The sequence below is a fragment of the Nuphar pumila genome, chromosome 6 (assembly GCF_984573655.1).
Source record: "Nuphar pumila chromosome 6, dmNupPumi1.hap1.1, whole genome shotgun sequence".
NCBI classification, from domain to species: domain Eukaryota; kingdom Viridiplantae; phylum Streptophyta; class Magnoliopsida; order Nymphaeales; family Nymphaeaceae; genus Nuphar; species Nuphar pumila.
Window position 1 is genome coordinate 98,341,593 of NC_143254.1, and position 144,179 is coordinate 98,485,771.

At 37.4% G+C, this 144,179-nt stretch overlaps 2 protein-coding genes and 1 non-coding gene across 3 annotated transcripts; 2 read left to right on the forward strand and 1 right to left on the reverse strand.

The window, feature by feature from the left end:
* Positions 1 to 7,405: 7,405 nt before the first annotated feature.
* On the forward strand, positions 7,406 to 87,739 carry LOC149835352 (uncharacterized). The gene is made up of 2 exons (XM_090008419.1): positions 7,406 to 8,315; positions 87,602 to 87,739. The coding sequence occupies exon 1, from the start codon at positions 7,495 to 7,497 to the stop codon at positions 7,945 to 7,947; it is 453 nt and encodes a 150-aa protein (XP_089864545.1). The 5' UTR covers positions 7,406 to 7,494; the 3' UTR covers positions 7,948 to 8,315; positions 87,602 to 87,739.
* On the forward strand, positions 80,393 to 80,531 carry LOC149835353 (small nucleolar RNA Z247). Its single transcript, XR_016432895.1, has one exon. It is a non-coding gene; the product is annotated as a small nucleolar RNA Z247 (small nucleolar RNA).
* A 37,345-nt stretch (positions 87,740 to 125,084) lies between the features above and the next one.
* Positions 125,085 to 127,635, reverse strand: LOC149835354 (heparanase-like protein 3). Its single transcript, XM_090010506.1, has 7 exons — positions 127,454 to 127,635; positions 127,131 to 127,279; positions 126,802 to 127,035; positions 126,498 to 126,687; positions 126,213 to 126,338; positions 125,886 to 125,985; positions 125,085 to 125,468 (listed from the first exon to the last, which is right to left on the reverse strand). The coding sequence occupies exons 1-7, from the start codon at positions 127,525 to 127,527 to the stop codon at positions 125,121 to 125,123; spliced, it is 1,221 nt and encodes a 406-aa protein (XP_089866632.1). The 5' UTR covers positions 127,528 to 127,635; the 3' UTR covers positions 125,085 to 125,120.
* Positions 127,636 to 144,179: the final 16,544 nt, after the last annotated feature.

Consider the following 144,179-nt stretch of genomic DNA (forward strand, 5'->3'; position numbering starts at 1 on the left):
GGCAGACATGATGTGGATGGCGTGGATCTTCTTCTCTGTCATCACGGCCGGATCCATCTTCATAAGCGTCATCTACTGGAAGTTCGGCCACCAGGAACCCCAGCAGAGCAAGCCCACGGCCGGCGTAGTAGGGGCCGAGAAGAACCTGCAGACGCCCCTCCTCAAGAGGAGCGTCTCAGCCATCGGGGACGCTGTTTGACAGGACGAAGAGCCGGGAGATCCTCCCATCCCATGTGTTGGCCTTAACGCTAGTCGGATAATTGTGGGTATACCGAAGAGTGTCGCTTCGGTTGTGTTGATTGGAATCAAAGCATCCTTGTTTTTGGATATATAGTTTAATAAAATCTTAGTCTTTATTTTCTCGTGTTCAAAGACATTTTAGTGTTTATCGATGTAACAATAAGTAACTACTCTCTCCCTCTCTCTCTCTCTCTCGTATGGGGTTAGAGGGGTTGATTTTCATCGTATACAATGGTGCCCTAAAATCTGCCCAATCAATCGCTTGCTTCCAACCACCACAAATTCTTTAACTGCGAGGCGGGATTGACGGCATGGAACTACTGCATTGGTTATTCATCTTCGGGCGTTTGGGAGATGGAGAGTTCCTTTTATTTCTTCTTCAGTTGTGGCAAATCCCCTGCGTGTTTAATCACCTCTCCCGCCTGTCTCGTTGACATGCGGTGTGGATGCAAATCGCTTGAGAAGAAATTGGGAACAAGTCGTAGCCTGCGCTGCCTCAGCCCGGTGGGCAGCGGGCTGGGTACTCGAAGGACGGGCTTACGGGAAACCAACATGAATGAAGTCGGGCTCGGGTAAAGGTATCAATGGATCAGGTTTGACCCAGACTTAACCCTTACGAAACCCTATATGGTTAGGGTTTGATGACGGGGCAGAGCCAAAAGTCCCCCATGGGTGCCGACCCTGACCCGTATGGTATGGGTAGTCACTCATGCCCGACCCAAAAGCGACCTGACCACATCCTTTCGGCCTCTCCCCCGATACCCTCACACACACACACTCTCTCTCTCTCTCTCTCTCTCTCTCTCAGCTTTCAATGTGGCCTCCTCCCTCTGATGACTCGACTCTACAGCCACAGGCCTATACTGTCCTGAGTACCCAAGGTAGCCTCCGGCCATCCGACACATGCTGCTGCATCTGCGTGCACAGGACAAGGTCCTCTCTCACGTTCATGCACACCTTAATTAATATTTTTCATTAATTATGTCTTCTCAGTTAACATGTGAAATTATGATTGTTGTTTCTTAGGATTAGGGTTTAGGTTTTGATTTATTTTCTTTTAAATAGTTGCATTTCAATAAGTAGGGTTTAGGGCTTTTGTGCATTTTCTTTTCAATTAACATTGAGGTTTGTAACGAGATGAATATTAATTAGTTATTTATGTATTTTTTTAATTAACATTATACATAATCCACATGGTTGATTTTAGTTGGAAATTTTGGGGTTTTGTTATTTTTTATTTTAATTATCTTATGTATGCATATTATGAATGATTTTTGTCAGGATTGAGGGTTTCATTCAATATTTTTTTAAATAGCATGAATATTTAATTAGGTTTTAGAGTTTTTTGTGTTTTTTTAATAACATTTAGATTTTAATTTTATTTGTATTTTTAAATAAGCTAAATATTTAATTTAGGTATTTTTTTATTTTTTAATTAAGATTCTACAAGCTTGATTAACATAAATGCATAATTGATGATATAAGAATTAGGGTTTTGATTTTGTATTTGTTTAAATGACACAAATTTTAAATTATGCTTTTAGGGTGTCAAGTATTTTTTTTAATTAGCATTAAAATACGAATAATGAATACATGACTTTGGTTAGAACTTAAAATTTTAGTTTTTTTTTGTTTTAATTCGCATAGATGAGAGTTTTAGTGTTTTTTTGTTTCAATTTGCATGTATTTATTTTTTTGTTTCAATTAAATAAGTTAATGATTTGATTAGAGAAATAATTAAATAGGTTTCACTTAACTATGCTGATATAGAAATGCACATTAATGTTTTTTTATCAAAAAATGAGTGAATAATTAATGATAAAAAGAAACTGGGAAAAGACATAAAATCTATAAAATATATTTGATGTTCCTCTTTCTTTTGAATGGCTTATACTTTTTTTAATTATTTATAAAATATTTATAATAAATTTTATATTTTTGTTAGAAAGTGTTAAGCAAACTCGGTTAGAAAGTTATTTTTGTTATAAGATAAATAATGAATTTCAAGTTCGAAACTTAAGCTTAGTGACATTGCATTATTTATAGAATGTACTTTACTTGGTCTTTGTAAACAAAGCTAAATTGTGGAATATTCAGGATGTTATTATGATACTATGTGGTTCTTAAATAAATTTTTTATTCCTGAAAACATATTGTTTAGCTTCAATCAAGGTTCCTACTTATGAATATGATGACATAATGTAGTTCCTCAAATTTTTTTGTACTTGTTAGTATAGTTTATTATCATACAAATTTATTTTTCTTTTTACTATGCATTTGTGCCCATCCTAGCTTAAATTTTTGGTTCTACCCCTACAAAGGAGGTTCAATTAGAATTCATATCGAACTCAAAGAGTCCAATTAATATATAGAGCGGGGTATGGTTTATGAAATTTCACATCAAATTCATGCCAAACCGAGTTTCAATTAAGATTTGCAGTTTCAATGTAAACAAAATAAAAGTTATTAATTTATTTAAAAATTATTGTATTGTCCTTGTAAAATGGATTGTTTTCGAAAATGCCTCATAATCTACCAAAATCCTCCTCATGTCAAAAATTTGATTTCTCACCCTTTTTAGGATATTTTTACCCTCCCGCAAATATAGTACGACCTTCACAAATTATTTTTGTGAATGTCCCAAAAAATGTGTGAACTTTCTTTAACTAAATACTCTCAACACACATCCGCAAATATAGTATGACCTTCATAAATCATTTTTTTGCGAATATCCCAAAAAATGTGTGAACAATCTTTAGTTTCACAAATCATTTTTGTGAAGGTAAGGACATTTGCATCTTAATTATATTTGTTTTGCGTTAATAGGAGTTCCGCATATAACGCTTGCGAATGTGGGTTGTGTGAACATCTGACTTTTGCAGATGTTGTCCATACCTTATGGGAATGTGGGTCATGTGATTCAATGCTATAGTCATTTTTTGGGACATTCACAAAAAAAATTTGCAAACATTGTATCATATTTGCGAACGTCAGGAGTATTTAGTTAAAGAAGGCTCACACATTTTTGTAGACATTCATAAAAATGATTTGTGATTGTTGCATTATATTTATGGATGCACGTTCGGAGTATTTAGTTAAAGGCGATTCATACATTTTTTAAAATTTTTGCAAAAATGATTTGCGAAGTTCGTACTATATTTGTGGATGTGCATCATGCGTATTTAGTTAGAGGAGCTTTGCACATTTTTTAGGACATTCATAAAATTGATTTGCGAAGGTCGTACTATATTTATGAATGTACATCGAGAATATTTAGTTAAAGGAGGTTCATACATTTTTTGGGGCATTCACACAAATGATTTGCAAAGGTTGTACTATATTTGTGAAATATATAAATGTCCTAAAAAAGTCCAGAATCAGAATTTTGAACATGGAGAGGATTTCAGCAAATTATGAGGCATTTTTGAAAAACACCATTTTACAAGTATAGTATGATCATTTTCTGTTATTTTATTGGGTGTGGTTTGGGTCTGGTTTGTGCAAACCAAATACATGCAATTCCCATTAGGGTCAATTGTTGGTTTATATATTTCATAGTGTAGAAAAATAATTGAAAGGTGATGTTAAATGGTGGTGGACATGAAGATGTTGGATAATTTATGAAATTGTTGTTATGATGATAGTTACTTCTAGTCAATTCCATCTTTAGTGTTGTTTATTCCCTTTGTTATTGCTAAAGCTAGGGCTACACAATGAGTCAAGCAAGCTTGAGGTCAATTTGAGCCTGACCCATTTAAGATCTGCTCGAACTTGCTTGAGAAAGTAAATGAGTTGAGCTTGAGCATGGATTTAGGCTTGGTATACATAAATGAGCCAAGCTTAAACAAGTAGAGGAGATCAGAAACACGTTTAGTCTCGCTTGGTGCCCCAAACACAAGGTTGAAGTTAAGGATATAGAAAAGATTTCCTATGCATCTAATATAGCGAGTCTTATGTATGCTCAAGTGTGTACACGTCTGAATATAGCATATATTGTTGTGGTGTTACGCAGATATTTAAGTAAGGTAGAAATGGATAATTGGAAAACAACCAAACGAGTTATGTGATATTTACAAAGAACAAAAGATTATATGCTCACATACAAAAAGTCAAATCAATTAGAGATCATTGAGTATTATGATTCTGACTTTACCGGGTGCCAAGACAATCATAGATCCATGTTGGGTTATGTTTATTTGTTGGTTAGATGAGTTATTTCTTGGAGGAGTGCTAAGCAGGTAGTCATTTCATCTTCCACTATAACGGCAGTTGACAACCTGTTATGAAACATCCAATCATGAAATATGGTTACACAATTTTGTTACTGGGCTGCAAATTTTAGATAACATTGAAAGATCGTTAAAATTGTTTTGTAGCAATAATTCGACAGTACTATATTCCAACAACAACATGAGCTCGTCAAAGTCAAAACATATAAAGATTATGTTCTTTGTTGTTAAAGAAAGAGTACATAATGGTCAGATATCTATTGAACATATTAGCACAAACTTCATGATTGCGGATCTGCTTACTAAAGGTTTACCACCCAAGGTCTTTCACGAGTATATTGCTCGAATGAGTGTTGTTTTATTTAATGATATGTTGGTCTAGTGGGAGTTTGTATTTGGATGTTTTGAAATAAAATAAAGTTTTATTTTATGACTGCAATATAAGGCTCATGTTACACTTTCATTTTGTACTCATTTATTGTAATCTCACTAAAGAATAAGATTGGACCAATTGAAAATAGGCATGTTCAGATCACATTACATGTAATTTTCATGTTTTACATCCATACTTGATCTATGTCGTTGGTTATGTCAATATATGTGATCATTGATGAGTCTATTTACGATGAATGTAATAAAGATTGCTTTGGTTTGATGTTGACATGATCAATAGATCAGATTGTTAGAGATGTCTTATGGTAAAACAATATATTTGAACTTATAAGGTTATTATATAATGCGTGATTGTATGGTGACATATGTGACCCAAGTGAGAGATTGTTAGATATTTTATGTAGGCTTACATATGTAATTAATCACTCATTATAAACTGTTTAAGGTGAAAGCCCATTTAAAGTGATCTTATACGGTTGAGTCATATGACAACTTATAAGGTATGATTATAATAATGTATAGATACCGTATGTGCCCTCATATGTTAATTTTTTATTTTATGATGAGCTAAATTAGAAAGAAGACTATATGGTGGTTACAATTAAGTTATGGTCCTCAAAACCATATATATAGTGTTCGCTTTTTCTTCCCCATTAAGAAAGAAACCGTCTCTTTCACATTAGGTTTAGAGAAAAAAAAAAGCTACCTATAAAGGTTTTGGAAGATCCAACTTCATCAAGATCTACTAATGTAATGATGGATTTGAGTATGCTTTCGTATTATGCTTATTCATTTTTTTTATTTTCAATGATTTAGTATAAACAAATTTAAGGACAAATAAAAATGTTTTTCCTAAATCAAAACACACTATGGTTCCTTGCGCCATCTATCTTCTTTTACTTGACAGGCACAATTGTGTGGTTAGATTTTGCCATCAGCAAGCCTCAAAGATTTATCAAGGTTGAGTGAAGAAGGTCCATGCTTTTCAATATTTAGGAGAATCATGCTCTCAATGAATGGGAAGCTTGCTTCCCTTGGATTATCCAACAAAAAAAAAAGGAATGGGAAACTTGCTTTCGTCATCGAACTTACTCCACTTTAGATTTTCTTTGCAGGAAAGTCTGTACTTCCGTTATAAAAGCTATATTTTCTTTATAAACCTGAGTATGCAATGGGTATTTTTTGAAAGTGAATTGTTGAGAAAATTGGTTTTATCAAACATTATTACATACTCAAACAGAATACTAAACTAAGCGATTTGGTCATTAAGGCGCACGTCAAGATCAAATGACCAAAAAACTGAGTGCCAGCTCGGACCAGAGTGCACGCAGCCCAGCCTGTCCCTTTCCGTGACTTGCCTCCAGTCACTTGCCGTCTTTTCGCAAATAAACACTCGCCACGTGTCCAACGTATCCGTTCCCGGGACAAGCGCCCTGCGCTCGAGCAGAAAAAGGTGTGAGCATTTTCCCACTCGCCACGTGTCCAACCTATCTTCACCATAAGTACCTTAAACGCCCTGCCATCCAAATAAGAGAATATGGTAGTAAAGGGTACTTAAGTCTTTGTGATTTAAGTCTTTGGAACGGCACAATTTAGATTCTAGCAAAACACTTGGGGTCATTGCGCATCGAAACCCAACCATCTTTCGATAACCTGTCTGCACTATAAAGTACCGCAAGCCCCTCTGGTAACGCGCCATCCAAAGTTTGGTCTTCACGGTGGCAGCACGTGACACCCAGAGTCTTTGCGCATCTCCACAAGCAGCGAGATCGTGCGGGCATCTATCATGGAAACGCCGCAGATGCATGAGCCATGGAGCACCCTCATCCTGCTCACCCTCTTCCTCCTCTACGCCATGCTCGCCGGAGCCGTCTCCGTGTTGTCCTTCCACCCTGAGAAAGCGACAGAGTCGGAGTCACTGAGGAGGGCGAGCTTCGTGGTGGGCATACTGCTCGCCTACTGCTACGCCTTAAAGTTGTGGTCGGTGCTGCCGACACACATGACGTGGATGCCGTGGATCTTCTTTTCCGCCCTCTCCCTCTATATCCTTCTCAACATCCTGGACTGGATCAGATCGTGCAAAATCAGGACCTCAAGACCCCAACACCGTCATCCATGGTTTAATCGGACATGAAAAAGCAGGACTTTAACCCTATGCGAGTTAGATAGTGGTGTTCTAAACTGTTTGCTCCCTTGTTGTTATTCATCATTCTTGTTTGTACAAACGACTTTGCCACATTTTCTTAATGTTTTTTTGTTTTTGTTATACTGTGAAGATGATGAGAAAACTTTCTCAATGTCGTGAAAAGAGGCCAAGGTGTTTATTATTATTATTATTATTTTATTATTGTCACTATTATTGTCACGCCTTAGATCGACGCTTTGAGGAGTAGGGGGTTTTAACGAGTTGTGGTAGACGGCTGTGCGTCGATCTTGCCTACGAAATGGATTTGACGTTGTTCTTTTCGCAAATAATCACTCGCCACGTGTCCAACCTATCTTTCACTATAAGTACCGGAAGCCCCTGTTTACACGCCATCCAAAGTTTGGTCTACACGGTGTCAGCACGAAACACCCAAAGCTTCGAGTCTTTGCGCATCTCCGCAAGCAGCGAGATCGTGCGGGCATCATCATGGAAACGACGCAGATGCAGGAGCCATGGAGCACCCTCATCCTGCTCACCCTCTTCCTCCTCTACATCATGCTCGCTGGAGCCGTCTCCGTATCGTCGTTCCTCCCGGAGAGATCGCCGGAGTCGGAGGCTCTGAGGAGGGTCAGCCTCGTGGTGGCCATCCTGCTCACCTACAACTACGGCATAAGGCTGTGGTCGGCCGTGCCGGCAGACATGATGTGGATGGCGTGGGTCTTCTTCTCCGTCATCACCGCCGGCTCCATCTTCATCATCGTTATCTACTGGAAGTTCGGCCTCCAGGAACCCCAGCAGAGCAAGCCCACGGCCGGAGTAGTAGGGACCGCCAAGGACCTGCAGGCGCCCCTCCTTAAGAGAAACGCCGTCTCCACCACCGATTTGCATGTTGGATCGGGGGAGGAAGGTCATCTCTTCACCTTAAACACAGTTGGTTAGTTAGGAAATAAGGTAGAGTGGTGTTTAATTTATGTTGATTAAATGAAAGTTTGTATGTTCTTGTATCTACGTAAATGGGTGTGTCTATGACGTTCAAGAAAATAAACACCATCTGTTTTTTTTTTTTATACGAAGACCATTCTATTGATGTGTAATAAGGAGGAGGGACTCTCTCTCTCCGTTAATGGGGTTGGGGAGTTTTATCGTGTAAGATAGGTAACGCTGTGCGCTGGAATCAGCCCTATGGATTGCTTCCACCGTCCACAAATTCTTCTTCTTTCTTCATCAGTTGTTGGGGATCCCCAAAATCTGCACAATCGTCGGTGGGCATTTTGGGGGGAGGAAACCCTAGTTGCGTGATGAGGAGGGTTACCCACTCTAACCAATCCTTCGTGCCGAAGGGTAACGGGGCTCTTTCTTGCGCCGTCCATCTTAAAAACGCGGAATGAAGACCTTTGATCTACTGGATGTAGGGCCGGTTTTTTATCGCCTAGCCCTACCTCCTTGACTCACGATGTGGACGGCTGACTTTTACAGAGACGACCAACTGAGATAAGAAATTTAGGGAAAAAATATCATGGGCGACCAAATCACAGCCAGCTGAGGCTATAGGTAGAAAACGATGGCGGATGCATCCCCTTCCGTGGCCTCCCTCCGCTTTTTCTTCTTCTATGTAGTTACCGAGAGATGCTAAGTCATCGTCAGGATGAAGCGCAAAAAGCTGGTTTAGATCTTGAAGTAAAATCTGGTTTATGATCTGTTTGGATGACACAAATCCAGGTTCTACAGCTCTGATTTTTAACAAAAAAAAACCCAGGTGTAGGGTAGTTTTTTCATGGGCAAACTAGGTACAATCCGCTCAACAACCCCACCTTCCTTCTTGCCTTCAACCTCCACCCTACCCATCCATTTTCTGGCCGGTGAGATGGCCACACTAGTGCCGGATGCCCGGTCTGGTATCAGCCCAGCCATTTTTGGCCTGTCGCCCGCTGGAAAATGGCAACACACTCTTTTTTCTTTTTTTCTACCATTGTCCGGTCATTTTTCTTGTAACTGATTGGTTGGAAAATGGTTTAGTTGGTACAGCTAGTGCCCAGCAAAACTGGTATCATTTTGGCTATTTTTTGGTTGGTGGGTGATTGGAAAATTGCTGAAATATCTCTTTTGTTTTGGATATTTTTGGCACATCTGACTATTTTCCGGCCACCTGCTGATCTGAAAATGGACGGACTGCTTCCATGCCTTTCAACTGGAACTGATTTAAGCATTTTTTGGCCTGTGGTTGGGTGGAAAATCAATTGAAACTTATTTAAACAAATGAGAAAACCAGACTTCTTGCCTTTAGGGTAAACCTAGGTTTTCAAAGCTCAAGTTTTTGCCTCGTGCCATCATCGAAATGGGCCCTAAGAATTTTGGAAGTCTCGGCAAGTTTGCTTGGAAAGGGTGAAACCATGTGAGAATTATTTTTGTGGAAATAGAAGTTTGTTTAAGACCTTGTTTGGGATCTCCTGACCGGAAGGCGCTGGAGTGGTTCCACACCTTTTTTTCTCCGTTTGAGAAGGGAGAAAAAATTGTCACATCATGAAATTGGCGTGGAACAAGACAAAGTCAGTTCCACTATTCGACTTCCATGTGGTAGTCGGCAACAGCCACACCAACGCTACTTTCCTCTTTAAGGCCCCCACCTACTTTTCTTAACGCGTCCAGGAGGAAGAGGAAGGAGAAGCTGGAGGCAAATTATCTGAGAATGGAGCACTGGGTGGGCAACCATAAGGTGAAATTCACCCTCTTCAAGAACTTCAACGCCATCGCGGCCGCCTACCAAGATGGAGTGCTCGCCGTCGTCATGGAAGGTGCCTCCGCCTGAGCCCAGGAAGCCCAAGACCATCGAGGTCAAGGTCGCTTGAGAGTCTCGAGCCTCTGTTTCTATGATCGTTGTGGGCTTTTCTCTGCTTCCTATTTTTTTCTTGTTTTTTGTGTACAGTAGCATCAGTAATGACGCATGTTCTATTTGTCTAATGCTTTCATTGCCTTGGTTTGAAGTTTGCAATCAGATTTTTTTCCTGAATTATTTTTTTAAAAAGAACTGGGAAGACAAAATTTCTTTCTTTTTCTCTTCTTTTTTTTATTTGGCTTAATGGCTGCACATTTTTTAGGACTAGCTATTTAATTTGCTTGTTTTAGGCTTTCTTCTTCAACCTTTTGGGTTTAGATTTAATAATTTCAAACGGGGATTTCATACTTCCTTCACCAATTACCACACACTCTCAGTTTGTGTGCAATAATTTGAAAAAAAAAAAAAATGATGTCCTCTCGTAGCCCAGCCCATGGCAATCATTCGGTGCCCAACCTTTTACTCTTAATCTCAAAAGAAAGTTCATATATTTCAGAATCTTTTGATACAAGCTTTTTTTTTCTTCTGAAAACAGCCAAACTGTGGCCTCAACTTAACCTTCGTCGTCTTGAGCACTTCCATTCTTTTGAGGTTTTATATTGCTCATTGGAATTGAAAAATACTGAAGAATAGGGGTGCGCATCGGGCTGGCCCTGCCCGTTCACTAATAGGTTGGGTTTTGGCCCGGTTCTTAATGGGCACAGGTTTGAAGAGAAGCCTGTCCGTTGGGCCAATGTGAAGCGGGTCGGGTCGGGTCCTGCCCAGCCTGGCCCAAACCTATTTATTTTTCTTTATTTTTATGATATGACATGAAAACCTAATTCTTAATTAGTGCAACTAATTAGATAAGTAGTAATAATTAACAAATAGCAACTTCTCTTGCAAAAGATTGACCCTGAAACCTTTGTGGTACCAACCACATGCAGTGGGGCCTGATGCTGTTGCTTGCGGTTGAGGGAAAATACACCAAACTGGCGATTTCCCTTCACCATCGTTCTCTGAAAAGTCGGTCGGAAACCCGCATTGCCGTCACTCTCAGCATGTGCACTTCTTCACAGGAAATTGCTGGAATAGCTTTGCATGGCTATCCTCCTTTGACGCTCTTTCTAAGAAATTCTTTCTCGCCCAGTATATATATATATATATATATATATATATATATATATATATATATGTGTGTGTGTGTGTGTGTGTGTGTGTGTGTGCACGAAGGAGTTTCCGTGCTCGATTTCTTCTCTTGGTTCTCTTTAGGTGCCTCACAAAAGAAAGGGTACGTTCTGACGAGGGTGAGGGTCTTCGTATACGTATATAACATTGGCCTTCTTTCTGGTGCCAAATGACATTCTCTGCACTTTTTCTGGATCTTTGGATTTTGGGGTGGACCAACTTCATCATTTGCGGGATTACTTAAGATTGTTTGGATGCTTAAACTTGCGTTTTAATCTTGTTTTTCCTTTGTGGTCGTGTTGTATATGAGATACCAAACTAAACACCCGTTTGAATGTTCTTGTAAATGGCTTGGTATTTATATTTATTTTGATAATACGTTATGGGTTTGGCAGCTTTTATTAAACAAGTTTTGATAAATATAAATAGAAAGCGCCTCTCATTTTCTTTCATAAAAGAAAACAAATATACACTTAATTAAGGCTATGTTTGGGAACAAGTGTTGGAGGGATTTGCAACCAGTACGAGAAATACAAAACTGGAGTTCAAGGGAAACAGATTTTAAAAGAGTTGTGGATTCTCTTTTATTATTTAGAAGCATATAAGTAATATTTACAGGCTTTAAACTTTTAAAACTCCTTTTTTGTTCATCACCATGTTTGGCTGTAGGTGAGTGTAGTTGTAAGTAGAGGTGGGCAATGCATCGGCCCGCCCAGCTCAGCCCATCATGAACTGGGCTTGAGCCTATAAATTAGGTCCAAGTTCGATTTGAACCAAACCAAAACAGACTAGGCTAGGCCTGGCTTGGGTATATAAATTAATTAGGTCCAAGTTCGGTCTACTAATTAAGCTGCAGCCCTGCTTGACCAGTGTATGTATATATATAACATAATATATATTATATATAATATAATATGTATATTATATATAATATAATAAGCCTAGATTTACCCAATTAGGCCCACGGGCACAACGGGAGGGCTGTGAGATGAGGTTTTCCCAACTGGTCGACCTGAACTGGGCTGTTGGCCCAACCCATCAATTTACAATCTGGGCTTTGACCATGCCAGTTGGGTCAACGGCCTAATTGGCTTGGTCCATTAGCGGGTCGGGTCAGCTCGTTGAGGTAAATGGGATAAAAATTTTGAAACCATCAAAAAATTAAGAATTCATCAAAATCCTATTTTGTAAATACCTCCCTTTTGTATTTAGAGTTAACTGACTCCCAATCGACATTTATGTTTTCCTTCAATTTCTTCTTTCAAGTCTCAAACACACTCCAAATCGGTTTACAAACATCATGTAACCATGACACTCTCCCAAATCTTCTGGTACTCTTCTCCCAAACAAAACCTAATTTTCTTTGTACCGTAACTACTGCTATTTATCTTTCTTCTACTCTACCACCACCACTTCACCATCATCACCATTACCGCTACCACCTTTGTAACATGTTCTTTGTCACCACCGTCACTTCTTCACCATCATCACAACTATCACTTTTTCACCATCATCATCTTTACCACTTAATATTCACCACCACCACCACCATCATGAAGGATCGTGATTACCGAGTCAACAGGGGAATTGAGATCAGTTTGTAAATGGCTTGCTTCAAAAGGGGTTTTAACTCATGCTTGTGTGTTGGTGAGTAATCCCTCCTCCAATTTATAGAAGAAGGTTGTTGGGAGTTTATCTCCCTCTGGTTAGCCATTTACCCAGTGATTGTTACGTTGTTTCAACTGAAGCTTATTCAGAATGAGGAGATCATTCTGGATAAGGCCCTAATCCAAGGCGGTTTTTCATGAAAGATAGCCACGGTTATCAACATCTCTCACTTGTCCATGTGAAACAAAAAACTAGATGCAGGATTTGGCCTCCCACTATTGGAGTGTTTTCCTTGCATCAATATCCTGGAATGAGTTATATATTTGATTTTCTCATTCAGACATATGTTTATATTAGATATATTTTAATCCCATACATGATACATGTTTTAAAAATATTTCATCTGATATACCCTTTGTTAAAGGATCAACAATCATATCAGATGTAGGTAAGTAGCTGACTTTGATTTCATTTCTTTCAATTATATCATGAATGTAATAGTATTTTACCATTATATATGTACTTTTTGAATTATCAACTTCACTCTTCATAAGAGATATGACAACTTGATTATCACAATAAATCTAGTCTGACCCGTTAGTTATTTCTTACTTCAAATCATTAATGAAGCGACTTATCCAAACAACAAATACAGCTGCATTGCACGCAATATATTCAGCTTCTTGAGTATGCTGAGCTACGCAACCTTGTTTTTTACAAAATCAGGAAACTGCTCCTCCTCCAAAGGAAAAAATATATCCAGAGGTGGATTTACTATCATGTTTGTTGCCGACAAAGTCGACATTAGAATATTCAATTAATTCTAAAGAATAACCTTGAAAACATAATTTCAAGTTTATAGTCTTTTTTAAATATCAAAATAAATTTTTTACTGCTTGCCAATGTGGCCAACCAGGATTACTCTAGTAGCGACTAACGAGGCCAACAACAAAGCTGATATCCGGCCTGGTGCAAGGCATAGCATATATCAAGCTTTCGACAGCTTGAGCATAAGGGACATTTAGTTTTTTTTGTCCTTTACTCAACTTGACACCTTTTACTACAGGTGTTCTAACTAGCTTACAATCACTCATTTAAAATTTCTTGAGTATATGATTTAAATATCTTTTTTGACTCAAGCTTAACCGTTTGGAGTTTCTATCTTGAGCCCCTGTGAATCTTATGGATTTGAAATCAACTGCTAATTTTTTAAGGACAATACGATCATTTTTTAGTTAAAAATGAGGCTTACTTATGCCTACATGGCACTTTTCTATCATGACTATTTGATACTTGTTTCTTTCATGGTGGCAAAGGATTACATCCGGGTTGTGAGCTGAAATAAACGAGGCCTTAAGAGGTCCAAGTTCTTTCAATTGGATTATGAAACTGCATAATCAGAAAACCATTTTTTTTTCTAAAAAAAAAAACAAGCAAACCCTTTAAAAAAACAGGGAATTTTTTTATCCAGGGCTACTGCATGATGCAGCATCTCCACACATCTTAGCAGCTTTGCATCATGCAGTCGCCACTCCACATAATGTGAACACTTAAAAAAAAAATGGCCATGCAAGGATTGTGGCCAATCGTCTGTCATAAAGATACAGACACAGATACGACTTCACATGAAAACAGCTCGACTTGCACGTTCGAAATTCCTTTTAAAAAATAGAATAAGAGGACATGATTTTTTTTTAATTTTAATCAATAAAACAATTTTTGATATTTTAATATTAAAAGTACATTTTCATTGAAATATCATTAAAAATATTCATGCAAGTGCTGGTGTCCGCGTGTCGGATAAAATCTGCTTGTGTCACCTGGGACACAACCAAATTGCATGCTCCTATGCAGTGTTGTGAGAGGCGTATGCCTCAGCGTACGCCTCAGAGGCGAGGCGCACGCTCAAGGTACTGAGGTGTGCTGTGATGCGCAAATTGCCCCTCATCAACCTCCAGAACCCCCTCCTTCATCCCCAAGTCTTCCTCCTCCACCCGATTCGTCGGCTGTGCTAACCCAAGTGCCGGTGGATCCACCGCCACGTGCCGGCCAACTGCTCCTCCGCCGCTCCCTGCCTCCCCTCCCAACGCTTCACTTCCATACCAGTTGTGAGAAGTGTACGCCTCAATACCTGAGGCGTACGCCTCAGAGGCGAAGCGCAGGCTCAACGCCTGGCTTCGCCTCATCACATTTAACAACCTTGCTCCTATGTGATCGCCTATTCAGTGTAAACAAGGATTCCAACAAAAGTAGAGCTGGTTGCAAATGTAGAAGAGGGTAATTGGCTATACATAAACTTCTGTAAGCGTAGATTAGAACCTCTTGAACCATTTTAATTATGCCTTTTTTGAGACCATGAAGGATTTATATATATATGATAACCTCTATTATTGTCTTTCAGAGTAAAACTCGGATAATTTCTCAACGGTTATGATGCATTACCGTATTAGGCTTTGAATAGAAAGAAAAATACTGTATTAGACTTGATGTAGGAAGACTTGTAATAAGTTGGAAAAGAGTTTGATGTTTTTTTTTTCATATCAAAATAGTATACTTGAAGATCACCTGCCCGGGGTGCCCAAGTGGTTAGAGCAATTTTGGATAGATGGTGGAACCCCATCATGCCCAAGATCGATTCTCCCTGAGATCATACGGGTGGCTTGCCCATATGTCCTTTGTAGGCTAGGGCACACACCCAGGGTTTACGATCTAGCTAGGGTGGGCGTCCATTAAGTAATCCCCATTTCTAGGTAGGTTCCTCATCATAAAATAAGAAAAAAAATTAAGAGAAGTATACATGCTACATGCTACATGAAGATCTATAACATCAAAGTTACTAAATGCCCAAATTTACATAAATTTCGTCATTCCCTTTATGAAGACTTCTATTTAGGCTTGCCGATTTGTTTTTTATTTTTCCCTTAAATCTGTCCTTTGATATGGTTAGCACATGTACTGTCTTTAGCCCACAAGAGCTCCGCCCATCTGGTAGGGTTGACTTATGAATGTCACAAAGTTGATGGGACATCACAAGTTCAAAACCCACATGTAACGCCCCTTGCCATAAGGTTGAAGCGGGGTGTACTCACAGGTGAGCAGGAGGGACCTCAAGGGTTTTACCAACCGCTGGCCAGCCAATGTGCGATCTATTTTACCAACCTGATCAGGTCTCGCTATCAAGATCTAACCAAAATATGCTTGACCACCTTACTGTCTGACTAGATAATTTAAGCCTAACCACATGTATTTTTTGTTTTAACTACCTTTTAGAAAAAATGGTTTTCTAATTATGCAATTCCATAATCGACTTTGGACCTCTTAATGCGCCTCGTTTATTTCAGTTCACAACCCTGATATAATCCTTTCCCACACTGGAAAAAACAAATATCAAATAATCACGATAGGAAAGTGCCAGATTAAAACAAGCCCCATTTTTTCTCAAAAAATGACCATATTTTTCTTAAAAAGTTAGTGCATTTTTTTCAAAATACCTAACAATTTGACAAAATTTCTTGCATATCCAAAATCATCAATTCCTAACTCTTTTAGGATATTTTTGCCCTTCAAACATGCGAACCTGTGAAGTTTTGTGTGATTAATAAAATATGTTGTAGAAAGTTCGCAACCCTTCAATAAAAAGGATACCGCAAATACAGTATGACCTTTACAAATATAAAACCTCCTTTAAGTGAATACTCCTTGAGGAGATCCATAAATAACTGCTCAACCTTTGCAGTTTGATGAGACCTCCGCAAATATAGTACTACCTTCGCAAATACAATACAAACTTTGTGAATATAACCTACGTAGTTCATTTAAGAAAATACTCATTGAAGAGATATGCAAATATCAGTTGACATTTATAAATATTAATTGTGAATGTTTCCAGCTTTCGCACTCTGATGAGACCTCCACAAATACATTACGACCTTCGCAAATACAATACGAACTTCATGAATATTACCTGTGAACCTTAAGTAAATACATGTATATGTCTTCTTACATTCACAAATACATGTATATGCAGATCGTGTGCCTCATTTGCAGACTTTTCAAACATTCAGACATTGGACATGAGATCCATAATTTTTTTGAAGAATTAAATGCAAAACTATATTAGGCAGCGAATGTCATATTTTAGGTTTTTTTTTTTCATTTTAAGGCTTTGTTTGTGGTCCCCAACCTCTTTTGCCCAATTGTGCCTTCTCCAATAATTTTTTAGTGATTGAGAAATCATTAGCGATAAGATATTTCAATAAGCACATCTTTAATGGCTGAAACATTTATTTTTTGGAATTTTTGTCATGAATATTTAATTTTAATTGAGCATTTACATGAATAAGTTATTTTGTCATTATCTTTTCCTGTTAAATGAATAGATAAACATATAGCTCTAAAAATTGCTTTATATTTTACCTGTTATCTTGACATTTTCTTTTCTAGTAAGTATATATTTTTGGCATTCTTTTTTCTAAATATTTTTTGACTTTTAAGCATGCTTGTTTATCCTATGCATTGTACTTTATTTTCAGATGCTATTTAATTCCACTTTTGATTATTCTTTTTTTTTACAAAGGTGTGCAAAGCAACGTTCTTTCAAGTGATGAATTTGCCATTGTGTGACTTTCAAGAATTTTTGAAAATGCATTTTATCATCTAATCTTTCACTTTTTCTAATAGTGTTAAGAACGAAGAATTTGGTTGGAATCAATAAAAATAATGCATAAGGGTTGTTGGATCTTTCAACTCTTTAGCCTACGAATCTTGTAATCACAATAAAATTTGCATGAAATCAGTCAAACATCATAATTCATAGAAAAATATCTAACTTAAAATTCAAATTTACATCCAAATCTAAACTCACAATTCAAATTTTGATTGAAGTTTAAAATTCATAATATAATTAATATTTAAAATTCTAAATTAAAATAAAGACTAATCTAGATATCATATTTGTATAATTCAAATTCAATTTCAACTTTAAACTCATAATTCAATTTCAACTTGAATTTCAAATTATAATCTTAGAAACTAGTTATCTTACATATTCAATTCACATTATAAAATTCACACCTAAATTAATCAATGAATTGCAAAAATCAAACTAGTTATCTTAATGAATGTATGTCTATACTAAGACTAGTTATCTTAAAAACTTGCTTCATACATATATGATAAATTATTCAATGAATTGCTTATTCAAAATAGTGATCTTACGTATATGCTTCATATATACACATATATAACATTTTAAGGATTGAATTGCAAGAATCAATACAAACACGCACACACACACATATATAATAATTTAATGAATGATTGACAGTGACATTGAAATTGATTTCAAATATCTTATAAACATATTGCACACAAGTACATGCCCACAAGCAAAGAACTTTATTTACCATTGTGACTACTTTCTTAGAGCATGCACTTGTTACTCTAAGGGTTCATCTTCTACCTCCTCAACATTCTCTTATACACTCTTCATAATCGAAGCCTTTTCTTTTTTCTGAGATACCTCCTTTGCAGAGAGACCCTCACAATCCTTCTCCTTCGGCTTAAAATCATCAACATTATTTACCACTCCCGTATATGCACTTCCTATATTTTCTAAAATCTTTTTTATCTCAATTATGATATTCGCTTAGAGATGGCAGTGGGGCGGGTGGGGGACAAGGTTTCCACCCCCGCCCGCCTCAAAATTTTATCCTCCACCCCCGCCCCGCCTCCGCGGCGGGGATGGATTTTATCCTCCACCCCCGCCTCCATCCCTGTTTCGTACCCTTCATCCCCGGTCCAAACGGGGATGAGGCGGGGCGGGGCGGGGATATTGCGGGGAAAAGTGGTCGGGGCGGGGTTGGGGCGGGGATTAGGCGGGGATTTGGCGGGGATCGTGGCGGGGACGGGGCGGGGCGGGGAAAAGTGCACGTCCACCCCCGCCCCGCCTCTGCGGCGAGGATGGATTTTATCCTCTACCCCCGCCTCCATCCCCATTTCATACCCTTCATCCCCGGTCCAAACGGGGCGAGGCAGGGCGGGGCCCCGCTTTCCCCCGGTCCACTGCCATCCCTATATTCGCTCCTTGCTGAAGTATCTTCTCCGCTCATATCTTAGCATTAAAAAAAAAGGTTTAAGGATTTTGAACAGGAAAGAGTTTTAGGAAACAAAAAACTAGGTATTTGGATGTAAATCTAAACACCCACAAGATCATGTTTTGGAGATCAAAATAAAAGCGGACTCAAATCCAGTTTCTTTTCAAACACAATTGGAGTTATGCATAGTTTAATGGTTCTTCTTTCATTAAGATTTTGAAGTTTAATATTTCCATAGAGGCAATAACACCTACACCAATATAGAGCAAAGGATATGTTATCCACTTACAGATTTGTCTTACTATGAAGTACAATTAAGGTCATAAAGTCTTCATTTTGCTTGTTACTTGTGTTGAGTTGGTTAACACTTTATTGTGGTTTATAAATCTGTTAGAAATTCTTGTTTGGTTATTGTTGGTGAGCAAAATTTTTTTTTTTAGTTAATGCATATATTTTCTTCTCCTCTCTACCACAAACATGCTTAACATAAAATGCAATTCCATGAACTATATATTATGCATACATTGATAATTCAATATTTTTGTATGTAACACGATCACATCATATTTACAAGCATCACAAAGATATTTAGAAAGATGAAATCACATCCACAAACACACTATATTCATTTTAAGCATATTTTCATGATACAATTTTACATGGAATGCATAATCAAATCAAAAATAACTTCATGCAAGTATGAATAGTCATGTCAAACATTACAATACATTCAAATCATTCATATCACAATAATGTCAAACGTGTACCTGCAGCAAACACACTCTAATATCTTGCTAACTAAAATCATGACTAGCATGGAATCCAAACTACAAAAATAAGAGCACTTCTATTCCCATACATTCAAATCATGCTTAGCATGATTTTCAAACTCCAGAAAAACAGTCCTAGATATCCACAACTAAGTGAGTGTGTGCACAGGAAAGTGTTGCATCTAAGAAAGTAAATAACATGTGATGTGCTTGCATCACTTACTCACCATGAGTATTTACCCGATTTGCATGCTTTTGCGTTTGCATTTTTCTTGTTTCTTTTTGCATGATATTTTAAGCTGCATGCAATGCTTATCATTAAGCATCGTGCATTTTGGTCTGCCACGCACCTGCAATGATAAAGACTGACGGCCAAAGACAAAGACATAGGTAGAGGGTTTCACCCTGCCCTACCTGACAAAAGGGGAACACAATAGGGGGTAGAGGCCCCTCCCCCGGTCGGCAGAAGAACCACTCAGGTAGGGGCTTCACCCTCCCTGCCCAATGAGAAAAGACAACAACAGAGAGGCAGAGCCCCAGCCAACCAAAAAAACAAAGTGGATAGGGAGAGGAGGGGCTCCACTCCCTGCCAACTGAATAAAAACAAAGAAGAAACGGGGGAGGGGCCGAACCCCTCCCTTGTAACCTAAGCAACAGAAGGGGGTCTCAGCCCCTCCCTTATAAAGATGGAGGGACGGGAGGGGGTTGAGCCTCTCCCTTAAAAGCTAAGAAAAAGAAGACAGGGAGGAAACTTGACCCCTCCTTGGCAAAAAAGAAGGAACAGATGGGGCAAGAACCTTGCCCCTGCATGCTGGAAACACGCAGGAAGTAGGGGCAAAGCCCCTGCCGGCTGGAACGAACGAGGCAGGGGCCCAAAGCCCCTGTTGAAAATTTTGTCACAGGCGGCAGGGGGTGTCTCCGCTGCCAACCTATCGAAAAAACTGGCAGGGGCTTTAGCCCCTATTGGCCGGCCATGGTTTGCCAAAAAAGAAGGACAGACCCATACCAGTCGATAGAAAAGAAAGAGAAGGAGAAGAAGACACATGAGAAAGAGAGAGGGGTGAGAGGTTACCTAAAAAGGGGTTGGCAAGAGGGAGAGCACCAACGTTGCGTGTAAGCGACAAGTGAGGTGAGTGAGGGTTCGACTATGAGAGTCGAGCGAGAGAGAGGGTTCGGGGGTCTGATCGAAGAGGGGGTGGCCGATGGTCGGTAGTCATCAATAGCAGTAGAGAAGAAGAAGACGGTGGTGGTGTTTAGAGGAGTGGTCAGCGGTGGCTTCAATCACCGACGTTTGCTCGAAGGATGGGAGGCGACAGAGGGGGAACGAGTGAGGGAGGAGAAAGGGAGGTGGATCGGCGGAAGAGGGGAGATAGAGAGCTGGGAGACGACAGAATTTTGTGCCCTAGATGGGTAGTTTTACATCAAAAAGTAGCGACATATTAGCAACAAAACAATTTTGTCTTAAAATCCATCGCTAATTAGCGACAGAAAAATTCTACCGCTCATCCATCGTGAAGTTGCGACAGAGTTTGAGACAAAATATTTTTGTCACGAATTAGCGATGAATTTTGAGACAAAAATTTTTTATCGCTAATTCTGCAACTAATTCCAATTTTAGGGATCACTAGTTTTTTCAAGCTAATCCATCGCAAATTTACAACAGATTATTTCCGTTGCAAATTTACGACGGATTATTTTCGTCACTAATTAACAATTTTCTTGTAGTGTCTTTCATATAGGTCAGGATTAAATCTCTCAGGTTTTAGCCTTTTCTAAAGTTTCTAATTCATTATTCATGGCTTCAACCCATTCATGATGATTTTTAGTTTTCCTATAGAAGAATTGTTCGACATAGAAGTGAATAGCCATGAGACAAGCTCTATAGTTGGGTTCAAATGACTCATAGGATACAAACCTACTAGGTGCTTAAGATATTCTTGTAGATCTTCTAACACTAGATTGATCTATGTCTTGTCTTTGAGAATATCTTTTTAATGCACATGGTGGATTGTCTTGAGTACGACGAGAATAAGTTTATATTTCATTGTGAGGTTCAAAAAGATGAATATCACTTTCATGAGCATCATTCTGACTCTCATGCATGCCATTATTTTCATTAACATAATCATCAACAATGTCATGCTCAACAACATTATCATGTACTAAATCGAACAAAAAAAAGTAATCACATGGTTTCTTAGACTCATTTTTTTCAATCTCAATGTCACAAAGTAAAAAGTAAACAAAAGAAATATAAGACTAAACTACCCCTTAACAATAAGGTAATGTACAAAAGAATGTTTAATAACAAGAGGTAGTACAAGACTGGTAAAATACCTATATTACAAAAGTCTCAACATATTGCACATTTGATTTGTTTTTTTTTAAGTTATAGCCAAACTCCTTAATGTTCATTATCCCTTTCTCATTTTATTCAAGTTCAAAAAATTTGTCGAACCATTGCTTTTATTTGTCCTGCCCTTTTTATGAAAATTTCCTCTATGGATGTCACCATGGGAAATTGTAGCTTTCCTTACTGCTGGTTTGTCCCCTTTGCCATGTCAGGTTCTTCAATCATCACCTTGGGAAATTATAGCTTTCCTTACTGCTGGTTTGTCCCCTTTGCCATGTCAGGTTCTTTAGTCATCCACACATTGGAAAGCTTATATTTCAGATATTTTATACCTGCGATTTAGAAGATTAACCATCTTTTTAACACAGGACTATACTGTACTCATCAAGACACCTCTCCTGAATAAGCAAGCATACTTTTAGTGAGTCCTCTATATCCACTCCATGCCTTTGTTGTTTGAACAATGAATGAGTAAATGACAGTAATTCTTTCTGACAAGGAATCATAAATACGGTTGGGGCAGTTCCGGGTACTGTTGGTGTTGCCCTTTCTGGATACCTTCTTGATCAGACTCATTCGTGGAGTGTATGTCAACCATCAACTGCTGTGATTTTGCTTCATCATCAATTTCAGTATTTTCCACCATGGCTCTTAACACCTTGTTCCTTTTTTTCATATTGTCAGGTGGCTCTATTTGGGCCATCTATTTTCTCTTGACAGGCACAAATGTGTGGTTAGATTTTGCCAGCAGCAAGCCTCAAAGATTTATCAAGGTTGAGTGAAGAAGGTGCATGCTTTTCAATATTTAGGAGAATCATGCTCTCAAAGGATGGGAAGCTTGCTTCCCATGGATTTTCCAAAAAAAAAAAAAATGAATGAGAAGCTTGCTTTTCTCGTCGAACTTACTCCACTTTAGATTTTCTTTGCAAAAAAGTATGTACTTCCATTATAGAAGTTACATTTTCTTTATAAACCCGAGTATGCAATGGGTATTTTTTTAAAGTGAATTGTTGAGAAATGTATTTGTCAAACATTATTACAATTGTTGTTTCATTTCCCTTCCAACTCACGTTTATTATCATCTTTTTATCTGTGAGGAATGTGGAAACCACTCCGGGGATCAAAGACCTAGTCACACTGTCTATGTTGCCATATTTAGGGCCACTTTTCCAATGATGTAAATCCATGGTGCACCCCTTGCCCCGAGAGCCGAAATAAGATTTCAACATAGCCACAGAAAGGGTCCAGAGTTGAACCCAAAGAAAACAAAAGTAGAAAAAACAGAAACAAGCAGGAGCCAAACAAAGGAAAAAAGTGGCTCATGCAGGAACGGCAAAACCAATAAAATCTATAAGGAGCAAAGCGACAACATGAGGAAACGTTAGATCGGGAAGATTCACCCTGAGAGAGTCGCCTTGCTTCGGCAGGATCAGAGGACATAATGCTCTTGCCCTTTCTTATATGCAAGGGGCTGACAACCGCGGGGAATGGACTTTGACCACATGTCTAGCAGCCAAGGCCCCCTCTCACTACACCAACCCCCGTTGGGGCTAACCATTATCATCTTTTACTCTTTGTATTCCTATGTTCTTCACACTTCACCCATGAGGACATCTCAAACAACCATATCTCACCTCCCACTTTGTGTGTCGCTTCACTAGCAATTGGAGGGTGATCACGTCATATCGCATATGATGGCCTCCATCATGTGCCAATCTTGACAATTGATACTGACGTTCAGATTGTTGGATGTAGGAAGAGGAGAAGAGGGAATTCAAATAAAGAAAAACATGGGAACCACTCCTTTATGGAGTGTGTTTGGACTTTGATGATGTGGAATAGTCCCATATTGAAGGATTTCAAAATTGTTATGGGCTTTATAACCTACAAGAAGATTCTTACACTTATTTCAAAGAACAAGGGAGTGAGAAGACTACCACACACATGCGCGCATGCGCCTGCCGTGTCGTGCTGGTTTGGGTTCGGGTAATTGGCCCTTTAGGGCCATATCCATTCTAAGTCCAATGATCTTTTTATTTCGGATTACTATTTTTTATTTGAATTAAATAATGGGTTAAGAAAAATAGATAATTGATCGATCCGTTAACGGGTCACGACCCCTCGTATTCTATAACGGGTTTCTTCCACGTTTTGTAACAGTTTATGGGTTATAAAACGTGGTTAGGGCTGGGGTTACAGACACACGAAGCCGCCTGACTCTTGTGACTTTTGTTTTCTCTCCCTGCTACTATCTCGCTCTCTTGTGTATACTAGAAAGGGATTTTCTGCAACAGCGATTCCGAGAGGTTGTCTTCGAAGGACTATCTACCGTCGGAGTGCACCGATCTGGATCGTCGAGGCTATTGTATCCTGAACGAAGGACGCCGGACCCTATTTGCACTGTATGTTCGGGCGAATCTTCTCTAAGGAGAGTACTTTCATATGCCTTAGCCTATTACATAATATTAACATGTTACTGTTGTTTTTATTATGTTCTATGCATCTGTTTGGTCATTTACATTTGTTTAGATTTTGGTATAACGTGAAAATCGACATTTTTGCTTCCTGTTTATGTTTTGATCGACTGTCAATCATAATTATCATGTTGGTACCTATTATGATTTCTATCATGATGTTGATTGTGAAACAATTTGATCTGAAATTTGATCTAACACATATTGCACCCAATCAACTTTCAACTCCTAAATCTATGTGTTCTAAGCTTTGATACCAATGAGGTGCTAGTCGGTATGGGATGGTGTGTGATAACCATGGCGTGAAAATCGCGTGCTAAGGCTGACTAAGCGGGCATTTCTAAGGGCAAAAGTTGACTGACTCTGCACTTGCCTGGCAACCGTGTGACAGCATACGACACTGACATTGGCGTAGTCGAATATTCCATCCTGTGATTTTGTTAGCTTGGGTTGGGCGGGCAGTGGGCACCATTTTCACTGTATAAGAATATACAAGACATTAGTCTTTGCGCATTTCCACAAGCAGCGAGATCATGCGGGCATCATCATGGAAATGCCCCAGATTCAAGAGCCATGGAGCATCCTCATCCTGCTCACCCTCTTCCTCCTCTACATCATGCTCGCTGGAGATGTCTCCCTGTCGTCATTCCTCCCGGAGAGATTGACGGAGTCAGAGGCATTGAGGAGGGTGAACCTCGTGGTAATCCTGCTCGCCTACTATTATGGCATAAAGGTGTGGTCAGTTCTGCCGGCAGACATGATGTTGATGGTGTGGATCTTCTTCTCCGCCCTCACCCTCTACATCATCCTCGCTCTCTTGAACAAGAGGATCGTGCAACATCAGGACCCCAACACCTAAACAGGACCATCTCCCTCACCGCCATCCAGCGTTTGATCGGACATGAAAAAGCACGACTTTAACGCTATGTCGATATATAGTGTTGTTGTAAATTGTTTGCTCCCAGTCTTATCGCTTTTTTATTTTCTGGTGTTATGCATCATTCTTGCTCTGTATTTATGTGAAGATGATGAGAAAGATTTTAGGGAGAGTGACTCCTCAATGTTATGAAAAGCGTTGAGGCTAAGCCAGGTGCTTAACCAAAAACTGAAGCCAAGTGTAAAGCATAAGTATTATTATTTTTTTAAGTTAAAAAACTAAAAAAAATATTTAAAATTATAAATAAAAAATTATTTATTATTATTATTATTGTTGTTGTGAGGAGTAGGGTTTTTTGTAGGAGCCGGATTCTATAGATCCGGATAGTTCTGGTATCCTGTAGGATTTTTTGTCAAAGGTAGTTTTTATTTTTTCGCAAATTCGTTTCTCTTTTGTGTTGGTGCAGGATCCAGTTTGCAGCCTATTTAGATGTGGATCATGATCCGTCTTCATGAGGGGGGTTCTAGGTGGCACCACCTTGGTGTGGTCCATCTTGGACCTCATTCAAACGTGTTTTGACCAGTCCAAAGTCAAAAATGAACTGTTGGTGAGTTAATAGCTCTTGGCAAAAATGAGGCCTTGTACACTCATTTTTGGCGCAAGGTTTGGGAAGGCCCATGACTTCTTTAATGTGGCCCTTCTCAAGTACCAAGGCCCTTAATTAGGGGAGGTCGACCAAGGGGTTGGGGTGCTTCTCTTCATTTTTGAAAATTCATGAGTTTTGGGGTGACTTTTGGTTTTTTGGCTGAAATTCCTTGACTGTGGATGCTTGGTGGAAGCTTGCTTGGACAAGAAAGTGAAACCGTGTATCTCCTTGTGGGTGTGGAGAGTGAGGTCTTAAAAAAACATTCTCGTGTGATTGTGATAACTTGTTCGTGGCTTGCTAGAATCCATTCCTATTGTTCGTGGTTCATCTTGTGGCGTCGGTTGCTTTCCAATGGCGGCCATTATCGATCTCAAACCGGATATCGTCATTGGTTTTTCGTTCTAGCCCTTTGTTACTCTTATTCGTATTTGTTTGCGATTGTTCTTGATTTATCATTGCTAAACTGTTTTGAATCATTAGGAAGTTGCGAATACATGCTTAGAAGAGTTTTATGTTAAAGTTGTCTCATTTGATCTTAATTTATTTCGGGTTATTGCTATGTGTGAATGAACTCGGATCCCTTTCAAAAGATCAAAATGTTGTTACGAGATAACAGAGACGTCTCTGATAAAACATCCGTGTTAGACTCATTTCTGAAAAGATTTTTTCGTTCTTTAGCTTCCTGAAAAGCTAAAACAATTCTCTCCAACTTTGTACTTAAGACCTTTTTGAGATTCGCTAGTTTGAACCTCTAAAATTGACTGTCAAGATGTTGGACTGACAGAAGTCCATTATCTCTTTTCTGTTACAGAAATTTCATAGTTGTGCTTAGTATTTTCTCGTTATCGAAAGATTCCCTGCATAAAATTTAGATTTTTTTTATTTTCTGAAAAGCTAAGATCTAAATCTACATCTTTCATGTTTGAAGATTTTGTTGAATCATTATCTTTGTTGTCTGAAAATATCATTTTCTGCTACTGTAGTTTCACTTGGAGATTTTGTTTCATGCTCGTTAGAAAGTATCATTCTATAACTTTAAAAAATTATAGCGGGTTGTAGGAGTATTAGAAAATTACGATCTTTAGTGTTCTGAAAAGGTCTGGATCTGACCTTCGTTTCGTCAGTTGTGAGTTTTTGCAAACCCAAACGTTTGAGGGGTCTAAAATCCCTTCGAACAGTCTGTTCATGGAATTCAATAGTCTGTGTTGGACTTATCTAACAGTCTCGGTTCTGAGTCTGTGAAACGGACGTTCCTGCTCCGAATCTGGTGTTTCTAGATTCGTTGGAAAGCTGTGCGAGTCTCACACAACTTTTATTTAGATCATTTCTGTCGAAATATGGTGTTCGGGTCCCGAAACTCATTTCTCAGAGTTCTGTCCAGACTCTCTATCGTTTAAGCTTCTCTGTGTGTTTGGATCCTAGATCATGGATCGGTGTGTACTGAGTCCACCATAACTTTGCATCACTTCGCTTCTTCTTCTTTTATGTAGTTACCAAGAGATGCTAAGTCCTCGTCAGAATGAAGCTCAACACGGCATCTCAACACGTTTCACCAGAGGATCTCTATCTCTTAACATCACACATTGAGAAAATAATATTTTGGCAACAAGATCAAGGTTGCAACAAGACTACCCTTTGACTCGATCAATACCAAAACTTAGCTTCAGACAAACAAGGGATATGTAAAGATGGACGAACCCACAAAATCTCTCTCTCTCTCTCTCTCTCTCTCTCTCTCTCTCTCTCTCTCTTTCTCTCTCTCTCTCTCTCACACACACACACACACACAAGGGAAGACTCTTAAAAATTTATAATCAACATTTCTTTCAAAAAGAAGTTCTAAATGAGTTTTATGAGCAATGGTGGTCGAAGGGGGTCTATTGTTTAGGTATACCATAGTTTGTAAAATATAACTCCAAAATTTTAAGGAAACTCTAGCATGGGTCATGCGAGTGAGACCAACATCGATGATGTGACGATGTTTGCATTCGACACTATCGTTTTGTTCAAGTTTGTGAGAGCAAAAAAACTTGTGGCTAATCTCATAAGCTTGCAGATATGTAGAAACATTACTATACTTATCACCTTAATCAGTATAAAAAATTTTAATTTTGTCATTAAAAATATATTTGATATGTACCTTGAATTGCTTAAAGATATTAAACACTTGCAATATTTATTGTAGCATATAAATTTAATAATATCTAAAATATGTATTAATGAAACTGATTGAAGAGAAAGGAGCTAACATAAAAAAAAATTAAGTTAAAAGGTTTAAATGAAAGAAAGAAATAAAAACAAGTTAACTCTTGTCATATATGCCTCATATGCTTTATTTTTAAATTATTTTTTAAAATGATGAAGCTGTGCTAAACAATTTTAGACGAACAATGACTAGGGCGTTGAAACATAGTGTGTTCACACACCCGTTTTTTTGTTTCCGTTTTCTTGGTTTTGGTCGCAGTGCATTGTTCCACCTATAATCACTCACCACGTGTCCAACCTAGCGTTCAACCGGATTAACCCACTCGCCACTGCCTACCTTATAGGCACCTGGTCATCACTGTGGCTGGACAGACCAGCACGAAACAGCCAAAGCTTCGAGTCTTTGTGCATCTCCATAAGCAGCGGGCATCATCATGGAAACGACGCAGATGCAAGAGCCATGGAGCACCCTCATCCTGCTCACCCTCTTCCTCCTCTATATCATGTTGGTTGGAGCTGTGCTCGCCTTGTCGTTCATCCCTGAGCAATTGGTGGCATCGAAGTTGTTGAGGATGATCACTAACGTGGTGGCCATCCTCCTCACCTACGTCTACGGCATCAGACTATGGGCGATGCTTCCGCCGCACATGATGTGGATGGGGTGCGTCTTCTTCTTCACCCTCACCCTCTTTATCATCCTCTCTGTCCTCGACTGCAAGCTCGGGCTCCAGGAGGACCAGGACACGACCATCCCCCTCACTGCCGAGCCGTCCATTGTTTGACCTCACATTAGTTACTGAAACACCATCTGTTTGTATGTTATTGTATCTACGTAAATGGGTGTGTCTATGACGTTCAAGAAAATAAACACCATCTGTTTTTTTGATACGAAGACCAATCTATTGATGTGTAGTAAGGAGAACGTACTCTCTCTCCCTCTCTCCGCTATGGGGTTGGGGAGTTTCATCGTGTAAGATAGGGCACGCCGTGCGCTAGAATCAGCCCTATCGATTGCTTCCACCGCCCACAAATTCTTCTTCTTTCTTCATCAGTTGTTGGGGATCCCCATAATCTGCACAATCGTCGGTGGACATATTTGGGGAGGAGGCTATAGGTAGAAAACGATGGCGGATGCATCCCCTTCCGTGCCCTCCCTCCGCTTCTTCTTCTATGTAGTTACCAAGAGATGCGTGGTTTAGGTCTTGAAGTAAAATATGGTTTATGATCCGTTTGGATGACACAAATCGAGGTTCTACAGCCCTGATCACCTACAACTACGGCATAAGGCTGTGGTCGGCCGTGCCGGCAGACATGATGTGGATGGCGTGGGTCTTCTTCTCCGTCATCACCGCCGGCTCCATCTTCATCATCGTTATCTATTGGAAGTTCGGCCTCCAGGAACCCCAGCAGAGCAAGCCCACGGCCGGAGTAGTAGGTACCGCGAAGGACCTGCAGGCGCCCCTCCTTAAGAGAAACGCCGTCTCCACCACCGCTTTGCATGTTTGATCGGGCGAGGAAGGCCATCTCTGCACCTTAAACACAGTTGCTTAGTTAGGAAATATGCTAGAGTTGTGCTTTGTTTATGTTGATTAAATGAAAGTTTGCATGTTCTTGCATATACGAAAATGGGTGTCTGTGACGTTCAAGAAAATAAACACCATCTGTTTTATTTTACTACGAAGACCATTCTACTGATGTGTAATAAGGAGGACGGACTCTCTCTCCCTCTCTCCGTTAATGGGGTTGGGGAGTTTCATCGTGTAAGATAGGTAACGCGCTGCGCTAAAATCAGCCCTATCGATTGCTTCCACCACCCACAAATTCTTCTTGTTTCTTCATCAGTTGTTGGGGATCCCCAAAATCAGAACAATCGTCGGTGGGCATATTTGGGGAGGAGGCCGGTGGAAACCCTAGTTGCGTGATGATGGGGGTTACCCACTCTAATCAATCCTTCGTGCTGAAGGGTGACGGGGCTCTTTCTTTCGCCGTCCATCTTAAAAACGCGGAATGAAGACCTTTGATCTTCCAGATGTAGGGCCGGTTTTTTTCAAAGCAGGTTATATGTTCCCCCCTGCCCCCCCCCCCCCCCCGAACAGGGCCGGTACTGAAATCTCATGTTCGGGGCTTCCAAATAACGCCACGTATACGATCGAGACCGGCATGGTTCCCGATGACAGTCTGCATCATACTGCATCGTAATTTGGTGCCGCAACAAAGACTTAAGTACCCTTTACCGCCATTCGCTTCATCTTTCTCGAACGGACATAAATGCCCTTCTTCTAGAAAACTGAACCGTCGGTTCGTGAAAAGGACAAAACTGCCCTCCATCGTTATCGCGCCAAAACGTTCCGCAGAGTTTGCGTATGTAGCAAGCGTTATGTTGTAGGATTCAAATAGTTCGAAACAATCCATTCTCGCTCTAAGCACTCTACCGGAGATTCTTTGCTTTCATCTGGAGTCGTCGGAGCATCCTTTCCCTTTGTTCCAGAGCATCTGTTTCCGTCTTACGCGCAACCGCAACATAGTTGTTACCACTGCTTACTCTACAGTTGGAATATCCAAATTCCCATCGTTTCGGTGAGTTTCGTGTAAGGTTTCCTTATTCAATCTGAAGATTGCTTCTTATACAACGATTTGTTTCTTATGAACCCAAATATTCCGATGATTTCTAATCTTGATGATCGTGTAATGTGTTGTGCAGGTTACCAATGTCTGCGCCTCATCAGATTAGAGATACCCCGTCGTTCTATGGGTTGTCTATTAGAGAAGTGATCCGTCAGTCCCATCTATCTAAGGTTTTTAAAAGGTACCAAAATATACTTAAGATTGAGAACGATAAAAATAGGGAAAAAGCCTTGGAATCGTATTATGCGGAGGATTATCCATCAGACATCGAGGCTGTGGACCAAAGGAAGAACTCTGAAGAACGGAAGATGCAGAACAAGGATGACGAAGAGAAGGCAAAGGCAAGAAATATTGCTGAGAATTTGAAAAGAAGGCTGAGGATTGACGCAGGGGCGAGGGAAAAGATGAAGAAGAATGAGGAGCAGTATCAAACTTATGTTCAATATTTAGTGGATGAAACTGCGGCACAATGTAAGAGGAGAGACTTGGAGCGCAGGGCAATGTTTAACAAGGCATGGCTACTGAAGAAGGAGGAGGAGAGGCGAAGGCAAATGAATAAGGAGGAGGAAGAGAAACAACAGAATATTCCTCAATATGAGGAAGAAAAGGAAAGGCGAATGAGGAAAAAGGAGTTTGAGGAAGCTAAAGAAATGCAAAGGCAGGAGAAGGAGAATGAGGAAAAGAAGGAAAGGCAACGGAAGGAGAAGGAGGAGGAAGAAGAGAAGGAAAGAGAAAGGAAAAAGCAGGAGGAAGAACTGCAGGAAAGAAGGAAACAAGAACTGGAAGAGAAAGAAAGGCGGCGGAAGGAGATGGAGGAGGAAGAAAATGAAAGAGAAAGGAAGAAGCAGGAGGAGGAAGTGCAGGAAAGGTTAAGGAAGAAGCAGGAGGAAGAGGCGAAAAGGCAGAGAGAAAGGAAGCAGAAGGATGAGGAGAAAAAGCAGAGAGAAAGGAAGGAGAAGGAGGAGGAGGCGAAAAAGGAGAGAGAAAGGATGCAGGAGCAGAAAAGGGAGAGAGAAAGGAAGCAGAGGAAGGAAGAGGAGAAAAGGGAGAGAGAAAAGAAGGAGAAGAAGGAGGAGGAGAATAGGGAGAGAGAAAGGAAACAGAAGAAGGAGGAGGAGAAAAGGGAGAGAGAAAGGAAGGAGAAGGAGGATGAGAAAAGGAAGGATAGAGAAAGGATGGAGAAGGAGGCCGAGAAAAGGAAGGCGAGAGAAAGGCATGCGATGGTGGAGCCGGTAGAGATGGAGCTTGAAAGTCAATTGGTGGCAGTGGACCCACCAGAAAGTCCCAGGTTGGAGGGAGAACAGGAGAAAATAGCGACCAAGGTAAATATATCCGTTCTGTCTCTGAAGATTTAATAACATGTTTAGCGATTTTGGTATAGCGATTACTGTGTTAGGTATTAATATGTATAGCGATTACTGTGATATTCTGTCTGCAACCAATATTATTTATAGCGGTTAGTAGAATAGTATTTATAAGTACAAATGGAACTAAATTATAATTGGTAGGAATAATATGTTATTTTGTGTTACAGGGAGTTCACAGGAGAAGTAGAGCACCAGGTGAAAAGCTCGGAGGTCGGTGTCAATGGCCTGTAGTTTTGTCGTTGTATGGTCAGCTGAGTGCATATCAGAAGGACCGATTACGAAATATGCACTTCGGTGGCCTTTTGGACCAGCAATATTTTGAAACTTGCTGGAATACCATGACCCACCTGGTAAATAAATGGAATGATAAGACAAACACATTCCAGTTTGATTCTTTTGAGATCACCATGACTCTAGAAGATGTGGCGAGGATCACTGGCCTTAAGTGCGATGGCAGTGCTGTCCTATTATGGCATTCAAACTATAACGCAAGGGAGAAATGCACGGCCCTGTTAGCAATGTCGATGGACGAATAGAGTCAATGTATTTCTGGTGGAATAAATTCCACATCAATGAAGGTCTCATTTTTTCGTAATAAATGGGAAGGCCACTCCGCTACTTGTGCATCTGAAATAGTTGACCAAGAGTTGCGCGGCTTCCTTCTATATTTTTTTGGTCTTACATTATTTTCCGATTGTTCTGGTTCGAGAATAAGTTCCATGTGGCTGCAGTACCTGGCAGACTTAGACGAAGTAGACAACTATGCCTGGGGTGCCGCTATGCTCGCACACTTGTATAGTCAACTCCACCGTGCGAGTAACGGTACGAAAACAGTTGGAGGATTTTGGCCATTTGTTCAGGTATTTGTTGATTACATACTTAATAATTGTAGAACAATCTCATTACAGGTTGTGGTGTTACTAATAATATTGTTTTTGTTAGGCCTGGGCGTTGGAACATATTATCCCATTGCGTCCTCATTGTGGCCCTCCGATTTGTGGTTTTCCAAAGATCGGTCGTTGGGCTAGAATAAACGTCGCAGTTTATAATGCTAAGTCCATTTTAGATGGGCTGTAACTAAACGAGGTAAACGTTCTAAAATTGTTTATAATCGCGACAACATTTACCATTGAGTATTATAAATCGTTGTAATGTTCAGCATTCTTAAGTATCCATCGCTGCAGGATTGTCTTCCGTAGTACATATCGTTGTTGCCATATCATGAGTAAATAAATGTTAATATATTTGTCATTCGTTATTAAAAAGAATTACCAATGTACAGGTTTTGTGGAGACCTTATGGAGATGGGGAGGACGATGATGAAGACATTGTTGCGGTGGCTGCTAGATTGTCTTACCGCGATTTGTGGCTATTCTGCAATTTTGAAGCCGAGTTGCAGCAAGGTAGTCGAGTTCTTCTACAATCTGGCTTTGGGCAGTCTATCCCAAATAAGCCTTTGGAAGTGAGAAGGAAGATGAATAGTGGTGGTGGCAGGAACGTTAATTGGCCCGATCGCTACAGGGACAAATTATTAAATTGGAACTCAGGTGGTTTGATCCCTTCTATTTCGAAACCACATGAAGGACGACAATTTGATCCCTTCTATTTCGAAAGGTATTGGGAACCAATGCGGCGAAATCGGAAGATTGAAAAAATTGTGAACCCATGCCTCCCAACTGCCCCTTCTCATGTTGCAGCCCAACCTCTACAACCAAAACGTCGTCTCTCTCCGGTTACTACGACTGGTCCCTCAGTAACAAAGCGCGAGGAAGAGCGAACACTTGCACTAAAAGAGAACATTGTCTCTGCCGCAAGGTTCGAAGTTATGGAGAGGGAGAATAAGAAATTAAGGGCAGAAGTAAGCACTATAGGGATTCAATTGAACTCAGTGGTAGAGATGATGACCAGTTTTCTTAATAAAGGTCTCGCAACGAAGATGCCATGCAGGATAGACAATGCACAAATAAAAAGTGAGAGACAAGTCTATGATATTTCATCTGATTCGTCAAGTGCCTCGGAATAAATCGTAGTTTTTCATTTTTATCACGCTAGGTTTTTGTTGTAATTGTATAATGAGTTGTAGTAATGTGACATTCTTTTATTGTTTAATTCTTTTTTATTACATCTTTTCGTCTGTGGATCTCTGTAATAAATAAACTTTAATAAAAAATAGATGTTTGTTCAAAAATCGTGGCATTGCCTAACCTCTCTAGCATCGCTAAGATATATCATTTCTATTTAGCAATCGTTGTATTTGTCTCCGCCTCGAAAGAATATCGTAATAAGGATTGGCGATGTAAGCCTTGAACAATAATTTAACGAGTTCTGACGGCGTAAATGATAACAGTCAATAGCGATAAGAAAAGGTTTTGTCGTTGCATGAATATATCGATGTATCCATATACGATAATCAATAGAATAATTGTGAAAGATTATTCATACCCAAAAGCTTGTTATAATGTGACCGACAAACGACGGGGTTTTTATTATTTAATTATTTTTAATTATTTCTATCGAAAAAAGGGCGGTTTATGGAAAGACGTATTTTTAAATTTTTCGAAAGCAATCATTTAATTAGGCGGCGGTTATCAAAAATAGGGCGGCATGCGAAAAGACATATTTTTATTTATTTAAAACGCAATCATTTAATTAGCGGGCTGTTTTCCGAAAATGTTCGGCATGTGAGACGATGTATTTTTAATTATTTCTATCGAAAAAAGGGCGGTTTGTGGAAAGACGTATTTTTAAATACTTCGAAAGCAATCATTTAATTTGGCAGCGGCTATCGGGAAAAAGGGCGGCATGAGAAACAACGTATTTTTATTTATTTAAAACGCAAGCATTTAATTAGCGGGCTGTTTTCGAAAAAGGGTGGCATTTTCGAAAAAGGGCACTGTTTTCGAAAAAGGGCGGCGTTTTCGAAAAAGGACTTTACCTTTGTATTTGACTCAGGACGGCGTTTCCGTATCTGCGTTGCAAAGGTGCCATCGATATCTCCGTCCAGGCATGGCGCCGAAGAAGGGGACAATCGGAGCAGTACGACCAGCCATGGCGTCCAAGAAGACGACTACGGGGCCAATACGATCCAGCACGACGCCAAAGACGATGGGAGCACTACGATCGGGCACGGGGGCAACGGAGAGGACGGTGGGAGCAAAACGACCAGGCACGGCGCCAACGGAGAGGACGATGGGAGTAAAACGACCAGGCACAGCGGCAACAGAGAGGACGATGGGAGCAAAACGGCCAGACACGGCACCGAAGAAGAATACAACCACATCCACATTACCAGCATTAGCGCTTAAGACGTATATTTTTTGAAACGCCTGAGCGGTTTAGTCAACATTTGCCTTTTCATGTCGTATTTGGACTATTGTTGTTTACTGTTGACAATAATTTCAATGTCGAATCCTGAATACCACACTCATGGTGCACACAGTTCAACATCCACAGGCAAGGTTGGGCGGCAACGCCTTGACGAGTCCGTAGATGACATCGAGCAGATGCAAGATGAATTTGCAGTTGGGAACACTATCAGTAATTTTGTAAGTATTTAACCACTATCAATTTCTAGGTCGTTCCGGTTTGTATGTTTTGAAGTTCGTAAATTTGTGCAAGCAGACAATATGTGATTTTGTCAATTACATCCAGAGCAAGCCAACGAGCAATACAGTACGCATCATCACCCCTTATTTCATGGTATGGCTGTTCCGCTGTTGTTTTGTTTGTTTTTATTACGTACTAAAGTTTCTTGATGGTTAAATCTTACTATTTCGTGCAACAGATATACATCCGGCGAAAGCCATACAACATTGGATTCAAAGATGCAGTAACTTGTTGGAACAGCGATAATGAGTGCCTAGACATTTTGAAATTTAGAAAGGTAAGTGAACAAACCTTTTCTCAAAGGTTTAGTCGTAACATCCCCATCACGATATGTCTCTGGAATGAGAAATTATTTTTTCGATTCGCAGATTTTACTTCCTACACTCTGGCAAAATCCCGACCATTGGGTCCTATACGAGATGAATTTTCTGGAAAAACAACTATGGTGCTACAACTCATTGGACTGCCACAGTGGCGTAGAACGCGACGCTATGCATTTGGTAAGATTGTGGCCATAGGTGAATCGTAGCTATTCGAGGTGGACCGGAGTGTAATATATTATCCCTTTATCACAGGCGGGATTCCTTAACGAGGCTATGGGTGTCGACATTGCGGAGTGGATGTTGCTCTGTGCTGACGATGCTCCTTTACAAAGTAATGGGGTCGATTGTGGCATATTCGTAATGAAGCATATTGAAGCAATATACAATGGAATAGATGTTACTTTCCACGCTGTATGAGATTTGTATCCGATGTTATTGTTTATTCCTGTTATATATTCGTTTCACATTACATGTTTTGTTGCAGGATATTATGCCGAAAATACACGACGAAATATGCGAACAATTGATTGAGTTTAAAAAGAACGACAGACAAAATATGTTGTCTTCCTCTCCGCCATCACCGTTCTCGCCCTCCTCCTCGATAGCAACCCAGTTGGTGCAGTCGCGCTGAGGATGGCCAGCAGAAGCTCCACCACGTTGTCTTCCTCTCCCTAGCGAGGAGGTCTCAGCACAGCCGTCGTTCCGGTGACGGGCGTTCATATCGTTCCGGTGACGGGTGTTCTACGAAATGTAAATCGTAATCAGAAATCGCTGTATTGCTGAACCTACGGTAAGGTACGCCTAAGGCGGTTTCTTGGGACGCGTCTGGACGTACTTTTGGATTTATTTGAGATCGAAAAATTTGGTCCAATTGCATTGATTAATATTTTGAATAGCCCCCACATTGTTCAATATCATTAATGCGGAGTGCATTTTTACTGAAGATTTGCTTTTGGTTTAATGAAACTGACGTATATACTTGAAAACTGACGGAGGTTGATAGGACGTTTCATTAATATTTGATTGACACAACACACACTTCCACTTTGCTTCGCGAATAAGGAACCGACAAATCGATAATATTCACACCGACAAGTTTTCATGGTGGTAGCAGTGTAGTTGACGGTAGACCACTAAGCGTATCGCTTCATACTATTCGTAAAATACGAAAGGTACATTAATGGCCGTTATTCACCACTTTTTTCATATGCTAGCAATAAAGCGATGTTTAAGCATACAACATTTCATAGCGATGTTGAATATTATCATTTCGAACATTAGAAGTCTTTGTTCATTAAAATACATCGCAGTCTCACTCAGCGACTGTCAACCACGCCGGTTGAGCGCACATCTTTTATCAATTGCAAGCCTTTTAGATGCTCGCGAGGCCTCCTTCACTTTCTCCTCCGCAATTAGAAAGAACGTCAATTTTTTGCAGAGTTCTTCGCGGAATCCGGGTATATCAACCTGCAAAAACAGATTGTAAAGTAGAAGCAATAGACATGCACTTAATCCCCAATAACAGAGGCGAAGAAATGACATACAGCGTCGAATAAGGGTTCTGCACCATTGTATATTGCTTTAATGTACTTCATTACAAATACCTCGCAATCAACGCCATTATCTTGTAAAGGAGCATTGTATGCCGTGCAATAGATCCACTTGCTAGCATCGACTCCCAAAAATGGCTTTGAGGAAACCGATCTGAGAATAATGCGACCGACAGTAAATTCATGACCCCAGTACACGACTTGTTCCTCACATAGATATTGAAACTTACGATATGGGAAATGTCTAGCCGTAAACCACTGTCAACTTCCAACGAATTGTAACACCATAGTTGTTTTTCGCGTAAATCCATCACGTATAAGACCCAATGCTTTTCAGATTGCCATAGTATAGGAATCAATATCTGCAAATAGATCGAAAAATTGATGTTAGCACTTGTTATGCTGTAATATTGCACTCTAAGTTTGTTTGCTTACCTTTTCACTTGACAAAGGGTCTTTGCAGTGATTACCGTTAACCCAATAAGGTATGCCGTCTTGAAATCCACTAGAGTATGGCAAACGGCGTAAGATAGTCTGCAAAACCAAACATTGCTAACACTAACGATAACATATGAATCAATTGGAATAAATCAATAACGGAAAACAACATAAAATAAAACCGATATACCATGAAATACGGGCTTACGACGCATATAGTCAGGCTTGGTGCGCTGCTTTTAATATAACTGACGAAATCGGATATAGTCTGTTTGCAGCAAATATTTGTTGTTAACGGACGTACACATGGCTTACGTATATAGACAACTGCTACTAGTTTCATACTAACAAAATTACTAATCATGTTGTATTGTGCGAATTCACTCTGCATTCTGTTGATGTCCTCCACGAGTGATTGACTAAGTTTTCACCCAACTTCGTCGGTGGATGTGCGACTGAAATGAATGTGGACATTGCAATGAACGATATTGAAAATACATTATACAGTACACAAAACACAAATCGCAAAAAACAGCATGAAACAAACGGATTTTGATGAAAATGTAGACGATGTGTAGACAATATACCCATGATTCGTCATTGTTGATCGTGTAGCTATCTTTGTCTGTGTAAGTTTGTATGTATGAAGGAACCGTCTGTTTGATTGTTGCTGGTTCACGAAGTAGAAGACAAACACAACTTCTAGTACTCGTGCGACTATTTATGACCTAAAAGATGTACTGCTCAACCAACATGATCAATGAATACTGTACGACAAATCAAACATTTATTGTTATCCGTTGTAACTGAATAATTCGACTTCATATTGTGGTTATCGTTGAATAGCGATTTGTGCAACAATACTCGGCCTTTGTAAAGGGTGTTAGTCAATGCCGATTTGCGGTGTTAAACGATACTAGTATAAATTGATAGTGAACGTTTGTTCATAATAACCCCACGGATCTAAAACAAACCCACGGGTTGAACCACATATCGATTGTGAGAAATTGTGATGTACCACTCACACTTGCACTTCGACTGTTAAACCGAACAATGTTCCCCCTGTACCAGATGAAGAGGTTGACTTACCTCTTAAGAAATGAAGTGAGGAAGAGAAAAGACACATTGAGTAGCCTTTTATTTATAATATATGAATACAACATTTCACAGGATAACAATAATGATTTCAGAAGGCAATTGGAGGTGTCATAGGAATCTCGTGTAGGCAATTAATTTAGTTGTCATGCCTCTTTGCATGCCTCGATCTCCACAATGCCGGGTATGTTTTTGCGTTTATAGTCATTTGTCACTGACGACTTGCGGTCCATGGTTGGATTTGCTTAAATCGATAGATAGCGATTTTTTGCTTCTGCATGAAGTCGATCGATGACATCACTGTATGGTGATTTGTGGTTATCGTTGATTAGCGATATGTGGCATCGCAGCATAGCGATTTGAGGGTATTGTTCGACTGTCGCTCTAAACGCGATGACAATGGTTGTTCAAGTAAGCTTTTTTGGGGCATTGACCAAGGTTGCGCTTCATTTTATGATCCAAGTAGGCTTTCAACCGCGCAGGTGATAGCATACTTAGATCATAAAATGGAACGCAACCTTGCTCATTGCCCGAAAAAAGCTTACTTGAACAACCTTTGTCATCCCGCTTTGATCGACATTCGAACAATACACTCAAATCACTTCGCTGCGATGCCACATATCGCTAATCAACGATAATCACAAATCGCCATACAGTGATGTCATCGATCGACTTCCTGCAGAAGCAAAATATCGCTATCTATCGATTTAAGCAAATTCAACCACGGACCGCAAGTCGTCAGTTACAAATGACTATAAACTCAAAAACAAATCCGGCATTGTGGAGATCGGGGCATGCAAAGAGGCATAACAACTAAATTAATGGCCCACACGAGATTCCTGTGTCCCATACCTATCTGTCAAATGCATCAGAGCCTGTCATGAAAGAGAAAATATTAGACACTGAATTAAGTTTCACAAGAAATGCATACCTATCTGTCGAATGCAACATTGATTACATACCAAAAGACTTGTAAAACTGTAGCAATCGTTGCCAGAAATCTGGTCGGGAGGAATGTAGGTTTGAACGTTTGGTGGTACTTCAACATGGTATTGCTGCATGATGGACATTACACGAGTTAGCAATTTGACAAGCTTCTCGCAATGGGAAGCAATATAATGTTTTACATACCTGTTCATTGCAAGGGCCTTGTTGTTTTTTATTATAGGTAGGTTGTTTCTTAATCCTCTTCTTGCCAACCAATTCTACTGCACCTTTTGCCCTCCGACGACTGCGATCAGAGGCAGGTTTTCTTTTGATACCCTTCGCTTCATGAATATGTCCATCATAATCAACAACGTTTACTACTGACTTGTTGAAGATAATGTTTACGCTTCGGTGCAACTTCTCAGGAGTGTCAAGCGAAACATGATTTTGACCTACGCTTTTCGATCCCATTATCTTCGTCTGGTATTCATTCGCTGCAATGGACTTAATGTGAATTAACTCCACGTTTTCAAGTAACTCCGTTGCAGCTTTTCTCACACATGCATAGCCTTCTTCACTTCTCGATGCCAAATCAGCAACATGAATGACCTACACAGTTCTTGGTAACGGGAGGCTATGTGGCACTTCTCGTCAACACCAGATTTACTCGCATTGTCCATAACGAGCATTTCAATCTTCGCGCGTCTGGTCCATCTTCGCATTACGTAAGACTCAGGTATTTCTTGTATCTTCTCTTGATTGAGTGCCTTTAATGCATGACAGCATAGAATGCCTTTGAATTCATACATTTTGCACGAACATTCTACCCTTCTGTTGTCAACATTGTACGTGACATGTGCTTCTTGCCTTTCCTGATGCTTTTCGCCCTGACAAAAAATATGGTATTTGTGCATATTCTCGGTTTGCACGAGTCCTTCTATTTTGCAATTCATGACATGCAACACCTCTTTCTTGATCCATTCAAATACAGTTAGTGTATACAGAGCTGCAGGTCGCATCAATATTTCCATGCCAAAAGTTTGAGGTCGTGTATTGAAGCGTTTCACGTCATGTTCAAGCTCATTTTGTCTTAGACCGTCTACAAATAATTCATATTGTTCCATGAAACGAAACATTGTTAAACATGAATACAGAGTTTTCTTCAGGGTGGCATGCATAGATTCGGCTCTTTGTGTGCTTATCATACCTGCACAAAAGTATTGTCTTTCATATGCCAATGCCCACTTTTCTTTTTCTGCATATAAATTTTGTAACCACAGACAGTCAGTAAGGTCGTATGTCTTAATCATTTTGTCCCAATCTGACTTAAAAGTGACCTCGTCTACGCTATGAAGTACACACCTTGTAAACGATTTGTCAAACCCTGTATTCTGATTAAATATGTGTCCTATGTTCTTTGCTGCATTTTGAAAGATATGCCACAAATATAGGCGATGATGTGCATCTGGCCACACATGAAGCACTGCAGCCGCAATTGCGTGATCACCATCTATAAGTACAGTTTCAGGATGCTTCCCGTTTATTGCCTGTGTAAATACTCTGAACAACCACTCAAAGCTTTGCTTGGTCTGGTCATACACAAAAGCACCGCCTAATATACAACTCTGTGCGTGATGGTTCACTCCCACAAACTGCGCAAATGGCTACTGTTCAGTATTAATCTTTACTGTAGTATCAAACACAAGCACATCATTGAAGCATTCATAATCTACTCTAGACTTTGAATCTGCCCAAAACATATTCACAGCATATCCATCTTCGTCCACTTGAATTGCACTAAAGAAACCATGTTCATTGCTTGATTTATTATGTAAGTAGCGAACCAAAAAACATATTTCTCCGTTCTTCATGTTATCTGTCCTCTTCCTTCTCAAGTGGTTTCTTAGATCCAAAGGAGTGAATGGCACATTTTCGCGACCACCATCTATGCGGGTAAACAAATTGTATGTCTTCTTTGGTGCAATGCCGGCGCTATCGGCTATTTCAGCCATTGCAGCATGTGCTACAGTTACTTTACGATGTGACCTTAGCATAGCAGTCATATATGATGCAGATAAATCATGATTATGATCACTGATTAAAGTACGCACGACAAATTTCTCATTCAGATGTCTTCTCAAAACCAATCTCGCCTGACATCCACATCTTGATTCTGGCATGCTCCTTGTTGGATTTCCCATTGATTTCTTCCAACCTTGCTTGGAACAGACATATGTCTTTCTAACCAAGACACCCTGTGCATTTTTTGACCAAGAAAACCTTCTCACACTGAAGCCAACTTTTAAGGCATAATCATTGTAAAATTTATATGCATCTTCCTCGTTATTAAACTGCATTCTTTCTACAAGAACATAGTCACGTGTAATTCCATGTACATTCCCAGTTTCTACGGTATCAAAATCTACCTCATTATTGAATTGCATTTCTTCTCCTGGAACATTCAAGTCAAGTGTACTTCCGTGTACATTCCCGGGGCCTACACTTTTATTATGTGCACTGTCATCAAAATCTACCTCATTATTGAATTGCATTTCTTCTCCTGGAACATTCAAGTCAAGTGTACTTCCGTGTACATTCCCGGGGCCTACACTTTTATTATGTGCACTGTCATGGTAGTCTAACTTATCATTGAATTGCATTTCTTCCACTGGAACATTCAAGTCAAGAGTGGGTCTAATGCCTGCACCCTTCTTTTCAGTTGCGTCATAAGTATAGATATTCAATTCTCTAGATCTTTCGATGGATTCAGCTACATCGTCTTTATTACAACCTGATGATAAGCTCAACAATGTTTTAAGCAATATATCAATTTGTGTTTTGCAGCAAAATAGCAAAACAAATCGATATTAACTAACAAAAATGTATCTCACAAAAACGGGAGTCTGTTACTAATACAGCGGTTTGAGATACAATGCATACGATGAATGAATGTAGGATACCTGATGGGGTAGAGGCCCTTCCTAGCATCTGCAAACAAGCATTCTTGTCAATAGGTCCCATCGTCTTACAAATATCGATAAGTTTCCAACCTTCGTAAGAACAAGATCTACCTGCAATAACCAAACAATGCCTTAATGGCACATAAGACGACATGCCTTCTTCATCGATCGCATGATGAGATGAAAAGCTACTCACGCTGCCTTAATGGCACTGGTTGGAATGTTTGTGCATCATTGCTTTCTTCGATAATGCCTAACAACAACGACAAATAAAATAAGACAGTGGAATGTTTTGTAAGCAATATATCAATTTGCGTTAGCAAGCGGCATAACTTTACTACGATTTAATCAGGATGCATATAACAACGGATACCACTAGGGTTAAGCAAGTCAAAGCAACGATTTAATGCATGACAGTATCAAATCAAGTGCAGTTTGATGTTTGCTTATACTGAGCATCGACTTATCGCTTACCATGCCAATAAAATACTCATGTCGTACATGTGTGTTGACGATAACGCTCTCATAATATCCACGAGTCTCTAAAGCGAGTTCAATAGAAGTCGCTGAGAGAGCAGCGATATGCATGCGAAAATCGCCCCGCCATTCGTGTAACGATGTGTTTCTGCATCCACATGTTTTCAAAGTCTATATACAAATATCTTACAAATACATATTACAAAAACATATAATATCTTACAAAATGATATGTATAGCAATTTGTAAGATATTGAAAATCGATACGGAAGTTCAACATAATAACTTAAAACTCGACGATACAAAACCATACTATCTAAAAGGTCGATAAATATATCGCACAATAAATTACAAATCGATAAGGAAGAAGTTGAGCATAATAGCAAACAAATCGATATTAACTAACAAAAATGTATCTCACAAAAACGGGAGTCTGTTACTAATACAGCGGTTTGAGATACAATGCATACGATGAATGAATGTAGGATACCTGATGGGGTAGAGGCCCTTCCTAGCATCTGCAAACAAGCATTCTTGTCAATAGGTCCCAGCGTCTTACAAATATCGATAAGTTTCCAACCTTCGTAAGAACAAGATCTACCTGCAATAACCAAACAATGCCTTAATGGCACATAAGACGACATGCCTTCTTCATCGATCGCATGATGAGATGAAAAGCTACTCACGCTGCCTTAATGGCACTGGAAGGAATATTTGTGAATCATTGCTTTCTACCATGATGCCTAACGACAGCAAAAATGAAGAGAAGACACTGGAATGTTTTGTAACGCAAGGCAGGCACGAGAAGGCGACAGTGTGTTGTACAACAGGATAAAAAACAAGGTGGAAAGCTAGACTGGAGACGAAGGCAAAGTTTTGGTTGATAATGGGAGCAACTGTTACAGCAGATGGCGCAGGAGTTTAATGAATAGGGAACGTCTCCACTTTAAATGGTTAACATCAAACTTTCTGGATGGAGGACTTTTTTGTCTTTTTATCGACCCGTCGTTTCACAACTTTTGAATGGAGGATATTTTTGTCATTTCCTCGAACCGTCATTTCAGGGCAGGAAAAGCAAGTAAGGGTGATTAAGTCTTTGCAACAGCACCAGAGTCCGATGCAAAGTTATGTCAACATACACGGGAATACGAGCCCCATGTGCATGAATACGTGGCGCTCATTCGATCCCCCGAACACAGACGTGGGATTCAGTGAATCATCGGGGGCGAACATACACCACCCTCTCGGTTTTTTTTATCGCCTAGCCCTACCTCCTTGACTCACGATGTGGACGGCTAACTTTTACAGAGACGACCAACTGAGGTAAGAAATTTGGGGAAAAAATATGATGGGCGACCAAATCACAGCCAGCTGAGGCTATATGTAGAAAACGATGGCGGATGCATCCCCTTCCGTGCCCTCCCTCCGCTTCTTCTTGTATGTAGTTACCAAGAGATGCTAAGTTCTCGTCAGGATGAAGCTCAAAAAGCTGGTTTAGGTCTTGAAGTAAAATCTGGTTTATGATCCGTTTGGATGATACAAATCCAGGTTCTACAACCCTGATTTTTAACAAAAAAAAAAAGGTCTTGAAGTAAAATCTGGTTTATGATCCATTTGGATGACACAAATCTAGGTTCTACAGCCCTGATTTTTAACAAAAAAAAAAAAACCTGGGGAGGGTAGTTTTTTGCTTTTAAATTAAAATTATAAAAAATATCAAAAATAGTTTTTAAATAGCTCGGACAGTCCATCCGACATTCGTTTGGATCCATCGCGTTGTATTTCTCAATTTGATATTAAAAAAACTCGAATATTTTTTCAAAATCTGGATCCAAACTCATTTTCTGAAGAAAATTTCCCAAAATAGCCTTGAATTCTCAGAAAAACTCTCATTTGTAAATATTTTGCAAAAATACAAAAAAATTAGTCTTAAAACTTTATTTTTTTGTAAATCTTAGGATTTTACTCTAAAAATACAAAAACATGGAAAAATAACACAAAAACCAAAAAAAAATTGGAAAAACTACGAGAAAAACAAATGGTTTTAAGCTTTTTAAAAGTTAATTTTGCTAAAAACCTCATTTTAAACCCTTTTATAAAATTTTTTCTTAAAAGGGACCCTTCTTTTGAAAAAGGGAAAAACCTACAAATTCTCATTCCCGCGCACACCTCCCTCTCGTTTTCAACCCTTTGATCTTCAACAAATCCCTGGGTTCTCCTCCATTCATCTCCAACGAACCTCTCTCTCGAACTCTCCTCTTCCTCTTTAAAAGAGGAGCACACAGGGGGGACGATCATCCATTCCATCCATTATCCACGATCCATCCAGAATTCGCCTCCCCATCATCTTCCTCTTGAGCTCCTCTTTTCCCTGGTCCCCTCTCCTGATCTTCTTCATCTTCTGCTTCTTTTCTTCTTCTCCCAGTCGACTGAAGGAGGAGGTCAACCCTACCTGGTAGCGGAAGATCGAAGTTAGACTCTCCTTCTCTCGATCGAAGCAGGCTACGTAGTAGAAAACCCCCACGAAGAACGAAGGAAAGGCTTCCTCCTCTCCATCCTCCGGAGTCTCTGTAATATTACGGTGAGTATCCCTCTTCCCCTTTGATTCCTCTGATTTTTTTTATTGTTTTTTTTTCTTTTTGACCCCCATTGACGCATCATAGATGGTGTTGAGTTGCCGATAGCAACCTCAACCCATCTCGTGCAACAGTAAAGGAATGATCTCATTCCAGCACATTTCCTCCCTTCTATTCTTCTTTTGTATTTTCGTCATTTTGTTTACCATTATACGCTAGTTTACGGTTTATTTTGCGTTTTCCTTCATTTATTTTTTGGTTTGCATCTAACTTTTATCTTCCTGCTTGATGATCGGTTTGCATTAGCGATTCGTGGCTCTTTCGTTGATATTTCCATTTTCAACTTCCTATCTTATCCTCCCTTTTGCTAATGTGATTCCCCTTTTGCTAAAAAAAAAAAAGAACATGGTTATCGATTGAGGGTCTTCGAGAGACTCTAAAAAATCTGAAGCTGGTCATTTTGGAATATACGGTTATTACTGGGATTAACATCCGATTCCTCTGAGGAAATGAGAATTTCCAGAGATAATGCGACAATTGGGTTGAAAGAATCACCAGGGTTATAATATCTTCAAGGATCCGAAGAGACAAGAGCTTGCATGAATATTCATACCAGACCAAAGAGTTCATCCTGCATTCAACACGTTGGAATCTCATCTGATAGCACAGATCTCTGTGCTACCGAAGACCAGTGGCACCAGGATTGGGGATCGTACTTCATAAGGTACCTTCATTCTTGCTTAGTTAGCAACGCCCTTTTGGTTTTTCATTCAACACTTCATCCAACGCCAACTCACTGAAGCTTGAAGCCAGAACTACTATGTTTTATGTAGTTTGTTGATAGTGCTCTCAGCCACATAACACATATGTCTAAAAGTTCTTGGGGAGCAGATTGGTGGTGGACAACCAGTTTGGCAGCAAAGACCAAGCTACTTATGCTTGGATTTCAAGATCCAATTTGATTTACAGTTCATTGCAATAAAATTCTTTGCAGAGTTTTACCTCTGTAATTTCTGTATGTTAAACTTGAATTCTCCATGTGTAGGTGCAATGTTTCATTTCTTTACCTGTATCATCCAGGGTGTCTTTATCAATCCGGCTTTCATTGAACCATTTGGTCTCACTCTGGTAGAGGCTTCAGCTCATGGGTTGCCAATTGTTGCTACAAAAAAAAATGGACGTCCAGTTGGTATACATTGAGTTTATTAAAACTCAAAACAAATAATTCCTTCCCACCATCACCCTCTCTCTCAAATGGTTAGTTATTATATACCTTATTGGTTTAATGCCAATATTACGGTCATTACTGGTTTTAGACAATGGCCTACTTGTTGATCCTCATGATCAACAGGCTATTGCTGCAGCTCTACTAAAACTTGTTGCTGATAAATAGCTCTGGGCCAGATGTCAGCAAAATGGATTGAAGAATATTCACCTTTTCTCATGTACAGAGCAATGCAAAACTTATTTATCTCCTATTGCTGGTTGCAGACCAAGGCATCCTCAATGGCTATTGAAAGAGGATAACAGTGAAAATACAGAGACAGATTCAGCAGTTAAAAATTTTGAAGTTGGAGAACAACAATGGTAGGCAATTACTTGGATAAAAAAAAAAAGCTTTCTGCAGCCTTTTATGGACTTTTGCAAATACTTGAGCATTTCTTTTGACTGGTCTCATATATTGTTTTCAACATGTTGCTGAAAATTCTTTCATGTGCTTGTGGTATCTTCTAAGTCATGTTTCAAAGGGTTTGTGCTTGTTGTTGAAATTTTGTAGTTTTGTATCTACTATATATTGACAGGGAATATATAATAAAAAAAACATTTTTTTAGGCCACAGTTTTAGGATGCGCACCCATTGTGTTGCTCACGCAGCGGCCATGTTTGCCTTCAATTAAACAAAAAGTTATGTTCCTTTTTAGTTAATGATTGTTCAAGGACGGTCAATGAAGATTCTGCTCATGCAAGCCCTGTGGCTGAAGCATCTTTCCTAGCTGGGTTCATAAAGACTCAAAAAACATTCCCTGCAAATCCTCTTTAGCTCTTGATATTGCCACAACACCAACAACAACTTAGAAGAGATGTGGGTGCTAAACTTGCTAATATTGCTAAAACTCACCAATCTTCACAGCCAAGAAGGGAGGCCAGTGCACTCCATATTCCAGCAGCACCTTGTTGCGCCAGCCCCTATGCCCCACCCATGTTATGCTCCACTTACAGCAGTTTGGCACTCACTGTAGCAGAGTAGTACCCATCTACGGGTTGTGCATTACAGCTCCAACACCTACATCATCTTTAGATGTCAATGCTTATGGACAAACTGCGTCAAATCTTGTTGCTGGAAGTATACTCCAGTTGCTTCAGCAACTCCAGCTCCACCAAGTTCTGTCCCCTTTAATCCTCCAACATTATCGTCAATAACTCCTTGAGCTGCGGCAGCAACCTTGTCCCAGCCCCTTCCTGCCAATTCGCTTTTCCCAGCATTTGTACTTCATTCACCTTCACCCCCTCATTAATGCATGCACAAACACCTGTATCTGTCACTTTATTTTACCCACATTATGTTCACTTCTTCATATGCATGTACTATTGTATCTGTTACTTTTACAGCTGCCTTTTACACTCCCAGCATCCATTCCCTCAGGTATATATATACAACCATATATATCTCATTACACTTTTCGTCTTACATATCAAGTGTTATCTTTCTTTTCCATGTGTGTTTTCTACTACATACTAACACTTGAATTTTGCAGGAAATGGGCAAAGGGTGTGGTTTTCCTTTGAGATTAAGAAATTTTGTAATTTCAATTTCATTCAAAGTTTGTAATAGTTAGATACTAATGAGAAGTTTACATTTCCCAGCTTTTAGATAGAATGAATGAGCACTTAAATATCATAAATTATTTGTTTTCATATTTTTGCCTTTATTTTCCTAAATCTCACAATGGTGAAACACGAATGGCACGTGCACCATTTCGTAAGAGGTAATTAATCCTAAGTTGATGATTTACATCAATGGCCATAGTCAAGATGTAAACAAAACTTAGTATTTTTATCTTTTATAAAATAACACTGGATCCACACTGGATCCTTTTCAAAATTCATCATATTTTCTTTAAATATTTTTCTCTTTTATCAGAGTTTTGCTTAAAATTGATTCAATACATATATCAATGTCCATAGTCACGATATATTGAGAATTAATTTCATTTTAAACTCTATAAAAGCACCAAAATATATTTTATTCTTCACTTAAATTAAAATATGATTATTATATAATACATTCAATGACCATAGTCAAGGATGTATTATATTTTCAATCTTATTTTGATTCATTTAAAGAATGAAATATGCTTTTCAAAATCAATTTTCAAATTCTTTAAATTCATTTCATCATTTAGGATAGAATTGCATCATATTTTCCAAAATCCATTTCCAAAACTCCAAGTAATCTTAAATATCTTTCTTCAAATCTCTATTTTAATTCATTATTCTATCTTATTTCAAAGATTTAAATTTCGATTTCAAAGTCCAATTTGACTTTGAAATTTCAAAATTCAATGTTATATTCAAAATTCCATTTCCAAATTCAAGTCCAATTTCAAAGTTCAATTTAACTTTGAAATCTCTGATTCATCTTCTGATTCCAAAACTCAAGCTTTTAAATCAAGTTCATTTCACATTGAGTCTTGATTCTCAAAATTCAAAATCCAAGTTTTGAGATTGATTCTGAATCTCAAAATTCAAGTCTTTTCCTAAATTTTAAATTCAATCTGGGTTTTCAAAACCCAGATCCATCTTCAAAAGTCTCATTTGGACTTTCGAAATCCAAATCCAAAGTTAGATCCCAATCTCATCTTAGATCTCAGATTTCAGATCCAAAATCCACTTTAGGATCCAGAATCCAATTCCATCTTGGATCTCAAATTTCAAATCCAAAATTCGTTCTATGATCCAGAATCCAATTCCACTTTAGATCTCAGACTTCAGATCCAATTCCATTTTAGGATTCAGAATCCAATTCCATCTTGGATCTCAGATTTCAGATCCAAATTCCATTTCAAAAATTTCGGATCCAATTCCATCTTGGATCTCAGATCTCATATTCAAACTCCATTTTAGGATTCAGACTGTGGATTCAAATTCTATCCTGATTTCCGGATTTCAAATCCAATTCCACTTTCAAATCCCATCTGAACTTCTTAAATCCATTTCTATTTTTTTATTTCATTTGGATTTCTCGAATCCAAATTCCATCCTGATTTCCAACCTTAAATCTAGAATTCAATTCCACTTCAAATATTCATTTTCTCTCCTAAATCCAAGTTTAAAATTCAAATTCAAAGTCCATTTCTGACTTTGAAATTTCATTTGTTTCTCTCCCATCTTCAAATCATTCTTTTTAAATTCAAAGATTTATTTACCCAACCCTGATTATTTTAAAGACTTAGAACTTCAGAATATCCTTCCTAATCTATCTCAAGTTCTAAGTTAGATTCAACCATTCAGAAATCATTTCTTCACTCCATTATCAAGTTTATCTCTGAAAACTTGGAAATTTTCAAAACATTTTCTCAAAAGAGTATACATCCTTGCATTGCATAAGCATGATTCTTTGTGCATTTAGACTTAGGATAAATTCTTAGATAATATTTAGGCAAAGCAAAAAGGCATAAATTTGATCATTGGTTCGATTACCCCTGGTAAAGGTGCCAAGAACAGCCGAACCTCGTACCGATGAGCGGATCCCGTCTCCCAATTTTCCTGCAATATTTTCAAAATGGAGGCGAGTAATTTTCTAAATATTTTCAAATCAAGGTCAAGTGAGACCCCGCAAAAGAGTTTCTCTCTCTCTTCTTTTCTTTCTTTTCTCTTCTCTCTTCTTTTTTGTCTTTTATTTTTCTCCCTTCAAAAAGGAGAAAAATAGAGGTTGGAAAGGAAAAGAGAAGGAAAAGAGAGAAAGATACAAGAGAGGAAAAAATTTTGCGATGCTCACAGTGGGACATTTGGTTTTATTTTGTTCTATTGAGTGACTTCTGTTCATATTCACAATCTTTCTTGCTTTAGTGTTATAGATAAATAGTCGAGTTTTTTTTGTCATAGATGACTATTTTTTTATTAAAAAGAAATAGTATTATTCACTCCGTGTTACATGGACCTAGATTTGGCTCTTAGGATTGACGAACCTCCCACTCTTACAAATGAGAGTACAACCAAACAAAATGTTACCTCTGAGAAGTGAAAACGTTCAAATAGACTTAGTCTGTTGCTTTTGCAATATCGAGTGACTATGAACATTTGAAGTGTCCTCGCTGCAGAACAATGAAGAAGTTTTTGAGAGCCATTGAGGATCAGTTTTTCAATACTAATAAGGCTAGGGCCAATACACTGATGTTCAAGTTGGTGTCTATGAAATATTCTGGTAAGAGTCACATCTGCTAGCATATATTGAAGATGAGAAACATTATATCTTAATTGAATGACATAAAGTTCGTCATTTTAAACTCTTTTTTGGTCTATCTAATTTTGACCTCGTTGCCTAGTGAATATAGACCCTTTAAGATCTCCTACACTATACATAATGATGAGTGATCTTTTAATGACCTCTTGACCAAGTGTGTTTAAGAGAAAAAAACACTGAAATGTGAGAAGGTGTTGAGTGCACATATGGTCTCTCATCAGAAAAAGCATAGGTTGAAGGTAAAAAAAAAAGATCCTTTAAGAAGAAGAATAGGAAGAAAACCTCTGAGAAGAGTTCAACCTCTCAGACGAAAGCCAAATCTCAAGCAAGTGGTTCTTCTATAAAGCGTTTCTTTTACAAAAAGAAGAGATATAAAAAGGTAGATTACTTGAAGCATAAGAAATGACTCGAGAATAAAGGTAATAAGTCATTCATTTCTCATTAGTGTAATTCGATTCATATTCCATTGTATAGTTGGTGGATTGATTTTGATATCACGATGCACATTATCAACTCTTTGCAAACATTTCTAAATAAAAGAGAACCAACAGATCATGAAAGAAGCATCTTCTCAGGAAATAAGATGTGTTTTCATGTCAAGAATGGTAGAACCTACACAGTTGTGTTAGAGTTAGAATTCATTTTGGATTTGGTAGATACATTTTATGTTCCATCCTATAGTTAGAACCTTATTTTGATTTCAAAAGTTAATAAGTTTGGTTTTGTTTTTAAATTTGAAAACTCCAAGCTTATTATTGTTAAAAATTTTATTCATATAAGTTTTTCATATGTGTGTGATGGTTTGTATCATTTGAAAACTAAATTTTAAATTCAGAAATCTCACTCTATTGAAAATACAATGATTGGCAAAAAACGTAGCCTAAAGGAGGATAAATCCTATTTACTTTGACATCGAAGGTTATGACATATCTTGAAAGATTGAGTTCAAAGACTTATGAAAGAATAAATGTTTGGATCTTTTGATTTTATAGATACATAACCATATGTTGATTACATAAAGGCTAAGCAGTTTAACACATATAAGAAAGATGTCAAACACAATAATAAAAAATTAGAGATTGTGCATATGGATGTTTGTAGGCCTTTTTCTCCATGTTGTAAGAAAGAAAAATATTGTGTCACCTTTATAGACGATTACTCACGGTATATGCATCTCTATTTATTATTTAAAAAATCTAAAGTCCTTTAGGTTTTTAAGAACTTCAAAAAAAAAGTAGAGAAACAAACTGGTGAAGTTATTAAAGTGGTTAGGTCTGATAGAGGTGACAAATATTATCACCATTTCACTGAGATAGGACAAAAGAAAAGGCCATTAGCGTAATTTCTAAAAGAAAAATGTATTATACCTCAATATACCATGTTTGGTAGTGCTTACCAGAATGATGTAGCTGAAAGATGAAACCGCATACTTAAAAAAATAGTTTAAACGATGTTGAATCACTCAAATTTTTTCTTGACCATGTAGGGTGAAGCTCTTAGGACAATAGTGCATATTTTTAATAAGGTTTCTATGAAGGTTGTCCAAAAGCCCCCTTACGAGTTTTAAATTGGTAAGAAACATTCTTTGTCATATATGCGCATATGAGATGTCCAACTAAAGCTAAATTGTATAACCCACATATAAAAGCCTTTGATCTTAGGACAGCTAATAGATTTTTTATTAGTTATCCAGAAAGATCAAAGAGCTTTAGGTTTTATTGTCTATCTCATACACCACAGATACTGAAAATAGATAAAGTAAGATTTCTTGAAAATAGTTCTATTTGGATAGATGTGTCTCAAAGTTTCAAATTTAAGAAAATGTAGGATTTAGGTTTCATACCTGCGAAGGAAAAATACTCAAATTTTCCTATAATTATTACTTTAGGTAATACCAATAAAAAAATAGTCAATAAACATCAATCCCAAATAGAACAAGTTGTTGATGAGGATATACAACAACAATAGGATGCAAATATTCATTTTGAACCACTTGTAGCATCTATATGGAGGTCTATGAGGACCAAAAAATTGTCCAGACTATGTGGCGTATTTGCAAGAGCAGAATGATTTCATAGACATTGATGATGATTCTTCACTCTTGCAGAAGCCATTGAAAGTGAAAGATCAACATATTGGATTAATACCATGAAATAAGAGCTTGATTTTATGGCAAATAACCAAGTGTGGGATCTGGTACCTCAACCTGGTAGAGTAAAACCTATTGATTGTAAGTGAGTCTTTAAGACCAAGCCAGATTCTAAAGGTCAAGTGGAGATGAACAAGGTTAGGCTCGTTGTAAAGGGTTTCACACATATGAAGGGCATTGATTATAATGAAATTTTTTCTCCTGTCTCATCTAAGGAATCGTTGAGCATAATCATGGCCCTCATAACTTATTTTGATTTAGAGCTACATAAAATAGATGCAAAAACAACATTCCTAAATAAGGATCTAGAAGATGAGTTATATATGCAACAACCTCCTAGTTTCAGTGTAGATAACTCAAATCATTTAGTTTGTAAATTAAAGAAGTCAATTTATGGACTGATTTGAGCATATTACATGAAACAAAAGATTTTTTTCCTCTCATTTTGTCATGAATAGCATGGTTGATGTTACATATGTCTTTGAAATTGAGATTCATCGTGATAAAACAAAGGGTGTTCTTGGCCTCTTTCAGAAATCTTATATCCTTAAGGTTCTTAAAAGATATAAGATGGAAAATTACTCTCCTAGATGACACCCATAGTGAAAGGGGATAAATTGAGCATAAAGAACTGTCCTCGTGATTGGCATAAGTTTTAAAAAATATATATAATGAAATATTTTTGATAAACATGTTTTATGAAAGCTATACACCAAATAATAAAACCGGCTCACACTAGGGTGATATCCGGGTCGAACTCAGGGAACAAAGTGAAAAACTTTATATTGCACACAAGCACACCTTTATTGCCTTAATAAAAATAAAAATAAAAATATAACACACAAGCATGTAAAATCCTATTATAATGTGCCGAGCATAAAGTAAATTTAATATAACCTTGAATGTGGCCTAAGGCCTTAATTAACTAAAAATTAAAAATAAAGAAAATAAAAATAAAGAAAATAAAAATGAAGAAGCCTCCTTTGCTCAAGCACGGGAATCCAAATCCTTGCAAATCACTCTCATTTTTTCAATTAAGTGTTATGCAACCCACTCATGTCAACCACTTGAAAAAACAAACACAAGACACAAAACTACCAAAACATACTTGCATGGTGAGGTTAGTTCACAAAATCGTAGAAATAAAAAAAGATAAAAAATATGAAAAAGCTACAATCTCTAAATACAGATCTCAAAGAAAGCGCTGAGATTTGGTTTAGTACAGAGTGTCCTTTATACCAGAACACGATACGATGTATGAGATTCACAACAGGAAATCAAATGCAGTACAATACTTGAAATTTGTCCTACGTGATTTCACAATTCCCTATTAGGATAGGTTTCTGTAAATCGATAAAACATACTAGTAAATTGGGTTGATTCCTACTGAAATTTTGCAGGAAAGTTTTTGACACAATAAAAAACCTAACCCAATTTACGAAATTAGAAAATTCCTTGCGAAACTTCGAAAATGAACAAAAAAACAGAAAAAAATTCCGACTTGACAGAAAAACATGCATTATAGACAGCTTCGTGTATTCTACTGTGACAGTCTATCAGTTGAGATTAGAACTGAACAAAAAAATTTAGGATGAAAATAGACTCGTCTAGTCATCTAATCCACTTTACGGATTCGAATTTTGAGTCTAGAAGCTCCAGATATATGAAAAACAAAAATAGTAAAATAATAGAAAAAAATGAGAATGAACTACACAAAAATCTAGATTATGAGTTCTTTTGGCTAAACCAAAAAATTAATTTGAATTAATGAAATAAATAAAACATGAAACTAGCTAATTTAGATCCTAAATGAATAAACCAAATAATACAAAAAAAAAAGATTAAATCTAAACTAAAGCAAAACACACACTAAAAAATGATGATCCAAGGACCGATCTAGGCTCGAGTTGGATGATGGCCAATCCGAGCCATGGATCTGAGATTTTTTTGTTATGTTTTTTATTAAACAATAAAGTAATAACACAAATCTATATCACTTTGACATAAACTTATTTACTCAAACAAAAAACAATTAAATCTACAAAATAACTACGAAAGAAAACACAAACTAAAAAAAATGAGAAAGAATTTAAGATCAAGCGGCAATTTGGGATTGAATAAAGATCAATCCAAACCAATGTCTAATCTAATATTTTTTTTTCAATCTAAAAAACAAATGAATCTAAGAATATTGCAGATCAAAGAAAATTGCAGCAATTAGATTTACACTAAGAATTAAAAAAATGACAAAATAGAAAGTAAAATCGCTATTCTACTTAATTGAAAAAGAAGAGAGGAAAGAACTACCGAACCATGGATCCAGAGTTCTCGATGGCCTAGGTTGAGGTGAGAGCGGTCTTCACTTCATTTTATGTGCATCAACACTTCCAGACTAGATCCCACACGGATCCTGCAGGAAAGAAGAAAAAGAAAAAGAGGAAGAAGAAGAGGAGGAAAGAAGAAAAAAAAATGAAAAGAAGAGAAGAGGGAGAGAGGAGAGAGAGGAAGGAGGGCTGCGTGAATTGAAGGATTCAAGACCCCCTTCACACGGCCCTTACTTGGGTCTTTATAATAGTTAATTAGGTTTTACCAAAAATTACGAAGTTAGTTCAAAACAAAAAAAAATATTTTAAAATATTACTTAAACTATATTCTAATTTACAGAAAGGGGGTGGCACCAACTGAGGGTTTTTTTTTGAAAATTATCAAATGGATCTTAGTGGATTGAAGTGTGGATCACGTGAAGATCCAATTCAATATCCATCAACTGCTCTTTGGATCGAATCGAGACCCGATTCGCCTTGAATTTTGCTCTAAAATCATAAAATGGCCATAACTTGGTCATTTTAACTCTGAATTGAATAAAATTTGAATTGTGGCTCTGTGACACCCGAAATAACATAAACATAGGCATTATCACAATAGAAGTTATATAAATACATGAATTTAATGATAATTATGAATACATTTTTATGCATTATCAAGGATGATAATAAAAAAGCTCAGATGACAACAGTCCCATATGCTTCATCAGTTGGGAGTTTGCAATACACGCAGACCTGCATATGATCAGATATTATATTTGTTGTAGGAATTTTTGGTAGATATCAGTCAAATTCAGGCATTGCACACTAGAAGGTAGCAAAGAGGGTCATGTGCTCTTTGCAAGGAACGAAGAACTCTATGTTGACGAACATAAAAGTTGACTACCTAGAGGTCATTAGATACTCTGATGCGGACTAAGGAGAATGTCACAATAGTAGAAAGTTTACTATTGAATATATATTTCTGTTGGCAAGTGGTACAATCTCATGAAAAAGCAAAAAACAGTCCATAACTATTGCTCATACCATAGAGGCAGAATTCATTGCTCTATACAAGACTTCATCTTTGGTCATTTGAATAAGAAACTTCATTATGAGTCTTAATATTGTGGACTTCATTGGGAGACCACTAAAAATCTTTTGTGATAATAAAGTTGTTGTGTCATTCTTGAATCATAACAATAGCTCAACCTTGTATCGATACATAAAGTTAAAGTACTTTGTTATTAAAGAAAGGGCTAAGAATCATCTAGTGTGTAGTGATACAATTGGTATGAAGGAAATGACTGTTGCATAAAAAATATTCTTAAAGAAAAAACTAAATTGATTTTTTGAAGTGTTGATGAGTGATGAGACGTCCATGTTTCAATTACTGAAAAATCTCAATATCTATCCTCACCAAAAAGACTAAGTCATATCTACAGGGAGAGATTTACCATAACAAAACAAAAAAAGTTATTTTAGCAAAAAAAAAAACCATACACCGAGAAAATACAAACACAAGAATTGGATCACTGGACAAACCCAATTATTCTTTGAAACCTGATGATCCAAGTGTCCATCCTCACAAAAAAGACTAATGTGAGTTCAAACTATGGACGGGGGTGAGCAAGACAGTCATGTTGAGGTGTTGGGGTCCTGATGGAGCCCGAACCTCCAGTCGAGAATGGACAGGATTATAGGCGGAGCTGGGGGGGCGGCAGAACTGGGCTGCAGCCCAGTCCTGCCTCCCGGCCCAGTTAAAAATAAAAAATAAAAGCCCAGCCCTTATTCCATATGAAATAGATTTTCATCCATTTTTGTAGCCCAGTCCTAGCCCAGCCCTGACTGCAGCAAATAGTTTGATTTGTGAGCTGAAATAAAGGATGCCTTAAGAGGTCCAAGGTCTTTCAATTGGATTATGGAACTGCATAATTAGAAAACCATTTTTTTTCTAAAAAATACAAGCGAACCCTTTAAAAAAAAACAGGGAAGTTTTTATCCAGCGCTACTGCATGATGCAGCATCTCCACGCATCTTAGCAGCTCTGCATCATGCAGTCGCCACTGCACATCATGTGAACACTTCAAAAAAAATGGCCATGCAAGGATTGTGGCCAATCGTCTGTCATAAAGATACAGACACAGATACGACTTCACATGAAAACAGCTCGACTTGCACGTTCGAAATTCCTTTTAAAAAATAGAATAAGAGGACATGATTTTTTTTTTAATCAATAAAACAATTTTTGATATTTTAATATTAAAAGTACATTTTCATTGAAATATCATTAAAAATATTCATGCAAGTGCTGGTGTCCGCGTGTCCGATCAAATCTGCTTGTGTCACCTGGGACACAACCAAATTGCATGCTCCTATATATGTCATCGCCTATTCAGTGTAAACAAGGATTCCAACAAAAGTAGAGCTAGTTGCAAATGTAGAAGAGGGGTAATTGGCTATACATAAACTTCTTTAAGCGTAGATTAGAACCTCTTGAACCATTTTAATTATGCCTTTTTGAGACCATAAAGGATTTATATATATATATATATATATATATATATATATATATATATATATATATATATATATATATATATATATATATATATATATATATAACCTTTATTATTGTCTTTCAGCGTAAAACTTGGATAATTTCTCAACGGTTATGATACATTACCGTATTAGGCTTTGAATAGAAAGAAAAATACCGTATTAGACTTGATGTAGGAAGACTTGTAATAAGTTGGAAAAGAGTTCGATGTTTTTTTTCATATCGAAATAGTATACTTGAAGATCACCTGCCCGGGGCTGCCCAAGTGGTTAGAGCAATTTTGGATAGATGGTGCAACCCCATCATGCCCAAGATCGATTCTCCCTGAGATCATACGGGTGGCTTGCCCATATGTCCTTTGTAGGCTAGGGCACACACCCAGGGTTTACGATCTTGGGCGGGGGCCCATTAAGTAATTCCCATTTCTAGGTAGGTTCCTCATTATAAAATAAGAAAAAAATGAAGAGAACTATGCATGCTACATGAAGATCTCTAACATCAAAGTTACTAAATGCCCAAATTTACGTAAATTTTGTCATTCCCTTTATGAAGACTTTTATTTAGGCTTGCCGATTTGTTTTTTCTTTTTCCCTTAAATCTGTCCATTCATATGGTTAGCACATGTACTGTATTTAGCTCACAAGAGCTCCGCGCATCTGGTAGGGTTGACTTATGAATGTCACAAAGTTGATGGGACATCACAAGTTCAAAACCCACATGTAATGCCCCTTGCCATAAGGTTGAAGCTGAGTGTACTCTCAGGTGAGCAGGGGGACCTCAAGGGTTTTACCAACCGCTGGCCAGCCAATGTGCTGATCAGGTCTCACTATCAAGATCTAAGCAAAATATGCTTGACCACCTTACTGCCTGACTAGATAATAGAAGCCTAACCACATGTATTTTTTGTTTTAACTACCTTTTAGAAAAAATGGTTTTCTAATTATGCAATTCCATAATCGACGTTGGACCTCTTAAGGCCTCCTTTATTTCAGTTCACAACCCTGATGTAATCCTTTCCCACAGTGGAAGAAACAAATATCAAATAGTCATGATAGGAAAGTGCCAGATTAAAACAAGTAAGCCCTATTTTTCTCAAAAAATGACCATATTTTTCTTAAAAAGTTAGTGCATTTTTTCAAAATACCTAACAATTTGATAAAATTTCTTGCATATCCAAAATCATCAATTCCTAACTCTTTTAGGATATTTTTGCCCTTCAAACATGCATACCTGCGAAGTTTTGTGTGATTAATAAAGTACGTTGTACAAAGTTCGCAACCCTTCAATAAAAAGGATATTCTGAGAACATCCGCAAATACAATATGACCTTTATAAATATAAAACCTCCTTTAAGTGAATACTCCTTGAGGAGATCCATAAATAACTGCTCCTTGACTTTCGCAGTTTGATGAGACCTCCGCAAATATAGTACTACCTTCACAAATACAATACAAACTTTGCGAATATAACCTACATAGCTCATTTAACAAAATATTCATCGAGGAGATCTGCAAATATCAGTTGACATTCATAAATATTAATTGCAAATGTTCCCAACTTTTGCACTCTGTTGAGACCTCCACAAATACATTACGACCTTCGCAAATACAATACGAACTTTGTGAATATTACCTGTGAACCTTAAGCAAATATTGGAGGAGGACCACAAATGTCTTCTTACATTCGCAAATACATGTATATGAAAATCATATGCCTCATTTGCAGACTTTTTGAACATTCAGACATTGGACATAGATCTACAATTTTTTTGAAGAATTAAATGCAAAACTATATTATTTTGCGAATGTCACATTTTAGGGGTTTTATTCATTTTAAGGCATTATTTGTGGTCCCCAATCTCTTTTGCCCTATTGTGCCTTCAACAATTTTTTAGCATTTGAGAAATCATTAAAGATAAGATATTTCAGTAAGCACATCTTTAATAGCTGAAACATTTATTTTTAATTTTTTTTGGCATGAATATGTTATTTTAACTGAGCATTGGCATAAATAAGTTATTTCGGCATTATTTTTTCCTGTTAAATGAATAGATAAATGTATAGCTCTAAAATTTACTTCATATTTTACCTATTTATGTTATTTTGGCATTTTCTTATTTGGTAAGCACATATTTTTGGCATTCTTTTTTTTTACATATTTTTTTACTTTTAAGCATGCATGTTTATCCTATGCATTGCATTTTATTTCCTGATACTATTTAATTCCACTCTTGATTATTCTTTTTTTTTTTACAAAGGTGTGTTGGGCAACGTTCTTTCAAGTGACGAATTTGCCATTGTGTGACTTCCAAGAATTTTTGAAAATGCATTTGATCCATCTAGTCTTTCGCTTTCTCTGATAGTATTAAGAACGAAGAATGTGCTTGGAACCAATACAAAAATGATGCACAAGGGTTGTTGGATCCTTCAACTCTTGAGCCTATGAATCCTGTAATCACAATAAAATTTGCATGAAATCAATCAAACATCATAATTCATAGAAAAATATCTAATTTAAAATTCAAATTTACATCCAAATCTAGACTCGCCATTCAAATTTTGTTTGAATTTTAAAATTTATAATATAATTAATATTTAAAATTCTAAATTAAAATACAACCTAATCTGGATATCATATTTGTATAATTCAAATTTAATTTCAACTTTAAACTCATAATTCAATTTCAACTTGAATTTCAAATTATAGTCTTAGAAAGTAGTTATCTTACATATTAAATTCACATTATAAAATTCACACCTAAATTAATCAATGAATTGCAACAATCAAACTAGTTATCTTAATGAATGTATGTCTATACTAAGATTAGTTATCTTAAAAACATGCTTTATTCAAAATAGTGATCTTTTATATATGCTTCGTACATACACATATATAACATTTTAAGGATTGAATTGCAAGAATCAACACAAACACACACATATATACATATAACAATTTAATGAATGATTGATTATAACATTAAAATTGATTTCAAACATCTTATAAATATATTGCACACAAGTACCTGCCCACAAGCGATGAACCGTATTTGCCATTGTGACCACTTTCTTAGAGCATGCACTTGTTACTCTAAGGATTCATCTTCTACCTCCTCAGCATTCTCTTACGCGCTCTCCATAATCAAAGCCTTTTCTTTTTTCTGAGATACTTCCTTTGCAGAGTGACCCTCACAATGCTTCTCTTTCGGCTTAAGACCATCAACATTATTCGCCACTCTAGTATATGCACCTCATATCTTCTCTAAAATCTTTTTCATCACAGTTATGACATCCTCTCCTTGCTGAAGTATCTCCTCCGCTCACATCCCAACATTAAAAAAAAAAGGTTTTAGGAATTTGAATATGAAATAATTCTAGAAAATAGAAAACTAGGTATCTGGATGTAAATCTAAACACCTCAAGATCATGTTTTAGAAATCAAAATAAAAACAGACTCAAATGCAGATTCATATACTAAGAATCTGGATGTGTCAAACACAATTGGAGTTATGCATAGTTTAATGATTATTCTTTCAATAAGATTTTGAAGTTTAATACATCTATAGAGGCAACAACACCTACACCAACACCAACACAGAGCAAGGGATATGTTACTGCTATCATTGCAAAATTTTACTTTTGCAAGTCAAACTGACATTTGAAAAAGATTTTAAAAAAAATCGCCTCCGTTTTAAAATGCAGGATAATTATGAAGAATGGGACTCATCTATCGGTACGAGGTTCAACCGTTCTTGGCACCATAACCAGAGGTAATCGAACCAATTATCAATTATGTACTTTTCTTTGCTCAACTTGTCTAAATCGATGTTCTATTCTTAAATGTACAAAGAATCATGCTTGTGCTATGGCTTAAAAAGATTTTGACTTGAAAAACATGATATATACTTAAAATACTTTGAAATATTTAGAAAATAGGATACTTTGAAAATCGTGAACCATGTTAAGAGAACATTTCTGAAGAAAATAAAATTAATTTTTGAGGAAATCTTTATGTTTTGATAAAATTGATTCTGAAGAAAACTTTGGAGATTTTAAGAAAATCGATTTATGAGAAAATAACTTTGAGAAAATTGATTTTTCTAAGATAGGATTTTAAATTGATCAAAAGAATGGGCGTGTGGCCCTATGATGCAATCTAACCTAGATGATGCATGAATGCAATTTGCAAAGGTATTTTCTGATGAATTTTTGAGAAAATCATTTAGAAAAAGATTTTTGTGCCTTATAGAATTTAAATGAAATAAACTCTTTACATATCCCTGACTATGACGACGAATATGTATTGAATATATCTCATTTGATTCTAAAAGGAAAAAATACTTGAAAAAACTTTAAAATATGCAATAATTTCTGAAGATAGCCTAAGAGTGTAGGCTGTTTATGGCTTAAAAAGATGATAAATCTGTGTTTCGTTCATATTCTGACTATGGCCATAAATATGAAACCCACCGAGTTTATCAACTCCTTAGAAGCTAGTGCATATGCCATTCGTGTAGACCATGGTGGATTTGAAATATGCATGAATCATCATCCATCACACATTGATATTTATATAAAAAGTAAACTACATGCAATGCAACCCTATTCTAAGCAGAAAATTAAATTCTTATTCCAAATTGTTTACAATTTACATCAATGATAAATTGAAATAAAGAAAATATAGTCTTGAATGTTCCTGCAAAACTAGAAAACTTGTTAGTGAAAATATGTTAGCTTTTCTGGATTTATTCATTAGTATCTGGAAATTGTTGAATTTATCTAGATATAAGCCTTTTTTCATGCTTTCTTGAGATAAACATAATAAAAGATAATATAAATTTGAATAAATAATAAAAATAAATAACTTTAAAATTCAAAATTTTGAGAAAAATAACCAAAATGCCCCTAAAAACAAGACTATGGACTTGAAATCAAGGTTTTTAGAAAAGATTTTTGTAAAACTTTTGATTTAAGGATCAAACAGATTCAAATCAATACCAAATCGGGTATGAAGCACCCTAGCATGATTATAAACATGATCAAACCCTAAAAATATAAAAAAATTTATAAAAAATCAGAATATCACAAAACATATCAAATTTTGCCCCTATTTCAGTTGAATTAGGACTCCACGAGCATCCTATTTTCATGATTTAACTAAATAATATATCAAATGAATTCAAAAATTAACAAAAATCGACAAGAACACTTCTAATAACCCTAAAATTGAAATAGCATTGAAAAATAGAAATTTTGACATTATTTTGATATGAAAATTAAATAAAACCCTAAAATACGTAATTTTGCCCATGAGCATGTATCTGTCAGAGTGTCAGACCCGAATCAGGTATCAAACCATCATAAAAATTTACAGAGAGATACTAGACAGATAAAAAAATTCGCTTTTTACAGATCAAAAAAATAATCTCCGATTAGGGAGATATCGTTCCGGCAATATACGCTTGATTTTGGTGAATATATAATGAATTGAAATAAATAGATCCAGTTTTTGGTACAGAGAAATATAGCAAACTGTACTAAAAAATTATAAAATTTTAGCAGATGACATTAGATACACAGATGAAGATGCTCTTTTTTACTTATCATCGATCGGATCTCCGGTGAGGGAGATACAATTCACACAAGTTGATCTAAGGTTTAGACAATGCATAACGGGCTTTGTAAAACAGATTCTGATTTTTGATAGAGAAAAAATAGCAAAAGTACATATAAAAATCTTACAAATTTATAGAGAAAACTAGACATAATAATGAACACACTGCAACTTACGGATCATTGATTGGATCTTCGATGATGGAGATATTGCCTCGGCAAGTCGTTCCTGAATCCATGTAGCATTTTCAAGGTCCAAGAAATAGAGTTTGGTTTCTAATTTTTTTGACAAAGATACAAAACCCAAAATAATATGATTTTTTTATAGGAAATCACTGACAAACACATGGATCAACCCTTAAAAAATCACATTTTTTTGAAAAAAAAATCAACATGAAATAACGCTTTTCCCGCGTGCCTGGAATAAAAAATGTGTATTATATCATTAAAGCACATGAATAAACCAAATTTAGGCATGCAAAAACCATAAAAAAATATAAATAAAGCAACAAATCAATTTTTGATGCTTGAACATGTAAAATAAGCGTTGATATGATGAATAAAAGAAAAAAATCAAGGAAAGCACGGTTGAGATTTGATGTGGTCATTAAAAGATGAATTTGACCGATCGAACGGTCGAATCTTGATCTTTTTCGGGTATTTAACATAATAAGCATAATATCAACGATTTTGATGGATCAAAAAAATTGAAAACAACCATGGATGATCTGTAGATCATCATATTGAATCATTTTAGGGCTCCCTAAACGAAAAAAATAAGGAAGAAGCTCATGTATAGAGGCGGCAAGGTTGAAAACTCATAAGAAAAAATAAAAAATAATAAAAGGGGAGAGAGAGGAGACTTACCTTGGGCTGCAGAAATGGAAGAAGGCTGCTGAAGGAGATGATCACAAATTTTTGAGAGAGAGAGAGGGTGAGAAAACATGGGTTGGACCCCCTTTAGGTGCCCTTATTTATAGATTTTTTTGGATTTGGTTTAAGAATAGTTTTAAATTTTCTGGACTCTTCTTAATGGTTTTGGATAAACCATATAGGAGAGATTTTTCTAGTGGGGTTTGACTTTTCAAACTTTTTAATTAAGCCCTAATTAAACCTAATTGAGTCCTAATTAGTCTAAAAAAGATCCAAATGTGGTGCCACCTACTGTGGGCCCACATTTGGTTTTTAAAGCTTTAAATAAAAACTAAAACAAGGTTTTAAAAATATTGAAATGAAAGTGAGATTTTAAAATCAAGTTTTACTCTTCTAGACTCCTAACTTAATTAGAACACTGACTAACCCTAAGTTAACCCTAACTCTTTTAAATGTGGCGCCACCCAAAGTGAGCCCCACTTGATTTTTCAAAAATGATTTTAAAGCTTTAAAAATAAAGGGGTTAAAGACAATTTTTTTCAAAAACTTTAAAAGAATATCTAAACTAACTAATATATTTTTGTATTTTTTAAATATAGAAGATATAAAATAAAATGAAATTGAAAATTAGGGTTTTGCACCCCTGCAGGGTGGGTCCCGCTTGAAGAAAGTTGAAAACTGATTTGAGAATCAAGTTTTTGAAATAAAGGGTTTCAAGGAGGAAAGTTTTTGAAAGAAGGTTTGAAAATAAGACCGAAGTTCTAAATCAACCAAAGTCTTGAATTGATTGAAACTCTTCTATTTTGGTTTTTAAATGATAAACGTAGAGATTTTGAAAAATCTTCTCATAGATTAGTGAAAATAAACAAAAAGACAGGACTAGGGTCAGAGTCCTAATCAACTGGGACTCTAGAATAGAGTTTCAGAATTTTGAAACTCTTAAAATTGAATCTGTTTTCGAAAAATAGGTGAAATAAAAGTAAAAGGAGTAAATCACAGTAGAGTTCTGGATCGACTGAAACTCTAGGATAGAGTCCTAAAATTTTGAAACTCTACAATAAAGTTCTGAAATTTTGAAATTGGACCTTTTGAAAGACAAATGAAGAAATTTTTGAAAGATTCACTCAAAAATGAAGTCAGGGTTAGAGTCCTAATCCAACTGAAACTCTGTAGCAGAGTTCTGATCTGACTAAAACTCTAGATTTTGACTTCTTTCAGAAGGTTTTGAAAGATTTTCTTGAAAACAGGTAAACATATCAACGAAAGATAGAGTTCTGATCTGACTGAAACTCTATGATAGAGCCCTAGTCCGATTGAAACTCTAAATTTTTTGGCCAAAATGAAAGATTTTCTTGAAAAAAGGTAAAAATAGAGGTAAAAGATAGAGTCCTGATCTAACCGAAACTCTGAGACAGAGTCCTAGTCCGACTGAAACTCTAAAATTTTGACCAAAATGAAAGATTTTGATAAATTTTGCTGAAAACAAGTAAAAATAAAGATGGAAGACAAAGTCCTAGTCTGACTAAAACTCTGAGATAGAGTCCTAGTTCGACTAAAACTCTAAGATTTTTGTCTTTTTGAAAGTCAGATGAGAAGGTTTTTGATAACAAGTAAAAAACATGAATAAAGAATGAAATCAGGATAGAGTCTTAATTCGACTGAAACTCTGCGATAGAGTCCTAATCTGATTGAAACTCTAAGGTTTTGACCCAAATGAAGAAAATTGATGAGGGATAAGACTACCTCTGGTTTAAAATCAAAATGGAATTTTGAAGAGATTTAAAAGGGTAAAAAGTAAGAGTCTTAATCAGACTAAAACTCTGAAATTTAAGAAACCAAAGAATCCAGAAGTGACACCACCTAGATGGGTCTCATCTGAGAATCATGATTAATTTAAAATTGAGTTTAAAATGAATCCAGACCGCTTTCTAAAGAAAATGTTTTGAAATAAAGGAATATAAGATCCTAGGGATTAACAAATGGTAAATATCGATCTAAAAACCCAGGTTTTTGAAATTGATTTCGACATAGGGTTTTAAAACTCGAATCTGGATTGAAAGATTTTGAAAAATAGGAGTGTTGGATCTCGAAAATGAGATGCAATGACATGAAATCTCATGAAATGGTATGAAATGAGATGCAAAAGGCAAACCCTGGATGAGAGATTTGAAGTCCCGGACCCCTGGCAGAAACAAAGAATTAAACATTTCTGTTCAAAGGTAAAGATTGATGATTGAAATTAAGCCATAATGAAGATTGTCTTTTGAAATATTTAAATTTGAGGCAAAATTTGGGCTTTGAATAGCTCTGGCTCAAGTGTTGACCAACTGATTTCCTGAAGGATTTAAAGAACGGGTTCCAGTGGCGAGAGAAAAGGGTTTGTGAGTGAAGGTAGAAAGTTTAGGGTGTTTACAGATGCCCCTCTTTGCTACTAAGCTGGTTGAAAGCCGAGCTTGGTGGCAAAGAAAAATACACCAAATTTGGACTATAAAAATGCTTCATTTAGAAGAATCTGACTGGGTGTGAAAGAATTGACTCTGGTGATTATGGTAGGTATGGAATGGAGAATAAATAAGAAAATTCACCTCATATGGATGAGGCTCAGGCTTAGCTCTTAACCTGGATGGGACGAAAGACACCTCGTGGAAGAACGAGATTCATGTTTGACCCTTAACCTGAAGGAGATGAAAAATACCTCGTAGGAGAATGAGGTTTAGGTTTTGACCCTTAACCTGAAGGGGACAAAAAAATAGAATCCTCAAATGAAGAAACCATGATGAAACCTTCGAATTTTGCACAATAAATCTAAGAGAGGTTTGCAAAAGAAAGAAAATAGGGTTCCCTAAAGCTTGAAAAGAGGTTGATCTTGGGCGTCTCATTGCTGAGACTGAATGACTTTTAAAATAGATGACCTTTTGCAAAAACAATTCAGGTTTAACTCTTACCATGAATGGGAACTGTCTATGGTGGGACAGTGGGGTATACAGGGAAGTGTGCGAATCTAAGAGTTCAGACGCTCAAATTAAAAACAAAAAGGGAAAGATCTTGAAAACTCCCGTTATCAAGTTCTAAAGAGGGATAAAAAATAACACCAAGATATATCAAAATAGACATCAAGCTCTCACTTTATGTCAAGATAACTTAAAAATATTGTCAATAAGATAAAAATTGTAGTTGATTCAGAAATGATTGAAATGTAAGCACATTTATATGAAAAAAATATATTTCATCTTCTACCTAAAGTATTACCTCCAACTGGGCTAACTCTGTAGAATCCAGAATCAAAATCAAATTTATTGTTGTTGAGTTTCTTCAAGGAAGCTATCCATTTCCTCGATATGAAAAGAAAGTTAGAATGTTCTTAGCATCATAAAAGTGATTAATGAAAGTATATTGATAAAAGAATTTCACATAAATGAAGATAATTTTTGGTAGTTTTGGCAGTTTGATATCTGGAGTTTAATCCATGATGATCTTTCTGCACTCTTTGAAGACATAGAGATTGAACTTTTCTTGGGGTTTGGCGAGAATCTCATCACATCAACCTTCAACTCGGTAATGTTCTTATTTTCCCTGGAAGGACACATCACATACTCCTTCAACTTGGAGATGATTTGAGTCTCTTTTGGTCCCAAGAATTATATTGAGGTTGTCTCTTTGATTGTGAATCTCTTGATGATCTTTTAAACTCTTTCGAAATATGAAAAGTAAGTTCTCTTGGGATTTGACGAGAATTTCATCACATCAGCCTTCATCTTGGCGATGTTCTGATTTTTCCTAGAAGGGCATGTCACATACTCCTTCAACTCGAAGATGATTCATGTCTTCTTTAGTCCCAGAAATTATATTAATAAAATTGTCTCATTGGATTGAGAATCTTTTTATGATAACAGTGATCAAATATCTTTTAGGGATTGGCGAGAGGTTCATCGCATCAACCTTCAACTTGGCGATGATTTAAACTTTTCTTGGAAGGACACGTCACATACTCCTTCAACTTGGAGATGATCCGAGTCTCCTTTGGCCTTGGGGATCTAACTCATCCATCAATCTTCATCTTGACAATGATTGAGAGATCTTTTTTGCAGATAGTTGATTGTAGCTTGATTGATTGAAGATATATCAAAATTGAGATTGAGTGAATTCTTTTTTATATTGCCCATGATATTTCCACTGCCCTATTACCAGAAGAATGATCTTTAAAAATGTGTCATAGCTATGATCAATATCAGTTCACTTATGGCTTTTCAACATTATTGAATTTTTCTTTACCGTTCATATTGAGGATTTTCCTGTATCCTTTTGGTTGACCAACAAAAAAGAGTTTGAATTTTTTTCTTTCTTCGCAAAAGATTCATCCTTTTGGAGGGAATATTGAAGGTAATATGAGGTAAAATTTTATGCAATAAAGGTTTTGAGGTCAACAACTATTTTTTTATGATAAATTAGAAAAATATTCTTAGAATCCTTGGTGAAAGAAATCACTTGAGGTCTAATTGACACATCTGTGGCTAAATTCTCCTCTCCTTTTCCCAAAAAAGAGACTCAGACTTGACCCTTACCTGAACAGGTAATAAAAAATACTCTTCTATTCCCTGAAGAGGAGGTGTTTGTAAAATGAACTTTCGAAGAGAAATAAAGTTTTTGTCAAAACTCTTTATCTTTAAACTTCTCTTATGAAAAAGGTGACCGATAACAAAGGTCGAGAAAAATATCATAGAGGAGCGAGTCTATCACACTCTCCTTAGAAAAGGGCCCTCGATGATGGGATGACCTAACAAAAAATATTGAAGGGCCACAAGAAGAATGAGCTTCCGTCGAAGCTCTCCCTAGAAACAGGGTTCCTTGTGTGATAATAAAAAATTGCTTTGCAAACTGTTCGCGAAACACGAGTCCCTTCAAACTCTCCCTAAAAAGGTGTTCAACGAACCAACAAAAATTGCATGCGAAAAGAACGAGCTCCCTCGAACTCTCCCTATGAAAAAGGGTTTCTCGTAAGAGAAATGATTGATAATTGATTATGAGCCAATTGACAAACGAGTTCGACATAAAGGTTGAATCTTGAAAGACCATGATTGGCGGCTGCAACCCGAAGGTTGAAAAATGATTGACTTTGATAGAATTGATAACCCGAAGGTTTGCTTGGTAAAATTGGTGACCCAAAGGTTGGACTGACAAAATTGGTGAAATGGGCGACTAGGAGGTTTGATTAATAAAAATTGGTTGACCTGGAGGTCTGATTGACAGACTGGAGTGACCCGAAGGTCTGATAAAGATTGTTTGGCTCGCAGGTCAGAAGATTGGCATTGATCATGAATCCTAATGCAAGACTAGTGTTTGGATTGAATTTTGGAAGAGCCACTAGTATGAAAACCGGATTTTGAAGAAGCACCAGCATGACACTGGGTTTTAAAAGAGTACCAGCATAAATACTAGATTTTGGAAAAGTACCAGTACGAACATTGAATTTTGAAAAAGTACCAGCATGAACACTGGATTTGAAGAAGTATCAGCATAAGCACTGGATTTTAAAGAAGTACTAGCACGAACACTGGATTTTGAAAAAGTGGCAGCACAAAGCTGGATTTTGAAAAGATGCCAGCACGAACATTGGATTTTAAAAAAGTACCAACGCAAAGTCAGGTTTAGAAGGAAAGTTCGAGTCGAAACTCGAGTCTTCAAAAGAAAACTAGACAAATTGGATTTGAAAGAAGATTCCAGTTAGAACTCGAATCTTCTAGACCAATTCTTGAATTTAAAAGAAGGTTCGAGTAGAAATTCGAATTTTCAAATGAAAACTAGACAAATTGGATTTGGAAGAAATTTTGAGTTGGAACCTAGATTTTCTAGACCAATTTCTTGAATTTAACAGAAGAAAAATTAGATAAATTGGATTTGAAAGAAAATTTGAGTCGAAACTTGGATTTTCTAGACCAATTCTGGAATTTAAAAGAAGGAAAACTTGATGAATTGGATTTGGAAGAAAATTTGAGTCGGAACTCGGATCTTCTAGACCAATTCTGAAATTTGAAGGAAAGAAAATTTATCCCGAAGGAAAATTAAATCAATTAGGTTTTAAAGAAAAAAAAAATTGAGTCGAAACTCATAGACCAACATGAATGGGGTCGGGCTCGGGTAAAGGTATCAATGGATCAGGTTTGACCCAGACTTAACCCTTACGAAACCTTATAAGGTTAGGGTTTGATGACAAAGAAATAGGAGGCAGAGCCAAAAGTCCCCCATGGGTGCCCATCCTGACCCGTATGGTATGGGTAGTCACTCATGCCCGACCCAAAAGGGGCCTGACCCCATCCTTTCAGCCTCTCTCTCTCTCTCTCTCTCTCTCTCTCTCTCTCTCTCTCTCTCTCTGATAACTTGACTCCACAGCCACATGCCTATACTGTCCATCTGACACATGTTGTTGCCTCTACGCGCAAAGAACAAGGTCCTCTCTCACATTCATGTGCACTTTAATTAATATTTTTAATTAGTAATTCATTATGTTTTCTCAATTAACATATGAAATTATGATTGTTGTTTGTTAGGATTAGGGTTTAGGTTTTGATTTATTTTGTTTTAAATAGTTGCATTTCAATAAGTAGGGTTTAGGGCTTCTGTGCATTTTTTTTTAATTAGCATTGAGGTTTTTAATGAGATGAATATTAATTAGTTATTTATGTATTTTTTAATTAACATTATACATAATCCACATGGTTGATTTTAGTTAGAAATTTTGGAGTTTTGTTATTTTTTATTTTAATTATCTTATGTATGCCTATTATGAGTGATTTTTGTTAGGATTGAGGTTTTCATTCAATATTTTTTTAAATAGCATGAATATTTAATTAGGTTTTAGAGTTTTTTTTTAATAACATTTAGATTTTAATTTTATTTTTAAATAAGTTAAATATTTAATTTAGGTATTTTTTATTTTTTAATTAAGATTCTACAAACTTGATTAACATAAATGCATAATTGATGATATAAGAATTAGGGTTTTGATTTTGTATTTGTTTAAATGACATAAATTTTGAATTATGCTTTTAGGGTGTCAAGTATTTTTTTTTTAATTAGCATTAAAATACGAATAATGAATACATGACTTTGGTTAGAACTTAAACATTTAGTTTTTTTTTTTGTTTCAATTTACATAGATGAGAATTTTAGGTTTTTGTTTGTTTGTTTCAATTTGTATGTGTTTATTTTTTTGTTTCAATTAAATAAGTTAATGATTTGATTAAAGGAATAATTAAATAGGTTTCACTTAACTATGCTAATATACAAATGCACATTAATATTTTTTATCAAAAAGTGAGTGTATAATTAATGATAAAAATAAACTGGGGAAAGACATAAAATCTATTACATATGTTTGATGTTCCTCTTTCTTTTGAGTGGCTTATACTTTTTTAATTATTTATAAAATATTTATATTTTTGTTAGAAAGTTAATTAATTAATTAGCTAATTATTTATAAGATATTTGTGTTCCTTTGTCACGTCTTGTTGAATGAATTTCAAGTTCGAAACTTGAGCTTAGTGACATTGCATTATTTATGGAATGTACTTTACTTGATCTTTATATCAAACAAAGCTAAATTGTGGAATATTCAGGATGTTATTATGATACTACGTGGTTCTTAAATAAATTTTTTATTCCTGAAAACACATTGTTTAGCTTCAATCAAGGTTCCTACTTATGAATATGACATAATGTAGTTCCTCAAATTTTTTTGTACTTGCTAGTATGGTTTATTATCATACAAATTAATTTTTCTTTTTACTGTGCATTTGTGCCCATCCTAGCTTAAATTTTTGGTTCTACCCCTACAAAAGAGGTTCAATTAGAATTCATATTGAACTCAAAGAGTCCAATTAATATATGAAGTGGAGTATGGTTTATGAAATTTCACACCTAATTCAGGCCAAACCGAGTTTCAATTAAGATTTGCATTTTCAACGTAAACAAAATAAAGTTATTATTTTATTTAAAAATGATTGTATTGTCCTTGTAAAATGGCATATTTTAAAAAATGCCTCACAATCTACCAAAATCCTCCTCATGTCAAAAATTTGATTTCTCACCCTTTTAGGATATTTTTACCCTTCCGTAAATATAGTACGACCTTCACAAATTATTTTTGTGAATGTCCCAAAAAAATGTGTGAACTTTCTTTAACTAAATACTCTCAGCACACATCCACAAATATAGTATGACCTTCATAAATCATTTTTTGTGAATGTCCCAAAAAATGTGTGAACATCCTTTAGTTTCACAAATCATTTTTGTGGAGGTAAGAACATTTGTATCTTAATTATATTTGTTTTGTGTTAATAGGAGTTCCACATATAACGCTTGCGAATGTGGGTCTTGTGAACGTCTGACTTTTGCAGATGTAGTCCATACCTTATGGGAATGTGGGTCATGTGATTCAATGCTATAGTCATTTTTTGGGACATTCGAAAAAAAAAAATTGCAAACATTGTATCATATTTACAAACGTCAGGAATATTTAGTTAAAGAAGGCTCACACATTTTTGTAGACCATCACAAAAATGATTTGTGATTGTTGCATTATATCTATGGATGCACGTTGGGAGTATTCAGTTAAAGGAGATTCATATATTTTTTAAAATATTTGCAAAAATTATTTGTGAAGTTCGTACTATATTTGTGGATGTGCATCATGTGTATTTAGTTAGAGGATCTTTGCACATTTTCTACGACATTCATAAAATTGATTTGCAAAGGTCATACTATATTTACGAACATACATCGAGAATATTTAGTTAAAGGAGGTTCATACATTTTTTGAGGCATTCACAAAAATGATTTACGAAGGTTGTACTATATTTGTGAAAAATATAAATGTCCTAAAAAAGTCCAGAATTAGAATTTTGAACATAGAGAGGATTTCAGCAAATTATGAGGCATTTTCAAAAAACACCATTTTACAAGGATATTATGATCATTTTTTGTTATTTTATTGGGTGCGGTTTGGGTCTGGTTTGTGCAAACCAAATACATACAATTCACATTAGGGTCAGTTGTTGGTTTATATATTTCTTAGAGTGTAGAAAAACAATTGAAAGGTGATGTTAAATAGTGGTGGACATGAAGATGTTGGATAATTTATGAAATTGTTGTTATGATGATAGTTGCTTCTAATCAATTCCATCTTTAGTGTTGTTTATTCCCTTTGTTATTGCTGAAGCTAGGGCTACACAATGAGTCAAGGTAGCTTGAGGTCAATTCGAGCCTGACCCATTTAAGATCTGCTCGAACTTGCTTGAGAAAGTAAATGAGTTGAGCTTGAGCATGGATTTATGCTTGGTATACATAAATGAGCCAAGCTTAAACAAGTAGAGGAGATCAGAAAAGCTCGATTAAGCTCGACTGATAGAGTTATATATTATTAGTGTATCCATCTCACATGCATTCTTATCTTTATCTTGAAGAGTTGTTCACGTAATTGTTGTTATCTATTGAGATCTATTATAATTGTTGTAAATCTTCAATCCCTTTAATCGTGGGATACATTCCTTTGTAACTATATATGTTGATTCAATTATCAATACAAATAACACTTACCTTTCATTGATGTTTCCTTATCTTATCATTGATTGACATTTCCTTAACAAGTCCATATATGGGTTGAAACATTCATCAATAAATTGGCTTGCAAAATTTTCTCTTTCTCTTAATGAAGCTGGTTTCTTACAATAATTAGGTTGATTACACATTATTCACTCATCGATCTGGGTCTACATTTATTGCACACCTAGCTTACGTCGATGACATTATTATTAAAATAAATAATCTGTAGTCTATTACACAACTCAGGGAATTTTTCCATGGAGCAAAAGTTACATCTTTCGATAGACCAAGGAGATCCTCTTGAATAATGTTACCGATAAAGATGGTTGAGATGTCAATTTGTTAAGTTGGCATAATTCTGAAATGATAAGATTTGAAGGTGAAAGAGGATATCATGGAGTTTCCTAAACTCATATTGACCAGCCTCTCGTGTAATGTCTTATATTTTTTATTGAATCCCTAAAATCATGGGATACACGAATGGATGTATTATACATTGTAGCCTTTCATAGTAATAACACAATATAACATTTTCTATTCTCACATCAAGGTTTCCTTTTCACATGGTATCAAAGCACTAAAAGGACCTCTCATACAGTTTGTTCATCCCTCATCTATCATTCGCCATCATGAGCCAAGTTGCTAACAATGACCCTGTACAACCCATTTCTCAAATGACGATCAAGGCAATTGACAACCTGTATTACCTTAATCAATCAGACAATCCAGGGCAACTCCTGGTGACAAGTCCACTAAATGGCTACAATGACCTGACATGGAGTCATGCCATGATGGTTGCTCTATCGGCCAAGAACAAAATGGGATTCATTGACGGATCCTTATTAAAGCCCGAATCCACCTCTGCACAACTACTAGCATGGACGCGATGCAACAATATAGTACTCTCTTGGATCATAAATTCCATTTCTCACGATTTGTCTCAAAGTGTTATTTATTGCAAAATTGCAAGTGCCGTTTGGAATGATTTGAGAGAATGATTCTCTCAGAAAAATGGACCCCAAATTTTTGAGATTCATAGGTCTATTGTCACATTGTAGCAAGAAAACATGTCTATTATCGCATACTATATGAAGATCAAAATACTATGGAATGAATTGTCCACTCAAATTCCCTTACCTATGTGTGAGTGTGGGGTAGTTAGAGCGATACTGAAACTACAACAACAAGAATGTCTTATTCAATTCCTGATGGGACTGAATGAGATGTACATGGATGTTCGTAGGCAGATTCTCATAATGAACCCTATGCCACTCGTGAACAAGGCATATAATCTTCTTTTTCAAGAAGAAAGGCAATGCAGTGTGCACACATCGCTCATCCTTGAACAAAATATGGCAGTTGCAGTGGACACTGATTATCGTCCACCACAACACCAAGGATGTGATGGGCGAGCGAAGGACAAAAGTGAGCGTGAAAGGCCTAGATGTGATCATTGCAACAAGCTGGACCACACTAAAAACCATTATTACTTCCTTCATAGTTTTCCCAAAAAATCAGTCAATATTTCCCCAAAAAAATCATATGGTGACAATTCTTCAAGTAGTGAGGTACCATCGTCCACTCTATAGCAACAAAATCATTTGTTATCGTTTATCTCTGCACGTAAAATCTAACCAATGACCAACATATCAAGTCACTCTCATCTCTCTCCAAAATTGATTTTCTCAAAATTTTGCATATTAGATACTGGAGCCACCGATCATATGTGTTCCTCATATTCTTTATCGGATAACTCAAAATAGTGTGATTTTATCAAACATGTCAAACTTCCAAACATGTCGTTCTCTCCCATAACTAACACTAGATCCGAATATGTGAATTCAAAAATCAAGCTTGATCATGTCTTAGTTGTTCCTTCATTTAAGTTTAACCTAATTTTTGTAAATAAACTTTTTAAATCCTTAAGATGTAATGTCACTTTTTTCCCTTCTCATTGTAAAATTTAGGACCTTCGATCGAGGATGACGATTGAAGTGGGTGAAGTGCATCCAGGTCTATAGTTCCTTGAGATGAGTTCTAATAGCATAGACAAAAATAAAGTGGTTGCCATAACCATCATTCCTACTACAACTGTGACCACCGTACCTACTATTGTGACAACCATCCATGTTGTCCGGATCGACCTTTGGCATTGGCGTCTGGGTCATGTTCCTTCTCATAGATTAAAAACTATTGCTCAACTTTTAAATTTCATTCTGTTTAATGATTGTCATTTTGATATTTGTCCTTGTGCACACCAAACACGATTGTCATTTCCTCATAGTGAAAAGACCACCTTTCATCCTTTTGATTTGTTTCATATAGATACTTGGGGTGGATATCCCACACCATCTATATGCAAGACTCGTTATTTTCTAACGATAGTGGTTTAGGGAGAATGCATTCTCATCGCGACCTATTTGATAAATATGATACCTTCTAAAATTTTGGAAAATAAGAGCCTTCATGAAATGCTTTATGATTCAACACCTAATTACAAGCATTTATATATTTTTGGATGCTTGTGTTATGCTCATAACATCCATCACAAGCATAAGTTTGAATCTCAGTCTTGCAAATGCATTTTTTGTTGGATATCCTTTTGGACAAAAAGGATACAAATTATTTGATCTTGAAAATGAAAAGAAAAATTGTCAGTCGTGATGTTGTATTTCATGAGGATATATTTCCTTTTCACTCATCACTGAATAACCCTCCTCACCATCACGTTTTGCCTAAACTAGTTGTAGGAAGCCATGAGCCACAAATTCATAACCAACCTACCATTCCATAAAACATTGATACTAGCCCAATCTCCACTGAGCAAATCAAAGCCTTTGAATCAATCCAAACTGAGTTCAGCGACCACCCAAATCTTGAACAAAGTCTAGGCAATTCTCCAAATTCATGACAACTTAGACGTTCAACCCGAACCCGGGGCCAAACCAGCCTACCTTGAGGATTATGAATGCTCATACGCTGCACTTTATGCTCACACAACGTCACCTAAGAGACAAGGAACTAGTCTTTCGTTAAGTCACTATATCTTCTTTTCATGTTTTTCAAATGAACATCTTGTCTTTCTTGTCTTCATTTCATCCCATGTTGAACCAAAAAATTTTCAAACAACTATTAATGATAACCAATGGAGAGAAGCCATGGCAACTGAAATGAAAGCTTTGAAGGAGAACAATACATGGACTTTTACCAAACTATCTGAAGGAAAGAAACCAATTGGTTCAAAATGGGTCTATAAGATCAAATATTGTTCTAATGAATCTATTGAACAATATAAAGCCTGATTCCAAGGGGTACACCCAACAGGAAATTTTGGATTACCATAGTACTTTTGCCCCAGTTGCAAAGCTAGTTATGATGTGTTGTATGCTCACTCTTGCTTCAATACTTTATTGGCATGTGCACCAACTTGATATGAATAATGATTTCTTACATGAGGATTTGGATGAAGAAATTTATACGAAAGTCCCTTCCGGATATTCCACTAAGGGGGAACAATTGGTATGTCGACTCAATAAGTCTCTTTACGAGCATAAGCAAGCAACTAGACAATGGTTTGCAAAGTTCTTTGAAGCTCTTCGACATATGAGTTTTACTTAATCTCTGGCGGACTATTCACCATTTTCTCTGAAAAATGGTGACAAACATACATATGTGCTCATATATATTGATGACATCCTTGTTACTAAAAATGATAATGAGATAGTGGAAAACCTCAAGAGTTTTTTTCATCAACATTTTCACATCAAGGATCTTGGAAAATCAAAATTTTTCCTCAGCATTGAAGTGGCTAGATTACAAGAATGCATTTTTCTAAACCAAAGGAAATATGTTTTAGATATCTTAAAAGATATTGGCTATCTTGGATCACGTCCAAGTGATGTTCCTATGGACCAAAAATTTAAATTTGATCACAACAGGGTCGTTCTCAAGGATCCAACCCAATTTAGTAAATATCCTCAGCCAGTTCATGCATGAACCCTATCAACCTCACTAGGATGCAGCCACACGACTCCTTAGATATCTTAAAAGCACTCTTGGAAAGGGACTCTTGCTTAGATCAAGCAGTCTGCTTCAACTCTCATGCTACTCAGATTCTGATCGGGCTAGCTGCCCATTTTTCAAAAGGCCGACTACTGGATTTTGTAATTTTTAGGAGACAATGTTATTTCATGGAAGACTAAGAAGCAAGCCACCATATCTCATTCTTTTGCGAAAGTAGAATACCAATCAATGGCAGTTGCAGCAAGTGAGCTCACATGGCTCAAATATCTTCTTATAAATCTTAGAATTCCTCATCCACAACCAGCGTACTTATATTGTGACAATCAGTCCACTCTAAATATCACAACTAATCCTATTTTTCATGAGCGTACTAAGCATATCGAGATAGACTACCACTTTATTCGAGAGAAAATTCAAAATGGCACTATGTGTACTTAGTTCGTTCTGAGCAAGCTTCAAAGAGCAAATATTCTTACCAAAGATATTGGTAAGGATTAGTTCAATACATTAGTTAGCAAGTTGGATCCACATGCTCCAACTTGAGAGGAATGTTACCGATAAAGATGATCTTTCATCTTTATCGTTGAGATGGTAATTTGCTAAACTGACATAATTTTGAAATTCTAATTAAAATGGTAAGATTTTAAGGTGAAAGAGGATATCATGTAAAATGAGGATATCATGGAGGTTTCTAAACTCATGGAGATAAGATTTGGTGAAATCAGATTGACCAGACTCTCATGTAAAGTCTTGTAACATTTTGTATTTTTGAATTCTTTTGAATCCCTCAAATCATGGGATACACGAATAGATGTAATATATATGTTAGAGTATTGCACGGATCTAGATTCAACTCAAACAGAACCAACAGATCCAACTCTAGATCCGATAATAATCCCAACAAACTCAGATCTAATTCCGATAATGATCAGGCTGCCATGCATGACATCTCATCAAATGAGCAACAATAGATATCCGATGATCATGTTTATCATGTGAATCTCAACAAGGAGTATCACTATAATCTAGTGGATAAAGATAAACTTCTTGTGTTGTATAACTGTGAAAAAGGTTGAACTGTAAAAGAAAAATATATAAAGGAACCTCCCTCTCGTGTTAACTGCTAAGCGAGTGTGAGAGTAATTTTACCGTGGACGTAGGCTTTCAGCCGAACCACGTTATACTATATTTTCTTTCTGCTTTTGTTTTCTAATATGGTATCAGAGCCACTATAGGATTCAATTGGTTTCTCTGGAGCTGTTTTCTTCTCATCCTTGAGCTATCTGTTTGGAGTTGGCTCTCTATTATTGTAATGGTGTCTTCTTCAGAGTCAGGAGAATCTAATCAGCAGATAAGTGCCAGTCTTCAAAACCACCTGTCTTCACCTTCGAATTTATAACATTTCTTAAAGGTTAAGTTGAATGTTGTGAATTTTTTGTTATGGGAGTCTCAGTTCACTCCCATTTTGGTGTCATATGATCTCTATGGTCTGATCAAAGGATCTAGACCATGTCCACAAAAGTTCAAATTATCTACAGATGGTAAAACTCAAAAGCTGAATCCTGATTATCTACCTTGGATCAGACAAGACCAGCTTCTGTTAAGCTGGATTATCTCGTCATTATCAGAATTTGTTCATACTCAGATAGTTGGTTTGAAAACATCTTATTAAGTGTGGAATAACTTGAAACAAACCTATGTAGCTCATTCACGTTCATGTGTGATGCACCTGAATGAACAGTTGCAGTCTCTGAAGAAGGGAAATCGAACAATTAATGAATATCTTGACCGGACAAGAACCATATCCCAACAGCTTTCCATGGCGTCAAAACCCGTTGCTGATGATGACTTGATTTTATATATTTTGTGTGGCCTGCCATCCTCCTATTCAGCCTTCAGGACCTCAATTACTACCAGTACTGACTCTGTTACTCTTAGTGAGCTTCATGGTCTACTTCTCATTCATGATTCACAACTTCAACTTGCTGAAAGTGATGAAGGACAAGGTGATACTTTGATGTCTGTCAACTTTGCTTAACAGACTGGTGGCATCAACAACAACTTCAAACAGAACAACAATAGAGGCAAATATTACAAGAACAATCAAGGTAGAGGCAATTTCAATCAAAATAATAAATTGTATCATATGTCAATATTGTGAGAAGCTGGGTCACTCTGTAAAGACGTGTTATCAGATTACACGACCCAAACAAAATCAGCTGCATCTCAACCTCAAGTATTTCATGTTGCGTCTAATGACATGGATGATGGAAACTGGTATCCAGACTCAAGCGCGACCCACCATATAACCAACGATTTGAATAATTTATCGGTCCATAATTTTTATGAAGAAAAGGAATATTAAGACTGTTGGAGGCATAAGTTTGAAGATATCTCATATTGGAAATTCACAGTTTAAATTTTCAAATTCAAATATTGTTCTTAATGACATTTTGCATGCTCCTAAGGCTACTCGAAATCTACTGTCTGCCAATAAGTTCACCAAAGATAACAATGCAATGTTTGAATTTCATCCTGAGTTATTTTGTGTTAAGGACCAAAAAACAGGTGCAAAAATAATGCACGGGAGGAGCCATGAGGGTCTCTACCGAGTAAGATTAAACAAGGGGAACAAGGAGGCATGCATTGGTCAAAGAACTTCAGTAGATCAGTGGCATCCGCGTCTGGGACATCCTGCTTTCAAAGTTGTGCAACAAGTTATTAATAGATTTGATTTACCTTTTGTTCAAAAACTTAAATTGGATAAGGTTTATGATGCATGTCAAAAGGGAAAAAGCCATGCTTTGCCTTTTGACATAACGCAACATGTTATTTCTCAGCCTTTAGAACTTATATTTTCTGATGTTTAGGGCCCTGCGCCAGAAATAAGCTTGGACAAATATAGATATTATGTTATTTTTGTTGATGCATTCTCTAGATACACATGGATATACATGGTTTCTCATAAGGCTGATATTGTGAATGTTTTTCGAATTTTCAAAACAAAAGTTAAAAATATTTTTGAAAGGAAAATCAAATGTTTTCAAAGTGACAAAGGAGGAGAATACAAAAGTCTTGAACCTTTTCTCCAAGAAAATGGAATTGAACATCGGATATCTTGTCCATATATACATAAGCAAAACGGTTATGTAAAACGCAAACACCATCACATAGTCGATACTGGGTTGTGTCTTCTTCCCCAAGCTGGTGTGCCAAGTAAATATTGGAGCTTTGCTTTCAGTACTATCGTTTACCTTATAAATCATCTACCCAATGTTGTCAACAACCACAAATCACCTTATGAAAAACTTTTCAAACAACAACCAGAGTATAAATTTCTTTAATTTTTTTGTTGTGCCTGTTATCCTTGCCTACGTCCATATCGTAGTCATAAACTAGATTTCAAATCCTCATGTCATGTTTTTCTTGGATATAGCAACAAACATAAAGGGTCTGTCTGTCTTGACATTAACTCATCAAAGATCATAATTTCTCAAAATGTGATCTTTGATGAAAATAGGTTTTCCTTCCAAGAGATCAAACTCCTTCATCCTAAAACCCAAGATTATCAACCCGTTATCATACCTTTTACTATTCAAGGTCAACCTGATCCACCTGTTTCGGAACGACAGTCATCCACTGAAATCTCTATTTTACCTGAACCTTCAATTGAAATCCAAACACCAAATGAATCCCATCATGAACATACTGAAGCACCTCCCTCACCAGAAGTCCAAGCTCCTCCTCTTCAAAAACATCATATGGTCACCAGGTCACAAGATGGAACTCGTATTCCAAAGGTCTATTCTTCCACCATACATCCTTTAACCACAGCCCTTATATCAGATCTCCTTGTTGATCAATAACCTCTCACTTTCAAACAAGCCCATCAAAGTGATGCAGAGCATCCTGAAGATCTGAGCTTTGAAGACGAATTGGATCCAAATTCAATTCCCAAGATTCAATCCAGGATGCGATCCAAGGCATATCCAATCGTGCAGGACTATCAGGGTTCAATTGGATCTCTGCCAACCCAGATCCATTTTGATTATAGTACTACAATATCTAAGATATTGTGCATCTTTCTTAGAGATTGTATTTTATTATTATTCGATTCCATTTTGGCATGTGAGGAATTACGTTAAATATATTTTTATTTTTTTATTTTTTTTTAGAAGTCAAATTTTACGGATCTGGATAGTTCTGGTGCCCTGTAGGATTCTTTTGTGGTACTAGAGGGTGTATGGGGAACGTGGGTAGTTTTTATTTTTCTCATTTGCATTTTCTAATGTATTTTTGGTGCAGGATCCAATTTGCTGCACGATTCGGATCTGGATCTCGATCCATCTCAGTGGAGCCCTAGTTGGCGCCACTTTGGGGTGGACTAATTTGGGCCTGGTTCAAATTCAATTTTGACTATTCCAAGTCAAAAATAATTTTTGGCCCTTGTTAATGTTTATGGCCAAAAATAGGCTAGTCAAGCTCAGTTTATGAGGTTGGCTTGGGAAGGCCATTTGGCTCTTTAATGTGGCCCTTTTTCAAGCCCCAAGTCTTTTAATGTGTGGAGGTCGACAAAGGGGAGGGGGGCTTCTTCATTTTCATTTTTGGTGTGTGGCTGGTTAAAAAAAGAGAAAAAAATCTGTTTTGGTGGCTGGTTTTGAGAAAAAAAGACTCCTTTGGTGAAGGTGGAACTGAAAGTCGTTTCTGGTGTGAAGGTGATCTTGTCAAGATCGACCTTGCGAGTTGATGCAAATGTTTGTGGTTCGAGTTGGCGGCTGATTCAAGTGGCTGTTCATGAATCGTCATTCTGGTGTCGACTGCTTCCCAGAGACATCCATTGTGTTCGTCATCCGGATATCATATTCCCGGGTTCTCTTGTTCTTACATCTTCATTGTTTTATCATTGGTATTTTTTTGTTGTTGTTTCTTTCAAAGTATATTACTTGTGAGTTGCAATAGGTTATGTATTGTTTTTCTAGTGAATAAATAGAAGTCTTTTATGTTACGGAGTGATTCTATTGTTCACAAATATCTAGTTTTATTGGTTAATGCATAACTCGGATTTTTCTTTCAAAACCTAGATTCTTGAATCCTGAGTTGTTAAAAACATTTCTAAAGAAATGATCGTATTGGCCTCGATACAGATTCATTTTCAACGTTCTTTAGCTTCCCGAAAATCTAAGACAATTTCCTACAACTTTGTAGTTTAGGCCACTTCGTGAATCGGCCATTTGAGTCTCTGAAAAGTGCTGTCAAAGTCTCGGCCTGACAGGAAACCACTGTCACCAGTTTGGTTCAGAACACTCCTAGTGGTGTTTGGTATTTTTTCGTTATCTGGAGATTCTCTGCATGAAAATTCATTTTGTTTGATTTTGTAAAAATCTAAAACATAGATCTAAAACTTTCATGTTTAAAGTCATAACTAAATCTTCGTTTAAGAACCTCAAAAATATTAATCTTTGCTGCTATCGAATAGTGAAAAATTTAGTTATTTTATCAACCACTCATACCATTTTCCAGAATTCAAAAATTTGTAGAGCCATGTAGAAAACTCAAAAAATTACAAATTTTAGTTCGTTGGAAAGGTCTTGATTTGACTTTCAATTTATCAATTGAAAGTTTTTATAAACTCTACAATTTGCAGGGTCGAAAACCCTGTCGAACAGACTGTCTGCAGAATCCAAAAGTCTGTTATAGCCTTGTTCGTCAGTCTCAGTTTGAGTCTATAGAACAAACACCGCTGATCTGAATCCAGTGTTTTTAGATTTGTTGGAAAGGTGTGTGAGTCACACACAACTTTTATTTAGACCACATCCGTCAAAACAGAGTGCACAGGTCCCAAAATTTTGTTCCATAGAGTCCTGTTCGGACTCATTATCGTATAAGCTTCCGCGTGTGTCAAGATCTGTTTGGATCGTGGATCGGTGCATAGCGAGTCTACATCGTGTTACTGCATCACAAAGTCCTCATTGGAAGAAGGCTATGAACCTAGAAATGCAATCTCTTGTTCAAAACCAGACCTGGGTACTTGAGCCACCAAGCAAAAATCAGCATGTGATCGATTGTAAGTGGGTATTTAAGATAAAAAGACATTCTGATGGTAGTTTGGAAAGGTATAAAGCACGATTTGTTACTAAGGGGTTTAATCAGAAAGAAGGAATAGACTATTTTGACACCTTTAGCCTTGTTATCAAACCAACTACCATAAAAACCATTTTGTTTATAGCTATCAGTAGACACTGGAAAATTAGACAACTTGATGTTATCAACGCCTTTCTCCATGGAGAACTTCAAGAAACGGTTTACATGGTTCAACCACCGGGATATATCGATCCCTCTTGTCATCATCATGTTTGTAGATTGAAAAAGGCTTTGTATGGTCTTAAACAGGCACCCCGAGCTTGGTATCAATGGCTAAATTGTTCCCTTCAACAAATGGCTTTCAAGAGTTCTACTACTGAAACATATCTATTTGTTTTACATCAAAGCAATTTTGCTATGTATATTCTGGTGTATGTGGACGACAACCTTATTACAGGGAATTCAGAAATTCATATTCACAAAGTGATCAGTCACCTTCAGAATGAGTTTGCCCTTAAAGACCTTGGAGAACTAAATTATTTCCTTGGGATTTCAGTTATACCTAATTCAGAGGGAGTTATTTTATCTCAATGAAAATATCTTGGAGATCTTCTTCAACGTGCCAATATGCTTGGAGCCAAGCCAATCTCTACTCCTATGTCATGCTCCGGTTATCTTCAATCAGATACAGGGACTTTTCATGATCCTACTCTATATAGGCAAATTGTTGAGACACTTCAATATGCTACTATTACTAGATCAGACCTATCTTTTGTTGTACATAAATGTTGTCAATTCATGCAAAGACCTACCTTTGACCATTGGCAGGCTGTCAAACAGGTGCTTTGATATATTAAAGGAACTTTACACTATGGTCTTCATATCTAGGCGTCTTTTGATCAACGTCTCTATGCCTATAGTGATGCGGATTGGGCTGGTAATCTAGATGATCGAAAGTCAACTAGTGGATATGCGATATTTCTTGGACCAAATCTTCTTTCTTGGAGTTCAAAGAAACAAACCATTGTGGTTCGCTCTAGCTCTGAGGCAGAATACCCAATTGTGGCAAACAGCTCTGCCGAGTTGATTTGGATTCAGTATCTTTTACAAGAACTTCATATTTCTTTTCAAACCCCTTCTATATTATGGTGTGATAATGTTAGTGCCATTTATATGTCAGCACCCCCTGTTTTTCACCAACGAAGCAAACACGTGGAAATTGATATCCACTTTGTTCGAGACCGAATTATTAAAAATCCATTGCAAGTTTGTCACATTTCATCCGCTGATCAAATTGCCGACATCCTCACAAAACTGATGCCAGCTCATCGCTTTTCAAATCTTTGTACCAAACTCAAGATTCTCTCCGAACCCTTGAGTTTGAAGGGGAATGTTAGAGTATTGCACAAATTCAGATTCAACTCAAACAGAAGCAACAAATCCAACTCTAGATCTGATAACAATTCCAACAAACTCAGATCTAATTTCGATAATGATCAGGCTGCCATGCATGATATCCCATCAAATGAGCAACAACATATATCCGATGATCATGTTTACAGCAAGGAGTATTCCTGTAATCTAGTGGATAAAGATAAACTTCTTGAGTTGTATAACTGTAGAAATAGTCGATTTGTAATATATATATATATATATATATATATATATATATATATATATATATATATATATAAAAAGGAACCTCTCTCTCGTGTTAACTGCTAAGAGAGTGTGAGAGTAATTTTACCATGTAGTTAGGCTTCTAGCCTCACCACGTTTAATGTATTTTCTTTTTGTCTTTGTTTTTTAATAATATATTGTAGCCTTTTATAGTAATAACACAATATAATATTTTTCATTCTCAGGTTGAGGTTTCTTTTTCACAAAGAACCTACTCAAGTATTGTCGATTAAAGGGTACTTGACAGTCACAAGACTTGCTAATCACTTACTCGATGCATGTTTTAAGCCAATTTCATGCAGCTTCGATGAAATTTATCAGGTTCGTTACTTGGAATCCTCACCAAGAGTATTCTCCTTTCAGCTGAAAGTAATTTACATCTGACCACCTATTGTGACTCGGATTGGGCCAGTTGTCTTCCTCGTGGAAAATTAAAAAGCTAATTAACGTAGAAGCCGAGTGTTTTCAGATTGTGACGACATTTGATCGGGGCAAAGGGCCGAGTGTTTTCAGATTGTGACATTTGATCGGGGGCAAAGGGGAAGCAGATCACGTCATGCTGAAAATGAGCGTTTTCGCTCATGCTGACATCGTGGCCATCCGATTTGCATTTTGAAAAGCTCAAAAGTCAACAAAACCACGTGGCATTCATCCAACATGCAAACAGACGGCTACGATGTCCGCATGAACAAAAACGCTCATTTTCAGCATGACCTGATCTGCTTCCGGGCAAAGGGGGATTGGCTATAGATGGTTCTGCTGGACGATTCTATAAGTACTAGGCCGAGCTATACGAAACACCCAAAGCTTCGAGTCTTTGCCCATCATCCACAAGCAGCGAGATCGTGCGTGGATCATCATGGAAACGACGCAGATGCAGGAGCCATGGAGCACCCTCATCCTGCTCACCCTCTTCCTCCTCTACATCATGCTCGCCGGAGCCGTCTCCGTGTCGTCGTTCCTCCCCGAGAGATCGCCGGAGTCGGAGGCTCTGAGGAGAGTCAGCCTCGTGGTGGCCATCCTGCTCACCTACAACTACGGCATAAGGCTGTGGTCGGCCGTGCCGGCAGACATGATGTGGATGGCGTGGGTCTTCTTCTCCATCATCACCGCCGGCTCCATCTTCATCATCGTTATCTACTGGAAGTTCGGCCTCCAGGAACCCCAGCAGAGCAAGCCCACGGCCGGAGTAAGAGGGACGGCCAAGGACCTGCAGGCGCCCCTCCTTAAGAGAAACGCCTCTCCACCACCGCTTTGCATGCTTGATCCGGGGAGGAAGGTCATCTGTGCACCTTAAACACAGTTGGTTAGTTAGGAAATAAGGAAGAGTTGTGCTTAGTTTATGTTGATTAAATGAAAGTTCGTGTGTTCTTGTATCTACGTAAATAGGTCTATCTATGACGTTCAAGAAAATAAACACCATCTGGTTTTTTTTTATACGAAGACCATTCTATTGATGTGTAGTAAGGAGAACGGACTCTCTCTCTCCCTCTCCGTTATGGGGTTGGGGAGTTTCATCGTGTAAGATAGGGCACGCCGTGCGCTAGAATCAGCCCTATCGATTGCTTCCACCGCCCACACATTCTTCTTCTTTCTTCATCAGTTGTTGGCGATCCCCAAAATCTGCACAATCGGCGGTGGGCATATTTGGGGAGGAGGCCGGTGGAAACCCTAGTTGCGTGATGAGGAGCGTTACCCACTCTAATCAATCCTTCGTGCTGAAGGGTGACGGGGCTCTTTCTTTCGCCGTCCATCTTAAAAACGCGGAATGAAGACCTTTGATCTTCCGGATGTAGGGCCGGTTTTTTATCGACTAACCCTACCTCCTTGACTTACGATGTGGACGGCTGACTTTTACAGAGACGACCAACTGAGATAAGAAATTTGAGGAAAAAATATGATGGGCGACCAAATCAGAGCCAGCTGAGGCTATGTGTAGAAAATGATGTCGGATGCATCCCCCTTCCGTGCCCTCCCCCCACTTCTTCTTCTATGTAGTTACCAAGAGATGCGAAGTCCTCGTCCGGATGAAGCTCAAAACGCTGGTTTAGGTCTTGAAATAAAATATGGTTTATGATCGGTTTGGATGACACAAATCTAGGCTCTACAGCCCTGATTTTTAACAAAAAAAAAAACTGGTGTAGGGTAGTTTTTTCATGGGCAAACTAGGTACAATCCGCTCAACAACCCCACCTTCCTTCTTCCCTTCAACCTCCACCTACCCATCCATTTTCTGGCCGGTGAGATGGCCACACTAGTGTCGGCTGCCCGGTCTGATATCAGCCCAGCCATTTTTGGCCTGTCGCCGGCTGGAAAATGGCCACACACTCTTTTTTCTTTTTTTCTACCATTATTCTGTCATTTTTCTGGTAACTGATTGGTTGGAAAATGGTTGAGATGGTACAGCTAGTGCGCAGCAAAACTGGTATCATTTTGGCTATTTTTTGGTTGGTGGGTGATTGGAAAATTGCTGAAATATAACTCTTTTGTTTTGGATATTTTTGGCACATCTGACTATTTTCCGGCCACCTGCTGATCTGAAAATGGCCGGACTGCTTCGATGCCTTTCAACTGGAACTGATTTGAGCATTTTTTGGCCTGTGGTTGGGTGGAAAATGAAACATTGTTTTTTCGGGCATTTTTCGTCTGCTCAGTGATCGGAAATGGTCAGGCTGTATCTTCTGGTAAGAGGATGGGGTGCAATATGATTGCACAAAAATTGTGCATTAATCACCCGATCGCCCTCCATCAGGTCTTGGGCTCAACACCTGACTGGCCCTGAACCAAAGATGGAGGGTGCAATATTTGTGCAATGACGCATCTTTGCTTGCCATGGCTGACCGAAAAAATGGCCAAAGCATCATACTTTTCTATTTTTTGATGTTAAAATTGTTACAATCGTAAACCTGAAAATTCAGGTTTTTGTCATCCCACCAAACAAATGAGAAAACCAGACTTCTTGCCTTTAGTGTAAACCTAGGTTTTCAAAACTCAAGTTTTTGCTTCTTCCCATCATCGAAACGGGCTCTAAGAATTTTGGTAGTCTTGGAAAGTTTGCTTGGAAAGCGTGAAACCATGTGAGAAATTTTTGTGTGGAAATTGAAGTATGTTTAAGGCCCTGCTTAGGATCTCCTGACTGGAGGGCGCCATAGTGAATTCTTAGAATCCACACCTTTTCCCTTTATTCGAGATGAAGAAAAAGCACGGAATCATGAAACTGGCGTGAAAAAAACAAAGCCAGTTCCACAATTCGACTATCACCATGGATAGGTGGAAGTTGACAACACCCCATTTCGATGTCATTCCATCTCCCACAATAAAGCTTCACCTACCTTCTTAACGTTCAGGTCAAGAACGGAAACATCCTCAACATAAGCAGGGAGAGGAAGAGAAAGGATGAGCCAGAGGCAAGCATCTGAGAATGGAGCGCAGGGAGGGCAAGCTCAAGAGGAAATTCACCCTCCTCGAGAACGCCAACACCATCTCGGTTGCCTAATAGGACGGAGTGCTCATCGTCACGATGCCGAAGGTGCCTCAGCATCAGCCCGGGAAGCCCAAGACCATCAAGGTCAAGGTCGCCTGAGAGTCGAGAGCTTCTGGTCGTCGTGGTCTTTTCTCTGCTTATTTTTTTCTTTTTTTGTGTGTACAGTAGCACAGGTAAAGACACATGTTCGATTCGCCTAATGCTTTCACTCCTTTCACTGCCTTCGTTTCAAGTTTGCAATCAGCTTTTTTTTCCTGAAATATTTTTTAGAAAGAATTGGGAAGACAAAAATCCTCTTTTTCTCTTGTTTTTTATTTCACTCGATGGCTGCACATTTTTTAGGACTAGCTATTTAATTTGCTTGTTTTAGGCTTTCTTCTTCAACCTTTTGGTTTGGGATTTAATAATTTTACCGAGTGTATCAGTTGATTTAAGCATTTGCATATAAAAGAAACTGGTCTTCTCCACCCACTGGAAGAAATTCAAAACTTGTTTGTATTTCTGTTTTGTGAAGATTGTAGTCTCAAACGCTAACTCAAGTTTATTGATACGTGTCTGCTCACCCTAGTACCGTGGAGTCCAGGCGTAGACCTAGTTCATGCACCTCCAATATAGAGGTGTAGATCACCAAGTCCAATCTTTTTAACCTGTCAAAAGCAAATGCAAGTACCATGTTTGCATGTCCTTGTGGAATCCGTGGACCTGAAGGGGGGTAACTATGAAATCCACATATCCTCCCAAACAGCTTCAATAATGGATTTATAAGTTTTTGTGAACACGCAGAGTTTATATCCACTGGATTTGTGGATTTCATACTTCCTTCCCCAGTTACCATAAATGTCGAGATTCCAAACAGGGCTTAAATGTCATGAAAATCGGTTCTTGAAAAAAGGAAAAAATCAAATCCAAAATTTAAAGGGCACTCCAGCGTTTCTTGAACAATCTTTTTCCCATTCACAACCTACACTACGATAAGCATAGGTGACCAAGAGTTTGGTCCATGATTGATTAAGTATGCTGGCTATAAATATGCCCGTTAAATCAATGTTTTTATAGTCATGCCGACCACTCCCAGGTTTCAGGAACTCATTGACTTCAATCATCCGCTTGCATAGTTTATTCACAAATAGGTCTTGTTAAACTGAACCTACTAAACTTTCTCATATTATATGCAGACAACTTCATCTTTGCAAATATCTAACTAATAAAAAAATTATTCTTAAAGAAAAAGCTGATTTTTTTTTTTAGTGTTGATGAGTGATGAGACTTCGATGTTTCAATTACTGAAAAATCTCAAAAGCACATCAAAATCTTACAATCCAAATATCTATCCTCACCAAAAAGACTACGTCAGTCATATCTACGGGTGAGATTTACCAAAACAAAACAAAAAAAGTTATTTTAGCAAAAAACAACAACAACAACCATACATAGAGAAAATACAAACACAAGAATTGGATCGCTGGACAAACCCAATTATGCATCGAAACCTGATGATCCAAGCGTCCATCCTCACAAAAAAGACTAATGTCAGGTCAAACAATGGACGGCGGCGAAAGAGACGGCGGTGAGCGAGACGATCGTGTTGAGGTGTTGGGGTCCTGATGGAGCCCGAGCCTCCAGTCGAGGACAGAGAGGATGATGAAGAGGGTGAGGGTGAAGAAGAAGACACACCCCATCCACATCATGTCCGGCAGAAGCACGGCCTGTAGGTGAGGAGGATGGCCACCACGTTGCTGATCATCCTCAGCATCTTCGATGCCGCCGATTGCTCCGGGAGGAACGACAGGACGAGCACAGCTCCAGCGAGCATGATGTAGAGAAGGAAGAGGGTCAGCAGGATGAGCGTGCTCCAGGGCTCCTGATTGTGGAGCCTGATTCAGTATTTTTGCCCTTGCAGGAAGGGGGGGGGGGGGGGGGGGTCGGGGGCTCCCCCCGGCGCGAGTCCCATTGCGCGGTCAACGCTGGGGGCTCGGGGGGGCACCCCTGGCGGGGGGTTGTGGGGCCAGCCCCCCCCCCCCCCCCCCCCCCACCCCCAAGAATTTTTTTGGGGGGCTTATGTTGGAGACCCGGTTTCTTATGGATCAGACCCGATTTTTTTAGGTTTAGGGTTGTCGCTTTTGTCTTGTATAAATACCTAGTTTTGTTTCTCTCTTGTAACAGTCGGAAAGAGCAATAAGATTTCTCTATGGGCGGCCATGGTTTTTTACTCTCTCTCGGATTTGAGGAGAGGTTTTTCCACGTAAATTTGTGTGTTGTTCCTGTGTTTTGTTTGATCGTTTTTGTTTATTGTTTCCTTCGGTTGTTTCTTGCTTGTGTTTTTCCTAACAACTGGTATCAGAGCAAGGTTCATCGAAGCAAGAATGGAAGAGAGAAAGGGAAAGATCGATCAGTTTGACGGCAAAGATTTCAGTTTTTGAAAAATGCAGATCGAGGATCTGCTGTATCAAAAGAAATTGTATCAGCCTTTATCGGGAAAGAAACTGGAGACGATGGGGGAAGAAGAATGGCTATTGTTGGATCGGCAAGCCCTAGGTGTAATTCGTCTCACCCTGTCTCATAATGTTGCGTTTAACATTGCAAATGAGAAGACGACGGCTGATTTGATGGCGGCATTGTCAAACATGTAAGAGAAGCCATCCGCCTCTAACAAAGTGTATCTGATGCGGTGGTTGTTCAATCTGAAGATGGTTGAGGGTGCCTCTGTGACAGATCATATCAATGAGTTCAACACCATCACGAGCCAATTGAGTTCGGTGAGCATCGATTTTGATGATGACATAAAAGCTCTCATTCTACTCTCCTCTTTACCTGAGAGTTGGGGTGCGATGGTAACTGCGGTGAGCAGTTCGTCTGGCTAGAAGAAGTTAAAACTCTTGAAAATTTGAGATATGATTTTCAATGAGGATATTCGGAGAAAGGAGTCATGAGAATCCTCGGGCGCTGCCTTGAGTTTCAATGGCAGAAGGAGGAACTGCCAACGGGGCCAGAGTTCAAACCGTGGTAAGTCATGGTCAAAGAGAAGGAATAAGTCAAGACCTTGTGGTGACCTTGTGTGTTGGAACTGCGATAAGAAAGGTCATCTAAAGCGAGATTGCAAAGCCCCTAAGAAGAAGAAGAACCAAGACAACGCTCAGTCTGTGAATGCAACAGTTGAAGAAACTACATGTTTTGAGGACGTTCTGATCTTGAGCGTGGACAGTCCGATCGAGTCGTGACTTCTAGACTCAGGTGTCTCTTTTCACTCCACTCAATGCAAAGAACTTATGCACAACTTTGTGACCGAAAAGCTCGGTAAGGTTTATTTAGTTGATGATGAGCAGTTAAATATTATGGGGAGGGGTGATGTGCATATTAGCACTGCTTGTGGGTCCTAATGGACATTGCATAATGTTCGTTATATACCTGGTTTAAAGAGAAATCTAATCTCAATAGGTCAGTTGGATAGTGTCGGGTATAAAACGGTATTTGGACATGGTTTTTGGAAAATTGTGAAAGGAATCTTGGTTGTTGCACATGGAAGAAAATTGGGGACCCTGTACATGACTGATAACGACCAAGATATTGTTGCTTTGGTGAGTTTGGAAGCAGATGCTAAGTTATGACATTATAAACTCGAGCACATGAGCGAGAAATGGATGAAGGTGTTAGCATCAAAGGGACTATTGTCAGACTTGAAGTCTGTATACATTGGTTTCTGTGAGGATTGCGTGTTAGGTAAATAGAAACGGGTCAGTTTCTCGAAGATTGAAAGAGAACCGAGGGCAGAGAAATTGGAGTTGGTACACACTGATGTTTGGGGACCAGCCCCTGTTTGTTCCCTTGGAGGCTCACGATACTATGTGACCTTCATTGATGACTCCACCAAGAAGGTATGGGTTTATTTTTTGAAAAATAAATCTGATGTGTTTGTCACTTTTAAGAAGTGGAAAATGGAGGTGGAAAATGAGATCGAGTTGAAAGTCAAGGGCTTACGGTCTGACAACGGGGGCGAGTATGACAGTGCAGAGTTCAAAGCATTTTGTGCGAAAAACGGAATTAAAATGACTCGGATTGTTCCAAATCGACCACGGCAAAATGGAGTCGCTGAGAGGATGAACCGAACTCTCAATGAGGGTGCAAGGAGCATGAAACTGCACGCGGGTTTGCCAAAGGCATTCTGGGCTGATGCAATCAACACCGCAACTTATCTTATCAACCGAGGTCCGTTAGTCCCACTCGATCTAAAGCTGTCGAAAGAAGAATGGACGAGAAAGAAGGTAAATCTCTCTCATTTAAGAATTTTTTGTTGTATTTCCTATGTACACATTGACTCTGAGAAAAGGGATAAACTAGATGCTAAGGCCCTAAAAAGTTATTTTATTGGATATGGTTCAAATTACTTTGGTTATCATTTCTGGGATGAACAGAGCCGGAAAGTAATAAGAACTAATGATGTAACATTCAATGAGAATATATTCTACAAGGATAGGCCCAGTGTAGAATCAGAGGGTACAGGAAAACAGGGAGAGATGACGAGAGAGATTGATTTGGAGGAAATCTCAACAAATATCCCTGTTGAGAATTCTGAGACAATCGAGGTACACTATAACACAAAGCCAGTCACTCCTGCACCTGAGTTGAGGAGATCTGTTAGAGTACCTAAACCTTTGACTTGGTATTCTCCGTCTTTACATTATTTACTGTTGACTGACTCTGGAGAGCCAGAACATTTTTCTGAGGCAATGCAGGTGAAAGATTCGGTTGAGTGGGAGTTAGCAATGCAAGATGAAATCAAGTCTTTACAAAAGAATGAGACTTGGGTGCTAACCAAATTATCGAAGGGGAAGAAAACATTGCTGAATAAATGGGTGTACAGAGTGAAAGATGAGCCCGATGGCCTCAAAATGAGGGGATTGACTACACTGAGATATTCTCCTCCGTAGTAAAATTGACCACTATCAGAATGATTCTCAGTATTGTTGCGGCAGAAAACTTGTACCTAGAGCAGTTGGATGTGAAAACTGTTTTTCTCCATGGAGATTTATATGGTGTAGCCTGAAGGATTCAAAAGCGAGGATAAAGGAGACTTGGTGTGTAAACTGCAAAAAAACCTATATTGCCTAAAGCAAGCCCCAAGGCAATGGTATAAAAGGTTTGACACTTTTATGTGTAACTGTGGATTCAGAACATCCGAGTTGGATCATTGTTGTTACTACGAGAACTTTGGTGAGTCTTACATTATTTTGCTTTTGTATGTAGATGACATGCTTGTTGCAGGTTCTAGCATGCAGGAAATAAACATACTTAAGCGGCAATTATTAAAAGAGTTTGAGATGAAGGACTTGGGCCCAGCAAACCAGATTCTTGGTATGCGGATCACTCGAGATAGAAAGAAGGGAACTCTAAACCTATCACAGGAAAAAAATATTGAAAAGTGTTGGAAAGGTTTAGAGTTCAAAATACAAAGCCTAGAAGCACCCCACTGGGAAGTCACTTTAAACTCTCGAAGGAGCAGTCACCAAAGATAAACGAGGAGCGAGAGAAAATGGCTAAGGTCCCATATGCCTCAATCGTTGGCAGTCTCATGTATGCCATGGTGTGCACCAGACCGGACATTGCTCATGCAGTGGGAGTTGTGAGTCGTTTTATGGCGGATTCCGGACCAGAGCATTGGGAAGTTGTGAAGTGGCTATTGAGATATTTGAAGGTGACATCAGGTATGTCACTTTGTTTAAGTGGGAGAAGTGCAAACTTGCAAGGTTTTATAGATACAGACCTTGGTGGAGACGTGGACGGACGGAAGAGCACTTCCGGATATGTGTTTACACTTGGTAACACAACGATCAACTGGATGTCAAGACTTCATAAATGTGTTGCCCTCTCAACCACAGAAGCTGAATATATTGTTATTTCTGAGGCCGGAAAGGAGATGGTGTGGTTGAAGAATTTTCTGAAGGAGATCGGCAAGGAACATGATAAAAGTGTTCTCTTCAGTAACAGTCAAAGTGCTTTGTGCCTTGCAAAGAATCCAGTATTTCATTAAAGGACAAAGCACATTCAATTGAGGTATCATTACATTCGAGAGATGATAAATGATGGGATGTTGTCATTAGAGAAGATCCTTGGTGCCAAGAATCCAACAGAAATGTTGACAAAGGGTGTGACCACTGAGAAACTGAGGTTGTGCATTGCCTCAATTGGACTCCTTCATTGAGCATGAGGGAGGGATGCCGTTCCAGAGATGCAGAGAAGAGTTTGGGATTGGACAATATGGCAGTATAATCAAGGAATGTATTGGATGTACTTGTTCCCTTGTCAAGTATCTGATTACAGTTGCACAAACAAAGAATGAGACCTCTGATCAGTATATTAAAAAAATATTCATAGCAAGATTTAACAACATGCTTTTATAGTTTTGGTTGGTGTAAAAAGACACCTGACTGCTCATGCTTTTAGATTTTTATTGAAAGGGAAATGCAACTGATTTGGTTAGTGCAAAAGGACACCTGACTACTGAGTTCCTGTTGTGGTTTATGATTGATAGGTGAATTTAAGCCAGAGTCGGACCTGTAAAGAGGCCAATGAGGCTTGGGCCTCAAGGCCCCTGGGCCCAAAAAAAATTTAGGGGCCCATTTTTAAGGCCTGAGCTTCCCATTCGTTTAGAAAAGGTTCGGGTAAAGGATCAGTCCCGAATCCTTTACCCGACCCGGATCCGATTAAACATTAAAAACCCATGCGCCCCCTCGTCTTCTTCAATCTAAAACCCCTGCGCCATCTCGTCTTCTTCAATCTAAAACTAAAACCTCTGCGCTGGCCTCTCTTCTTCAATCTAATTCTCCTGCCCTAGCCTCTCTTCTTCTTCAATCTAATTCAGAAAGCTCCAAAGGAAATGCTGGCACATTTGATTGAGGCAGATAAGTAGAGGGAGGTGAATATTTTGTTTCTGTGTTGTCATCTGCAGGAGGTCCAATGAGGTCTATCTCAATTGGGTTACTAAGGTCTGTGCATCTAACTGTGGCTGTTATTATCATGCCCAATAGGCAAAAGTAAAAAAAAAAAAACTTCTTGCTGAATGAGCGTGTCAGTTCCTTCAGGTTTTCAATTTTCGTGTCCTGAAATCATGGTTTTCAATCTTCATTGCAGGCACCTAAAAGTTTTCTGAGAGGTAGATACAAGCTTATCCAAAAACTATTGTTTTCGATGTGAGATAGATGAGGTTCAAAAATCTGTTGATGTAAGAGGTGTTGAGGCCATTTTCATCTTCACAAATTGCATCTGGACCCAAAAGAGTGTCTGTTTTCCATCATCCTTTGCTGGAGACAAACAGTGAGTACATTGGATTTTCACACAAACTACATAGGATGTTATTTTCGTTTAGATGAATAGGCACTAATTGTAAGTTCTTTTTTTTGAGGATTTTTTTGAATGAAAGTTTTGAAAATTGTTACTGTATATGAAAAATATTTCTTTAATATTAGCTTGGTGTGCCTTTTTCTTTTTTAAAGTGATTTTTTTTGGGTCAAAGGTCATAATACTTGTCATGTGCACATAGTAATGCTGTTCTTTGGATATTCAAGTTTGTGACCAACACTGTTTTGATTCTTGAATCTTATAAACAAAGTTTGTCATCAAGTCTGTTTTAAATGGTTAACCTGTCCTACCAAATCTGAAAGCTTTTTGGCACAACTTCTTTAGGAAATGGGGAGAATGTTCTTTGTCTGTTAATCTTAGATCAACTATGTCTCAGGACAGATTGAATGGATTGGCTATGTTGTCAATTGAGAAAGAAATGGTTGAACACCTTGATTATACTGATTTGATAAATATTTTTGCATCTAAAACAGCTAGACGAGTAGTGTTTAAGTAGTTTATATAAATATTTGACATTGTTATTTGATATAATATAAATATTTAGAATATCATATTTGTTTAGTAAAAATATAAATCTTATCGTTATTTGACCAGGTTGTGTCTTATTCTCTTGACTTTCTTGTTTCACTGTAATTTCTGATTTCTAATTTTTGTTAGCAGTTAATTTTTGTTAGTTAATTACTATTAATTATTGTTAGTTAATTTCTGTTAATTGATGTTATTGCTAGTTAAATCTAAAAATAATATAAATATTTGTATTAGTTAATCTCTGTTAATTAATGTTGAACAACTTGATTAAACTGATTTGATAACTATTTTTGCCTCTAAAACAATCAGACGAGTATTGTTTAGGTAGTTTATATAAATATTTTATATATTTTTATTTAATATAATATAAATATTTGGAATATTATATTTGTTTAATGTGAATGCAAATTTTATTGTTATTTTGATTCTTTAAAAAAAAATCAGAGGCGCTGCCCCCGAACTCCTACTATTAATAGGGGGCCCATTTTTCCCTCCGCCTCAGGCCCCATAAAAGACAGGTACGGCTCTTATTTAAGCATTGCCACCATTCCAATGTCTCATCAATTTGGTTGGGATTTCTCAACAGCAGGATTAGTGCAATTATCATTTTTCTGGGATATGCCTTAAGCCAGTTGCCTGGTGGCTGGCTGGCAAAGTTTTTTGGTGGCAGGTCAGTTTTAATGCCTATGCTATCCTAGAACATTTGAAGCTGGAAGAAGGATTTCATACATCAAGTGCTAACTTTTTATGCGCATAATCATTTTGAAGATCTTCATTGTTGTATAATATGCATTTGGTATATTATTTTCTTATTTTTGTTTCTGTGGAATTCAGTTAATATTTGAATTTTGCACCAAAAATACTCTATTTGATATTCTATCTATTGATTTGAATTTTGATGAGACTTTCTGCATTTTTCATATAGTTTATGTAATGAATTTATCTTTTTCTTCATATATGTGTTCATCATATCTTTCTGAATGTGTGAATTTTTTTATTAGTAGAGTAACACAATCAACATATCAATGACTGAATCATTTTGCTGCATTTCTCCATTGGAGGTGGCTAATTCTCCTTCATAATCTTTCTCCATTTCATTTCTCTGATCATTTTGTTGCTGGCTATGTTACCAAATATTCACCTGTGTGGTGTCCCTTGTTGACACAATAGATATCAACATGGACACGAGACATGTGACAACATTTCATGGTTACAATCAAAACTCCCGAAGCATGATCAAAACTGTATTTAATTTTGTCCTCTTTTTTTGTTACAACACTGATTCTTTGTTTGTCCTTCAACATTCTTGAATTTTTCAGACATGACTACATTGACATTTCTTTACGACCTTGAGACTTGGTAACTAGCAAGAATTTGGAGTTTTAAACACTACATATTTGGAGAAGCACTCTGAACTGTTAAACACTACATGATGTAGTTGTCACACCGGCATAACCTGAAAGATTTAGCTTTCAGACTCTATTGAGTTGAGGGTTTATATTTGGCTTCCATTGATCCAACTGGACTGTTTGAGTTCATACTAGTTGTTCTCATTGTGGAATCCATTTTACATCATCAATTTCAACCTATGTCACATGGATATGGATGTGGGAATGAGACACAATGCGGATAGGCTTGGTATGACACAGCAGTTCTCAAAAACTAGGACATGAAGACATGGCTATACACACATAGATCTGTGGATGTGGGAATGAGACACAATGTGGAGCAGTTCTCAAAAATTAGGACATGAAGACATGTACACACACGCGCGCATATGGCAAGCTTTATTTGATGAATCTAACTTTAGAACTTTAGATCGGGTGGTTCTGTCATAAAAACATAATTTTTTCAATCATGAAATTTTGGCACATTGTGGCCTATTGAATTTTGTAGTCATTGAAAATTGTGCTTGTACAACACAACTGGACAATCTAGAATGTGTTTTTGTCCAAACAAACCATATAGATCATATCCATAGGGCTTAATCCAAAAAAAAATTGTGAAATTGTGAATGGGCTGTTCCTACTAGAGTGTACGGTAAAGTCGAGGATAGTATACACTCATACATATTTATTTATTTATGTATAAATTCTAACCTAAAGCTATAAAACATGAATATCATCTCAAGTGCAAACTCTCGAACAACAGTTCTAAATCATTATAATTAAAAACATCAAATAATAAAACCAAGTTAAAATTGAAATGTAACTTATTGATAACAAATTTTAAAAGAAAAAGAGTGCAAGTGAATTCAAAATAAGTGGTTAAGATCATAAAAGGTAATAGATAAAGTTAATGACACTATGATAACTGTGTATGACACTTGTTTAACTGTGTCTATGAAGTGTCCTGGTGTTTCTGAGTGTTGTGTCATGTCAACATGGGATATGCATGTTAAGTGAAGTCTCCATGTGGCCACAGCAAGAAATACAGGAGCAAACTCTTGTTGTGAGCTCAAACTTTTTAGTTCATTTTGAGTGTATAAAAATCACTCGATTTTGTTCCTTATTGTGCAGGAAAGTTCTTGAGGTTGGGGTCTTTGCTTGGTCCATGGATACTGCACTTGTTCCTACTGTAGCTGGATTTCTGCCCAGGCTTGTCTTATCAAGAATTCTGGTATCGATCTTTCTACAGACATCCGTTTACCTTTTCCACCTCCACTTGGTGCTAAACAGGGAATTTGTGTTGATTCATGTCTGAAAATTTTTATTCCGTCACTTTAACCTTGAAGAGAACAAGTTCCAATTAGTTTCTTCTTGTTTTCGTGCTGGAATACAGTTTAAAATTATTCAACAATATAAAATATTTGTAAGAATAACTGTCATTAGGATGCTCACTTTGCTTAAAAACTTCTCAGATTGCCACCAGTATGGCTTTGAATTTGAAATTGGACAAATTATTGCTGTATTTCAACTTTAATGAATTTCATATTTTAATTTGAATATCTGACTTATTTGACATGCTTCACTGTGTCCTGCACACAAATGTCTGACGCTGATTTCCATTTGTGGTAGCAGTAAAAGAAAAAAACTGCAGCTGATGAAAGTTATTGTTTTTCCGTGGTTACTTCTTAAGGTTTAGATGTATTATGCTATGCAGAATAGGTCCACCAGGTTTGAGATATACTGATTGAAAAATTGTCCTGGCCTGACTGCATACTTTTCATTTCTTGAACCTTCTTACTTTGGCTAAGTCAAACAGGAGAAGCACTCTAAACTGTTAGCTGTCTGATAGGCTGTATGTTATGTGGTCTTCTTGTTAAATGAGATTCAGAAATTTATTTGCTTATATGCTAGCTGTTACTTATTGGTGTATCTTTCATATTCTTTTCCTTTAGTGCACTGAATATCAGTTATATGAAGAGGTTGAGTGCCTGTCTTTTTAAGTTCAGGTTGGAATTGGAGAAGGTTTATCTCCTTCAGCTGCAACTGATATTATTGCCAGGTAACCTATTTGGGTAACATTTCTTTTTCTTTTCCTTTTTTCTAATCACTGTGTTTTGAGGACCTTGTGTTTTGTATATATAATATTGATTGGCTTGCACACTTACACAGAACTATACCTCCAGAGGAATGATCTAGAGCTGTTTGTTTTTTTTTTTTGTTGTCTAAGCATTGAAAGTATTGCAGGGGTGTGGAACCTGTATGTGTTTATCTTTGGAAATGGTTCTCAGGCAGTTGTCAGTTTTATTTGTTGTTGGCATGCTTCGAAATATTTTGCAAGAAAATTAAAATTCAGGCTTTAGTTTTGTCTCTTCTTGTCCACATTCTTGCAGTTTTGCATGCTTCGTGTTTTCTTTTGTGTGCCTCCCTAAAGAACTTGTTAATATATATATATGAAATACCCTTCAAGGGTATTTTGGTCATTTCCTGTTTGTAATAAGGACTGCCTAGTAGGGGCAGATTTGTATCTTTATTTTTATAGTTTTTATTTTTTATATTTTGTATTAGGTAGCTGTTGGGACAGCCCAACTAGCCATTGGGCTAGATTTCTACCTGTTGGGCTAGCCCCTTTGATCTCATTTTTGTCTATACAAGGGGATTTCCCCCATTTTAAAAGCTATGCTTTTCTAATCATATTTGTGCAAATACAACCTATATTTTTCACTTTGTTTGTGCTTGTGTATCTCCTTTGTGAGATTCTATTAGGCCCATAAGTGACCCTTTGTTTGTGCTTGTGTATCTCCTTTGATAGATTGTATTTGGCCCATAAGAGGTCCTTTTGTATTTGTGCATTCTTGTAGCCCTTAGAGGCAATCCTTGTATTCTTTTTAGTTTCATTACAGAACTTTCATAGTTAGCTGAAAATAAATATATTCCCAGCAACTATTGAAAATCTAAATGTAGTTTTCGCTATGCTTTCATTTTTCTTTAGTGTTGTCTGGTTTTTTAATAGTATCTACTGAAAACATATTTTCATATTTATTCTGAACCATCAATCTAAAAACACTTTGAAGGATAGAAAGGATGATGAATTTTCAGTGTCACCTGTAGAAATTTTCAAGAATTTCTCTCTTCTCTTGACTTCTATTAGCCGTCAAGTGTTTTGAGTGTTGTGCTCTAAGAAACATTTTCTTGTATTTAATACCATTTTAGTTATGTGTCTTTTCTGAAATGCTCTGACTTCTATTGGCTCCTCCCTTCATTCAATCTTTAGGCTGGGAGTCGGTCTTTTATGCGTTTGGACTTCTTGGGATAATCTGGTAAGAGCACTTTTATCTTAGTTGTTTTGTGACTGTTGTACCTTTTCCCTGGTAGCTGTTTAATCTTAACTGTAAGACCATGTGCATATAGTACTAAGATGACAATACTTGAAATCCTTTCTCCAAAAAAATGGAAAATTTCCAACAACAGTGTGCACAAATGGGTGATAGATTCCCCTACTTATGAATGATAAATCACATGCAATGAACTATGCGTTTTGGAGGAAGCATAACCTTTTTTCTGCAGGTTATGAATCTTGGAAAAGGTCATTGTTTCAAGAATGTCCATCGGAGAGCAACACACACTTTCAAAATGATTTTCATATTTCAATAGTCTTGACAAAGATGGATGGCTCTTGAAAATAATGTACATTTGATTGGTTGAGACCTCTCTCTCTCTCTCTCTCTCTCTCTCTCTCTCTCTCAGATATTCAATGATTGGGATTTTCAATGTACTGATATAACGTCTATTGTTAATGCAGTTGGATAGGTGCTTAGGGTTCCAACTTCTAGACGAAGGTCAATCACTGCCACATGAACACATATTAACAGGTAAGAATGTAACTCCATGTAAATTGCTTGCATTTCCAGTCTTTCATATTTGAAAGTTGGTTGTTCTTATGATAACAAGTATTTGGTTAAAGCTCATCCTGCGTGTATGCCTGGTGCCAAATTTATTTTGTCAGTGTAATGCCTTTGTTCTTTCAGCTATTTATTTTGGCTATCCAACGTAATTTATGTTTGTAAAAATGTATCTACCTACTTCATTGGCTGTATCGATGCAGTTCTATTAATAAAGTTATGTTAAAAGTTCCACCCTAAGATGCAGCATGAATGGCCGTTTGTTTGGCAGGGAAAACCAATATGGCAGCCAGTGACATATCCCAGGCATCTTCTCTAGAGAGAAAATCTTGGCATGCATCTTTATCTGAATTACGCCTATCATTTAAGGTAAGATAATTTAGTTTTCCCCCTGGAATTAGGCTACATTTGAAGATGCAGTTTTTTCTTTACTTTTTGGGTGGGAGGGGATTAATCTTTCATAAATGCTTCAGTTTGAAAGACATCATTGGGAATGGGGCATTAACTTTCATAAATGCTTCAGTTTGGAAGACATATTGGTGGAGTCCTTTTCTTTCCATGATATTTACCAGAGTTACCGGAAGCTTCTTAGATAGGTGGGAAGCTCGCTTCCCGAAAACTCGCTTTGGAAGCGCGATACTCCTTGCTTTCGAAACTTGATGAGAACCTCGATTCTCCCATGCTTCTAGCTTCAACTATTCTTCTTATATGTTCTCTTACTCATCTTTTCATGTTTTTTATGTGTTTTCTCTCACTCTTTTCACTCACTTCTATGTTATGTCACAGGGGCTTGGCTAGCAGGGTGCCGCACCCGCATCGACGCAACTCGATGTGGGTGTTGATGCGGTCAACCCGACCCTGGGTGAGTTGACCGCACCCAGGGTCATTTTGGTCCATTTTTTTTGGTTTTTTTTTTAAATGCCCTATGAAATGGCCTGCGGAATTTAAAAAAAAAATTGGGACGGGGGGGCGCTACCCCCCGCCAGGGGCTGCCCCCCTGGACCCCCGCCCGCTGACCGCGCAGCGGGACCCACGCTGGGGGGAACCCCCGGACCCCCCTTATATATATATATATATATATATATGCCCCTACCGCACCCCCGCACCCGGGTTTTTTGGAAGTGCCGAATCCCCGCACCCGCACCCATGTGACATAGCTTCTATGTGTTTTCTCTAAGTTGGTAGTCATCATTTTTAGATTTTGTTAAAATTTTAATTCTTACACTAACAAATCATGAAATTTAATATTAGTCACTTTTATTTTAGTTTTTATTTATGTTTCATTTTGTTTCTTATTCAATTCTTATATTTCTTTTTTTTATTCCTCGCTTCCCGCTTTTCGCTTCCTACGCATTTTAAAATGCATCGCTTCTCGCTTTCGCTTCTCATATCATTTCCCACTTCGGCTTTCTAGTTTGGCAACCTTGATATTTACTGACTACACACATGCGCACACACACAGGCTTTCTTCTTGCTTAAGAAAAGCTAACTAACATTAAAGTTATGACATGCATGTTTTCTATTATTGATTTTAGAAGACACTTAGAGAAAATGGATCTTTAATGCGGTTAATCTGAAAAAACAGTCTTAGTTAGTTGTATCTATATTACTGATGGATGAGAGTTGTTTTTGAGTCGGAAAATAAAAGACAACGATCTATTGGAGAGGGAGGGCATGGTTTTGTCTGACTCAACCATTTATGTTATGGATTCTCACAATTTCTGTGTATATCTGTGCAATTAATAGATTCTACTAATTTCTATTTCTTTTTTGTGTATACTATATTACTCTGTTTCACTATTCTATGTGTTTATTCTATTCTGGGTAATGAAGAACTTATCACTCTTAATTCTTGGGTTCTGGAATTCCTCTATAACTTAAGTCACAATAAAAAAATTTTATTCTCTTATTAACCGATTTATATATTCGATCCCATTTGCCCCACGCTTGGAAACTGATGATTGGTTCGTTCTACAAATATTTTTTGGGTTTGTTCATAATGAGAAAATTATATTCGGTCTAGTTTATAGTTTTTCGGTCATTCTAGATTCAATTTTGAAATATTGGATCTTTCATTATTTAAATCACACCTAGATAAAGCTGGACTTATATCTACTGTATTGACATTCGTGACACTAAAAGGGATAATAAAAAGACCATCATACTTCACAGAAGTCAAATTAATAACATTTAATTCATGCATCACATGTAAATGTTAACATCATCTAGCTGATATCTTTAGAAAAGGTGCCCATTTTCATACTACTTTTTTTGATGTGGTCCATAGCAACTCAGAATAGAAGAGCTTGCCCCACCCATGAGTAAATATCATTGCTCCATATTGTCAAGGACAATAATGCCCTTGACAATACAATAAAGGACAAAAATAATAGGAAAATAAAAAAGACAGATTTAGCCCCTAATCGGCAATACCTATTATATGGGTCAAAAGACCCAAATACCCCTAGAAGGTAATACATATTACAATCACACAATATATATATATATATATATATATATATATATATATATATATATAAGAACTCATATTCTAACACCCTCCTCAAACTCATGAAATTACAACCGAGAGTTTGCCAAGAAGAAAGTAGAATTTGAGAAATGATAGTGTCTTAGTAAAGAAGTCTGTCAGTTGATACTCAGATGACACATATGGCAAAGTGATGGTCTTCTTCAGGAATTCTTCACGAACATAATGATAATCTATTTCACTATAATTTGTTTGCTCATGAAATATATGATTACCTGCAATATAGACGACGCTTTTGTTATCACAACATAGTCTTGAAGGTTCAGTTATGAAAACTCTCAAGTTTTCGAATAAATGTTGCAACCACATAAATTCAAAGTTGTAGTGGTTATGACACGATATTCGACTTCTGTAGAAGACCAAGACACCTTTTGTTGCTTTGTGTACCTCAAAGATATTAAGGAATCACCTACAAAAATACAAAAACCGATAGTTGAGTGATGATCATTTACATCTCCTCCCAAATCAAAGTCGGTATATGCAATAACATTTAATGGGGGATGAAGATGACAAGAATATATCATAATTAATGATATTTTTAATATATCTAACTATCCTCATTACAAAACTCATATGTATTATAGTGAAAGAATATTGGAATTGACTAGCAGCATGAATAGAATGAAAAATATTAGGACGAGTAATAAAAAGGTAAGTTAGAGCGCTCATCATTTGGCGATATAGAGTTGGGTCTTTTAGAGGTTCTCTATCACCCTTTTCAATTTTTTGCATTGATGACCTCTGGTATGTCTACTCTCTTTTCATCAGTAAGTCGTGACCTTTTAATTATCTCTGCTGTATATTTAATTTGAGACAAAAAATACCCACGAGAGGAATAAACAACTTCAATTCCAAGAAAAATATCAAAGAAAACCGAGATTTGTCATATCAAAGTTTTTTTTTAGAACATCTTTGATATAACTAACTCCATGTTTATTACTTCCTGTGATAATCATATCATCCACATAGAAGAGTAAAATGACTATACCTGTAACAGAAGAATTAACAAACAATGCAGTTTCAGTATAGCAAGATTTAAATCTTACTTGAACTATCACATTACTAAAATGATCATACCAAGCCTTAGGAGCTTGCTTTAGACCATGCAAAGTTTTCTGTAAACGAAGAACTTTCTCATGTGTCAAACCTAACCCAAAAGGAGGCTCCATATAGACTTCTTCATTAAGGATTCCATTAAAAAAAATATTTTTAACATCCATTTGAAAAATAAGCTATTTTCTAATAGATGTTATAGTGATAAGCGTTCTAACTATAGCAATCGTAGCTACTGGAGTAAAGGTTTTTTCATAGTTTATTCTATATTTTTGATAAAATCTTTTAGCCACTAGCCTGACTTTGTATATTTCTAGTGTTCTATCACTTTTGGTTTTGATTTTGTACACCCATTTACACCCTATGGTTATCTTTTCTATAGATCGGGATTAAATCTCTCAGGTTTTAGCCTTTTCTAAAGCTTCTAATTCATTATTCATGGTTTTAATCCATTCATGATGATTTTTGGTTTTTCTATGGGAGGATGGTTCGACATAGGAGTGAATGGCCATGAAAAAAGCTATATAGTTGGGTTTGAATGACTCATAGGATACAAACCTACTAAGTGCTTGAGATATTCTCATAGATCTTCTAACACTAGATTGATCTATGTCTTGACTTTGGAAATATCTTTCTAATGCACATGGTGGATTATCTTGAATACGACAAGAATAAGTTTGTATTTCATTATGAGGTTCAACAATAGGAATATCACTTTCATGGGCATCATTAGTGTCATCATTGTCACTCTCATGCATATCATTATTTTCATTAACATAATCATCAACAATATCATGCTCAACAACATTATCATACACTAAGTTGAACAAAAAAAAGTAATCACATGGTTTCTTAGATTCATTTTTTCCAATCTCAATGTCACAAAGTAAAAAGTAAACAAAAGAAATATAAGACTAAACTACCCCTTAACAATAAGGTAATGTACAAAAACTTGTTTAATAACATGGGGTAGTACAAGACTGGTAAAATACCTATATTACAAACGTCTTAACATATTGCACATTTGATTTGTTTTTTTTAAGTTATAGCCAAACTCCTTAATGCTCATTATCCCTTCTCATTTTATTCAGGTTCAAAAAATGTGTCAAACCATTGCTTATATATGTCCTGTCCTTGTTATGAAAATTTCCTCTATCGATGTCACCTTGGGAAATTATAGCTTTCATTACAGCTGGTTTGTCTGCTTTGCCTTGTCAGGTGCTTGAGTCATCCACACATTTGAAAGCTTATATTTTAGATATTTTATTCATGGGATTTAGAAGACTAACCATCAATTGGTTTTTTAACACAGGACTATACTTGTCCTGAACAGAGCCTTCGAAATGGGGCATGTGCAGTGCGAAGCGCGGTATGCGTTGGCTTGATCGGTGACGTGTGGTGATAGCGCCACACGCGATAAGTAATGATATCGGCGTTAGTGCATCGCTGTGTGGCGGCTCAAACGTAGAGTCTTGTTTGATTAAGCAGTGCCAGCGGATCAGAGGATGTTGCCTTTGAAGATTTGGTTAAGGACTTCTTGGCTTGCAAGAGTTTTCCACGTGTACCGGTTGGATGCACAGGGGTGCATATGGGTTAGGGCTAATTCCCCCAGGGATCACCTTAGGTAGTTCCAACTGAGTATGGTGACTCGAGGCTAGGCGAGTGAATGCCTAGGCGCCAACAAATGAGTTTGGGTGGTGCTCTTTGCTAAGGTGTTCAATCATCAACTGGTCTTCGGACTGGGGGCTGCAAGATCTTGTTCTTTCAATGACGAGGTTTTGTTGTGTCGTGCGCATAGAGCCTCTATACTTTTCATGGCATGCAAGGCTAAGGCAAGTTCGTGCTCCTTTCGAAAGTGATAGTTGGTATGTGACGACTATGCGTTAGGCGACATGGACTAAATGAAATTTGCATTTGAAGATGTGCTTAATCAACTTTCGCTAGGCAGTTGCACACAAGGTGGTGAACAGGGCCAATGAAAATGATTCAACACATGAAAAAGTATTGGTGCGCGGCCTTTGACCGTTAAACTGGCCAAATTGGGTAGTTTGGCGCGTCGTGGGTTTGCGAAAAATTCTATGCCCGTGACAAATTGGCATCAGAGTAGAAAGATTCATGGAGACCTTGTTATTCATCGTGTGCGACATTGAAGAGGACAATGATGGTTTATCTTGGTTACGCAATTTTACGTAACTAAAGTATGGTTGACCAAGCACAAAAGCAAGATGTTGGTAGGTTGGTATGGGTCATCTTGTCGACGATAAGTAAAAGTGTAAGGTTGTTATTCAGTTGGCTAAAGGAACGTAGATAAGCCACAAGATTCCTGTCAGTTGTGCGTTAGGCTCACAGGTGGAGCGTGACATTTGCCTTGTGCATGCAGAGAATGCACGTTGAATTCAGCTGGATGAATTTGCATCTTTGGATATGGGAGACTCAATTAAACTTCTATATTCTCTTACAAGATTGTGGGTTAGCGGAGTACCCATGTTGAGCAAAATGTTCATTGTTTTGGTCCCTTGAGTTGACAGTTCCTCTGTAGATTGTGTGTGTGAAAAAATTTGTTGTTCGTGGCTCGTCGGTTTGGTTACTGCAAGAACATTTTGCAGGCTCTGAATGAGAGTTACAGCATGCTGGCTCCAAATGAGAGTTGCAGCGTTGGGTCATGTTGCCCCTTGTGTGGACGAGTGTCCATGAAGACGCTTTGAAGGACCGCTTTGGGGTATTACACAAGTACGCATCCCATACTTGAGGATTAGTTTGGACTCTTGGAAAACCACATGTTAGTGCTTAAGGGAGTTGAAATCCCTGTGGTACGCGTTGGTGGTCATTGTTCTCTGCGAGGACCATGAAGGGCTTGGAATTGCCCTTGCTGGGGTTTGAAGGCACCCCAACCATAAGCATGAAGATGACAAACTTGTCATGCAGGCGAGGATGACCCGCTTGTCTATGAGACTGCACTGGGGTCCCATGAGCAAATGATGCTCGATGTTGATAGAGCAGAAGACCATTGTCTAAGTGATCAGAGGCGCGTTAAGGAATAAAACTTGGCGTGTTAAAGGTTGCGGTGATGGTGGATGAAAATAAGAACAAGTTGAGTAAGGTAAAGAAAAGAAGTAAACCAAAGATAATTACAAAGGAAAAGAAGTTAAGACTGTGTTCTTACTTGCACATGCATTGTTGAGAACGACAATGGTTTGGGTGGGGGAGAATATCCTGGACCGGGCCTTCGGAGTTGGGTATGTGCAGTGCGGATCTCTGCTGAGTGGAAAATGCATCGAGTGTAGGAGCGCGCGGTATGTGTTGGCTTGATCGGTGATGTGAGCAATGATATCGGCATTAGTGCATCGTTGTGTGGCGGCTCAAACATAGAGTCTTGTTTGATTAGGCAGTGCCAGCGGATCAAAGGATGTTGCTTTTGGAGATTTGGTTAAGGACTTCTCGGCTTGCAAGAGTTTCTCATGTGTAGCGGTTGGACACATGGGGGTGCGTGTGGGTTATGGCTAATTTTTTCAAGGATCACCTTAGGTGGTTTCAACCGAGTATGGTGACTTGGGGCTAGGTGAGTGAATGCCTAGGCACCGATGAATGAGTCTGGGTGGTGCTCTTCGCTAATATGTTCAATCATCAACTGGTCTTCGGACTGGGGGCTGCAAGATCTTGTTCTTTCAGTAGCGAGGTTTTGTTGTGTCGTGCGCGTGGAGCCACTATACGTTTCATGGCATGCAAGGCTAAGGTAAATTTGTGCCCCTTTCGAAAGTGATAGTTGGTTTAGGATCACTATGCACTAGGCGATATGAACTAGATGAAATTCGCATTTGAAGATGCGCTTAATCAGCTTCGCTAGGCAGCTGTGCACGAGGTGGTGCGCAAGGCCAATGAAAATGATTCAGCACATGAAAAAATATTTGTACGCGGCCTTTAGCCGTTAAACTGACCAAACTGAGCAGTCTGGCGCATCGTGGGTTTGCGAAAAATTCTATGCCCATGACAATATTGTACTCATCACGACATCTCTCTTGAATATGCAAGCATACTTTTATAAGTCCTCTATATCCACTCCATGCCTTTGTTGTTTGAACATTGAATGAGTAAATGATAGTAGGGAATCACAAATACGGTTTGGGGAAGTTCATGGTATTGTTGGTGTTGCCCTTTCTGGGTACCTTCTTGATTAGACTCATTCGTGGAGTGTATGTCAACCATCAACTGCTGTGATTTTGCTTGATCATCAATTTCAGTATTTTCCACCGTGGCTCTTAACACCTTGTTCCTTTTTTTCATGTTGTCAGGTGGCTCTATTTGCGCCATCTATCTTCTTTTACTTGACAGGCACAATTGTGTGGTTAGTTTTTGCCAGCAAAGATTTATCAAGGTTGAGTGAAGAAGGTCTATGTTTTTCAATATTTAGGAGAATCATGCTCTCAAAGAATGGGAAGCTTGCTTCCCTTGGTATCCAAAAAAAAAAAGGAATGGGAATGGGAATGGGAAGCTTGCTTTCCTTATCGAAGTCACTCCGCTTTAGATTTTCTTTGCAGGAAAGTCTGTACTTCCGTTATAAAAGTTATATTTTCTTAATAAAACCTGAGTATGCAATGGGCATTTTTTGGAAGTGAATTATTGAGAAAAATGTATTTATCAAACATTATTACAATTTCTGTTTCATATCCCTTTCGACTCACGTTCATTATCGTCTGTTTTTTCTTGTGAGGAATGGGGAAACCACTCCGGGGATCAAAGACCCAGTTGTGCTGGCTATGTTGCCATATTTATGATCACTTTTCCAATTATGTAAACACATGGCGCATCCCTTACCCCAAGGGAGTGGCTTTGCTTCGGCAAGAGCAGGGGACATAATGCTCTTTCTATGCTCTTTCGCTTTCTTATATAAAAGGGGCTGACATCCTGGGGATGGAACCCTTACCACATGTCTAGCAGCCAAGGCCCCCTTCCATTACACCAAACCCCCTTGGGGCTACATGTGTGCTTTTCCTTTTCTTTTGTTGCTGTCCCCCAATCTTCAGGAGCAGATCCAATGATCGGCCCGAGTACTTTTTGGGCCACAAAACACGGAAAATCATTACACAAGTGATTTTCTATGTTTTGTGCTTTTACACAGAAAATTGCAGGTACCGGTTTTCGCTACCCGCCTTAGCGATTTTCAGTGTTGTGTGTGGCTAAAGTACTTTGTAAAATACTCAGGCCTGATCACCTAACCAAGGTTGTTAAATGCGATGAGGCGAAGCGAGGCGTTGAGCCTGCGCTTCACCTCTGAGGCGTATGCCTCAGGTACTGAGGCGTATGCCTCTCACAACTGGTATGGAAGTGAAGCGGTGGGAGGGGAGGCAGTAGGAGAAGGACCACGCGCCCAGCTGGTACGGAAGTGAGGGATATGCCGGTCGTCCGGTGGTCGGAGAAGACTAAGCAGCACAGCAATTCCAGTGGTCGGTGGTCACAACTGGTCGGAGGTTGATGAGGGGCAATTTGCGCATCACAGCAACGCCTCAGTACCTTGAGCGTGCGCCTCGCCTCTGAGGTGTACGCTTCAGGTACTGAGGCGTACGCCTCTCACAACACTGCACCTAACCACACCTCGTGGCAGTTCCCATTAGCATCTTATAGTTTTAGGTTCTTTCAAAGTGTCATTACACTTGGAACTCAAATGTGCACGGTGTACCTCCTAGTCGAACTTCATGTGGAGTTCGATCTTCATGAGCAGTTTTATAATCTCGACTTGCACTAAATCACCAACAAAACTGCCATGAGTACTACTATAAGCATAGCCACAAATCCTTTAAAAATACTTTTTTTGGAAAGATATTGAGAAAAAAAATTGGGTAGATTAAAAAACTAAAACTAAATAGAAATATATGCACTAAAAATGCAAAGGAATTAAAAATATAAAATCAAAATTTACTAGAGCAGGCGATAAATTGAATTTATCACAACATTGATGTTTTGTGAATTTATGCGGAAAATACATTCAAATTATGTACAATATTTCTTAATTTATACAGAGTCAGAAAGAGGGGCAGTTCATGGCAAAAATATCTTCTTTATAACATTTCTCAGATGACATCTTCATCTTATGTTTTCATAATGGAATATTAAATTTCTTTGGACATATGCAATTTTTTCCAAGAAACGGTTGTATTGCTTACATGGCACACATGTAATTTCCGAGCACAACCAACTGTCGTGAATTCAATAATGTTGTGGTTGTCTCCAAAACACCTCTCTCTCTCTCTCTCTCTCTCTCTCTCTCTCTCTCTCTCTCTCTCTCTTGCATTTATTAATTGTTTAGCATTTTATTGATGCATTTACAATAATACCAAAAAATATACCTTTATGTCAGGCCTAGCACTCCAAACATTATAGTGTGACTATAAACCACAACAAAGTTTATGTTAAGAGAGACTTCTTTTGGAAGGATGATATATTCAAAACAGAAAGTGTGATCTCCTCTCAAAAGCCATCGTCTATCCTTATCTCTTAGAAGTTTCCTTTTGTTTCTGCCTCTACAAACCACGTAAATAGTGTGTAGTGTGATTGTTGTTCTTCCTTGGTGTTTCACTTTACATGGTATTAGAGCACGTGATCCGAGTGGGTCGACAGCAGTCCTTCGATCTTCTTCTTCAACAACCATGGCTGGTGATGGAAGCAACTCATCAAAAACCGTGATCCAAGAGCAAAATCTCAGCTTGAAGATTACTATAGCCCTTCTCAACGGAAGTAATTACCCGCCATGGTCCAAGGCAGCTGCACTTTTTTTGAGCGATTAAGGAAATCTTGGCCACATCACAGGTAAAACCTTCAAACCCGATGTGACTGATGCCACATATGATGATTGACAATCAGTCGATCATCTAGTGATGGCTTGGCTTTTGAATTCTATGAAAGCAATCATAGCAGAAGGCTATCTATTTATTGAAACTGCTATGGATCTGGATCTATGGAATGCCCTGAAAGACCTTTATGGGCAACAAAACAATGTTGCTAAAATTTATCAACTTCAAAAAGGAGATAAGCCATTCCATAGTTATTTGAATACCCTAAGAGGTATGTGGGACCAACTCAGTCATTATCGCCCTATCACTAATGACGTCAATACGTTGAAACAAAGAGAGGAGGAAGATAAAGTTTTTAAAATCTTTGTTGGATTAGGTAAAAAATATGAGAGCATTCATAGTCAAATCTTGATGACTAGTACTCCCCTTTCATTAAATATTATTTGTTCTATAATTTAAAAGGAAGAAACTTGTAAAACCGTTATGGAGTCCCAACAAAAGACTGAGGAAGATACCCATAATAGAATTGCTTATACAACTTCAAATTTGCATGATCTGACAGCAACAACTATCAAAATTGAAACATACTTAAGTTTAAGTGCAATCACTGCAAGAAGACCAGCCACACCTGAGACCGATGTTGGGAGATTCATGGAAAGCCCGTGAGAGGAAAAAATAATGAAAATGAAGGACGTCTAGCTACCAATATAGATGACCTTGCCAAACTTCTTCAGCAACTTACTCGTTCGAATCTGGCCATATTAGCTACAAACGATCAGCAAGAGAGCAAAGAAGAAACTTGAAGTACTCCTGTAGCTTATAATGTTATTTCTTGTTCCAACAAATGGATTCTTGATTCCGGAGCCACTAACCACATGACTGATCAAAATACTTTGATTGATGACATTATATTTGGATCCAAAAATCCCGTTTGCATTGCTAATGATGCTCTTATGTCGGTTCAAAGAATCAGTCATGCCTCCTTCTTTGAAGGAAAGGCTAAAGAAGAAGTACTTTTGCTGTCCAATTTTCCAGCCAATCTTATCTCTATCAGCAAAATAACCAAGTCATGTAATTGCTTGGCTATCTTTTCGGCTAATCAAGTTGTGTTTCAGGATATTCAGAGCAAGAGGGTGATTGGTAGAGGACAAGAGCAGAATGTGTTATATGTCCTGGAAAATAACCTCGTGAGTTTTAATGTGTAGAAAGCATGTAACTCTCACAGGCTATGGCATCAAAGACTTGGTCATCCTTCTGACAAAATTTTGAACATTATATTTCTATCATTGATTAGTGATAATAGTGCCTGCGATGCATGTCAATATGCAAAGCAAACAAGAAAATCTTTTAGCACATCTGAAAATCGGTGCAATAAAGTTTTTTATCTTGTTTACTCAGATGTTTGGGGACCAGCCCCTACCACTTTGTATTTAGGATTCATATATTTCTCTACATTTATTGATGACCATTCCTACGTCGTGTGGATTTATTTTCTAAAAAATAAGAGAGAAGTTTTAAATGCTTTTAAGAATTTTTGTTCCATGGTTCAAACTCAATTCAGTGTCAAAATTAAAAAACTGAGATCCGATAATGGTGGAGAGTATGTTAGTGAGGCCTTTAAAGAGTATATGGCTCAAGAAGGTATTTACCTCAGAATACCTGCACTGGCACGACACAACAAAATGGCATTGCCGAAAGAAAAAATCGGCAACTTCTCAATGTTGCTCGTGCTCTTATGTTTCGAAGCAATATTCCTAAATTTTTTTGGAATGAGGTTGTGTCCACCGCTGCATATATTGTCAATCGGATACCTAGTTCAACTATTGAGAATCAAACTCCCATGAAGTTGATTTGGGGAAAGAAAACGTCTTTAACTCATCTTAGAGTTTTTGGGTGTAAGTGTTATGTTCATATCCAAGAAGGTCAATGAAGCAAATTAGATAAACATGCAGTCAAATATGTTTTTTGGGGCTATTTCCACTGTTAAGTTAAATATTATAACCCAAAGAACAAATAGCTCTACACATCTAGAGATGTAGAGTTTTTTAAAAATGAGACTTATTTTCAAAAGAAAAATGGGGACAAAATTCAGGGAGAGCATGTGGTGAAAAAAAATGTCGTTCTCCCTATAGTCGACAGTCTGGAATCCAATAACCAAGGAAACGTTGATAAAGGACCAAATCGTGCAAGTAGTTTAAATGACGATAATGACCAAATTATCAAGCAACCTCGCTGGTCATCTTGAACTACTCGAGCTCCTACTCATCTACGGGATTTTTATACATATCTTGTAAGAAGGCCTAACGCCCATCCACTTGAAAACTACGTTGTTTTTTAAAAGGTCTCGAACAACTACTATGTATTTCTTTGCAAAATATATTATCAAAGTAAGCTGCAAAACTTCTTAAAAACCAAAAAACATCCAAACTGGAAAACTGCTATGAAGGAGGAATTAACTGCCCTTGAAAAAAATAATACATGGGATATCATGCACTTGCCTCCCAGAAAAAAACCTGTAGGATGTAGATGGATCTATAAAATCAAGTATAACAGTGATGGTTCAGTTGAAAGATATAAAGCCAGAGTGGTTGTTAAAGGTTACACTCTAGCACAAAAAAATTTCAAATTGTAAACCGTTCATTTTTTTGAGTTTTTGTCAGCGAAAATGATTTTTTTGAAAAACAAAACAAATTGACAACTTTGGGTATGTTACTGTAAAAAAATCCATCATTAAAACCACCATTTTCAAAAGTGTATTAACAAAAAAGTTAGTAAGCTAAATATACATTGATGATAAACTTCAGTTATACAAAGTTGAGGGTTTCCCCTTATACAAAATTCAATACCAAAATAGGTATCTAAGATAGAAAATTATGAGCAGCAGAGTGAAGTATCAGGTCATCTCGCATTCTGCCATCGACTGTCTAATAGGCCTACTTGTCACCTATGCCCATAAAATAGGTGAGTTTCACGAAAAACTGGTAGGTATGCAAGTAAGACAATAGGTAACCAAAATTAAAGCAAGACATATTATATTGGCATGATAAAAAATTTTAAACAGTAATTTAAGTTACACTAACATGAACAGTTAACTGTGCAAAAAATAATCTATTTCTAGCATGTACAATTGATTCCACAAGCAGAGAACAATTAACTAAAGCAATTAACTGACACATGATATAAGCATATGTAATACATGAACGAATCTAGTTTCGACAAGTAATATGAACTATTTTAGATTCAACAGTGATGTGAGTAGGATAACTTTTGTTTCGATATTAGCTGGCCTTACGGGTATGCACAAGGCACGACACGTATAAACAATCAAGACCGATCTGGAGGTTTATTATGCCATGTGTTTTACATAACCCGAATGGCTTACTGAGTCCGCTCCCCAAGAGGACAGTCAGTAACCAAGAGAGAATTCTTTGAGGGAATTTGTGGTCACAAATGCATCCTACTTCTGCAGAAGTCCAAGAGATCTATCACTTAAGATAATTTATGGTAGTCTCATCCCCTAACTTCGATGACTGGAGACACTGAGGCATTTTCCCAAGGGGTAGTTGTTAACAACCTTTTCATCGGAGTTTTGTACCAATCCATCATCTTTCTTGATGAACACAATGGGTCAAATGGGTGCATAAGGCGTTATTTAACTGAAGACCCATTTTATATCCTTTGGTCTTTCAACCCACTCAAACATCTTGCCTATGAAGGTGAACATCATCATTATGTGATTTCAATAATGTGTCATTGTACGTTTCGAGGTTACCAAAGACCTCTCATCCTACTCATCATAGTACAAACATATCGTACATGTATAAAAGTATGACTACGATGAGAGGGGTATGAGTTTCTAAAAAAGAAACCCTAAGCTTTAATGTGTTCTGAAATAAACGATGTAATCATTTTAATTTGCATTTGACATGCTCGGGTCCTTTAAACCAACACGAGTGTCCTGCCTATGAGGGTGATACATCATTCTATAAATGATTTCCACAATGTGCTATTTGCATGCTTCAAGGTTACCACACACCTCTCATCCTACTCATCATAGTCCAAATATATTGTACATGTCTAAAAGTATGACTACGAAGAGAGGGGTATGGATTTCTCCAAAAGAAACCCCACGACAATAACTCACAAAAGAAGTGATGCAACAAGATCCTGACTTTTAACTACTTGATCAACATTGAAGGATACAAGATCTCCATGAATCTTTCATCCAAAGATAATGCAACGTCAGCATGACGTGCATGCCTTGCGATACTAGTAATGGTGTAAGGTTTCTCAGCATAAACCTCACCCAAACCCATGCCCATGCCCCTAAACGGGGTTATCCAAGTTGTATCAGAACACAACAGAAGTAGCAAAACACTATTCCCAAATACGTCGATTAGGAAGATTTGGCTGGTATTTCGAAATCAAAAGACTCTTAAGACTTCGCTTCACAAAATGCTTTATTCAAAAAGTTGGACTCACAAAAAAAATCCTCTCTTTAAGGATTTTAGTACCCATGCACAAACCCGCATCTTTTAAAAAAGAGCATACTTAAAATATGTTGAACCAAAAATCTTATTTTGAACATGATTTATCTTTCAAACCGTGAGTACAGCACTATGCAACTCGTACAAGGTGAGATCACCACGGATCTCTCATTCGTTTATTGCAGTATTTGTATGTTGGGCATACCTCGCGATACTGGTCTTGATAAACGGGTTAAGAGTTTCTCAAAAGAACCACATCAAAACACAAGTTTGTGCCTCTAATTGGGGTCATCCGAGTTGTGTTAGATACACGAAACTAAAGTTGTAAAACATCTCTCCTAAATATGTTGATTTGGGAGATTTAGTTGCTATCTCGCAATAGGAAAGACTTTCAAATTCTGCTCTACAAAACTATACATTTGAAAAAAATGGATTTGCGTCCAAAAGTCCTCTTTATAGAGAACCGAAATGCATACGTGTGAGTCGTGTCTTTTAAAACAAAATAGTGAAACAGTATACGCTCAAGGTTGCACTTATACAAGTGCAAGTCAGCAAAAAGCGACCCTGTGCACATTGCAGTGCAACGTCAAGGTGCAATCGATTTCTAAAGTGTGAAACTGTGTAATGAGCATAAAAAATGCATAAGCAGAACATGAGGTATGAGATTGTCTCTCAGCTAAATACATATGTCAGCAAGTAAATGCGTAAGACAATGCATGAGGTACGAAACCGTACCTCGGCTAAACAAATGCGTAAGCAGGTAAATGCGAAAAGCAAATAGCCTGTGCACTAGAGTGCAGCGGCAAAAGTAAATGACAAAAAGTAATGTTTGATTCATGAAACCGTGTATCAAACTAAATCAATGTGTAAGCAAATAAATACATAAAGTAAAAAACACAGGCAGGGGCTTCGCCCCTGCCAACTGAAAGACCAAGAGGTAGGGGGCAAAGTCCTGCCTACTGACTAGACACAGGCGACAGGGGGATGTTGCCCCTATTGGTTTGCCAAAAAAGTGAAAAGAAGAAGATGAAGAAGAAGACACGCAGAGGGGGAAGAGTTAGAGGTTACATGTGGGAGGCGAAGACAACGATGCACAGGGGAAAAGTCATCGGCGTTGGGTGTCAGCTCATGAGCGGAAGGGAGGAAGAGCGATGCAGGGAGGGGGAGAGGCGAGCGAGGGAGCTCCGACGTCGGGGCGTCGGTTGAGGTTGCCGGAGTGGGAGGGCAATGGTGCATGGGAGGAGGGCGAGCACGAGGAGGGAGAGAGTTGTGCGTGCGTGAGAGAGAGAGAGAGAGTTAGGGTTTTCTTGAATGAGAAAACCCTACCCTCTCCCCGTGTTCCTTAAATAGGCATGAGTGAGGGGGGAGGAGGGTATCAGGTACCTGGGTCAGGTGCTCAACTTGGGTTCGGGTCTGACCCAGATCCAACGGCTTTTTTTTTTAGGTTTTACATACACCCATGTGGAAGGCATGGACTACGATGAGACATTTGCCCCAATGGCAAAGATGAGTTCTATACGGATTCTTCTCTTCGTGGCCACAAATAAGAAGTAAAAAACTTATCAAATCGATATCAAAAACACTTTTCTACGTGGCAATCTTCTTGAAGAGGTATACCTAGAAATTACACAGGGTCTTCAATGCTCAGGTAAAAATCTGGTATGTAAACTAAAAAAGTCCTTGTATAGACTAAAATAATCCCCTCGAGCGTGGTTTGCTAAACTCAGTGAAGCTCTTATCTCCTTTGGTTTTGTTAAAAGTGAAGCAGATCATTCAATGTTTATCACAAAAGAGCACAACAAGACCACCATTGCCTTAGTTTATGTGGATGATATAATTCTTACAGGTGATGATGATTCTTTAATTACAAATCTCTTGGAGTATCTCCATAAAAAATTCAAAATTAATGACTTGGAGAAATTAAGATATATTTTAGGAATTAAAGTAGCTCACTCTGAACAAGGGATATTTATATGTCAATGAAGTATACGTTGGACCTCTTGAAAGAAACAGGTATGTTGGGTTGCAAGTCATCTGAAACCCCCATCAAGGTCAATCATAAATTAAGACAAGATGTTGGGGAACTCATTAAGGATATCTCAGGCTTCCAGAGGTTGGTAGGCAAGCATATCTATCTGACTGTTACTTGGCCAAATATAACATATGCCGTTAATGTCGTTAGCTAATATATGCATTCTCCCCAAACACCACATTTGGAAGCTGCTCACAGAATTCTGAGGTATCTAAAGGCTACTCCTGGTAAAGGAATTCTCATGGGTCTAAACAATGATCTTAGTATTGTTGGGTATAGCTATACTAATTGGGCTGGAGATATAAATGATAGAAGATCTACTACAAGTTATTATACTATGGTTGGAAAAAATCTTGTTACATGAAGAAGTAAAAAACAAAGTGTGGTAGCTCGTTCAAGTGCCGAGGCAGAATATAGAGCAATGACTTCAACAACTTGTGAGTTAGTATGGATAAAACAACTGCTTTAGGACATAGGAATCAAAATTATAGAGTCAATGCAAATGAGGTGTGATAACCAAGCTGCAATTTCCATTTGAGCAAATCTCGTATTTCATGAAAGGACTAAGCACATCGAGGTGGACTGTCACGTCGTTAGAGAAAAGGTTCAAAGCAAGGTTTATATCAACTCCTTTTATATGACCAGTTGGTAGATATATTTACCAAAACCCTAGAAAATAACAAATTTACAGAAATATGCAACAAGTTGGGGCTAATTGATATCACCTTTTCAACTTGAAAGAGAATGTTAAGAGCGACCTCTTTTGGAAGGATGATATATTCAAAACAGAAAGTGCGATCTCCTCTCAAAAGCCATCACCTATCCTTATCCTGTAGTCCTTATCTCTTAGAAGGTTCTTTTTGTTTTTGCCTCTACTTATATTATAAATAGCCTATGCCTCTCCTCAATTGTGAATGAAGAAGATATCAGGAGCAAGCTCCTCGTGGATGTAAGCTTCTATTGGCCGAACCACATAAATAGTGTGTAGTGTGATTGCTTTGCTTCTTTGGTGTTTCGCTTTACAGTTTACTCATTTATCAGCTATCATAAGTTGCTTTCAATTAAGCTGAAAACTACCAGGCACTAGCCTTAACTAACTCAAAGGTAGAAACTACCAAGGGCGCTTCGCATATGTGCTCATGCTGCATGTTATTGTTTTTTTTAGAGAGAAATGCTGTGAGTTGGATGAATTCCCGGCTGCCATTGATCACGGGCGGGCGGGTATGCTTCGAAAGCTGACGAATCACAGTGCATCTTTACGTGGTTGCGCAGACGAACCAGGCCTCTGAGAAAGGCTGAGACAGAAGCTATGCCGATGTTACTAAGGAGGATGCGCCATATGCATCTGTTGCGTCCGTTCACGACATCGTCAGCTTAGGAGCGAGTAGCATATGGTGGAATCGCTATGCAGGAAGGTGGGTCCGCCTATGGCTCTTCAAGCACGAGTCCACCAAGGACCTCGAGGACATGGTTGGAGGCCTGCATTAATCTGCTGTCCCTCCGCCCTCTATCAGACCAACTGAAACTAGACCTACAAGCATTGAAAGAGGCTTTGCTGCCTACAATGATACGATGTGTGCAGACAGCGGGACTTCAATGGTAGAATGTACGGCCCTTGTTCAGCCCCTTGGGGACCGGCCGAAAGGACGCTCTCCCACAGAAACCTAATGAGCTCAGACCCACTCTCTCAATTCCAGACATGCGAAAGGACACCATTTTATTAGAATATGCTCGTGGGTTGTGTGGGAGACAGAAACAACATTTTATTTCGAGCTCCATTGCTTGGAAGAAGCCTGATGTGATTTTGTATTCAAGAAACGAAAATGTCGGACATAGACCTAGCCTTCATGGACCAGATTTGAAGAAATTGCACTTATTCTGCCTGACTGTCGGGTCGGAAGGTTGGGGGCATTTTGATGGCTTGGAAGGATGGGTTGAACGAAAAAGTGTGGTCCATATGGGAGATTTTTCCATAACTGCCCTATTTTCTGTTGCCCGAAAGGATGAACCGTTTCTTCTTACTATGGTTTATGGGCCATCATGCACTAGCACATTGAAAAAACATTTTTTGGACAGAATTGAGGAATATTAGAGATGGCTTTGAGCTGTCTTTATCAAAGGATTGGTGCATTGGAGGTGACTTTAACTCCATCCTTCAATTGGATGACTCAAACCAGGTGCAATTGTACATGTGAAACATGTGTTGCTTTGCAATTTTTTGGAGGACTCTCAATTATTGGATCTCCCAATGCAAGAGTCACGATTCACATGGTCAAACAAACGGGAAAATTTGATCGATTCTTGAATGGCTACATGACATGTGGGTCATTTTTGTATCCGATCTTGGTGTCAGACCACTCCGCAATATGGTTGTCATGAGGGGAGGGCAGCAAAAGGCAAAAATCGAGAATTTTGTTTTGAGCTTTGGTGTCTTCGAAAGCCAGGTTTTTTGGACCTCTTACGTGAATGGTGGAATTCAACCTCACTTAGAGCGGGGTGGAACGCCCAACAAATCAATGCTAAACTTCAACATATGAGAGGTAAAGTCATTGAATAGAGCCCATCAAAATGCATTGCAAAATTCAAAGATTTAGATAAATAGAAAGTCCAATTAAAAGCCTTACAACTTCATGAGGAAGAGGTACAAGATGTGATGGAGGCATCAAATCTAAAATTGAAATGACAAAATTTGATTAGCCTTAATGTTGAATGGAGGATACGAGAATGCATACGGTGGAGACAAAAGGCCAAAGCACATTGGCTCAAATTAGAGAAATCAAACTCTCACTTCTTTCATGTTTGGGCTAATACAATGGCATCCGATCCATAGTGATTGATGGGAGCTGGCACGATGATCCGCTTATCTTGCCTTATGCCATCAACTTTTTCAAGGTACATTTCTCTTACGAGATAGCTATATGATATTTCTTTTTTGGCTTTTGAATCTATTAGTGATGGCGGTTTGAGGGGGATCACTACCACTTTCACTATGGATGAGATCAAGGTAGCCATTCTGTCTCTTCCTAACGGCAAGTCTTCGGGCATTAATGGGTTTCCCATCGAGTTCTTTAAATACTCGTGGGAATTTATCAATGTGAATCTCCTGCAAATGATGATGGGTTTTTGCCATCATGCAAAAAAATTTGGGAGCCTTGGGCAAATCTATGCCTATTCTTATTCCTAAGGATGCAAAAGCCCAAGATATTGGTCAATTCAGACCAATCTCTTTAATGGTCACTCTCTTCAAAATAATTTCCAAAATTTTGGCATCAAGAATCAAATGAGTAATTGGACACCTTATCTCAGATTCTTAATGTGCTTTCATCCCTAGACGTCACATTCATGACGCTTGCATAATTCCTCATGAGACCATCTATTCCATCAAGATGGCAGGTACAAAATCTTTTGTACTAAAAATCGATCTTAAAAAGCGTTTGACTCCATTGATTGGAGATTCTTATTGGGATGTATGCAAAGGATGAGATTTGGTGAGAAATCTAGGCATTGGATCTAGGTGTTGTTGTCTGCCTCAATAGTGGTGTCACTTAATGGAAAAAAATGAAAACTTTTTTAAGCCTAAAAGAGGGTTGCGATAAGGCGACCCCCTTTCGCCTCTTCTCTTCATCTTGGCTATAGAAGCACTCTAGGTGATGATTTCTAGTGCGAAAAGGGAAGGGGTTTTTCGTGGATGTAAGGTGTCGGATTCTATCACAATATCCTACCTTTTCTTTGCGGACGACTTATTGATTTTTTGGATAGCATCGAAAAGAAATATGTGGATTATTTGGATGGTTCTTAAATGTTTCTCTCTAATTTCGAGCCTACGTATGAATGAGGGTAAGTCCTAAGTTATGGTGTTCAATGACCCTTATGGGAGTCACAACGGATGGGCTCTACACTTTTTGATTATGAAGCGGGGTCTCTACCAATGAAATATTTGGGCCTCCCACTCCATTTGGGGTATCTAGAGAGTCACATTGGAGAGCAGTGGAGGATAAAATAACTCAAAAAAATCAGTCTTGTGCTTCTTGCTTGCTTTATAGAGCAGGCAGAATCAACCTTATCCGTTTCAATATCTCTTACTCGACACTCTACTTGCAAAATTTTAAAATCCCTAAAAAGGTTGCAAAGCGCCTCAATTCTCTCTTTCAAAAAAAATTTTGGCATTGCTTCTTGGAGGGTAAGTCCAAGGTGCCCATAAATTGGATGACTATCTCACAACCATTGAAAGTTAACAGTTTGGGCATCCATAACTTGGAACGATTTAACACTGCCTTATTGACCAAATAGTTATGGAGAATTTGTCGGGGGGAGAGCATCATCATTAGCTTAATATTCTCAAAAAAATATGAATGATCCGAAAATCACAAATGAAAGAATGGATCCGGGGTTTGGAAATGATGGTGCAAAGCAATAGATCAATTTAATAAAGTTGTGCGGGTAAATATTTAGTAAAACCCATGCTAAAGCAGTTTCTTGCTTAGGTATGATTTTTCATGTTGCAACATGACATCCTGGAGGTGGGGTTTAATGCACTTGATTACTTATTGCCATGTTTATAGATGGAGTTGTGCATCTGAATCGTTACTCCATGTAATGGTTGTACAGAAAAAGGCATCACAGTCTGAAATATGGTATATGCCTCTAATAACATTTAACTAGCAGTTCAGACAAAATGGCCTACATGAAATACAAATATGTCGTTGAATCCCGGCTAACATGTTTCAGACTAATGATAGATAGTTTCACAAAACTCGAATCAAAGGGAAGAAAAAACAGGAGAGAGAAGTTCCATTAATCTTGCAGATTATGGTGCCAAATGTCAGTCGCTTTAACTAATGGACTGGAACATGAAAAGAATTGATATTAAATTTGCCACAATTAAAAAGGATGAGAATAGGAAGAAGGATAACACTTCTCTAAAGACTACAAGATCTATCTTGTAACTAATTCTGAATAAATGCACGATTCTGCAGTCTCATCTTAATTGTTTTGTCTTTTCATTGTTGTTCATAGCATCTTAAACTCTTAATTGTGTGCACGTACACCATAAGAAAATCCAGGTTGCATTATTGTATACATGACAAACTTCACCATGCAAGTCTTGTTTGCTGTTTTTATTCATTTAAACTTTTCAAACAGAATTACAGAATCTCATTTATTCCATAATGTTTATTCACACTTCAATTGCAGCGATGTATGACTATTGCAAGGCATCTTAGACTTTTTGATAGAATATGCCTACCTACAAGGAGGGGGATCAATATAAGGTATGCGAGCAAATACAATTGAGAAAGGAGCCACATTTATAGGGTCACTTTCACGGACAATTATTGGTTGGAATGAGGGTATTCTTCCATCAGGGCTTACTGCTAGTATCTTGCCATTTAGCAACATAGTCTGGCTGTGCAGGTCTCCATCCTTTGCAGTTAAATGGTATTCCTCTCTGGTCGGTGAACTTGTCCTTCCAAGTCTATGCATTCTGCGGACCTTTGTTATCTGAGCCCTATTGTTATAAGATTCGGATGTAACAAGGGCCTGAACAGTGGTATTGCCGCTAAGATTGATCAAAAGAAGTGTAATACCCCTCTGCAGAGTATGGCAACAAAATAAACATAAAGAGAAATATGATAACTCCAAGAAAGAAGAAATTTTCAAAGAAAAATAAGGAAAGATGAATGTCGCAGTGCATCGAAGGACAAGAAGTTTCACAGTTCGCCCCACAAATCACCGGGTTTCTGGACTTGCCAAAGCTGCAAACCAATGACTTCAGCAAAGGTTGGGCGAGGAAATGCTAGAGAGAATCCCTCACCTAGTGACATAGGGCACAAAGGGGGTTCCTCTGTTTATTTCCGGAATGGCTCATCAAGAAACTAACAGAGGTGGTGATACCCTTGCCTGGCAGCATCACCCTTTACTAGTGCTGTATTGCACGTTACATCCCAAAACTAATTGAAATTTCTCTTCTGTGTGGTGCCTTTTGACTAAGAGATAGAGATTTCTTACAAAGTTTTTAGCGCAATGTGCATATGCTCGGATACTTTCCGTCCCAGAGAATTTGGCTGATAGGACAACCCTTCCCATCAATCGGTGCCAAAGAAGGGCACTGCAACGATAAAAGCAAACCATGAAGACAAAGATGATACTTTGCTAGGTATTATTCATACATACATTCTCACCCTTTGCGTAGACAAGCTATGGTAATTAAATGGTAAGAAAAGCCACAAAAAGAACAAGGAAATTAAATCAAATCGAGCAATAAATAAGCTCCAATTGAATTTCGTTCTGACATAGTTACAAAAAAATAGAAATGCCAAAGCAGTAAATTCTAACCTGTAATAATCAGGGTTTGGATGAAAAGTAGTTGTGTTGAGTAATCCATAGTTTCCTCCAATTAAAGTCTGCCTGCAGTAAGTCTTGGTATCGAATTTTGATGACATGCCTAGCTGATCCAAGTACCTGCAAACAAGGAATACATATGGGCACCAACAAGATTATTTTCACCAAAACCAAGTCATTATTTCCGAAGGTATTACTCCAATCATTGTAAAATGTTTATAATAGTTTCTAGATGAAACCCGTTCTACAGAATCTCTCTAGAGTTGCAGAGTAGCTTACCAAAAACTAAAAATAAATGCATTTGTGACAAGATTGCGGCCGCTGTTGTACGCTCCACCAGCCTCACCAACCCAGGCCGTAGTAGAAGTTGAAGCACTTTTCAGTATACCCTGGAGATTACTGAACACCCTTGCCCCTCCATCCAGGTAAGACGGATCTAGGATCTTATCAACTAGATGGTCATCGACTCCTGAACGGAAAGCTTATACTTAAACCAGCGCACAAATTTTGCAAACTCATAGTCAAGCTATTTCCAAATTTGTGATAAAGAAAATGCACCTGTTATGCTCTTGTGCTGATTTACCTGGACCAAGATTATAGATATGGTGTGAAATCACATCCATCAAGTTAGGTTTAGTTTTGATAATGAGTTCCTGGTACCAGCTTGGATCAAAGAAACCCCCAGGTGCTATCACTAACGGCTTCACTCTGGAAGCCTTGTAAAGACTTTGTATTATATTACGAAGTGAAATAACATCGGATGCGTATTGATCAGCTGCAATGCTTGCACCGATCCCCCTTCCACTCAGTTCATTTCCTATCATTCACAAGCAAATACCATAACCTATAGATTCATTAACCGCTAAAAGCTTAATTTTGAAAAAATCCAATCCGTAATTACTAATGTCTCACCAAGTTCCCAAGCATAGATTTTATAGCCATGATTTACGGTATATCGAATGAGTGCCTCAGCATTAGTTGAATTCCAAGGTCTACCCGTTGATCCATCTTTCAATATCACTCTTCCATTCAGTGCATTCAATCCAAAAACAACCATTGCCCTGAAGTAACGCAATTAAGATTATTTCTTTTGAAGAACAGATTAAAAGAAGTAGCATTCAATTGGAAAGGTAGAATGAGTAAGAGACCCCCAAAACCAAAAGCATAGTTCAATTTGAGGTCTAATTCAGAATTCCAATGGTAAGAAAGGCGTCCTACGGCCTGCTGTAACTCACCCAGTCCTTTGGAAGAACTTGTTAAGTTGGTCCCATCTAGACATTGGCAAACAACCTTGAGTAAAACCAAACATCTCAGAAGGATTCCTAACGAAAGAATTGCAGGGTTGTCCCGGCGTCCCAGTATCATATATGATCTTATCTTGCAACGTGCCTCCCAATCGAATCTTCAGCGGCCAGAATGCTGAAATTTCAATCAACGCAGAGCCAAAAACAAATAGAAACGCACTCTTAATCTTCATATCATTGCCTATAAAACAGGAAAACAGAAACAAACCCATATTCAACTTTGTCGCTAAGAAACACATACCTCTGACAGCATTCACGAGAATGGTGTTATTAAGATCCTAAGATAATCAATAAAGGGAATCAATGGAACGAATGTTAATACCAAAAAAGAAAAAACTCATCCAGAATAATAAATCCAAGAATCGTTTTTTTCTTAAAAAGAAAAAAGTATTACCAGATTGAGAAGTGAAGCATGACCCCAGCTGCAGGTCCCATAATCACATTTCTCAGGAGGCCACCAATCCAAAGTTGCACAGATGAAATTTACATCTGTTTTAGCAATGCCAACACTGCCATTGATGAACAGAGCGCCTGTAACAACAGACGGAGACCTCCCAGCACCACCACCATTGGCACAGAAGCTAATGAACCCGACCACAATCATCAAACACCAAAGAGAACTCGAACCCGTCGTCATCCCACCAATGAGACTTCGACCCAATTCAGGCCTCAAATCTCAGTTTTTAAAGGGCAGAAACAGCGTAAGAGAGAGAAGCCCAGCAGCAATGGGATCGAAACAGAGCAGCCCCCAGCCTAACGGAAACAGGGGAAATGGGCAGCAGCAGACTTCATGTTAAAGGATGGCAACCAAGGTGGGTTAGTTAGGGACATTTTACCATACGTTGGATAAGATGGGCAGCTCAAGAGCTCAAAGGAAAGTTACCTAGGACAAGTGGGCACACCATAAAAGAAGAAAAAAACGAAGGATCGGGCTTCATGGGGTCAGGTGTTTGTCACCATCAGATTGTTTAAAATGGTAATACAGATGGCACAGATCGCATTAAATTAGTACCATGCAAACCTTGTCGGCCTTATTAAATATAGATGGTTTCATTGACTGATGTTCCGGAGAACAAATAATGAATATTAGAAATAATAACAATGAGAGGTATTCTGTGAACCAATGAGGGGTTCTGAATTTGAACATGGTATGGGCGAAAAGCACTTTTTCTTTTTCTTTTTTTACTTCATGTAGGGGATGAGATAATTTTTGACTAAAGTCCTTTGGAAACATCAAAGACTTTTGATGGGGGTGTTTCTTTGGAAAAGTATTCAGGCTTAAATAATTGTGGTATTATAAAATTTCATAGGATTGATGCTGCACCCATCTTGAGGATGGCTTTACCTTTTTTACGTGCTGGGCCATCCATCTTTTAGTCGGCTAAAGAATGAACCACTCCAAAAGTCGACCGTTGCCCTCTTTTTTTATGGCAAAATCAAACATTAAACCTATTGCACTATAAGCTGCCAAGGCAGAGGACCCACCTACTGATACGTATGCATTCAATAAACAAGTGGTTTGGCCAACCACGGTCTCACTTCTGACACTTTACATAAAAAAACCGGGCTAATCCTGAGGATAAAGCTAAATGTTTTTTTTTTTTACTCAGAGAAACCGCCCCAGGCGCAGAGACCTAACTGCACTGGCTCAACCTTGCTAATCCTAAGCATAAAGGGTATGGTCTTTTTTTTTTTAATGACAAAAAACGATGCAGGATTGAGCTGCATTTGGCCTCGAGTTTGGATTCAGATCAAATGTGATGAAATTCCATATTCCATTAATCTGTTGTTAGCTAAAGGGATTTGACTTCAGATTCGGATGGTGAAAAGTTCATACCAGATTGGATTTTTACATGTAAAGGATTTGTATATTTGTGGGATTGTGGGATTCGATGGCAAAAAATCAAAACCATATTTGCATCTGATTATAATTGCATCTGATTTTAATTTACCCAATGCAACTAAATGGAATCCAATTCAGGTGGATATCAAATAAAATTCGATTCATTGACATGCCTATTAGGCAGTAAATCCTGAAAGTGAAATTGGTCTTGCAATCACACTGTTGATAAAGTCATGAGCACACACCCTATGAAGGTTCAACCTAGAGAAGTTAAGGACCTCCAGAGTCTAGACTCTGGACCCTCTCCCTTAGCCAAGGGACTTCAATGGTGGAGGCCATCAATCTTAAATCTTAGGAGTCTAGCAATGATAACTATGTACATGCTTCAAAAGAAACGCTTGACTGCAGCAAATATTGGAGGATAAGAAAAGTTTGCCACTAACGTGAAACTTGCTTCTTGATTAGTGCTGCTCACACTCTAAGCTAAATTATTTTGCATACTTCCAATTGATTGGTTTGCTTCTTTCTTTTTGTGTTAGGGTTTACATCTTGTAAATTCGAGAAATTCTTCATTGTTTCTCTTTCAATTATCTTTTGACATCAACCACCAAACGCTGTTTTTTTTTATATTTACACCGCCAACAGGATCAAAGACCTAGCAGTACTGGCTCTGCCTGCCATACTTATGGTTGCTGTCCTAGCCGCATAAAACCTTGTGGGCTTACCCCCCTTGCCTTCCAGGAGTCACAAAAGGTAACGCCCATGAGATTTGAACCTAGACTGCCTGCCTAGGCCCACCGAGGCTACCAAACGCTGTTAAAAAAGAGAAACCAACCTGAAAAGTGGGCTGTCTGACTTTGAAAATCTGTTACTAACGTAGTTGGAATTCGGCCACTAACCACTGTAGGCTCACTGGATTACAAGCAGGACTGGTTCAAAAGTCAGAATCATTCATATTGCCTCCTTGTGCATTTTTTAAGCAATGTCTGGACCGGTTGAGCTTCAAACCTTACCTAGGCAAAGCCTACTCAAATGTGGGCAAGCGTCACATGAAAACAGGCATGGCCATGGACACAGGGGACGCGACATCTTCAGCTTAAATAATTTTATATCCTAAACTATCTAAACACTTTCAGTTACAAGTTTTTTTTCACTTAATTCAAACCTGTAGATATGTTTATGATTGCTTATTTATTAATAATCATGCTTTGAATTGAATTAGTCTATTGAGAAATTTGATTTTTGTTTCATCAAATTTTAATGCAATATAAGCCATTGTTTTGTTTATTGCTTTAATGATAGTCTAAACATGAGACATCTAATCTAATACATATTTTCTGCTAAAACACTTGAGGCATCCTTAAGTTTAAACTAAGCAATCGCTCCAAACTTTGCCCTTTGAAGCCGTTTAGGATGGGATTAAGAGATAAGACTTTTTAAGGCCTACTCAGCTCTCTCTCTCTCTCTCTCTCTCTCTCTCTCTCTCTCTCTCTCTCTCTCTCTCTCTCTCTCTCTCTCTCTCTCTCTCTACCAACTTTAACTGCAAATTCTTGAACAATTCTATGAACATTAATCATAAATCCAAGCTGAAATTTGAAATGCAATCTAATTAATGACAAATATTATAAAATAAAAAATTATTATCATAGAAACATATGAAGTTAGGGGCATGGTGCTGACATGTACAAATCATGTTGACATGATCTATGAAGCCTCGAGGCTCTAGATCTCTTTGCTGTTATACAAATGAATGTTTTAGATAACCGAAAGGTCTTTACTTTTCCTGGGTGCTCGTTGGATCTGATGGTTAAGCTCAGATCTGGACTCACCCAGATGCAACCCAAGACTGGCCCATTTATTGCCTTATTTCTAAGCTAACTGGATCCCAAACCTCCAATCCCCTATTGTAATCATCATTTCCTTCCTAAGGAATGGAAGATTCCACTCTCTCTGACCACTTCTGAATGTAGGAAGGCACTGACGTTTTTTTTGAGGTCTGCCGTCATGTTACGGGGAAACTTGACATCACCCGGTTTATCCGGAATGTAGAACTGAAATACTACCATGCTAGGTTCATTTCTATGACTATCTCAGCTCGGAGGTCTTCTATAGAATTGGTGACTTGTAACACCTCGATTCGGAACCTCTCGGGTTTGAGTTAGTAGGTATCACTTTAGAAAGAGAAAAATACAAAGTGAGTAGCATAATTTATTTATTTTTAAATAATCACAAAGCCTTTAAAGGCTACATCATTCATACATATTATAAGTTCAATAAAATAATAAAATAAAATAAAGTCTTATTTTCATTTAGTCACCTAAAACCACTTGCTAGAGCAGCGGCTACTTCAATCATCCTTGATCGATCACCTGAAACTTTCAGTTGTAATTATAAAGAGAAGAATGACTCTACAACTTAATAAGAAATATTTATAAATAATTAAACACTTTGACTTACAACTATAGTGGGCTCTAAGCCCCTAATCTTAGTTTAGTTTTACACCACATAACACACATGTTTGTTTCTTTTGAATTCTTTCTATTAATTATTTCAAAACTCATAAGTTAGCACTCACTCGATGCTAATTACTTTACTAAATTGGTTATATTGGTAATGACTTATTATAGACGTAGTTACCCGTGTAAAATACTTCAAGTCTACGTGTTGGTCAAACTATAAACTACTCTTTGTGATCCTATAAGAGTAACGATGCACTGTAGTAAAAGAAGATACGCCGATAGCTAGCCAGAGAGTCAGACTAGAGAGTTATACTTGCTCTCCAAGGTTTGCGGTTCATGTTACATCCTAGTTTGCTTAGAGTCTCAATTGTTGTGAAAAACATAATCCCTAGGATGCATTAAGCAACTCATTGTTTTTCCACATGAACTACTTCAAGTTCATTATATTCTATGTAACTTAACTAAGTTTCTCGAGTTCTTTCCAAGGTTTTGATATTCACCAAAAGATTTGAGCATACAGAATATGTAGTGGCATTATATCAATAATTTATTGGTAGCTCATGCTTATGGTGGCACTCACTCTGACGGTCATCAAATAGCCATTTTCATCAATCGCGTCTTTCAAAATTTATGGGGTTAAATCTAGCATGCTAAGTTGACTTAAACTTTCAATAAACTAACTGAAAGAAATGACTCAAACAACTATACTCAAATACTTAATTTTGTTCTCATACATGTAATCATGCATTCTTTGTAATGCATTTTTGTCTAAAATATAATATCTCTTAAACATGCAAATTATAATGAGAACTTAGAAATATATGAAATCATTATTGGTATCACAACCAACTCATATGCATTCATTTTATCTTTCATGTAGTATAAAAACACATTTCTGTATCGAATACAAGATACACTTATGTTCTCAAGCATTCATGATTTCATGTTAGCTAACTCATACAAATAACAAACAGATTGTGCATTATTAACTAAACATGCTTATAATATTCATTACCTCAAATGCAAACATTGTGCTCTAACATGTAATTGAGTCTCTTGTAGTAATATTAGGATATATTCAGTAAATAAAGACTCACTTAATTACTAAACACTCATAGTTTTATATAATTACCAAGCTACCCTTCTTAAGAATGGCCTATCAGTACTCATTTTTTTGTGTTGTGTGTTTGACCATGAAAACAAGACAGTCGGATTTTTCTTTGGGTATTGAATCCAATACACCAAACTTCATCTGAATTTGAGCTTAAAGTGAAGGGTTATCCTCATTTTACCAAAGTAGGTAGAACAAGGGGAAAATGGTTATTTCACTTTTCAAACGGGTCTGAATCCCTTAAATCTAAACTTCTTACTAAACCTAACCTAGAACTAATATGGTATAAGTTTAATCCATACTTGAACCTTCACTGTTTAGTTCCTAATTCCCTAACTTGGGTCCAGATTCAAATCTACTCTACCATGAATCTCAAACTGGATAGAGATTCAGTCTCTGTTTCGTATACTAGATCCAGATCTGATATGACCGATCTGAAATGGTTCACTTCAGGTTTGGCATAAAATGAAATCAGACTTATCCAGTCCAAGTTTGGATCCAAACCTACTCCATTCTGGTTTGGTCCTATTGGATCCAAATCTGCTAACTGGATCAAAACATGATCCAGTCTTAATTTGCTCCAATAGGTTCCAAACCTAGTTGGGTCCAACTTGGTCCTACTGGATCCAGTTTATGATAGAAAATCAAGACAATCTCCATTTCGGTTTCCTCCATAACACTATATATACTTATGTATAAACACACACACACACACACACACACACACACACACACACATATATATATATATATATATATATATACTTAAAACTATAATTGGTTTAAAACTCACCTAGACTGAGTTATTTTGTGTGTGGACTCACCTGACCCATTCTGGGTTATACACATGCCGAATTGGTCCAAAGACCCAAAAACTGAGAGAGAGAGAGACAATCTGTCTTGTCTGTTTTGCTTAACAAACTTGGTTTGTTCAGCTAACTGACTCTCTGTCCTGTCTATCTTTTGTGGCCAGACTTCCAGACTTGGTCTGAGTGAACCCAGACCAGACCAAGACAGTGAACCCAAAGCTCGCTATCTCACCTCTTTATTGACATGACTCAGTCTAGGTGATCCTGAACTGAGTTGGCCTCGTGAACATATCGAGGCAAAGAGCTTTCACTCTCTGTATCGCTTCCCTTAGACCTAACTCAGTCTGATTCAAACTGAGTCAATTTGATCCTGACCCACTAGGGCCGAGGCAGATCTCTGCCTCGTCCCCATCTAAACTAGACTCGATCTGTAGTAGACCAAGACATAGACAGATAATGCTCTCTGTCTCACTCCATAAATGATTGGAGTAGGTCTGGGTGAATCCAGACTGAGGCGGTCTATTCTGCATATTGAGACAAAGAGTTTTCACTCTTTGTCTCATCCCAGCCTTGACCCAGACCGAGACGGTATGTCACATAGGCTGACACAGAAGAAGTTAGATTCTCTGTCTCGCCCCCATGCCAGTGACCAAGGTCAGTCTGTGTGAACCTAGATTGAGTCGATCTAGACATTTCTAGCAATGTTGAGACAAAGAGAAAAAAATTTTGTCTTGACCTTTCAGACCTATTCGCTACAACGAGACAAAGAGCTATCTCTGTCCCATTTTTCCTATCCCTAGCGAGCTCGGTCTTGGGACCGAGTCGGTTGGGTGTTAGCTAGCCAAGCCGAGGTAGAGAACCCTGACTCTTCGTCCCAACCTTCGCTACACCAGGTTTGGTCTGCGCTCACCCAGATCCGTCGGCTGAGATAAAGAGGATCGACTCTTTGTCTCGTCCCTATCTGGGCCGAGCTCCTTAGACCGAGTCAGCCCGATGGTTGGCTCTAATATGGTCGAGAGAGAGAGAGAGAAAGATGAAATTCCACTAGAGGGAGGGTGAATAGTGAAATTCATTGCAGATCGATAATATAAAAAATAAGACAATTAGGCACAACACAATAAACACAGGATTTATATTGGTTCGACTGAGTTACTGACCTACATCTAGTCCCCAAGTAAAACACTTGAGCCTTCCACTATAAAATCTGTGTTACAGGATAAATAGTACAACACCCTCTTCTTTAGAGGTCTACTTCTCTCAACAGAGAAGGGAAACACCATCTTCCTCAGATGTCTATTTCTCTCAACAGAGAAGGGATACAGCAGTAAACAGAAAGTTACAACACTTTCTTATAGAACCTTCAGAATGATATGCAAAGTATGAATGCACGTATGAAGATTCTCTCAGAATGTTCTCTCTTTTGAAAATAGGCAGAATAATCTTTCAGGAGAACAAAATATTCTTTTTCTTTTTCTTTTTCTTTTTCTTTTTCTTTTTCTTTTTCTTTTTCTTCACACACTTGATTCTTTTGTCAAAGAGCTTTTCTTGTCTTTTTCTCTTTCTTTTTCTAAGCTATTTTTCAGTGTGTCAAGTAAGAATGTTTCTCTTTGAAAGCTCGCATGTGTATGTTTGAAATATTATTTTGTTTGTATATATATAGACTTTAAAAAAGTAGTCGTTGCTTTTTGAAATGCTTTGAAATAATTGTCCTTTTGTGATGTGAGATGCCAGGACATCTCAAAAACAACTTTTGTAAGAAAGGTGTGCAATGATATGTGTACCAAGGTTGTTAAATGCGATGAGGCGAAGCGAGGCGTTGAGCATGTTATGAAGCGAGGCGTAAGCCTTGAGAAGTTGAAGCGTAAGCTTTATGATCAGAATAATAAAATCTATAATATTAATAAAATAATGAAATAAGAAGTGAAAATGAGTTATGCATACAATTACAAAATGAGTATACATAATAGTTGTAATAGAGAGAGAGAGAGAGGTTGTGCTTTACTGTTTCAAGTTGTCACAGATTTGAAAGTGTGTAATGAGCAATCAGCCTCTATCATGCATATGTAGTGACACTGAAAAGCAGGTGATGCCCAAAAATATAAACCCAAAAGTAATGTCCAAAATACAATGCATTTTCTCTCTTAGTCCTGTATCCGGGGTTCAATCAAACCTTACACATAGAGATCACTGGCCATAATCTTTGGCCATTTGGAAGGAGTTAAGTCATTAGGGTTAAATGTCATTGAAAAATGCACAATGTAAAGTTTGTTACATAACCTATTCCATCATGTCCACATCTATCATGTTCTCAATATCAGCATTAAAGCAAGCCCTATAATGACCAAAGCTTTCGTCAACAGAAAATGGCTACGAGTTTGTATAATAAAAAAACAAATTAGATAAAAGACCATGTAATATCAAATTAGACAAAAGATCATGTGATAGAAACATGCAACATGAAAGCACAACTTACTTTTCTCCACAAATTTGTTTACCTGAAGACTAAAATAAGAAAGAGGAATAGGTTTCAATGTTGTTACCAAATACATATCATTGAAGTCATTATTTGTATAAGTCTCATCATTTATAATACTGCATTTATTCTAAAAGAAACCAAGTAAGCACACTAAAAGAAAATCATCTAAAAGGGTATGTGAACTCGTAATTACTACAGTTAGCAAACACAAATTGCAAAAATCTAAAGTAATTCATGTACACATGTTGTTGCAGGCCAAACTACAACCCAGCTTACGGATCACAAGCATCTGTAGAAAAGATGTGCCAGCTACCTTTCAACAGTTCAAGAAAATTTTAGTATCTCCATCCTCTGATCATGTACATACAGGACCAACCACCAATTCATATAAGTGAAGTGTCCTTGTTTGAGAGTATCACCAACTATCACTAATAGTTTTATGTACATTAGTAATTGTCATATCCATAGGGAAGGCAATGGAATTTTCAGTTTAAGAGAACCTGCTTGAGATGCAGATCCCGTAGGTGATCCATACAGGTATAGCTCTTAGGTCCTACACTACATACAATAATAATAAATGAGAAGTATTTATTAAACAAAAATGCAACATGCAGATGGCATGCCTAAACTGAACATTGCTTGCTGCATGAATAAGGTTTCCTTATTGCAGTTGTTTCAAGCGCCAAGTACCTCTGAAGGAACTATCAAAATGAGGTAAAGGGTTAGGTTTGGATAGTTTCAGCAGGCCTGGTTGGATGACTGAACCTCAAGTTTCAGCAGAATTGTTGCAGAAGTCCAATGATTAGAGATAGTAACAGACATGAGTATTATGTATCACATACACCTCAAAGTTTCAGAAGTGTTGTTGGTTACTCCCATGGTTACAGGTAGCAACTGATACAAAAGTTTCAAAAGTGTTATTGGTTACTCTCATGGTTACAGGTAGCAACTGATACAATTTTTTACACACCATCACCCAGCTAATATTCCACTTGTCAAGACTTGATAATGCATGTCCTTTATTAAAGTGGTTGTGTTATGGGCTAAAAGAGGCAAAGTAGAATATATCCCTCCTTCCTAAGTCTTAACATGGTTTCCTAGTGGTCATAACCCATAACTGCAGTTTGGTTCCTGTAAAAATGCAATATAAGAATTAGAACAAAAAGAACAACAAAAGGCAAATGTCAACATACATCTAAGAAAGTAGTATTAATATTTGTACTTTATGAAATTGAAATGATGTATCACTCCCACAGCGTAAGTTATGGAACTCACAAATAAGTTCTTATTCTTTGGTGGTCTAGGTGCTTCCCGTTTGCCTAGTTTGGGACAATCTTTGTAGCTACCAGCTATGCAAATATCAAATTTTCCGTAGAAAATTCATAACTCATTTTCACTTCTTATTTCATATATTAGTAATAGTTGGGGAAAATATTGGTGATAGTTGGTGAATTAATCTAGTGGAATAACCTAAGGAAATCTGGCTACAAACCAAATATGATACGTGAAAGATTAACAATTAACTAACTAATAAAAGTATATTTCGGTTCTCAAAGAACAACACATGTTGGAAGCTTGCCAAGGACAATTTCCACATAAGCCAAAAAATATGGTCAAATACTGATTTTACTCTGAGAATTTTTCAAGATCTCATCTGTAACCAGAACTTATTAGAAAATTATCATTAAGATACGAGAAACAGAATCTGTATAAAAGTAAAGGCCATGATTGTCGTGTAATCTATCCATTTTCAAGATTAAAGCACCATTCTCAAGATTAAGTTAGACTCATAGTGCAAGATAAAACAAGTTATATCTACAATCATGAAAACATATTGAATGGATGTGGGGCCATCTCCAAATTGACATGTTCTAGAAATACCTTCTATGCACAAATTTTTTCAACAAAATTGTCATAAGCCTTAAACAATATCAAATATTTTCAACAAAGTTGTCTTCATTAGAACTAGATAGCTCATCTTCATTTGAATCATCCATATATGGGATAGTTTCTTCTTCATCTTCAATTTCTTCATTATTCGCTCTCTCATTTTCTGAATCTTCTACTTGTTTTCTTTTACCTTCATTCCAAAATATTAACAAAATTAATAATTAAATTTTAAAAAGTATAAGATTTATAAAATACAAGGCATACCTTTATTAGCATGCATCTTGTTTGAAGATGGATCTTTTTTACGTTTCTTAGTTGAGCTTGGTGAAGTATCAAAAGGAGTAACATATATATCATCCAAATTAAAAGTTGGATCCAACCAAGAATCTTCTAATGCATCTTGTGGCAAAACTGGATCTTCTTTTTCTATAATCCACTCATCATCAGAATCAATATTTTCAAGACACAAAGGATCCTCAACTGTCTTCCTTCTTATATCTCTTTTTTCAACTTCATATTGTACATGATAAACACCAAAGCATTGAGTTTTTCTTGCTCAAGGCGATTTCGCCTTTTTTGTATGTACCTATAAATTAAAAATTTATATAATTATAAATTTGCAATATATTATGCAACAATGAACAATCAATAATATGAAAATATCTATATTTACCAAAGAAAAAGTGCTCCAATTACGCTCACATCCTGATGCACTACATGTGAGATTCAACACTCGCATTGCAAAGTTTTTCAATTCTTTTTGTTTCATCACCAAATGTATTCCACCAATCAGCTGAGAAAATAAAATAAAAAAGAATGTTAGTAAGAAAAAAATTAAATCAATTAGAATTGAAATTAAGACAATATAAAGAAAAATGCATACCTGGATTTTTTCTCTTTCTTGTGCCAATTGCCTCTGGTCTACCAAACAAACCAATTGCATTTTCATATGTATCAAGCTGAATCAAAATCTCACATCGTTCTTCTATATTGGGCACTATCTTTTCTAAACATTCCATAAACCTAATTTTAACTTTTTTATCTTTTACACAATCATCATCATAATGAAAGTGTGGGTTTAGAAAATACCCTGCAGAATGTAAGCAGTGATGCATTTGATTATCCCACCTCTTGTCAATAATATCACAAATGTCTATATAGTTGCTCTTATCATTGCCTACATTATGAGCTATTTCTTCCTTTGCCTTTCTCATATCATTAAACAAAAATCCCATAACTGGTTTATCATCTGAATCAACCCTTCTCAATACTTTCACTAAAGGTAATGTGACTTTAATGATATAAACAATTGCTTTCCAAAAAATTCTATCTTCAGTGACAATGTATGTTACTTCTTTACCTTTTGGATTTTTGATATAATACTCACTATCTTGAAATTCTGGAGATAAGAACATATTCTTTAATGCATTTTTGTTTACACCAATACTTTAAAGAGTAAGATAAGAAGTTGCAAAACGAGTAATAGCTAGTCGTAAGAGCTCTTTACCATTTGTATATTTTCTCATCAAATTTAAAATCCATGCATGTCTATATATAAATGTAGTTACAATCTTTGTTTTTTCCAATACTCGTTTATGCAAATGTATCTTGCCAATGTCTTCAAGTATCAAATCTATACAATGTGCTGCACAAGGTGTCCAATCATCACAAGACTTTAAAAAGACTGTACCTGAAGGACTGTTCACAAGAAAATTAATCAAATTTCTACTTTTACCATCCGTCCAACCATCTGCCCTTATAGTACAACCAGTTCTTGCCCATGTCTTTTTGTAGTTCTCCAACATAATTTGAGTTTTATCCACTTCATCTTTTAAAATCCAAGTTCTCATCTCATGATAACTTGGTGGTTTAAATCCTCGACCATAATTAGCAATAGCTTCACACATAGATTCAAAATATCGACTATTGCACAAATTAAATGATAACGCATTTGCAAAAAAGAATCGCCCAATAGCATAACATACTTCCTTTCTTTCTTCTCGTTTAAATGCATTATTTATCGTTGTCTGACGAGCTTCTGAACTCACAAATTGATCCATAGGGCCTCTTGTTTGTGAACTTCCAACCCTACTAGTAGTTGGAGAAGAAAGTTCACCACTCATCAGTCCTTGAGTAAAGCTTTCATTCATACCACTTTGTAATATATTTTTTTCTTGTTGTTTTTCTTCTTTCTTCTTTTGCAAGTATTTTGCAAAAAATTGTGTCACCTTATTTGGTGCATGATCACATGGTTTAGCACCCTTGTGACTTCCAGCTAGATGCTCTTTTATTCTTGCTACACCACCTTTATAAACTACCTTACAATACATACATACATACATACCAAATTTCCTCTTTTTTCCTTATCATTCAAATCTTCTTCAAAACAATGCTTCCAAGTTGGATCTGTCCTTGTCATTTTTTTTTAAGATAAACAACCACCTGCACAAATTTAGATTTTTTTTTAAAACAATACAATCCATAATCAAGAAAACATATATTTAAAAGCATCTCTTTATTTTGCAATACAATCTCTTTGTTCATATTTGATGCATTTTTATATGCCCCATCGACCGCTCTCTTTGAGGTATGTTATTTACTCATTCTAAAGAATTGGAAGATCAAACAAAAACATATAGCATATTTAGATTTAATTAATTCTTATGCATATTTCAGTTCAAACTCTGTGTTTGTTATTCAGGCTCTGCGTGAAGAAGCATTTGTATCAGTGAAAAATGCCAACGGTTCAAGCTTTGACACCCCTGATAGTGCTCGACTACTTGTGCTTCGTCTCCACACCCAGTGGGTCATTGCAGCAGGTGGTTTTCTCATACACACAGTTCCACTTTATGCAACAGCTGAAGCAGTCCCATGGAAATGTCTACACAACTGACAGAGACATAAGTGCATACCGACAGGAAAGAATGTTTCTTAGGAAAAAACTGATGTGATAAAGATTTAGCTTCAGTACTAGTATCGAAAGTTCGAAACTTCTAGTGTAGTAACATGAATTCAATACATTCCATGTAACCAGAAATTGAGTAATCTTTTCTCGTCTTATTCAAGTGTATATCTTTATAAGCCCAACATACCAATGTATGGGTCTTTTATGCTACTTGGATTTTGTCCACCACATTCAAATTGAAAAGTAGAAAAACACTATGGACTATATGAATATTATGAATCTATGACATGCTGAATCAACTCAAAATGGCTGAGACAAGTCACTGATTTTCTTTTTTCATTTAGCCCGTTACCACAAAAAGGATCAAGCTCATATGCAGCAGAAAAAACCATCTTAAGTGGTCAAAATGCACCAACAAAACCATCCTTTCAAAATGCAGAATAAGGCATGTGACCAGAATATTGTATCATTTAAATAGAACCATCAAGTGTTTGATCAACAAAAATAAATGCACATGACATGACCAAAAAACCCTCGAATGTTTCATCCCTTGCTATAGTTAAAAATTAACCGCAAACTGTAGAACACATCACTAAACAAGAGTAGCTTTTCAAGAAGAATATGAAAAACAAGAGTATAGAAAAAAGTTTTACAGCCTAACAAAATCATCAAATAAATAAAGAGCTTGCTTAAAATGCTGCAATAGACTACCAAGCAAATCAAGAAGATGGTCCTAGTTGGGCAACACTTTCACTCCTATTTTACCAATGATCACACGAAAATCAATGAACACCTCATATCTATCCTGAGTGGTCGACATGAAATTCACTTTTGGCCACAAAAATTGATCATATTGGCAGAAAGAACCCTTAAATGAGATACACCTAAAGTAATATTAGAAAAAAAGAAGTGCTAGATATTACTGAAGATGAATACTATATGCTTTAGGGCTAAAAGATATCTTAACCATAAGATATTCTTGTAGATTATTTATCCAACCACTAAGGAATAAGTTTAAAAGATTAAGTGATGTTTTTTAGCACCTGTGCTTTCCTAGTTGTATCATTGATCATGAAATCCCTGTAAACAATACAATACATCATCTCATGAATATCTTAAAGCTACAAGCAGTCATGCATTCATTGCATTGAGTATTGCATAGTCAGCAAGTTAGCTTTTATACATGTTATCTAATCGACAATTTTTTGTTGTCTATAACCAAATAATAAAAATAATTTCTTCTAATCACAACTGGATTTGGTATTATGGGAAAAGTAGCGACGAGGCATCTGAGTACACCTTAAAAGGGACCACATAATCAAGGAGCTGCAACACTGGCTCAGTGGTGTTGTTTCTGAGACAATTTCTTCAAAACCCAAAGACAAGTGTGTGGCATTTTTTGTATATTTGTAAGTTATATTTTAAAATAGACAAATGCATACAGGCAGAAGCGGAAAAAGAAATACAGAGAAAGAGGCAGTGTGTGTTGATCGAAACACGAGGAAGGAGGCGGCGTCGGCTCCCCTGAGAGGCATGGATGCAAGGTAGTCGGTGCTGGGAGCGAGAGACGAGGAGAGAAGAGGAGGAGGGAGGTGCAGGCTGACAAAGCCCTCCCTCCCCTCTGTGATTTTTAAAGAGGGTTGGGGGAGGCACGAAAAGGGAAAGGAGGGGATGCGACGTGGGGGAGGGGATGAAGGTTTAAAACTTTAAAAGAAACCCTCCCTCTGCCCCCCCCCCCTTCGTGTTTTAATTTTTGTGGGTTGTACATGATGTGTACACCTTATAATCGAAGCGGGACTCGAAGCGAGGCGCACGCTTTACTCATGTGAAGTGTGTGCTTCGAACCCACAAATGCTTCACTACAACGCTTCAGTATTTTGATCATGCACTTCGCCTTTAAGGTGTACGCTTCAGGTACTGAAGCGTACGCCTCTCACAACACTGATGTGTACTATAAAAAAATCGTCATTCCATAGAGTTAAGTAATAAATGTTTAGTGTATTTAAATAATGATAGTTTCTTTAAGTTGTCATTTCTAAATTAAATATTTTGGGGTACAATATATGTTGGTGTAATTAAAAATGAGATTTAATTTGTAATGGGTCTTTTCTCAATTAAATATTTTGTAGTACATTGAACGTTGAAGTATTTAGAAATGTAATTTATATTGTAATTTGTCTTTACTCAATTAAATGTTTTGTAGTACATTGAACGTTGATGTATTTAGAAGTATAATTTATATTGTAATTTGTCTTTACTCAATTAAATGATTTATAGTACATTAATTGTTTTATTACAAATCGTCACTTCTTTGTTTAAATGTATGAAAGTACAATGAATGCTTGTTTAGCACTTTAATTTATTAAATGGTCATTTCTTGAGTAAATGCTTTTGAAGTACCATTTAATGCTTACTAAAACAGTGATGACTTCAAATATAAGTCATCACCTTTTTGAGTGAGTGTTTTTGAAATTATATTTAATGCTTAAAGAAATAAATGGTCATTTCTTAAATTAATAAAATAATATTTATTTTCTCAAATCGTCATTTCTAAAATGAATGACTTGAAGTTCAATAAATGCTTGAGTAATACTTATATTATAAATAGTCATTTCCCAAATAAATGATCAATACGTCTTTTCATAATTTATCTTTTCTTATATAAATGTTTATGTATTATGAACCAAAATTTCTTACGTAAATGTTTGTGTATTACATTTTATCTTTTCTTACATAAATGCTTTTGAAATCATGAGCTTTTATATCTTGTCAAATTGTCTTTTTCATATATGCTTTTAGGAAGTACAATGATTTGTTTCAAAAAGGTATTTTTGAAATACTACAATATATATAACGTATCTTTTTATGAAAGCTTGACTTTTTGTAAATGAATGGCTTGTATGATTTTAAAGCATATAGTCTAATATGAAATATGCATGCTTCTGAAGGTTCTGTTACATATGACTCTAAAGAAGAAAACATCTTCATCTTGAAGTAGCCGATCTTCTTGGATAACCTTTAAAGCATCTCTTTGGCTCATCAAGCTTTTTCTTCAGAGTAGTATGATTGTATCACATTGTTGCACTTGATCAAGTTGTCCTCACTCTTCTTAAGTGAAATAACCTTGCATCAAATACATGTTAAATACATAGCACATCATATTC

Coding starts and splice junctions, on each gene's coding strand:
- LOC149835354 (XM_090010506.1), bottom strand. CDS start 127,527: ATGTTTGGTTTTACTCAAGGTTGTTTGCCAATGTCTAGATGGGACCAA. Junction 127,280..127,453: donor AAGTTCTTCCAAAGGACTGG/GTGAGTTACAGC, acceptor GCGTTACTTCAG/GGCAATGGTTGTTTTTGGAT. Junction 126,339..126,497: donor GCATTTATTTTTAGTTTTTG/GTAAGCTACTCT, acceptor CCTTGTTTGCAG/GTACTTGGATCAGCTAGGCA.
- LOC149835352 (XM_090008419.1), top strand. CDS start 7,495: ATGGAAACGACGCAGATGCAGGAGCCATGGAGCACCCTCATCCTGCTC.